We start from the raw sequence: 144179 nt of genomic DNA, 5'->3' as shown, positions 1-144179 counted from the left end.
AAGACAAGATGATGGGTAGAGGAGAGGAATAGAGCAATCAATGACCCCTGGGAGACAAAGAGGAGCCAGATTATAGATATCTGTGCTAAGGAATTTGATTTTTTTTTTTCATTGAAATATACTTGGCATACAATATTACATCAGTTTCAGGTATACAGCATGGTGTGTCAAAACTCTGTACATTCTGGGCACCTGGGTGGCTCAGTGGGTTAAGCCTCTGCCTTCGGCTCAGGTCATGATCTCAGAGTCCTGGGATCAAGGGCCGCATCGGGCTCTCTGCTCAGCAGGGAGCCTGCTTCCCTTCCTCTCTCTGTGCCTGCCTCTCTGCCTACTTGTGATCTCTCTCACTCTGTCAAATAAATGAATAAAATCTTAAAAAAAAAAAAACCCTCTATACATTCTGCTATGCTCCACAAGTATAGCTACCGTGTGTCACCATACAATCCTATTACAATGTCATTGACTATATTCCTTATGCTGTACTTTTATCCCAGGGACCTAGACAAAGCATTTGAAATTTATCTTCTAGGATTGTTTTCTCAAAGTGTGGACCTAGAGATTTCCACAATAGAATCACCCAACTGAATCAGCATTTTTAGAAGCATCCCACATGGCCAGTACATTAAGTTTGGAACCCACTGTTTGTGCAGAGGAGAGAAATGATTAGAAAGAGTATTCATCAGGATGGATGATGGATGAGTTGCACTGAGTTTAGAGGCAAAGAGAGTCCTGGAGGCTAGTTCACAGACCAAAGCAATTCTCCAGATGAGAGATGTTAAGGGATTCAGCTAATAAGGATGGGGTCTGGATTAGAAGGTATGCTAAGAAGGTAGGATTTATAGGGCATAGTCCAAATGGAAAAAGAGAAATTTCCAAGAAGATCTTGCAGCCAAGTACAAAGCTTAGTATTTGTTGAAAGTCTTAGCCACTTATCTGGGGTCATTTCTATCTTGTGTGACAAAGAAAGAAATGTTCTTTCATCAGAACTTTCTTTGTAAAAATCAACACCCTTATTCATTCTTGTGCATTCCCATGAGTGTGCATGAAAAGCCACAGTAGTTCCAGAGCAATTGTAGGTGATATTATGGATGGTGCTGAAAGCAACTGTTTCTTCTCAGAGACATAATTCTGCCTCACACTTCTAAGAACAATGAGGTTGAAAGGTTGCTTGGTCTGCCAAGGCTTGGCATCTTAAACAACAGAAATTTATTTTTTCATGGTTGTGAAGTTTAGAAGTTCATGATCAAGTTGCCAGAAGAATTTAGTTTCTGGTGAAAGCTCTCCCCTCAGATTGCAGATGGATGCCTTCTCACTGTGTGCTCTCACGGCCTTTTGTGTGTGTGTTCAGAATGAGAGGAAGAGAGGGAGGGAGGAAAAAGAGAGCACACGATTCCTCTTGGGTGTCCTCCTACAAGAACACTAATCATATATCGGGGCACCTGAAGATCTAGAACACTGATTACAACAGCCTGGCTCATAAAAGACACTCAATTTTTTGTTGACCATTGAATGAATGAATGAATTTGAAAATTCAGGAATTTCAGAGAGATGGGAGTAAAAAATTTGGCCTAGTTTTCTTTAAAACTCTCAAAAGTTATAAAAAATTAAAAACTATGCTCCTTGGGAAAGAATTTCAACACTGAAATTCTTCAAGATATAGCAAATATAAGATTAACAGTGGTCGATTAAAATATAAAATGTTTAGGGGCACTTGGGTGGCTCAGTGGGTTAAAACCCCTGCCCTCGGCTCAGGTCATGATCCCAGGGTCCTGGGATCAAGCCCTGCATCTGGCTCTCTGCTAAGCAGGGAGCCTGCTTCCTCTCTCTCTCTCTCTCTCTGCCTGCCTCTCTGCCTACTTGTGATCTCTGCCTGTCAAATAAATAAATAAAATCTTAAAAAAAACCCAAAACACTAATCCTATTGGATCAGGCCCCACCCTTATGACCTCATTTAACCTTCCTTAGAGGCCCCATCTCCAAACACAGCCACATCAGGGGTAAGGCTTCAACATATGAATTTTTAGGGGACACAAACATTCAGTACATAACATTCCACCCTGGTTCTTATCTTCAAAATGAATTCATTTCATTCTAATGAACCCAGACGTCTTAATTTAGTCCATTATCAACTCTAAAGTCCAAGGTCCAAAGTTTCCTCTAAATATCATCTAAGTCAGGTATTGGTGAAACTTCAGGTATGAGTCATCCTGAGGCAAAACTCCCGTCCAGTCCTGAAACCATACAAATTATGTGCTACTCCAGAATGCTGGGACAGACTAAGGATAGACACTCCCATTCCAAAAGCAAGACACATTCTAAGCAATTCCCAAACCAAGCAAGGCAAAAACTCCATTATACGTCAAACCTTGATAATAGGGGCACCTGGGTGGCTCAGTTGGTTAAGCATCTGCCTCAGGTCATGATCCTGGAGTCCTGGGATCAAGCCCCACATCAGGCTCCCTCCTCAGTGGGGAGTCGGCTTCTCCCTCTGCCCCTCATCCCGCTTGTGCTCTCTCCCTCTGTCTCTCTCTCAAACAAATAGGTAAAATCTTTAAGAAACAAAAAAACGAAACCTTTTGTAATGATCCTCTTTGGTTTAATGACCACCTTTTGGACCCACTGGGGTGATGATCCTGTCCCCAAGGCTCTCTAGGCCACTCCTGCCCCCCAAGTTTTCAGGTGTAAGCTGTTTGGCCTTTTAAAATCAAGGAGGTGGCCCCACCCTTTGAAACAGAGGGAACAACCCTGATGATCTCTGAATCACCTTTTAGGTGTTTCTTCCTTTTTCTTGAAAAATAGTATACATTCATAGCCAAAGAGTTTTATTGTTCCATTCTTTAGAATCCAAAAAATTCAACAGACTTCCTTAATTTTGTCCAGTCTCCATCTGGGTTTGGATCTCTTATGCACTAATTGCTGGCTGTATTGGGTTGGCAATCCAGACTGTTTCTCATTTGTAAGTTGTGTGTTTATACCTATTTCACAGGGCTATTCATTCGGCCATCATCTCATTCATTCAAAAAATATTTATTTATGTTCTGTTTCATAAATCACATGGTGGAGAAAAACAGAGTTCCTGCTCTCATGGGAATTCGTATGGAAGGATACAGACAATGAAAACAAATAAACATATGGTAACAATGCTAAGGAGCAAAATAAAAGAGACAAAGAGGTATGGGAGAGAGGAGTGGTACCTTTTAGAAGGTGTAGTCAGCAAAACCTCTCTCGGAATGTGACATTTGAACAGAGATATGAATGAACTAAGGCAGTGACACAGCTGAATGTTTGGGGGATGTGTATTCCAGGGAGAGTAAGCAGTGAAAGCAAGAAAGCCCAGAGATAGGTTAAGGCTCAACTCGTGGAAGGATCAGCAGGGAGGTTAGGGCTGTAGATGCTCCAGCAAGGAGGGCTGGAACAACAACAACAACAAAAAGTGAACAACAGAGAGAACTAATCCCTTTGCTTAGGTAGGTAGCTATCTGGGAAGCTTCTAGACAGAGGGAATAGTGGTTAAGAAGGTTCTAAGGTGAGAGGGTATTACCTGTGTTTGAGGAGGAGCGAGAGGACCAGAGTAGCTGGGGTAAATCTACCCAGGTATGAACTAGAAAGAAATGAGAGCAGAGGAAATGGAGCCAGCTCATATAGGACAGCTGATGCCATGACATGAACAGCACGTTTAATTCTAAAAAGGGAGGTGTCGGGGCGCCTGGGTGGCTCAGTGGGTTAAGCCGCTGCCTTCGGCTCGGGTCATGATCCCAGGGTCCTGGGATCGAGCCCCACATCGGGCTCTCTGCTCAGCAGGGAGCCTGCTTCCCTCTCTCTCTCTGCCTGCCTCTCCATCTACTTGTGATTTCTCTCTGTCAAATAAATAAATAAAATCTTTTAAAAAAAAATAAATAAATAAAAAATAAAAAAAATAAAAAGGGAGGTGTCATTGGAGCACTCTAGGCAGAGGAATGACACAATCAGACTTATAGTGTGATGGAGTCATTCTGGCTTTGAAATGGACGATATATTCTTGGGGTCAAGTGTGAAACTAAGAGATCAGTAAGGAGACTAAAGCAATAATTGAGTCAAGAAATGATGATGGCTCGATCAAGGTCCTAGCAGAGGAGGTGGTGAGGGTGAGAAGCGTTCAGATTCCAGACACATTTTACAGTTGGAACTGATAGACTTCACTGCTAGATTGGATGACAGGTGACCATTTCCAGTGTACACAGTCTCTAGTTGCAAAGGGAAATGTGTTTTTCCTAGTGGCCTGTGTCATAGACGCTTTTAAACATTTTCATTTGGCAAGGAAATGGTGAGGGGAGACCTGAGAAGAGGTTCGGAATTCTGCAACCAGGGGGTCCATCCCTAGGAATGTTTGCTGAGTCATCATGGATGTTCCTGTTGATCCAAAGAACAGGCAGCTCTCATCTTCAGAAGAAATACAATTGCCTTCTCCACGTGACTCTCTCATGCCTATCCTACTCTCAGCCTTAAAGCAGACCAAATCTTATCCAGAAACGTGACAAGACTTCCCACCTTCTTATACTGGAGGGGAAGACTATGAGGACATGAGAGGAGCATGGGTCTTTCCTGATTGTACAAAGTGTGGTCACATCGCGGCTTCTGTGGTAAAGGTTCTAGAGCAGGCATCCATAGAAGGGGATTTCTTGGGCATTTGCATCAGGGACCATAGCTTAAAGCTGTGCAGAATGGCGAGCTCTCTTTTCTGGAATGAAATTTTGTTCAATGTTCTTTTGCCCGTCTGGGCCTGCATGCTGGGCCCCAGGCTTCAGTCTTCTAACGTCAGGTCCCACAAAGCAGGGAGAAGCAAGGGCAGGTATTCAGAAACAGAACCATGTGTTCTAGGCTATATCTAGTCTCCTGCAAGGCTGAGCTCTGCTAATGGGTATACCATATCTCTGTTCCTTCTACATGCTTCTCTCCCCACATGACAGCTGCCGGCTCTCGGGCATAGAGGCACGACCGTCTCTTTTTTCTCAAAGCCAGCTTTCCTGTTTCCTCCCTGTTTAGGGCACGGCACCAGATTTTATTATTATTCCACGTGTTGACATTAACATTAATTTTTAAAAGATTGTTGTCACTTTATACACAATAAAATCACATGAACTCAGGGAATCGTTTTTTATAATTACTGATTCAGAACTTCCTTTTCTACTGAGCAGTAATAATTTGTGCTTCTGGAGGGTTTCTTTTTCTTGACAACAGAAGTGAGATGTAAAAGGGTAACCATGGAGTATGATGCCTCCATCAGAAAGGACGAACACCCAACTTTTGTAGCAACATGGACGGGACTAGAAGAGATTATGCTGAGTGAAATAAGTCAAGCAGAGAGAGTCAATTCTCATATGATTTCACTTATTTGTGGAGCATAACAAATAGCATGGAGGACATGGGAAGTTAGAGAGGAGAAGGGAGTTGGGGGAAATTGAGGGGGGAGGTGAGAGACTATGGACTCTGAAAAACAATCTGAGGGTTTTGAAGGGGCGGGGGGTGGGAGGTTGGGGTACCAGGTGGTGGGCATTAGAGAGGGCACGGATTGCATGGAGCACTGGGTGTGCAAAAATAATGTATGCTATTATGCTGATAATAAATAAAAAATAAATTTAAAAAAAAAGGGTCACCATTCTAACATGAATGCTTTCCAGACTAAAATGCCGTTTGTCGCTAAGCAAAACAAGCTATCCTTACAGAGCCACATTTTGTTAAGCAATGAGAGTGTTTGGACTTTTATCACCTTGTTAATTAGGAAGAGGAAATTCGGGGTAATTTAGTAAAATAGTGGCTTCTCTTTGAGACTAGGTATGAAATGATGAGGAAAATAAGATCATTTCCCGCTAGGGCTAGAGGGAGACCGTATGGAACGGCCCACGTGAAGACGAGAAGCATAAATGAGTGAAGAGCAAACAGGCTGTGACAAATGGTGGAGGCCACATTCCTGTCCTGGGACAGCTGAGGTTCACCTCTTGGTCAAACTAACTCTTATTTCTCAAGCTCCTAGCAGGGTGCCTGGTTCAGATTCAGCACTCAATGAATATTTGTAGGTTAAATGCATAAGGGTTAACTTGGCATCAAAGATTCTGGATGGAACAAAAGCTGGCTTGGGTCTAGGATGAAAACGTGTCTTCTGTGATTTTGACTTTGTGCTCTGGGACAGGAGTCGAGGTGGATGTTAGGAGTAGAAAATGAGGCTTGAGGGATCTCTCACAGATCTAGTCCAAGTCCCAAGAAAGCCATATCAAATCGTATATTTTTAGGGTAATGTCACAGCAGAGTAGTGATATGAGCTATTTATCGGCCATTCAGTTTTCTTAGACACAGATTAGCCCCTATTGGGTATACACAGACTGATATTTTCCTGTATTTTCCAGCTCATAGACATATACTTTTGGTCAAAAGGTGGCCCAGGAAAAGATCTTTGGGTGAGTCACTGGGAACTCATGCTTACTACTAAAGAAAATATCAAACCCATCATCCTGCATAATAAAATAAATGAAAAGTGACACCTTGTTGTTGAACTATGTGCAAAAAAGTTGTTGAACCACTCTTCCTAAGCTGAATATGCTTATCTCCTCCCATTTAGTTGTAGAGATGGACCATCCAGAGCCTTCCCTAGTTTGGTCTCATTACTTAGTCCCACCAGACTTGAACCTCTTTTCACCTCCTCTTAGGTAGCTCAATAATTCCCTAAACAAACACTGCTCTAGGATTGGGAAATATTTTGTTAAGGCAAAATACCTCTAATTTGCATTTTTCTCTTCTGTCCTTATAGTATTGGTTGAGGAAGAACAGTGAGGATCTCATAATCAGCCCTAAATCTCTATTTGATTTTAAATTTACTGCCAAGACTTGAATACTTTTTAAGAATTCCAAAACTGACAGAAAAAGATACAGGGCATATACCACTCCTATTCAACATTTTACTAAAGGTACAATAACAATAATAATATGAACTGTCTAAGAAAGGAAGGGATAAATACATACATATTTATACTAAAGAAATGGAGAGATAAACTAAAAGTTTGGGAAAATTTTTGACCAATAGTGAAAAGCAAGGGCCTGGATAGAAACTAGACTTCTTTGAAGTAGTTTATTTGTAGATTTTAGAGATGTTTTATTTAATTATAAAACAAAGTTTTATCTTTAAAAACGATTCCTAAAAAACAAAAGTAAAACCAACAACTAACATGATTGTTTTTAAAACTTTTGGAGGGGAGGGAGGATGGGGGGTAGAGTGAGCCTAGTGGTGGGTATTAAGGAGGGCACCTATAGCATGGAGCACTGGGTGTGGTGCATAAACAATGAATCTTGGAACACTGAAAAAAAAAAAGTAAAATTACAAAAAAAAAAAAAAAAAAAACCCTGGGGGCACCTGCGTGGCTCAGTGGGTTAAGCCGCTGCCCTCGGCTCAGGTCATGATCTCAGGGTCCTGGGATCGAGTCCTGCATCGGGCACTCTGCTCAGCAGGGAGCCTGCTTCCTCCTCTCTCTCTCTCTCTGCCTGCCTCTATGCCTACTTGTGATCTCTCTCTGTCAAATAAATAAATAAAATCTTTAAAAAAAAAAAAAACCTGGTAGAATAATCACCCAGAAAGTTCAAAGTCATTTGAAAACATGGTTAATTGACTGTATATCTCTGGTGAGGGATAGAGGAATGCTCCAACCCCCCCAAATCTTTACTCTCATATCAATATTGTTGATATTATTCCAAGGTTGGTTTCATGTGTGTTAAAGAATAAACCCAAAGAATGTTTATGTTGATGTGTTTGAGAATTGAGACTTTAGTGATTTTTATATTAAGTAAAAACATCAGGTTAAATACAGTCCTGTAGTTCTAAATTTAGATTGGAAGAATTAGTACAATCTCATTAAATGGCATAACTTAAAAATCATGCTTTTTTTTTTTTTTTTTTTTTTACTTCTGGCAAATAAAACTACTAGAAATCATGACCAGCTCAGTAGATTTAAGTACCACAAGTGCCCAGATTGCGATTTCTAAGTATCATTTCCATTAAAAGAACCAAGAATCCTTGGAAGAAGTGACCGTTTCTAGGTTCACAGAAGAAAGTGTTCAAGATGATCCTGGGATATTTTATCATATAGAAAGTGAGGGGAATATCAAAATCAATTAGAGTCATGGTAAAAGAACTTAGGATCCATTGTAATTAAGTTCCTATGACCAAAGGAACAATGTGTCCCTTGGTAAGAATAAGAACTGCAGTACACTAAAGGACATTAAATATGTTGGCATCCATGAGTTCCTACTGATAGTATTAATGAGGATGACAGTGATAAAAATCAATAAAATTGTTGTTGATCTTTTCAAAATGGTAAAGAACTCTCCATTATTTTGAAAGCTGGTAATTAAAGAAAGAATCAAGATTTATCTTGTCTTTATTCAAAATATATACCTCAGGATGACAAAGTAGTTAATGAGAAAATTTTTGTTTTTGACATTTTCAGCTAACCATGAAGAGGGAATAAGAGAATTATAAATCGCCAATTTGTTACATCTCTTGAATTAATGGTTCCAGACATGGATTATCAATGGCTGCGAACATCACAAGAAAAGGTAAGTATACATTTTTGTACTTCCTGGTGGAAGTTGACTTGTAAAACAGAACTGCAACCACAAAAATGACAAAATCAAACCTGAATCTGATTAATCCTCTAAGTGTAACTATCAGTTAACAGGAAGTTAGCACTGTAGCAGAGTGATTGTTTCACTAAGTTTAGTGATTAATTTAATTCAACTTCTAGTCTGAATGTGTCATTACCAGGTAATTGGAGGATAAATACAGAAACCATAGAACTTCTTGTCTTCAAGATCTCCAAAACATGGGCGTGTATGTGCATGTGTGTGTGCGTGTACATGTGTGTGTGTCAGAGAGAGAGAGAGACAGAGACATGGAGACAGAGGGAGAGAGAAAGACCATCATTGAATGAGTATTTGAAATTTCCCAGGAACCCTAATAAATACTTCATGTATGTTCTATCATTTAATCCTTACAACAACTCTGTGAATTACCTTACTTGACAGACAGGGCTCTGCAAAGTTAATTGACTTATTTGAGGTTATAGCTGCCTGATTCCCAAGCCTATGCTCACATCCAATACAATGTAATTACTTACTTCTCTAAATGGCTGCAGAAAGAGTTTGAAAACTGGTGGCCTGTGGACTCAATTTGGCACCCAGACATGTTTCATTCGACTTGAAGACTCACATAGGATTATCTATTTATTTATTTTAGATATTTAAGATTTTAGATATTTTTATATATTTAGATTTTTAATATAGATATTTTTATAATCCAGATCACTGGATTCTTCTGGAAAGTAAAGAGATTGGCAGAAGATGTCCCATATTCTTGCCTAATAATATACAACTCAAATGAGTAGAAGCTGCTCTTATTAGCTATTAGAAGTGCTCTGGAGTTGCCACACCCCCCACTAATCCCTATTGCTTGTTTCACAGACCAGTTTTAACTATCCTTCATTTCCTGCTGGATCCACTAGTCTCATGTGTTTGTAAATCCTGATCCATGTCATAACATTTAACTAACTAATCATTCATACAGCCTTATCATATTCTGGCTTATGTCATAGTTATTAGTCTATGCATCTCATCTCTATAATCAGACTGAAGCTACTAGAAATTTCATATTATTATTTTATATATTCATAGCATAATATGTCTAGATATCCAATGAATAAATAAATTTAATTAGTTGACTAATGAAAAGTAAAATGGGTGGTTGTTAAAAATGTAGCTGGTGGTTCTAGTCTTAGTTGATATCAGAAGACTTCTAAATGCTCATTCTAATGAACTATTATGTCTTCCAAAAGGAGAAGTAAGTCACTAAAAACAGGACTCAGATAGTGGGGTTCTTTGTTGCATAGTAGAAAAAGTTGGACTGAAAATATAGACTTAGATAATGGGGTTCTTTGTTGCATAGTAGAAAAAGTTGGACTGAAAATATAGACTTTTTATTTTTGAAAATCCCATCTTATTCTCAAAATCATCATTCTTCATGGAACTTTTATTTTACAGCTGAAATAATCAGTTTCTGTGGGGTGTTATTACTTACACTATCTTTTCTGTTGAGAGAAAACGTGTTTTCAAAGCACAAGTTCCCAATCTTTCAAAATAAGTCATCTCTAGAAAATGAAAATGTAACTTTAGTATGTCCAAATGTCAGCATATAAAAGGAATACTTTTCCAACTTTTGTAGCTACCTATTGGGAGCTATTGTGGGCATTTCCACAGACCAGCTGCCCACAGGGATGTGTAGAACAGACAAAAGCTTTGAATGGCCCAGACCTAAGGAATGATATAGCCAAAACACAAGATAAACACAAGGAATCTCCTCACTTGTCTGCATTTTTTTCTTTTCTCTTCCATATGACATACTAGAAACATTTTTTTTTTCTATTTAAAAAAATTTTAAACATTCACTTCTTACTGTGGCTAGAAAATGACTGGAATTAAAAGCCCAGTCTGTCTTTTGGGTGGTATAATTTAAGTCCTCTCCTCACAGAGAATTTTCCAGGTCCAGCTCTGCAGTTGAATTCTGAGATCTAGGTAGGGTAGAGAGCAAGGAATATCTCCTTAATCATCCTCAGTGTGCAGAGTCAGACCAGGATGGGAGTGAGGTCGTAATGAAACGCAGGACCAGGAGCAAAGATCTGGCTTAAAGTGGCTAAAGTTTTGGTATAAACAAGGAGGGTCTAATGATTACAGCCCTGGATATTGTAGCCACCTTTGGAACACAGGACCATGGTGATGGGTACCAGAATGAAAGAAAGCAAGGAGGCATTTCCTGGGACCCTTGGGATCGTCAGGACACTTTCATAACTTTCATATCAAAAGATGGTATAAGGACTTGGCCAATTTGAGCAGACCTCTTGACCTGGTCTTCTCTTCCAGATATTAGATCAAATTTTCCATGACATTTTGGCCCTTACTTATCTGATTCTAAGCTACTTTTACTGTCTTATTATTGATTTCTTCATGCTCACCATTTACGTACATGGCAGTCAAACCAAACACACAAGCCCCATACATTCCCCCATATTTTGTTTATGTTTTCTCTTTGGGATGGTTCTTTTCCCCATGGAGTATTCCTGAAATTCACCTTTTCCCTCTGGATTCTCATGCTCATCCCTCTTCTTCCACATTGCCTGGCTCCTAAAGGCCAAGCTGAATCTGCCTGATTTCTTGTGCCCTGCAAGGCCAGGCACATGTCTTGACTAGAACAGACACACCAGAAAAGAAAGAAGTTCAGTCAGAATGAAGCTAATCCATGGGGCACCTTGCTTAATCACAATAGCCTGAAATCAAGTGAATTTGGATAATTCTTCCCTTTCTTTTATTACAGTTCCTAGTTTTCTTATCTTTTTTTTAAGATTTAATTTATTTATTTTAGAGAGAGAGAGAGAGAGAGAGCACATGAGCAGGGGTAGGGGCAGAGAGAAAGAGAGAGAGAGAGAATCCTAAGCAGACTCCCTGCTGAATGTGGAGCCAGTAGTGGGGCTTGATCTCAAGACCCTGAGACCATGACCTGAGCTGAACTCATGAGCCAGACACCCAGCTGACCCAACACCCAACTGACTGAGCCACCCAGGCACCCCCCAGTTTTCTTATCTATTAAAGACATTCAGTCCTTCACCTTTTTTCAGGTCTCAGGTTTTCATGCTGTAGACACAGAGCTCTAAACAGTCCAAGGAGGTCTCTAGAAGCCAGCAAAGAAAATGAGTTTTTTTTTCCTAAGGTGCATTTCAAGGTTTTTTTATTTTTTTAATTTAAATTAAATTAGCCCATATATAGTACATCATTAGTTTCAGATGTAGTGTTCAGTGATTTTATCAGTTGCGTATTATACCCAGTGCTCATCACATTATGTGCCCTCCTTAACGCCCATCACCCTGTTACCCCATCCCTCACCCACCTCCCCTTCTTCAACACTCCGTTTATTTCCCAGACTCAAGAGTCTCTCCTGGTTCCTCTCCTTCTCTGATTTCTTCCCATTCAGTTTTCCCTCCCTTCCCCTGTGGTCTTCTGTGCTATTTCTTATATTCCCCATATGAATGAAACCATATGATAATTGTCTTTCTCTGATTGATTTTTTCACTTAGCATAATATCCTCCAGTTCCATCCCCATCGATGTAAATGGAAGCTATTCATCCTTTCTGAATGCTGAATAATATTCCATTTTATATATATGAGCCACATCTTTATCCATTCATCTGTTGAAGGACATCTCGGCTCCTTTCACAGTTACTGTTGTGGACGTTACTGCTATGAACATAGGGATGCAGGTGCCCCCTTCTTTTCACTACATCTGTATCTTTGGGGTAAATACCCAGTAGTGCAATTACTGGATTGTAGGACAGCTCTATTTTTTTTTTGTTATTATGTTATGTTAGTCACCATATAGTACATTATTAGTTTTTGATGTAGTGTTCCATGATTCACAGTTTGCATATAACATCCAGTGCTCCATGCAATCCTGCCCTCCTTAATACCCATCACTGGGCTCACCCATCCCCCCACCACTTCCCCTCTGAAGAGAGGGTGAGCTTCAGTAACACTTTCATCTTGCTATCTGGGTATTGACTGTACTTCTCCCACACCCAATCCCAAGAAATTAGGCAGATGCAAAAAGTACATAAATTCTCCATATGAATTCAGAAAATGGTTTGAAGCCTCTTTTTAAAAAATTATGGATTAATTGAAATAATCATCACCTTAATAATATCATATGTGAAATCTCACTGTAAGGAAAAGTCAAAGGTAAATTTTCATATAAGATTTGCTGATGTCGTTCTGCAGAGGGAGAAAGAGAGAGAGAGAACTCGGACCTCTATTACTAATGAATTGCAAGCTATTTGCCACTGGACATGACTTAGTAAGGGGATGGATCAAAGAAACTGCAGGAAGGGAGAATACTCTCTCTAACCTTCAGGGTCTTCCAGTTGCACTAGGAATTCAGTTTACATGAGACAGATTAACAGGAGGAAAAATTCCAAAGTCTTGTTATGTGTACACAGAGCCCAGTACTGAAATTGAGACCCAAGAAATGACTGGGGCAGGTAGTTTTTATATATTTTAGACAAAGAGACAATAACTGTGAAGAATTTAGACAATAAGGAAAATAGGTACTTGAGAGCTTTCAGAAGTAAGGAATTCTAAGTGGAATTTGGGCTGAAGCAGTATATTACTAAAAAAAGGAACAAGGTTCATTTCTGCAGTTCTCTCAACTTTAAAGTTCCTATCCCTGGCGATAAAAATGTCTTTTTACTTCTTTAGTACAGGGAGGGTGTTCGTCATATGGGAGATTTGGTTCCTGCTTTCAGGGGGACTGGAGAGGATTTCATGGTCCTCCCATCAGTTGTTTGCCAAGTAACTTCAATTCAAAAAAATCAATATGCTATTGAGGTACATTTGGGGGGCAGCCCGTCCTACAAAGCCAACCCGAGAAAAAAATCATCAAACAAGGAGTAGAAAACAAATATTTTTAAAAGTACACATCATTCAGTTGGACATTAGACTTCTAAAATCTCTTTTTGTTTGATATAAATACTCAATTTCAACCTGATAGATTGTCATTTTGCTTAACGGTGTCCTTGTTTTAAGATGTCTTGTGTTCTGGGATGCATCTTAAAGATAGTCAGCATAACCAAAAGCCTTGTCTGTGCAGGCAGTGTTGCTTTGCTCCATTTGGAAATAAGAAACAATATACAGGTTTGGGTAAAGGAGGAAGTAATGAAAAGAGCATAGACCTCAAAATTCTCAGGTCTGGGTATTGCCTACCCAGTTCTACCACTTGAGATGTGTGGCCTTAGGCAATTTTCTTAATTTTACTGAGCCTTGATTTCAATAAAATAGGTATGCTAGTAACTGCCTTGAAAGATTATTATTATACATGTACACTGTATGTGATGCTTTCTTTTAATTTAATTTTATTTTTTCAGTGTTCCAAGATTCATTGTTTATGCACCACATCCAGTGCTCCATGCAATACGTGCCCTCCACAATACCTACCACCTGGTTCCCCTAACCTCCCACCCCCCACCCCTTCAAAACCATCAGATTGTTTTTCAGAGTCCATAGTCACTCATGGTTCACCTCCCCTTCCAATTTCCCTCAACTCCCTTCTCCTCTCCATCTCCCCTTGTCCTCCATGCTATTTGTTATGCTCCACAAATAAGTGAAACCACATGATAATTGACTCTCTCTGCTTGACTTATTTCACTCAGCATAACTCTTCCAGTTCTGTCCATGTTGCTACAAAAGTTGGGTATTCATCCTTTCTGATGGAGGCATATACGCCATAGTGTATATGGACCACATCTTCCTTATCCATTTGACCATTGAAAATCATCTTGGTTCTTTCCACAGTTTGGTGACCATGGCCATTGCTGCTACAAACATTGGGGTACAGATGGCCCTTCTTTTCACTACATCTGTATCGTGGGGGTAAATACCCCGTAGTGCAATGGAAGGGTCATATGGAAGCTCTATTTTTAATTTCTTTTTTTTTTTAATTTTATTTATTTATTTGTCAGAGAGAGAGGGGGAGAGAGTGAGCACAGGCAGACAGAATGGCAGGCAGAGGCAGAGGGAGAAGCAGGCTCCCTGCCAAGCAAGGAGCCTGATGTGGGACTTGATCCCAGGATACCGGGATCATGACCTGAGCCGAAGGCAGCTGCTTAACCAACTGAGCGACCCAGGCATCCCTGTTTTTAATTTCTTGAGGAATCTCCACACTGTTCTCCAAAGAGGATGCACCAACTTGCATTCCCACCAACAGTGTAAGAGAATTCCCCTTTCTCCACATCCTCTCCAACACATGTTGTTTCCTGTCTTGGTAATTTTGGCCATTCTAACTGGTGTAAGGTGGTATCTCAACGTGGTTTTAATTTGAATCTCCCTGATGGCTAGTGATGATGAACATTTTTTCATTAGTCTGATAGCCATTTGTATGTCTTGATTGGAGAAGTGTCTGTTCATATCTTCTGCCCATTTTTTGATATGATTGTCTGTTTTATGTGTGTTGAGTTTCAGGAGTTCTTTATAGATCCTGGATATCAACCTTTTGTCTGTACTGTCATTTGCAAATATCTTCTCCCATTCCGTGGGTTGCCTCTTTGTTTTTTTGACTGTTTCCTTTGCTGTGTAGAAGCTTTTGATCTTGATGAAGTGCCAAAAGTTCATCTTCACTTTTGTTTCCTTTGCCTTTGGAGACATATCTTGAAAGAAGTTGCTGTGGCTGATGTCAAAGAGGTTACTGCCTATGTTCTCCTCTAGGATTCTGATGGATTCCTGTCTCACATTGAGATCTTTTATCCATTTTGAATTTATCTTTGTGTACGGTGTAAGAAAATATACAGTGGAAAAAAGACAGTCTCTTCAATAAATGGTTCTGGGAAAATTGGACAGCTATATGCAGAAGAATGAAACTCCATGTTATTCTTTATGCTCCACAAGTAAGTGATGCTTCTAAAGGAGCTGCTTTTCAGTGAATAATCTTCCTACCCCTCCTCCACACTTCCAAAGGGGAATATGAGATAACAAGAGTTACTAAATCAAAAACAACATCAAGTAAGAACTTCCCATTTTTGTCTATAGATTTTGATTAAAGAATATCAAGAAACCATCTTCATTTCATCTCATGCATTAATTCATTATTGTGGAAAGGGGGGAAAAAAGTGCATCTAACTTCTCCCCATTCTGATCTCTGATCTATGAGCTTCCCCGGATCCAGGCTGCTGTGAAGTTCTGGGCTCTGGGTTCTGGCCTTAGCAAGGTGAATTTAGGAGAGAGTCTACAGCAACTTCAGAGATCCCTAGAGAACTGGAATGTTGTGCATTCTGGGAAAACTTTGGCCCAAGAAAATATGAACCAGAGGTTAATACATAAGTATTTCTGGCATCCTTTTAGTCATCAAGAAGCTAAAAGCACATTGAGCAACTAGATAAGCCTTCTCTGTTTTTGAGGCTGTACTTGCTCAAAGACATGGAGAGCATGGCAGCCCACAGGGCATAAACTAGTTCACTGCCCATTCCTTTCAAGATTGATGTCACAATGTGAGACCTGGTAAGCTAACAAAACAACTCCTCTACAGGGACACAAGAGCCAGGGAGAGAAAGGTCAAATGGAATCAGTATATAGCAATATGGAGCTATGGGACAACAAGGTGAGCAAAACTGAAATTATTTAAGGAGCTTCAGATACAGCACAGAAAAACATGATGAATTCATAAGTTTTAAACTAAAAATTTCAAAATATGAGCTGAATTATCAACAATGACCAAATAACTCAAAAACTTGTATAGACCCATGGCCGCAGAGATTGGTGAAGCATGCCAAGATCTATTGTTGAAAAGGTACCCAGAACAGATGGGCTCAAGAGTGAGTGCTCTTCAACTTAAAAAAAGAAATAATTCTAAAGTTATTTAGGCTTTTCTTTTATAAAAATGGAAACGTTCCCACCTCATTTTATGAAACCAACATTATATCCAACATTCATACCCAGCCCCCAACATTCATACCCAGCCTGATAGATACAGAACAAAAGAGAACTCTGCAGGCTAATCTCAATCAAAATTTAAAATCTAGTAACTCTAAATAAGCTATTAGCAAAGAGAATCTGAGAGTGTAGCAAAAAAACACTACAATATGACTAAAAAGATTTATTTTGGGAAATGTGTGGAAAGTTCAAGCCAGAAAAGTCTCAATATGTTTACCATATCAACTAATAAAGGATAAGATACTTATAAAACTGCCAGTGTCAGATACAGGTATTTGGTAAAATATAAAGTCCTTTCTAAAACTTACTGAGTGTAATAGAAACTAGTTAATGAATCAACTTAAATAAAATACTTCCCCAAACCTAATAACATATAATAGTCTAAAGAGGAAAATAACAGACCATTTATAATAATAACAGGAGATAATACAGTGCCTATTCTCAAGATTATTGATCAACATTGTCTTGACAATTTAAAAAAATACCATAAGATAAGAAAATAAGATAATGGATATAAACATTGGAAGAGATACAGCTACCTATTTTTTGCTGGTAATGTGATTGTGATAATGTGACCCAGAAAATCCTAGAGACTGTAGGAAAAATTCTAAAAGTAATGTGAGCATTTGGTAGGCACCTAGATATAAGATAATTACATTCATATAACTAACGCATACACACACATACACACACAAACTGACACACCTACATAAACATATGTGTGTGTATCTCCCATAAGCTGAACTTAATGTCCCCTTCATGAATAGATAAGAGTGGAAGGAACATCATTCCAGAGAGTCATTCAAGGAACTCAGGCTGATAGAGTTCCTGCCAACTTTATTTCAAGGCTCTGAGGGTTGCTTGAGGTATTAAAATCTAAATGATGGCTAGAGAAAGAGAGAAAGCCTGCGATATTTTTGAGCCAGGCCTGAAGCTAGTGAACAACACTTCTAACATATTCTGTCTGCCTAAAATCAGTCATTTGGAACCATGCAGATAGCAAGGAATTATAGTCCTTGCCCAGCTGGACACCTGTTCCCCAGGGATAACTTTTCACTCTGGAGAGAGAACAGATATCTTCAGGGGATGACTTACCTCTATGTTTTAGGTAGGCACTATTATTTCCATTTTACAAGTGAGAAAACAGAGGCACAGGAAGTTCAAATAGCAAGTCCAAAGCCATCTAGTCAGTAGTAGTAGATACAGGACTTGAACCCCAGCAGTCTCGTTCCAGAATCCATGGTCTTAACTACTATGTTACTTTAGACTATATCATAGGGCTTTTGTCTATTTTAGAAAAAGGCACCAAGAAGTAGAGGTAGGAAAAAAATCATCTGCAGTAGTGGAAGAAACTACAAAGTTATGAGGCATGTGTTTAATAAAAAAGACAAAGGTCCTGTGTCAAGAAAACTATAAGATGTCACTGAAGGACATAAAAAAATGAACAAATAAAAAAGCACTGCATATTCTGGGATAAAACTTAATAGCATGAAAGTGTTGATTCTCCTAGAATTAATAACCCCAAAAATTGCATTTAAAAAATTAGATAGACATTTATATGAAATAACAAATTTCTCAATATTAGTCTGCAAAAACACAATACTGGGGTGAGGGGGGGAGATTGCCCTGCCATCAAATTAAAATGGAAATATCAGAGAAATGGGTAAAGTAAAATAGAGAATCCTGGGAAAAAAACTCACTATATATTAAAACTTGATAGATGTTAAAGATAATAGTTTGATTCAGTGGGAAAGGATGAATTATTAAACAATGGTGATAATATCACTGTTGTTCCATGATAAAGAAAATAACATTGGACCTTTATATTTCATCCTCCCTGAAAATAAATTCCAGATGAATGAAAGTCTTAAATGTAAGTAACAGAAAGGTTAAAAAAAAAAAAAAACCAAGTTAGTAAAAATCAAAGAGATTATATGTCCCATCTAAAACCAAGAGAAACTTTGTTAACCAAGGCAAGAGATCACAACTGTTAAAAACAAAACAAAACAAAACAAAAAAACACATACTTGCTTATATAAAAATAATGTGCAAAATGCTTCCTGCATAGCAAAATATAGATCAATAAACAAACTGTGTGGGAAGGAGCAGCAGGGCAGCCAACCAAAAATTGACAACCTTAAATATATGTAAATAGGTCTTACAAATTGACAAGAAAAACAATTTGCTTGAAAAATCAGGTAAAAAAAAATATGAATAAACAGTTCAAAGAAAGAGAAATCCAAATGGCTGGCACACACATTTCAGACTTTTCCCACTTGCTAGTGGTCATAGAAATACAAATTAAAGTAACATTGAAATGTCATATACCTATCAAACTGACAAAAGTTGTAAAAGCCTCTATTTCTTATTCCTGTTGGAGAATTTAAGTATACATTCATCCATTGCTGATAGAAATCTGAATTGCTCAGTCCTTTGGGGAAAGCAATCTGAAAATATTTATTTAAAAATACACCCTCTGACCAGGCAATCCCATAGAAATAAGCAAATCACGTCTCAAGATATAAGTGGTTCAATCCATCATAAAAATAAAGTGAACTTGTGAGCGATAATATTTTTGAAAAATGAAAATGATACATTTATTTAAGTGATTGCTCTCCTTTTATCAGTGAAGAAGATCTGACAGTCATCAGTGCCATCCTTGTTCTAAGTTTGAAGTGTCAAAACTAGTGTACCTCTGTGGTTCAGTGGTCAGTGCTCCGTTAAGGCAAATTTAGGATAGGTCTTCCATGTTTGGCTTAATCTCAAGGCATCTAGACCTCTAGGTCCAAGCTGAAATGATGAGAAAAATGTTTTCCCTGTTAGGTTTGGGACAGCGTGGAAGGATGTGTGCAAGGACTACTCTGAACTGTCTCCATGGAAAGTGCCGGAAAGAGGTACATCAGGAGGTGAGAACAATGTAGGAATATTACGATAATAATTTACCTTGCTGTTTGTGGTCCATTGTGGCAGTATTGGGCCCCACTTTGTTCAGACTGCCCTTAGGTAGTCTCCCCCCACACCGACTTTAAGCTTGGTCATGGGTCTTGCTTTGGTCAAGCAAGGAGAGACTTGAAAAATGCTTGCACATTTGGGCTTGCTTTCTCTTGTGTCCCTTGGGAGCCCTAAGACCAACACAGTGTGAATGTGATTGATCCAGTCCACTGAATGATGAGTGACATTTGGCCTTGTTACCCTAACAGCCAGCCAACCACCAACCAACTGCCAAACATATGAATGAGGCCATCAAACACTAGCTGATGAAAGATGCCTGAGTGAGCCCAGATGAGATCATCACAACTGCCCAGGGGGGCACAGCTCAAAATGTCAACCCACTAAATCTAGAGCTAATGAAATGGATATTATTTTAAGGCACTAACTTGGGGAATGGTTTGTTACACCACTAAAGCTGCCATACTACCAATGGGCCAGGAAACAAAAATGTCATACAACTTGAGAGTCTCTCAAACATCCATGTTTTCAAGTGAGAAGCTTATGTGAATATAAGCAAGTGTAAGTCTGTAGAGATGTATGTGAGTAGAGAGATGGTAAAACAGAAGGGAGTTAGGAAAGAAAGGCAAAGCTGACATGAAAAGAAGGATATCTAATGACATAACACAACAAAAAAAGAATATCTAATCAAGTTGATTCAACCTGTGAAAGAAAACAAACTGACATATAAAAGCATTGAAAAAGTGTGAATGCTTAGATTGTATGAATAATGGAGTTTGATTATAAGCATATCTAATTCTCTAATATTAAATTAAAGTAGTTCTAAAGACATATGGTACACTAGATGTAAAAACAGGAGAACTGAATTATTTTTTTTAATTGAATCGTTTTTGTAAAAATCCAAGCAATACCTAATTAGTCTGAATGAGTGCTTATGAAGTACAGCTCGGAAAGAATTGTTTCAAATATGAGGCATATAGCAAGGAGCTGGGGAATGCTGGTCAGTGGAGATCAACCCAAATGAAATCCACTGCCCGCTGAAACAGAATTATCATCATGAATTTCTCCTGAGCTTTGATTTTCGTTGCTGTCATCAACGAGAAATAATTTATTTCTCTACCCAACTCCTTGTCTTATTCTCCAAGGATCACTTTCAAAAGCCTTTAGTAAGTACTTCGGGTAGACTCAGAAAGATAAGACCTGTAGTTGAAGGAATGGTGTCCAACCTGTGGTGGATATGGAATCACACCCTGTCCACAAAAGATTTCTCAGGAAAAACACCACTCTCCAGGGACATGTAGGTCAGGCATTTGAAAGCACCGACAGTATGTTATCTGTGGAAACTTCCTTGACGTCCTGGGAAGGTAGGCATTCTGCCTTTGTGTGGATGAAAAACTTCCGACCCTGCAAACTGGCCAGCACCCTGACTCTTGCCCCCTAGGTGTTAGTGGTTCCAGATATCAGGGAGCTGCTCCAATTGCTAAGAGGCTGGAAAACTTGCTCTTAATTCTTGATTCTCCACTAAGACATTAGTTTGAAAAGCTTGGTGAGAAATTCTATTGCTAAGAGAGGTTCCTCATCCCAGATATCACCTTTAGAGCCTCCCAGCAGATCCTAGGCTTTCCCTGTGCCTTGAATGTCATTGCAGAGATGTCCCTGCCTGCCCTCACTACTAACTAACACTCTCTTCCATTTTTATCAGTCCACTTGCCCTTGCTGTCCTGGGCTCCCAATAGCTCTATGACAACAAAGTCAAACGTGCACTTTTATAAATCTGGGGACAGTTGTTTTGCTAAATTAATTTGTTCTGCAACTGCAGACCTAAAAGCTCCTTTGAAGGAACACAAAAGAGCACAGAGAGCTGGATTTTAATTTTCAGACACACAGACCATGTTCTCCAGAAATTTAATTTTCTAGATTAATGAATCATATCAGATATTGTAAATTAGAAATTTCTTTTACAGCATGGAAAACAATGCAAATAAATTGAATGTACTTACTGATGAAGACATTGCAGTAGCCACGTGTCACACACACTTAAACATGGCTTTGTATATTTTAGGCTGCGTTGAATTGGTTCTTTGCAATTAGAAATCCCCTTTTGAGCTTCTCATCAGATTAGTCTCTAAAATGACTAGGGTTTCCTCACTTCCGCCCCCCCCCCCCTTTTTTAGAACCTAGGAAGGATCTCAACTATCTGGAAATGCTGAAATATCCAAAAATCCAGTCCAACTTTACCCAGGCTCTTTACGCAATAACAATAATATTTTACATCTATTATCGTGTCATTTCCAAAGCATGACTACGCATGTGATTTTATTTGGTCTGCATAAATTCCTAAAGCGTGTTCAGAGAAGCAGTGATTAGGAAAACTAGCATTTTATCTCCATTTCAAGAACAGGAGCCTTTAGGAACAAAGTTTATGGGATTAGCTGGCCACCGGTGGAGAGATTGCAGAGGCAGCCTTGTTCCCTCCAAGCCAGTTTACTCTCTCCTACAGCCTGCAAATTAGGCTTATCAGAGTTAATAACTCATTGCAGGGAAAAGAGCTTCCTACCACCTTTCACAAGCACTTCTGCTCCCTATTGGAGAGATAGTGGGAAGTGCCAAGGGCAGGATCTCAGAAGACCTGGCCCCACCCTCAGCCTGTCCTGAACCACCTGTATTTATTTTTAGACCAAATGTCTTAATAAGGAATAAAGTTACCTCCTGTATTCATTAGCTTGTTTTGATGAAAAAAATAAATAATGGATAATAAAGCCATCTGTGAACCATAGATTACTACATATATGTCAAAGGCAGGACAGAAAATCTGGAAGGAGGGGAGGCTTCCTTCTCTGAGGTCCTGGTATAGGCACTGGAGCCAGACAGTACACGGATGTTTTAGATGTAGTATCTCATTTAACCCTTACATCAGCCCAGGGAGCTGAGTAGTATTAGTATTAAGGCCCCTAATTTCCTTCCTAATTATTTTAAATTATGAAATAATTTAAACATTTTATAATAAAAAATATACTAGTTCAAAGAATATCATACAAGCATCTTCCCCACCCAGATCTGCAGATGTTAACATTTCACAAATAGTCTTGAGGTGTCTCTTTTTCTCTCCAAGAAATAAAATGTCTCTTTTTCTCTCCAAGAAATAGACTGTCTCACTGAGAAGCTTGCTTCTCCTTCTCCCACTCCCCCTGCTTGTGTTCCCTCTCTTGCTGTGTCTCTCTCTGTCAAATAAATAAATAAAAATCTTTTAAAAATTAAATAATTTTTAAAAAAGAACTGGGACCACCAGTTTATAGAATGTGAACATCTCCACCTTTAAAAGGTGTTGCCAATTTCTGTCCCAAATGTAATAATCACTCAGTCACTTTTCTGTCACCAGGTTTGAGTTCCCACACACCACATCTGTGCCCACACTTGGGGTTATCAGAGTTTTAAATATACATCCGTCTGACAGACATGAAATGGCACTTCATTGCTATTTTAATTCCTCCTCTTTTTCTGTCCACAAAAATTCAAAATTAACTTCTCCAAAGTCTATCTATGGAGGTTCCAGACGATGAAGGCATTGAGAAGTTCAGTTCTGGTCTGATCTAAGTCTTCTGCAGATCCAGGAAAGTCTGGCAAAATGGAACCTGGGAAAGCCCTCACTTACATCTGTCTGAAGGTTCAGTGTTACTTTCTCTTCTCAAAGCCTTGAGCCTGATCACCTACTGCCTGAAGCACCATAGAAGCCTCTAGACTGGTCCCCTTGCTTCTAGTCTGTATCACTTGGTTTGGACACAGGACATTCAATGAGTGTTTAATGTAGGCTGAATTGTGTTTCCTCACAAGTTCATATGTGGAATCCTTGATGTGAGGATTATTTGGAGATGGGGCATCTGGGAAACAATTAGGTCTTAGATGAGGTCATGATGATGGGATCCCTACAACGGCATCAGTGCCCTTGTCAGAAGAGACACCAGAGAGCTTGATCTCTCTTTCTCTCTCTGTCTGAGGACACAGTGAAAGGACCCAGTTACAAGATAGGAAAAGAGTTCTCACTGATGGACAAATCAACCTCAATCTGGGTCTTGGACTTTCTAGCCTCCAGAAATGTGAGAAAATCAGTGTCTGCTGTAGTATTTTTGTAGTACTTTTTGTAGTATTTTGTTATGGCCCTCCAAGTGTGCTAAGATAGGGGTTAAGAACTCAGACCCTGGAGCCCGATTAGTTGACTTAAATTGCAGTTCCCCAATTTACCAAACCTGTGTCCATAGGCAAGTGTCTCAAGTCTCCTGGCCTCAGTTTCCTTATCCATAAAGTAGAGATCTTAATAGTTTTTATCTCACAGGATTGTCAAGGTGTTAAAATGAGTACCAAATGTGAAGTACTTAAACCAGTGCCTGGCAGTTTAAAGACTAAATAAATCATACCTAAGGTCATTATTTACATTTTTAGACAGGAGCTTTTGTTATGTGGTTCCCATGCTTAATTACTTCATGTTTCCCCATTAATACACTATCAACCATAAAATCAAGGCTTCCTAGCATCTGAACACACCTTCCTGTCTAGATTTATGTGTCATAATGACCTCCATGAGCCATGTGCCAATCACACCTGTTTGTACACTGTCCTCCATAGTCTGTGGGCTTCTCTGCATTTGTCTTTGAACTTGCCAACTCTGCTGCCTAGAATCCCTTGTTCTTCATGCTTTTCTCTACTCACCTAAGTCCTATGCAGCTTTTGAGGGTCTGGTCCAAATCTCCTGTGTCAGGTAGAATAAGGCCCCCTTTACTTGTCCACGTCTTCATTCCTGAAACCTATGACTAGGTGGCTTTATGCTGCAAAATGTGATTAAGATGAAGGATCTTACAATGGAAATATTTTCCTGGGTTATCTGGGCGGCCCCAATGTAATTAAGTCAGTTCTTATAGGGTGGGAGGGTCAGATCAGGAGATGTGATGACAGAAGCAGAGGTCAAAGTGTCACAAGACCACAAACCAGCAATGTCCGTAGCTTCTACAAGCTGGAAAAGACAAGGAAACAGATTCTCCCCTTAGAGTTTCTGGCAAAAAGGCAGCCATGCTGATCCATTTTAGGCTTCTGATCTCCAAAACTGTGAGTTAAGACTTCTGTGTTGTTTTAAGCCACTAAGTTTACAGCAATGACAGGAAACTAGTATTATCTCTCCTTGACCATGGAGCCTACCCTAATTGTTTCTCTTAGTTCCCTTGGCAAATGTTGTCTTTCTGGCTTGATTTGAACCCATGCCAGTCATTTATTTTCAGCCTTCCTTCCCACCCTCAATGCTGACTTCTATGACCAGTAAACAACGTACCTTCGACTCCCTTGGGACTGGGTTACATTCTGCCTATGGGGGTGCAAGGGGCAGGGCACAGGTGGGAAGATGGAAAGTGGCTCTTGGCCATGTCTTGCAGCAGCATCGGGAACCACACTGGTTGCTGGAGCTGTGTTGGCAGTGACAGTGGCAGCTGTAGCAGCTGCATTCCTGGGAGTTATGCTCAGGCAGCTGAGCTCTAGCAGCAAGAGCTTCTGCAGGACCGCACACTGGCCTCCAGGCTGAGTTTTTGCTCTGAAGATCTGGAAACATCCTTCTTTCCTCCAAATACTATGAGTAACTTAATGTTCTCCTCTTCTAATAACTCCAGCCCTTGAGATACCCGTGAAATCAAATCCATTCTTAAAGATCTTCTGTGCGTCGCCTGGGTGACTCAGTTGGTTAGGTGTCTGCCTTCAGCTCAGGTTGTGATCTCTGGGTCCTGGGATTGAGTCCCACATCAGGCTCCCCGCTCAGTGGGGAGTCTTCTTCTCCCACTCCCTCTGCCCCTGCCCAAGCTCATGCTCTGTCTCTCTCTCAAATAAATAAATAAATAAATAAATCTTTAAAAAACTATCTTCTCTTTAACCTACCCAGAGTTATTTCTGTTTTCCTGATTGGTTCATGATGTATAGTTCTTCACATATTCTTTGAGATTTAAGATGTATTTTTGTGTGTGCATGTTTTATATCCTAACACTAGTTGATAAATTCTTTAACAACAGGGACAGTATCTTTAACAACAGGGACATAACAATGAAATGGGAGAGGTAGGATATATGGTGTTAATGATTGTTAGAAGCCCCATCATACCCCAAAATCAGAGTGGCTTAATGCTGTAATAAAGGGTACTGTGCCACTTAACGACTAAGGGATTCAGTCTCCCTCAGTCTGTGACACACCATATCAGCATATGCTTTCCATGACAGTGCAGAGAGGCATGAAGAAGTCTCACCAAAGCATAAGCATTCTGGTTCAGAAATGACTCATCATTTCCTGTTCATTTGCCCCAATGCAATGGCAAAGGACTTTAGGAAATATAAGGAACACATTTTTTTTTTTTAAACTTAATGTCTCAGCCATTTTCAAGCCAGACATATTTGGGTTTAAATCTACATTTTGTCTCTTACAAGCTATGTGATCTGCTTCGGTTTACTTAAACCCTCTAAACATTGATTTTCCATCTATAATAATTCCCAGCCTACAGGGTGGTTTTAAGTTTTCATTGAGGGGATGGCCCGGGTGATAGAAATGATGATGATGAGGAGGAGGAGAAGAATTGAGAATGCTTACAATATGCAGGCACATGTGCCAATAACTTTATATATATAACCTCATGTCATTCAGTTCTCAAAATATTCCCACAAGATACTAAAATATCCCCATTTTACAGAAGAAACTGGAGTACAATTGTGAACTTGCTTAAGAGCGCACAGCTAGAAAATGACAGCTGCTATTTGAATCATTACTATCTGACTTGAAACTCCTTGTTCTTTCCATGATGCTTAAAATATGAGTCATAAACTCTTAAACTTTTAATCCATGTCAATCTGGATTCTGCAACAACACTCAAAACAACCACAATAATCAATAGTCAATAATCAATTATCACTTGCATAGTATTTACTATGGGCCAGGCATTATACTAAGTTTTATATATATACACACATTATATATGTATATACACATATATATACATATATACACATATATATACATATTTTATGTATATATACATAAAACTAAGAATAATGTATATAATATATATAACTAAGAATATAACAAAGTTATATATATATAGTTATATATATATACATTTAATCATCTTAATTTAATTATCTTAATTTCCCCATTTGAAAAATAAAAGACATAGTTGAGTAACTTGCCCAAGGTCACACAGCTCGTAAGTGACTCTTACAGAAGACTTAGCAAGACAATTCTACAGTTAATTATATTGGAGAACCACCATTTGCTGGATGCATAATTTTGGAGATTCAAAATTTACAGTAATGTATTTTCAGCTCTCAGAAACCCTGTGCTCATGAAACCCAATTATGTCCTAAACATATCTGTCATGGAATACTTTATCTTTTCTTCTAGCATGTAAGGGACTCATTCCTTGGACCTCTCCCTGGGAAAGTCTGGACTAAATTGTCCAAGTCAACCTGTCCTTCTAGTGCTTTGAGGAAAGAACCTGGTGTTTGCTCTTCCAAAAAGCCTCAACCAGAATGAGACCAGGGACGACAGCCTGGGTGACTAGTCACCGTCTCTCTGCCCTTTCTTCTGTACAAGCCCAAAACATTACCTTCTCTCTTTTTCCCAATGACCGTGTCCTACCATTTTGTGAAAACTCAATCCATCCTCCTGACAGGTCAATTCCATGAGACACAGGCCTGCTGTAACATGCTGTTAGCAGGAGTATTCTTGGGTAAGAGGTGATTTGGGGCAGCTCCCGACAGGGTACCCTCATGCTTCTGTGGGGCCTGTAGGGCACACATGACTCTCAGTTTGCTTCAGAAAAGCCTGGCCCTGAACTACTGATCATTTCTAACTGCATGTGCCCCTCAGCCAAGAATGAGCATGAGGAGGAGAAAGTTTGCTCAGGACCTTCATCAAGTGGAAGGGCGGGGACTGTGGACATAATAAATGCCCATGCATTATTTATCACTATTATTGCTTATTGCAAACAGCTTCATTCCATTGACTTCTCACTTTTAAATGAGCTGGGAAGAGGGCCAAGGTTGTTTTTCAGATTCCCCTGAGAGAATGTGAGTGAGTCCGTGGCGCTTGTATTTTATTAACTCAGAGTTTTTCTTTTGTTTCTTCCAAATAATACTGGGAGAAATTAGACTCTTATTTTAAGTTGAATTCAGGGAAGCCAGCAGACCCTTAATCATACACTAATTATTTCTTTCACTATAGAAGCAAAAGGAGCCTCTGAAACCAAAAAATCTCAGCAAGGAGAAAGCAGAAGATAAAATGTCATCCCCCAATGCCCCCTGGAAACCAGAATATATAAAAGCAGTGTCATTAAACATTATAAAGGGGGAATTTGTCTTCAAAGTGGGCATGATTCCTTTGTTTCTAGGTACATTTTGAGAAGAGGGATATCAAAAAGGCTCTTTATTGAGACAACTGCAAGATTGTTCTGTGACCATGTTCTGAACCTACAGAATGTAGATTTTGAATATACACTAGAAATTTTTAGGATATTCATAATGTATTCTGATAGCCAGGCAAAGATACAGAAAGTAGATCAGCCAAATGCTAATTCTCCACACATTCAAAGGGATTGGACTTAATCCTCTGAGAAATAAGATATGCATGGATTTTGCAAGTTTAACTATTTGCAAATCAGGGGAAGGAGAAGCCATGTGGCTTGTGGCATGCTGGTCTCTGGCTTTCTAATGACTCCATGTCATCCAAGAGAGCACCCTGGGTACAAAACCCTGATCTAATTAATGGGGGTGGGATTAATGGGGTGGGTGTGTCATAACATGCAGGGTAGGAGATCCCTAATAAATGCAAGAAAAAAGAAAAGAGAGTGAGAATTGGAGGGAAGGTGCCTGCAAAGAGAGTAATAATAGATAAAGGTGGCTGATTCTTTCTGCAAAAAATTTTATGGAGTTTTTGATTTCCCAGCAGTCTCAGGGTATTCCCTCATCTCAGCAGACTCAAAAGAGCTTCTGTGTTTCCCCTTTGGCTTTACACGCCCACAGTACCTGCTTTTGGCTACCAGAACTGAAAAGATGCTGGCGAGAATATACAAATTTTTCCAGCACCAGGTAAAGAACCATCTAGGGAATCTAAAGTGAAGACCAGGGGCCTCCCAGAGGCTCCTAGGCTGGCATCTCAGAGAGGGTATGCTCTGAGACTCTTCCTCTTGACTCAGTTCTGAGTGGCTGAGAGTGTTGGGGAGGCTGGAGAAGAGGCAAAGGATAGAAGAAGAGGGGTGTGATGGAAAGAGCAGAAGTCCTGTTGCCAGTCAGACTCTAGCCGAACCCCAGTTTCATCACTGACTAGCAGTGGACTGTTTTCTCCTCTGCGAAAATTAGGGCAACACCAGATACCTCATAGAGTCACTCTAAGTTTCTCATTGAAGTGTTTTGTCTCGTTTTAGTTCCAGTGGTTCATCAGTTGCATATAACACCCAGTGCTCATCACATCATGTGCCCTCCTTAATGCCCATCACCCAGTTACCCCTTCACTCTCTACCCACCTCCCCTCCAGAAACCCTCAGTTTATTCCCTAGAGTTGAATCTCTTATAGTTTTTCTTGTTCTCTGATTTCATCTTATTTTATTTTTCCTTCCCTTCCCCTATGATCTTGTTTTGTTTCTTAAATTCCACATATGAATGAGATCATATAATTGTCTGTCTCTGATTGACTTATTTTGCTTAGCATAATACCCTCTATTTCCAACCAAGTCATTGAAAATGGTAAGATTTTGATTTTTGATGGCTGAGTAATATTCCATTGTATGTATGTATGTATATATATATATATATACTTTAAATCACTATGTTTGTATCCTTTGGATAAATACCCAGTAGTGCAATTGCTGAGTCATAGAGCAGTTCTATTTTTAACTGTTTGAGGAACCTCCATACTGTTTTCCAGAGTGGCTGTACCAGCTTGCATTCCTACAAGGAATGTGAGAGGGCTCCCCTTTTTCTACATCCTCGCCAACATCTGTTATTTCCTGACTTCTTAATTTTAGCCATTCTGACTGGTTGAGGTGGTATTTAAGTTTTAAATGAGAACACGTGTAAGTGTCTAGCACAGTATTTCGCAGCGTTAGCCCTGAATTCCTCTCTACCAGCCCACAGCCTGAGTCAGGGCATAGGGGGGTCCTACACATTACAATTATGTTATGTAACAACATAGCACACAGCAACATAACAACTCCCTGCCCAACACTGAGCTTGTAGACTGAGCAAAACATGCAGTCTCCATTCTTACAAAGCATAGTCTGATAAGGAGATAACCAGGCACCACAATCATGGAAATACAAGAGCATAAATCAGGAGAAATGCAATAAGAAGGGTCAAGGTGCTGTCCTGGCCCAGGGCAGAGCACAAAAGGGCTTCTGCTGGCCAAGGGATAGGTTGGCAGGAGCAGGGAAGGGTCTCCTGTCCCCAACGATTTTGACCAACTCCTACTATCTAGATTCTCCTTCCCAGGGCTCAAAGACTCTTCTTCCTTAGTCAGCTTTGAAATGCAGCTTGTCCAGGGAGAGGTGAAGCACTGATTTATAATTCCAGTTGAAATAATTTCCTTCCTGGAATCAGTGATAAAGGGACCACATAGGTTTGGGGGTTAGAAGGAAAAAAAGGCAAAAACCAACCAACCAACAGCAACAACAAAACAATTCCAAAGAAACACTGTGACAGTTTCAAAGTGCTGAACCAGTCCTTAACTGTCCTCCATTTAAGGCATTTATAACATGTGTGGTTCAATCAATATGCCAAGCACTGGTCAACCTATACCAGCTCCAGAGGCCAGTCCTGACCTTACAAAGCATAGAGAAAGATGTACAAAGTGTAAACTGTTATTCAACACAGTAAGATTTAAAACAGAGGCATAGGGACTGTGTTATAGAAGATTGGAGAACTACTCTAAGAGGGATACCTGAGCAGAGAAAATTCTGGCCACATCTTCTTCTTTTAACCAAAAATAATAATTAAAAAAAATCAGTGAGATATAGGGATAAGGTTTGAGTACACTCAACCATGCAGCAGTTACAAATAAACCCAGGTCTCTGTGACTTAGCCACAGATGTTCAGAAAGTTAGGTTCCTTTAATTTTGTAGTGCCTTCATATTCAAAATGTGCCTTCCAAAGTCACCATGGAAGGAAATAGGAGCATTGAGCATGGGAGGTTTTTATGGGCCAAGAGTGGCTCCCACTGCTTCTGACCTCATTCTATTTTATCTAGACTCAGTCATATGGCCCCATCATATGTCAAGGAGTCTGGAAGTAAAGTTTAGCTGTGGAACTAGAAGGAAAATGAAATGAGTTTTGCAAACACATAGCAGTGTCTCTCACACAAGGGACAAAACCCACACTGGGGAGGCAATGAGGTGTTCTACATTTGATAATCTACTTGGGTGATTCAGATAAGGCTGATTTGAGTTTGAATCAAGAGTTCCACCCCTTCCTATCTTTATAAATCCAGGCAGTTTCCTTGCCCATAATGATGAGGTTAATAACAATGCCTAGTCCACAAGGTTGTCACAAAGATTTGACTGATATTGTTCCTGCCATGCTCAATCAATTATAGTCATCATTTCACAGTGCAAATTCCTTGCCATGACCTACCTGCATTTACATCAAATGGTTTCTCAGTGTAAATGTACTTGTGATTTTTACATAATATTCTGGCTTCAGGGTGAATGTCAATTGCTTTTCTCATAAGGTAAACCTCTACTCCTCCCAGCTACAGCTAAGACTGTTGAAGTGAGCTTTCTCCCTCCTTCCTGCAGAATCTCTGAAGTTTGTGAAATACTGAATAAAGAACTTCATACATGGGAAATGTAAGCATCTGAATCTCCATGAACCTTAAACTTTCATGTTTTCATTTAATAGTGTGGAGATATAGATGCTAGATTTTCCAATACAGTAGACTTATCGTGATGAGCACTGAGTAATGTATAGAATTATTGAATCACTATATTACGCACCTGAAATGAATATAACACTGTATGTTAATTATACTGGAATTAAAATAAAAATAATAAAATTTTAAAAACATTTTAAAGAAATAGAGCATCAAATTTTCTGCTAGCAAAAATCCTGTGGTTCTCAGGAGAACTTATCATCATAGAAGACAAGAAGTAGTTGTACCTGTCTCTTTCTTTCCCGGAGAAAAAAGAAGCATCAATGAGAACAATGTATAAGTACAATTTTGTTCCACGCCTAATTCTGTGTTCAAGCAGATGTGAACATGACCCAGTGGTATACTAGAGTATCATATAAATGCTCACAAAAGTCTATCGTGAGTATATTGTCCTAAAATCTTGTTCCATGACTTAATGTAGGGTCTTTTGCTGGAATTGCCTTTGCTGTTCTATGTATTAAATAACTGTATTTGTAAGGTTTCTTTATTTATTAACTTGGGGATTATGAATTTTGTATTTTTTAATATGTGATCTACTATGGTTAGTGGCATTTTGTTAGTAGCTTGAAATTGCCACAGAGGAAGTATTTATACCATGGAAACTGACAAACACTGAAAACTCAGGCTTTTTTTTTTTTTTTTTTCTTTTAGGACAGGAAAACAGATCTGCTTGTTAAATAATTTTTAAATACTTATTAGCCCATCACTGGTACAGCCCTCCCAAAACCACACACCCCCACTATACAAAGGGGATGTAGCCAGCTAGTCAAAGGGATTTCAAATATTTTGGTGACAAGGTTGATATATCTATGGGTAATTGCATTTATTCGTTATTATGCTCTTTCTAAAAAAAAAAAAAAAAGGATTTATTTATTTATTTGAGAAAGAGAGAGAGAATGAACAGGAGGGACAGAGGAAGAGGGAGAAGGAATCCCAAGCCCGGAACCCTGCTTGAAGCTCAATCTCAGGACCCTGAAATCATGACCTGCGCTGAAACCAAGAGTCAGACATTGAACAGACTATGCCACCCAGGCACCCCTTGTTATTATGCTTTAAATATAACTTCTGTTATTTATATCTTTTCACCAAAATGACATGATTATTGTATAAAAAGAAGAAAGTACAAATTGCCCACAAGTCTACCATCCCGAGATAAGCTGTGTTAATATTTTTGTTTCCTTTCATTTGTGAATAATAACATCAAAAATGGTGTTATATCATACATATGGCTTTCCCACTTTATAAAATATTTTGATCACCTTTCCAGGCAATCATGCATTCTTCTGCAATACTACTTCTTGTGGTTGTTTGGCATCAATGGGGTGTGTATTAATTACAAGCACTATACATAGTGTCAAACTTTTTATTGGAAAGAGAAGTGTCTCTGTTAACTACTGAGGGATGGAAAATTTCGCATGACCTTCTGCCACATTCCTATGGACAGGTCATAATAACAAGCCAAGTGGCACTCTTTTGGCCACCAGGCTGAGTTCCCTCACTTCTCCAGTCTACGTCTGATGATTTTTGAGATTTCTCACAGCTGCTTCCCACCCACTCGGCTCAGCCAGAGAGGATAAATGAGAGGATGTTTCTAGGTAAAGAGAACTGCTCATGATCACCCGGAAGGGTTACTTTGCATCCAGAAGAGAGACATGAAGGGAAAATCCACTTCAATAAATGAAGTCAAACATCCTTGAACACAAACACACTTTCTCATCCCACCAGTCAGTTCACCATCTCTCTGATTCTCAAACACCAATTAAAATAATTATTCTTAAATTATCATTTCAATCCACTTTTCACACAAAGCAGCATTAAACATCTGCAGATTCAGCCCAGAGCTATTATCTCTGAGGTGATATTAATTATGATGCTGGTTGGTGAGACTGTCTGAAAGCCAGTTTAAAAGTTGTCACACTCTAGGGGCACCTGGGTGGCTTAGTGGGTTAAGCCTCTGCCTTGGGCTCAGGTCATGATCTCAGGGTCCTGGGATTGAGACCTGCATCTGGCTCTCTGCTTAGCAGGGAGCCTGCTCCCCACCCCCGCCTGCCTCTCTGCCTGCTTGTGATCTTTCTCTCTCTGTCAAATGAATAAAATCTTTAAAAAAAATAAATAAATAAAAGCTGTCACACTCTACCCCTTCCCCCAGGCTCCCAATCCCTTACCCCGATCTCTTTTCATCTTTATTCCATTGCACTTTGATCATTTTCTCACATGCTATGTAATTTACTTATTTACCCTTTTTTTTTTTTTTTTTTTTATCTTTCCCTCTGCTGGATAGTAAGCACCACAAATGTAGGGAAGTTTGTCCTTCTTGTTTGCTGATGTGACCTCACGCTTAGAAGAGTGGCTGGCATATAGTTGGTGCTCCCTCAATATCCCTTTTAAGAATCTTATGGACCTGATAGAAATTTGGAGGTCTTGTATCATAGCATTTTTTTCCTCTATACCTGTGAGAAAACCTGTGAGTTGGATGTCAACATCAGTCATTAAACAGGAAGGCAGGAGAACTGGGTTCCAGGGTGTCTCTCCTTTTGTCAGGAACAAATATAGTATATTTGCTTTGAGAGAATTAAAAGAAGAGGAGCAAGAGATGATTTCAGAGCCTTCGAAAAAGTCTATCTAGGCCAATATTCTTTTCTCAAAACTGTCTAGATTCATTTAATTCCAATACACCCTTATCATTTGACCCTTCTTTTTTTTTTTTATCTTTTTTTAAATTAATTTATTTATTTTCAGAAAAACAGTATTCATTATTTTTTCACCACACCCAGTGGCTCCATGCAATCAGTGCCCTCTCTAATACCCACCACCTGGTACCCCAACCTCCCACCCACCCGCCAATTCAAAACCCTCAGGTTGTTTTTCAGAGTCCATAGTCTCTCATGATTCACCTCCCCTTCCAATTTACCCCAACTCCCTTCTCCTCTCTAACACCCCTTGTCCTCCATGATATTTGTTATGCTCCACAAATAAGTGAAACCATATGATAATTGACTCTCTCTGTTTGACTGATTTCACTCAGCATAATCTCTTCCAGTCCCGTCCATGTTGCTACAAAAGTTGAGTATTCATCCTTTCTGATGGAGGCATAATACTCCATAGTGTATATGGACCACATCTTCTTTATCTATTCGTACATTGAAGGACATCTTGGTTCTTTCCATAGTTTGGCGACTGTGGCCATTGCTGCTATAAACATTGGGGTATAGATGGCCCTTCTTTTCACTACATCTGTATCTTTGGGGTAAATACCGAGTAGTGCAATTGCAGGGTCATAGGGAAGTTCTATTTTTAATTTCTTGAGGAATCTCCACACTGTTCTCCAAAGAGGCTGCACCAACTTGCATTCTCACCAACAGTGTAAGAGGGTTCCCCTTTCTCCACATCTCTCCAACACATGTTGTTTCCTGTTTGACCCTTCTTGACATCAGATTATAGTCCATGTTCTTATAAGTACCTTTTAATGTACATCAACTAAAGGTCAGGAACTGACCTGGACACTAGACATACAGTAATTATTTTCTTTTAATACTGACAAGCCCAAAGGTATGAATTATTATCTCCATTTTACAGATGAATGCATTGAGACTGATAGGTGCTGAGTAGCCTGTTCAAGATGACACAAGGCAGGAGGACCATGTTTGAGCTGAGCTGATCTAAGTCCAAGACTGTGATCTTACTACTGAATGGCTCTGCTTTGCTACAAGACTCTGGGCACCAGGTTCTTTCCTCCTCAGCTTTCTAATCCATAAAATGAACATAAAACTGGGTTCTCTGAGGGTTTGGATTAAAGATTAAATGAGATATGCATAGAATTTGATTATTATAGTGCCCGATACTCAGTAAGTACAAGTTTCTTTCCATATTTCCCTTTTGATAAACAGAAAAACCAAGACAGAACTATAAAACAACTTAGTACTGCTTACAGTGGTCAGCTGTATGAGATATGAATCCAGGCTCCTACACAGGTCCATCTGTGCTGCTTCCTGACCCATCCAAATCCAAATCCTGACAAATCACAACTTTACAGATTCAACCAGGGTAGCAGGTACATCTTCACTGTGACCATCCTTTCAGATTCATGACAAAACAGGAAAAACACAAAAATAAATAAATAATGCACAGAAAATAATGCCCACAAAAATAAATTTGCACAATAGCAAAAATAAATTTTAAAACACTTGGCTCATTTTCCTAGTGCTGATTAAAGTCAGAAAAAGGAATAGCTATTATTTATTATGTCCCTAACTACTGGACCGCCTTGCTAAAGTATCACACACAGTATGTATTACTTACCCTGTTTTGCAGAATTAGAAACTGAAGCAAAGGAAGTTAAGCAAATTACTCAAGGCCACAAAGCCAGGGAGTGACGGAGGTGGAAAATGAACCTAGCTCTGTCTGGGCTGAACACCCCATGTATAATCTGTATTTTGAGTTGCTGATGGAATGATTTCTGGTTTCATGACATTGACTCCCCAGTGGTACGCTGCTTCCTTGGGAGTTTAGCCGTCTCAGCCATGAAGGTAATTGTGAGTATAAGCCTTTTAAAGATGAGAACTGAGCCGTATTATTACACATATCACGGGTTACACGTACAATGCTTTATTCCTTATGATATGAATAAATATTTTTGGTTAAATAATTCATCCATAAAAGACCTCAATTTGAATCCTTTGGGGGAAACATTGATCACTCAGGGCTAACTCTATAGTAAATAAGACCCTCTACTGTGAGAAGACTAGAAATCAAAAGTTTTGGGATCACATTTCACAAATGTTGCATTTTGTAGTTGATTCTTAATGACAACAGCTTCCTATTTTGCACAAGTTTATTCTAACACTTCCCCCACTTGCTTAATTCCTCCCAGGCTGCAATAGCTCTAGTGTCTACGTAAGGACCCACATGGTACTTCAAGCTCTTTGGCCACCCCAGGAATGTGCTGTGGTGTCATTTGTAGCCACAACCTGGGTGCATCTACTGAGGCGATGACTTTCAGTTTCTGCTGGAGATGCATTTGTCTTTGTTCTGCACCTTTATCTAATAACAGATCCCTCTTAATCATGTTACAAAGACAGACAAAGTTTAATCATGCCATTCATCATGATTGGGACGCAATGTGCTAAGAAGGGTACTTTATTGCATTGTCTAAACTGAGTTTTAATACAACCAATTTTGACAACTAGGAGATGCTATTATTTATCCAATCAGGACATTACTACAAGTACAAATCTGTTGTCAATTCTGAATTGAGAGTAACAAAATGAGTTCTATTTAGTCTCAATATGGCTTTCTTGAGCCTTTGAAAAGGTTCCTAGTTTTGACAGCCAGGACTGTAGATGAATTCCTCCCTTGGATCTTGAGCTCACCCGCAGATGGAGACGTGAGTCCACAGCTGTATCTTTACCGCTCACACAGGGTCTGCTGTTGGCAGGCAGCGCTTTTGTTATATCATGACTCATCTTTTTGTCACCTTTGTTATTGCAAAAGAGATAGAGAGATAGTAGGGAAATCCTTCTCCTACCCTCATTTCCAAAGCCAGGGGGCTGTGAACCCCAGTAATTCCATTTAGGAATACCAGCTACTTGCTCTGCTCTCTTCATTCTCTCCAAATCAGGAGGCATAAAGAAATAAAGAACCTTCCATGTGGGCCCCAGTAACTGACTGTGAGAGAGGTGTGAGGTCATATTGAACTCAGTAATCACTTCCTGATTATGCAGATTTCAAGGAAAGGGAGGATCATGAACAGAACAATTCTGGAATAACCAAACACAGTCCGGCAGGAAGCCTACCCATTTCTTGGTTTTTATGTGATTCTAATATATGCCCTTTGACCATGGTAGTGATGAAAATGATGATGAGGGTAATACCACCACATATGATGGTGATATGTACCAAAGAAGTGGAGTTGCAGAGACTGCGTATTACACGTAGGAGATTATACACATTAGGAGATTATACTTAATCCTTACTCTTCATGTTTCCTAGAGGGGAAAAATTTTTCTCCTTGATTCTTCTCAACCTCTATCTCACTCACTCTTTTCCAAAGTATTGGAAGGCATGTATCCAGCTAGCAAAATTGGGAAGCAGAGATTGAATAGACTGGCAGAAACTGTCCTCTTCTTTCAGAGCACTCCATTGGTGGACTTGTGTATCTGTCTTTGCTCCTAACTTCCTAGGCCAAATCAGGTCCAAGCCTGGCCTTTGAGAGAGAGAGAGAGAGAGAGAGAGAGCTTGTGGGTTTTTTCTGTCCTTCTCTCCTATGGCAAGAAATGAAGACCAGCCAAATGAGAATAAGCAAAGGCTATTTATTTTAGAACTTGCTACAGCAAGAAAGTCAGTCCCCTTTACATGGTATTTTGGCAGATATTTCAAGACAGGGGAGTGGGAAAGCTTTATACTGAAAAAAAGAGAGGCTCTAGGTGTATTCTGATTGGAGCCTGTTATTGTTGGGAGGCTGTAAGGGCACTAATGACCTAAAAGTAGAGCAGCCTGTGTGTTCAATTAGGGAGGCATATTTGGCTTTCTCTGGTCCTAAATTGGAAGTGGAGACAAAAATGGGGAAGCTGTCAATTATTAATCACGTTATGACCACTTTAGGCCAATTGCTACAATTGTTTGGTTTCCTGGTCTGGTTGCTAAAGATAGTGGACTGACTTCCTACAAGTCTTATAGATAGCAGTCTGGTTTCCTGGGCTAGTTACTGTGGATAATGGGTTGGTTTCTGTTCTTGTTGCTACACATTATAGATAAGAGTTCTATTATATATATTGTCTGGCCAGTATCCACTTTTATATTCAGTCTCATTCTCTACTACAGAAGTGAGGAGTAGCAATATGGAATGTGTCTTCTTCTATTTCACACTCTCGGGTAAGATCTTTCCGAGATAATTTCTTGGTTTGAGAGACAAATATTAGGACACCATATGGTGTTCATATATCCAAGCCACATCTTGTAATCAACTTTACTGCTAATATGGCTGATATATTGACTTCCATCTGTCTGACCTCTGGGTTTTTCAAATTAGTACTAAACTCAGGGGTGAAGACATGGATGAGGTCAACAAATAAGCCTCTAGCCCTATGGAGGACTAATATTCAAACAGAATTGAGGAAATATCTTAATGGGCAGAAAATTCTTAAATCCATTCCCTCTCCTTTTGTTAATACCTGAACTATGTATCTAACACACTTTATTTCAAACTTTAATCCCTTTACGTTTTATTTTCATTTTCTTTCCTTTGTGTTTACAAATTATTACTTTAGGGTGCCTTAGGTTACAATTTTTCCCTTTTTTATGACCCTATTGATGGGGATGTGGTTCTTTTTGTTCCTGTATATAAATTACATGTTACTTAGACTTGGGTTACAGGATGCAGACATTAAGAAGACACATAAGGCTATAAAATATTATGGGCATCAAGGTGCCTGGGCAGGGTGATGAGCCTGAGCTCTCTTTTCTTTCAGCTTTATTGAGATATAACTGATATTACATATGTCATAGGTAAATTTAAAGCATATAATACAGTGAATTGATTTGTTACATGTATATATTGGAAAATGATTATAATAAGATGAGGTAATACCTCTACCTCTTTATATAATGATCATTTTTTTGTGGCAGTAACAGGGCTTTTTTTTTTTTTTTTTTTTTTTCTTTTTAAGAGAGGGAGGAGGGGGAAGAACAGAAAGAGAGGGAGAGATGGAAACTTAGGTAGACTCCATGATGCAGGACTTGATCTCACAACCCTGAGATCATGACCTGAGCTAAAATCAAGTCAGATGCTTAAGTGACAGAACCACCTTGATGCCCCTGGAGTGGCATTAACATTAAAGATCTACTCTTCTGTTACCTTTCAAGTATACAGTACTATACCATTAATTATCATCACCATGCTCTGTATTAGATCCCCAGAACTTATTCCTCTTATAGTTAGACGTTTGTATACTTCAATCAACATCTCCTATTTCCCCCATCCCCAGTCTCTGGAAAGCCTCATTCTACTTTCTAGTTTTATGATTGTGTCTTTTTAAGATTACACATTTAAGTGAGAACATGTAGTATTTGTCTTCTTTTGACTTACTTCACTAGTACAATACCCTCAAGTTCTATCCATGTTGTCACAAAAGGCAGGATTTCCTTTTTTATGCCTAATATTTATTATATATATAATATAAAATATGTTATTATATGTGTATATTACATTTTATTTTATTATATATTATATTCTTTTTAATATATTACATTATATGTATATATAAATATTACATTTCTTTAATCCGTTTATCCATTGATGAACACCATTTGTTTCCATTCCTTGGTTATTATGAATAATATTGCAACAGACATGAAAAAATATAGATATCTCTTCAAGATAGTGATTTTATTTTTTTCTATGTACAACCAGAAGTAGAATTGCTAGATCTTATGGTAATTCTATGTTCAATTTTTTGAGGAACCTCAAAAATAGCCTTTACCATAGTGGCTGCATCAATTTACATTCCCACCATGCACGAGGTTTCTCTTTCTCCATAGCCCTGCCAAAACATTTAATGTCTTTTGTCTTTTTGGCAATAGCCATTGTAACAGGTGTAAGTGATATCTCATTGTAGATTTGATTGTATTTCCCTGATGATTAGTGATCTAGAACCTCTGTTTATTTACTAGGTATTTATATGTCTTCTTTGGAAAAATATCTATTCAGATCTTCCGCTCATTTTTTAACCGGGTTGTTTTATTTTTCTGTTTGTTTTTGCCATTGAGGTGTATGAGTACTCTATATCTTTTGGATATTAATATCTTATGATATTTTGGATACCTTATCAGATAGATGGTTTGAAAATAATTTCTCTAATTCAATACTTTGTCTTTCATTTTGCTGATTGCTTCTTTAACTCTACAGAAGCTTCTCAGTTTAATGTAATCCTATTTATTTATTTTAAAAATTATTATTGCCTTTGATTTTGTCATCATATCTGAGTCTAATCTCTTATATATTGTTTTGGGATGGGTGCATTGAAGAGATAAATCATTGAAGAGATAAATCTGAACAAGTAAAACACCAAAAACCTTAATTCCTTCCCTTTCCTGTCAGGCATATTGGTTATGGCTTATTATGCTGATGGAAGAAAGAGCAGGGCTAGATTGGAAGCCAACACAGAAAGATTCTGAAATGAATTGGGAATCCCATTGAACTTCTTTGTGATGTGAGGCAGACTATGGAGTCATCTACCCTGAGAATTTGTGATTCAAAATTTTCTCACTTACACTAACCTTGAACTCCAAAGATCTATGATAATGAAGGGGAGGGAGCCAGAGAGGACTGCATATTCCTTGATATAGTTACTGAAATAATGTCACATACTGATTAGCTGACTAGTAAATCCTTATCATAATAAGGATTATCATAATCCTTATCATAATCCTGTGAGGTAAAAATTATATCCATGTTTTCCAAACCAGGGAGCTGAGGAACAAATAGGAAAACTACCTTGCCCAAGTCCCCATGACTTTCACAAAGGAAAGAAAAAATGAGAGAAAAGACAGAAAATAGGTAGAATTACTGAGGTGTGGAAATAAAAAGAGTCTAGAAATCAAATTATTTCCACTGTATCCATGTGAAAGGGGGAAACTGTGAATGAGTTAAAGCGGATATGTGAGAGAATCCAAGCTCCGCCCCCCCCCCCTCGATTCAACACTTGACTCCTCTCCAACTCCTACTGCTTCCTCCCCAAATCTTGACCAACAGCAAAGCACTTCTGAAATGAATTCTCAAGCAAACTGTTCTGAGAGCTGCCAGGATGGAATTGTTCCAACAATCCAGACAAGATTTACAAAACCTAGCATGATCTCCGACCAGATCACAAATTTTGTAGGAGTTACAGATGAAGAAAACTGCCACCTAAGCTAGACTGTGAGGACACTATTCCTTTCTCCCCTCGCTCTATGAAACTCCAGTCTTGCTTTGATTCAAAGTTACCTGGTCTTAAGCTGCTCCCGGATTCACATCAGCTGAACAAAGCCTTGAATTTCTATCTGAGTCACTAAAACTGTTCGTATTCTTTGATGAATACATAAATTATTTTTGAATAGGTGACACCAGACTGAGAAGCTTATTTGATTGGGGGAGTTAAGGCTCAAAGGACATAAGGAGACAGCAAAACAGAGATACACAAAAATTGTTCTTTAAGAAACTAAGAGCGTTTTGGAAGACTGCAGATAAATCAACTCAAGCGCTCATGTATAACAATGTCAGAATTAACTTGTACCTCCCCTGAGTGGAAAAAAAATCACCAATTAGATTAAAGTGTTCATGTCTTTTTTTTTTTTTTTTGGCCCAGACTCTCTGCATTTCCAAAGTTACTTAAGTCAGTGTACCTTTTCCTCCCAAGATTGTTTCATTCATTTCATTCTGCATTCCATTCCATCCCAGGATCCACTGACTTCCTAAGTGATATTTAAATTTTGCCTGTAGTAAAGTCTGCTCTTTCTGCTGTCAGGTTCAATGGGTTTTGATGACCGTATTGTAATGCATATCTGCAAGAGTAGTCTCATCTCCCTAAATTATCTCTTGGATTTCACTGCCCCCTTCCCTCAAATCCGTTAACTACTGATCATTCTACCATTGCTGTAGTTTTTCTGTCTCTGGAATGTCCTATAATTGGAATCATATAATATGTCCTTCTAGTCTGTCTTCTTTCATGGTATTTATTTAAGGCTCATCCACGTCATTTCATTGTTTGATAGCTCATTTCTCTTTATCATTGAATGGATGTACCACAGTTGGTTTATCTAATCATTTTTAAATTTGTAGTTTCCTCTAGTTTGGGGTGATTATAAATACAGCTCCTATAAACATTTGAGTTCAGGCTCTTGTGTAGACACAGGTCTTCAAATGAATTAGGCAAATGGATAGGGACGTGATTGCCAAATCATATGGTAAGGTTGTGTTTAGCACTGTAAAAAAACTGCTAAACCATATCCCAGAGTGGTTTTTCGGTTTTGTGCTCCTAGTTTCAATGAATGAGAGTTCCTGTTGCTTCCTGTAGTGTCAGGTGTTTTTTACTTTGGCAATTCTAATCGCTGTGTCTCATTCTGGTTTTGATTTGAAGTTTTCTACTGACAAGTGATGCTGATCATCCTTTCATATGTTTACTTGCCAATTGGTACATCATCTTTGTTGAGCTGTCTCTTTAGGTCTTCTGCCCATTTTTTTTTTTTTTTTTACTGAGTTGTTTTCTTATTGTCGAGTTTTAAGGTATTCTTTGTATATTTTGAATACAAATCCTTTATCAGTTGTGTGTTTTGCAAGTATTTCTCCCAATCTGGGTCTTGTGTTTTCATTATTTTAACTGTGTCTTGCAGAGTAGACATTTTATATTTATTAAATAGTCTAATTTTTCTATCATGGATTATGCTTTTTGTATTATACCTAAAAATGTGTTGCTAGGCCAAAGATCAAGTATATGCTACCCTCTCTTCTAGAAATTTTGAGATTTTGCATTTTACAGCTAGATCTGTGGTCCATTTGAGTTAATTTTTATGAAAGTCATAAGGGCTATGTCTAGGTTCATTTTTTTTTGCATATGGACATCCAATATTCCAGCACGGGTTGTTGAAAAGAATATCTTGTTTATGTGGAATTGCTTTTGATTCTTTGTCAAAGATTAGTTGACTATATCTGAATGGGTCAATTTCCTGGACTCTCTGTTCCATTAATCTATGTGTTTATTTTTTTTCCAGTTACATGTTGTCTCAATTATTGTAGTTCTATAGTAAGTATTAAGTTGAGTGGGATTTATCCTACAACTTTGTTCTTCAGTATTGTTTTGGCTATTTAGGGTCTTTTGCCTTCTATATAAACTTACGAATCAGTTGGTATCTATGAAATAGTTTGCTGAGATTTTGATTGGGATTTGTTGAATCTATAAATCAAGTTGAGAATGATTAACATCTTAACAATATTGTCTTCTAATCCACAAACTTGGAATATGTCTCTATCTTTTTTTAAATTCTTCTTTGATTTCTTGCATCATAGTTTTATAGTTTTTTTTTTAAGATTTTACTTATTTGAGAGAAAGAAAGAAAAAATACATGCAGGAGGGAGAGGTTAAGGGAGAGGGAGAAGGAGGCTCCCTGCTGAGCAGGGATTTTTTTTTTAGCCCATGCAAGACTCGATCCCTGGACCCTAGAATCATGACCTAGCTGAAGGCAGATGCTTAACCAACTGAGCCACCCATGTGCCCTGTAATTTTATAGTTTTTCTATACAGATGAGCATATATATTTTTTATATTTATAATTAAGATTATTACCTTGGAGATTTTATTGTAATGATAACTTTTAAATTTTAAATTCAAATTGTTTATTACTGGTAGATATGAAACCAATTGACTTTTGTATATTAACCTTTATTCTGTTACCTTGCTATACTTGGCTGTTAGTTCCAGAATTTTTTTTTTTTAAATCAAATCTTCGGGTTTGTATACAGATAATCAAATTATCTGCACGGGCAATCTTATTACTTCCTTCTCGATCTGTATGCCTTTTATTTTTATTTATTTTTAAATAATTTAAATTATTTTTATTTCTTTTTATTTCACTAATTAGCACTTGCAGTATGATACTCAATAGGAGTGGTCAGATGATAAATTCTTACCTATTCCCAGTCTAAGGAGGAAAGCATCCATTTTCTCACCATCAGGTATGAAGTTATTTGTAGGGTTTTTGTACATATTTTTCCTCAAATAGAGGAATTTCCCTCTGTTCCTACTTGCTGAACAGTTTTATTATGAATTGGTTTTGGATTTTGTTAAATGTTTTTTTCTACATCAATTGACATGGTCATAGGATTTTTCTTCTTGAACCTATTAATGTGGTAGATTAATTTAGTTAATTTTTGAATATCAGGTCAGCATACCTGAAATAAATCTTGCTTTGTAATGGTGTATGCCATTTTATCCATTGTTGGGTTTGATTTGCTCATATTTTATTGAGGATTTTTGCATTCATGTTCATCAGAAGTACTGATCTACATTTTTCCTTTCCTGTAATGTCTTAATCTTGTTTTTATTTCCACTTGTATTTTCTGGAAGAGATTGTGGAGAACTGGTTTAATGTCTTCCTTAAATATTTGATTGAATACCCCAAGAAAACCATCTTGGCCTGGTGCCTTCTTTTAGGGAGGTTATTAGTTGCTCATTCAATTTCATGAATGGATATAGACCAATCTGGATTAGCTATATCTCCTTCTGTAATTTTGATAGTTTATGTCTTTCAAGGAATTGGTTCATTTCATCTAAGTTATAGAGTTTTGGGGCAGAGAGTTGTTCATACAACTGTTCTGTTTTTATCCCTTTAATATCTATGGGATGAGTGTGATGAAGCTTTTTCATTTCTGCTATTGGTAGTCTGTATTTTCTCTCTTATTTTCTTGTTTAACCTGGATAAAGGTTTATAATTTTCACTAATATTTTCACAAGGTAAGAATGTAGCCATAGCCCTAGACTATCTTCTCCTAGGCTTCTTATTAGATAAGAAAAATTCCAAAGCTTTACTTTGTTTGAGCCATAACTTTTTTTTTTTTAACAAGCAGATGAACTTAATCCTTAACACTACCCCCTGCACCTCACCTCTCATTCTTTGTCAATCTACTGTCTGTTCTAAAGTTTAAGAGTTGCACTCCCTCTTTTCTCTTTCTTCCCTCCTCCCTCTTGTATTTGTCCTATCCATTATTTCTATCAATTGGCACCTAACAGGGTAGATCCTAAATAAACACTGGTTGAATTAATGAATAAGTTACCTTGATTATAACAATTTCTAAGCATGTAAGAGGGGTAAGAGCCCACTCACAAGTCCATCTCCAGTATCTGTACCATGAAACAACTCCTAAGAGAAACAGACATGTATGTCTTTACCTTACCTCAAGATTAGAAAATTTCCAAAGCAAAACTAAGGCTTGAATGATTACCAGGATCATTTGTCAAAACAAGTACTTTAGCCAAATACTCAGTCCCCAGCAGGACATATTTCTGCCCAAATTATCTGGATAATTAGTTTAGTCTTCCAGTTGGCTTTTCCGTGGCCTCCTATGGTCCTTGTAAACTCCCAAAGCTACGGTTATGCCAGTGCTTGGCTCAGGGGTAGAATGCAGGTAAGTGAGGGTGGAAAGCACTAAAAATCCAACAGCAAGGTCCAAAGGCACTTTTTCTGGGTAGTCCTATGTTTTGTTTCTTGTGGGGTTTTTTTTTTTGTTGTTGTTTTGTTTTGTTTTTTGTTTTTCCCCTGGGAAGGCAGGGGGAAAATGTCAAATGAAAAGAGAACTAACCTATTTAATTGCATTTCTCTTCTTGGCACTTTTCAATATCTGAAGTTATATTTTGTTTTTCTTTAAGTTTGATTTCTTTCCCCTCCCTTTGGTTGTGAGCTCCACGAGGGCAAGGGCCATCTCTGTCTTGTTCTCTTAACATGAAAACTTGGCACATAAGGGATGACCAATAAATATGCCTCAAATGAATGGATGCATCAGTGAATGCTTCAAAAATAAACCAAAAGCCTCTGAGGCAAGCACAGCTCTCTTCTATGGAGGTTCCCCCCCACCACCCAAGAAATTGGTAACTTTCTTTTTTAGTTTAATTTATTTTATTTTCAGTGTTCCAAAATTCATTGTTTATGCACCACACCCAGTGCTCCATGTAATAAATGCCCTCCACAATACCCACCACCAGACTCATCCCACCTACTACCTCCTCCCCTCCAAAACCCTCAGATTGTTTCTCAGAGTCCATCGTCTCTCATGGTTTGTCTCCCCCTCCAATTTCCCCCAACTCCCTTCTCCTCTCCTTCACCCAATGTCCTTGTGTTATTCTTTATGCTCCACAAGTAAGCAAAAACCGTATGATAATTGACTCTCTCTGCTTGACTTACTTCACTCAGTATAATCTCCTCCAGTCCCGTCCATGTTGATACAAAAGTTGGGTATCATCCTTTCTGATGGAGGCATAATACTCCATAGTGTATATGGACCACATCTTTATCCATTCGTCTGTTGAAGGGCATCTTCTATGGGGTTTTGTGTTAAGATCTCTGTTTGGAATCAGACTGCCCAGGTTTGTATTCTTGTACTGTCTATTACCAGCTTGCAACTGGTCTTATTTTCTTCATCACACTAAACTTATATCCTCATCATAAAATGGAAGCAATAATTATGCTCTCCAATATGCTCAATATACTACCAATTACCAAGTCCAAATTTATTTTTGCTCCAAAAATTGTGTTGAAAAGATTCTGAAAAGGAAGTACCCAGGATCAATTTGCAGTGTATAAGACTAGAGATTCATACCTTTGTGCTAAGCATCATGACTTCTAATTAGTCTAATTTCCTAATCCATCATGTCTAAATTATCTCTTAGGTTTCCTCTTGCTTCAGCATCCCATAACTAGGTGACCAGGTATGCAGTTCTGAGGGCCTTCCCTATGCTACTCCCTTCTCCTCTCCCCAGTGAAGAGTTCCTTGACACGTCTTGCTTTCTGAGAACCCCATCATCTTTCCTCATAGTAATAGGCCCAAGTACAGAGCACATGGTTTCTCTTAACTTTGCAGCATCTTGCAGAGCGTAGAATGTGTTTGGCATACCCAAACACATTTTGTTGGGAAAGGCCAACAAAACAAAGTCTAATTTACCTCTTCCAAGTCAGTACCAATGGGGCTTGGAGGAGAGTGAGACATTATTGTTTTATGTTCATCAGAAAATACTGAGGCCTGGCAAGGATTATCTTAGTGGCTAATGTAACACAGAAAAACACTGTAACAGTCACTGAGTTATTCAGAACATATTCATGTTTCCCTCTGTCTGGGCATAGGACTCACAGGTTCCCCATAAATAAAAGGCAAACATAAGTTTCTCAGAACTTGCTCATTTTTATGCAGAGGTATTCCTAATAGCAGCCAATGTTCTGCTAAAACCAGAGGCTTTATAAATCCATTCTTCCCTACTTGCCTGTGCTCTGATAATCAGCAAAACAAGAGTTTTATTCCAAAGTGCCTAATAGTGTTCATTGAAATACCATCTGCACATAGTGAAGTAGTTAGTTGGTGGGTTTTATATTTTCATCCTTCTGGAAAGGACTCCAGGATTTTAGTTGTCTCTATCACTGTCTGTATGATTGCAGTATTTTGTTCAAGAATGACAACTCCACCCCCACTGACAATGAATCACAACTTTCTGTATCTATGTTCTTGTATATCTCTCCCTTCTGTGTTGGATTTTGCTTTGGCCAAGGGATCATCAGCAAATAGGACTCCAGCAGAGACTCAATAAGCACTCATACATCCTCATGTAATGGAGTCCAGAGCTGTGTCCTTCAGATTCAAAAGCCATAGGGACAGAGAAGGACAACTATCTGGTATATCCTAATTTAGCCCTGCAGCACTTCTCTAGCTGCATTCAATTATATGAACAAATTCAGGGAAACCAATGGAAAATCCAACCAGCTAACCCACAGAAATGTGAGAAATGGCAAATTATTTTAAGTCCTTGTTTTTTTTCCCCCAATGCCAGTACGATTAATGTAAAATGTTACATTAGTTTCAGGTGTACAACATAGTAATCCAGCAATTCTATGCATTACTCTGTGCTTATCACAGTAAGTGTACGCTTAATCCCTCCCCTTCACCTATTTTACCCAGCCCACCCACCACCTTCCCTGGGTTACTACCAGTTTGTTCTCTATATTGTGTTTTGTTTGTTTTCCTCTTTTCTTCTTTGTTTATCTTTTTGTTTCTTAAGTTCCACATATAAGTGGAATCGTATGGTATTTGTCTTTCTCTGGCTTATTTCACTTAACATTATATCTGTAGATTCATCAATGTTGTTACAAATGACAAGACTTTCTTTTTTTATGGCTGAATAGTATCCCATCATATGTGTGTGTACATATATATAATGTATATATTATACATATTTATTATATATATAAAAATACAATTTAAGTAGTTTCATTTTAATTTTTAAATATAATTAAAATTATATAAATATAATTTAAATGGTATAAAAATATAAATCTAATAAATATAATTTATATACCTATATACATATCTTCCTTATGTATTCTATATATGGATACTTAGATTTCTTCCATAATTTGACTATTGTAAATAATGCTGCAATAACTTTTTCAGTTACATATATATTTTTCAAATAAGTGTTTTTATATTCTTTGAGTAAATATTCAGTAGCAGAACTATTGGATCATATGGTAATTCTATTTTTAATTTTTTGAGGAAACTCCATACTGTTTTCCACAGTGGCTGTACCAGTTTGCATTCTGAACAATACACGAACTTCCCTTTTTCTCCACATCCTACACTTGTTTCTTATGTCTCTTATTTTATCCATTCTGACAGGTATAAGGTAATATCTCATTGTGATTTTGATTTGCATTTCCCTGAGGATGAGTGATGTTGAGCATCTTTTTACATATTTGTGGTTCATCTGTATGTCTTCTTTTTTTTCTTAAGATTTTATTTATTTATTTGACAGATCACAACCAGGCAGAGAGGCAGGCAGAGAGAGAGAGGAAGGGAAGCAGGCTCCCTGCTGAGCAGAGAACCTGATGTAGGGCTTGATCTCAGAACCCTGAGATCATGACTGGAGCCGAAGGCAGAGACTTTAACCCACTGAGCCACCCAGGCACCCCAGTATGTCTTCTTTGGGGAAATGTCTGCTCATGTCTTCTGCCCATTTTTTAAATTGGATTATTTGGGGTTTGGGGGAGTTTTTGTTTTGTTTATTTTTATGCTATTGTTGTTGTTGATGTTGAATAGTATAAGTTCTTTATATATTCTGGATACTAACCCCTTATCAGATATATTATTTGCAAATATCTCCTCCCATTCACTAAGGTTGTCTTTTGTTGATTGTTTCCTTTGCTATGCAGAAGCTTTTTATTTTGATGAAGCCACTGGGTTTTGAGAATTTTGGTTATGTATTGACAAGTAGCTGGTACTGTGACTTTGGGCTGGTTTCATAAGCCTTGGAAACCTGAGTTTCCTCTTCTATAAAATGGGAATAATGGCATTCACCCTACAAGGATATTGTGAAGATTAAATATAATGATAAATTTGATTGTCCCTAACACTGAGCCTGGCCCATAGTAGACCATAGGTTTTAATACATTACATATTTTTATTACTACTTTTGCTGCTTCTGTATGTGTAGCAGAAAAAATGAATTGCTTTTTATCATAAAAATTTAGTGTATTTTCCAGAAAAATTATTTTACAGGTACATCAGGGTGACTAATCAAGATGAGAAGTTTCCTTATAAATAAAGGAATTATTTTATTTGAACTTAAAAAAGGGGGGGGTACTTTTAGAAGTTGTTTCACTTAAGGAAAAATGACTTTTTGTCAGAGCAGCAACATTCATCTAGCTAATGTTGATTTTTTTTTTTTGCAAATATTTCAGTGGACTATAAACTTTGACTAGACAGTAACCACAAGGAGAGACTGTGTGGTGATACGAGTTTAAAAAGACATATAACAAACTCAGAACATAATTGGGGGAAAGAGTTTATTCATCTCTGAGACAAAAAACACCAACCATCACATACCTCGATGCTTACCGAAACCAAAATATGGCACAAATGATTTGTTATGAATATAAATTTGTAGAAAAATAAATCTAATGGTATAATTATAGATAAAATCACAGCCCTGTTTATCAGGCATTTTAAACAAAAATTTTCTAAAAAAGTGCAATGGTAGATCAGTATATTTGAAAAGATGATGTACTTTGAAATAGCTGAAGGATTCAGAGTGGTTCAGTCCATTGAAAATAGATTTACAGCCGTAGAAAACATCATTAGGCCCAATGGACATTCATGATGAGATAAACAAAACAGAAAGAATATATGATGATGAAATTACTTTGGACCTTTCAATATATTGTGTAATGGGATTCTCGGGCTATTATTGACTGGAGTTGGTGAAAGCTAGAAAATACATACAACATTACCAAAGAAATTATCAGTATAAAAACACAAAACAATCCAGAAGCTAATTTGGGTCAGACTTCCAGGGAGGTTAGAAATGACTTAAACTATTTTTTGATTTGATATTTTTTTTAGGGGGTGGAGCTTTATTTTGGAAAATTTTTGTAACTTTCCTGTGTTCCAATAATAAATATTTATGATAACTTGGATTATGGATTACACTTTAAAATGCAACAGAAACATGGCAGAGCAGCAAGGGTACATTTGTTGGACTCAGAGGCCTTATTTCAAGTTAATGATTATGTGATTTGAATAAGCCACCTTATTGGATCTAAGTCTCTACATCTTCAAAATGAGGGTACTGGAAGTTAGTTATTAGATATTTTTAAGATCTAAAAAATACCTGATTTTCCCTAATTTTGTGTTTTAAAGTTAGGCATTTGTGTTATGCTAATCAACTGTCCCCAAAGATATCCAGATCCTAATCCTTGGGACTTGTAAATATAACTTCTTATGACCAAGGGGACTTTCCAAATGTGACCAATTTAAGGGTCTTAAGAAGGAACAATTATCCTGGATTATTTGGTTGGGTTCTAAATATAATCACAATCATCCTTATAAGAAAGAATCAGGGAGATATTTGACTACAAATGAAGTAGGAATCATGACAAAAGATGCAAGGGGTTACAGGGGTCATAAGTCAAGGAATGCAAGCATCTTCCAGAAAGCAGAAAAAGCAAGGAAACAGATTCTCCCCTAGAGCCCCCAGAGGCTCAGTTTTGCTGACACCTTAACTTTAGCCTAGTGAAACTGATTTCAGACTTCTGGCTTCCAGAACTATGAGAAAATAAAAGTGTGTTGCTATAAGCCACTGTGTTATAATCTGTGATGGGGATATCAGGAAACTAATACAGTAGTTGAAAACCCTAACACCGCTTTAAGATATAAATGACTTAAATCATGAAATAGTAACTACAGATTTGGTCGTTTATTAAGGGACTTATTTGGTGCCAAGTATGGAACAGATATGAAACCTGATCCTGGGGTTGAGACATAAGTCAGAGTTGTATTAGTTAGGATGTTTTGGCCTTGAGTAACAGAAAACTCAACCCAGGCATGTTTAAACATTAAAACAGATTTATGAACATGAGTTCATGAACTGAAAAAATGCAGAGGCAGGACAGAGTTTGGGAATTGGTACTTTTCAAAAATGGGAAATGGATTCTAGGAAAACAGCTTCTGCAATAGTATTCACAAACATCATGAACATTTGAAGTGGCAGAGACAAAGTGTAATCAAAGAAGTGTAAGATACTGTGATAAACTCTATCCTAAGGATATCTTTTAAAATGCTGTGGATACAATAGCCAAACTGTAGAAAGAGCCCAGATGTCCATCAACAGTTGAATGGATAAAAAAGATATGGTGTGTGTGCGTGCGTGTGTGTGGGTGTGTGTGTGTGTATACACATATATACAATGGAATATTACTAAGCCATCAAAAATGAAATCTTGCCATTTGCAATGATGTGGATGGAAATAGAGGGTATTATGCTAAGTGAAATAAGTCAATCAGAGAAAGACAATTCTGTGATTTCACTCATATGTGGAATTTGAGAAAAAAAAAAACAGAGGATCATAGGAGAATGGAGGGAAAATAAAATAAGATGAAATCAGAGAAGGAGACAAACCATAACAGACTCTTAACTCTAGGAAACAAACTGTGGGTTGCTGGAGGGGAGGTGGGTAGAGGGAGGGGTACCTGGGTGATGGGCAGTAAGGAGGGCGCTTGATGTAATGAGCACTGGGTGCTACATGCAACTGACGGGTCACTGAACTCTACCTCTGACACTAATAATACAATATATGTTAATTAATTGTATTGAAATAAAGTTAAAAATTTTTTAAGTGTGGACAAATATAGAAACAATGTGGAAGAATGAAGAAATTTGACTGGGATGCTTTAGGGTCAGTTTCTTGGGGGAGTAACATATAAACTGAATCTTGAAAGATGAGTGAGTTAGTCAGATGGAGAAGGGGGGTGGTATTCCAAGAAAAGAATACAGATCGTTCAAGACTAAGGAAGGATGAAAACATGAGCTCAGTGAGAAGTGCAGTGTGGTTGAGGAGTCCATAGTGGGACTGAAGGGGTTGAAAGGTTAAGAGTGCCATGGGACGTGAAACAGGAAAACAGGACTGGGGCCAGAACTTACAAATTTTAGTTTCTGTAGATCTCACGGGTCATTGTGAGGAGTTTGGTCTTCATCCTGATAACAAGGGAATCAGGGGCCTTGTTACTGATCTACAGAATAAGGAACTATAGAATAGACAGAACTTTGCAATTCCCGGACTTAGAAGCTAAGGAAGAAAGAGCTGCGTGCGGGATTACTGTGAAGGATCTGGCATAAGTGAGAGATGTTTAGGTAGCCAGGAATGAGTCTGCAGTGCCCCAGACCCTGAGACAGGCATATGCAGTGCGCTGACAGAGCTGTGGGAAGTGTCTGTCTCTCCCTACATGCACGAGGATAGGGAAGTGTGGAGATATAAAAGAACTTGTCCAAAGTCACAGGACAGAAAGTTTCCGATTCTGCCAGATTCACTCAAAAAATATGCAAGATTCAAACCCAGGCCCCCAGACTCCAAAGCTCATGCTTTAAACACTTCTGCCACATGGCTTCCAGTGGCTCTTTCTATGGAGGTTAAATGAGTACTTGTTTTACAGATGGAAGCGGAAGCTCAGAGAAGTGATTTGTTCAAGGCTATATGGCCATTCAGTAGTAAATCTTGGCCATGCAGGATGGCTTTTTTTCATTGAAAATCCATTGCTATTTCCATTACAAGGCATTGTCTTTCTGTAAAATTTTGCTCTCCAGGGACCTTTTTAATTTTTTTCTCTAGAACATATACAGGCAATTCTTTGATGAGATTGGATCAAGTAAAAGTCTTCAGAGAGAAAAACAAAATCATACTAGAGTAATTCCCTTTGGCAGTAGAATTCAACATGGGTAGCTCTGATCCCCAGAGGACATTTGGCAATGCTAGGAATGGTCTTTAGTTGTCACAACTGGGTGTGAGTGATGCGAGCATCTAATGAGTAGAGACCAGATGTGGTGCCCAACATCCTATAGTGCATAAGCCAGCCTCCCACAGCAAAGACTTTCCCAACTTCAAATGTCAATGAGAAATTCTGGCCTATAGCAATAATGCTTTTGCTTGGTATATGGGGTCATTGTGGATCACCATCTGTCCGAACTTCCTAAGCACAGAAAACTCTGCTTTCCCTCTCCTGTTTGAGCTATTACCCTGATTTTGGCCTTTATGCTGTCCCTTGACCATCATTTTAAATAAAGCAGAATATTAAAACCCATGTCCCGAGAGGCTGGCTGGATATATTTTCAGAAGGAAACTTTCTAGGAAATCTTTAAAATAGTTTTAGTCTTGAAAGTTGAGTTAGGCACCTAATGACACCATACCTAAAGGAAAAGCCTAGATTTTAGTTGAAGACAAGTGGTTTAGACAGCAGTTGTAGAAGATGCATAAATAATTGGATAGGTACGCTACCCTAGGGCAGGTTCAGTGAAGGGTTTCACCCTTATTTCCATTTGTCCTTTCTTCTTGTCTGTCTCCCACAGGGTCATGCCTCCTCCTTCTGTTCCCTTAAAGAAACTTGGCAAACTCCTATGAGCTCTGAGGAGACACGATTTTGGTCTATGTTTTGGTTAAGTCCTTCCCTTATTATAGTGATTTTTTAAAATTTGAATTGGCAACATTATTCATACTCATTTTCAAAGTTATCAACAACACTGAAAAGGGTAAAAAAGCAGAGGAAAAAAAATCATCCAATATCTCATAGCCCAGTAGTAACTGTGGGTGAGTTCAACATTTTTAAATATTTTATTCTTTTTTTGATATAGATGATTTAATGTTTTAGCTTCAAAGTTTTGTGCCCTTTTGTTTTTCTTAGCATTATTTTATAAGCATTTCCCCATCCCATTAAAAATTCCTTGGCAATCTATGATTAATGGATAGAGTCTTCCATTTGTGGGACATATCTTTTTTTTTTAACTAATGTTCCATTGATGCCTATTTCCTCTTTTCTCCCACTATTATAAATAAGTCTGCTATGAATACCTTTGGAAATAAATCTTTCCCTGTATTTCTTTTTTTTTTTTTTAAGATTTTATTTATTTATTTGACAGAGAGAGACACAGCGGGAGAGGGAGCACAAGCAGGGGGAGTGGGAGAGGGAGAAGCAGGCTTCCTGCTGGGCAGGGAGCCCAATGCAGGGCTTGATCCCCAGACCCTGGGATCATGACCTGAGCCGAAGGCATTTGACACCTGAGCCACCCAGGTGCCCCTTTCCCTGTATTTCTGATTATTTTTTCAGGTTATATTCCTAGAAGTGCTCAAGCTTTGGGTCAAAGAGCATGAGAGCTTTTATGGTTGGCCAAATCACTTTCCCAAATTATATTAAATTGCTACCACCCCAGCATGCATAAGAATGCTTAGTTTTGTAAGCATCCCCAGATCAAAAGAAAAAGTTTCTTTAAAGAAATACCTAAGTAGAGTATAGTGGTATGTACCAGAGTTTTTAGATTGAAGAACAGAACCCTAAAAAAAAAAAAAATCTTAAGAAATAGATCAGTAGCAACTAGCTTGGGAAAGAAGTTAAATGCAGTTGCCCACCTTCCTTTTTTTATTACATAGCCAAAAGGGCAGTAACTGACTTCTCCTTTTCCCTCATCAGTCTGTCAGCTTTGTATCTGAAAATATTTGTTAACTTTAAACCAAAAGTTTATTTTAAACAGGTGGAATTTTCCAGGAGCTGTCTTCATATTTCTATCTAGCTCCTTATACTAGGTCAGGGGTCAGCTAGGTTCACAAGCAGAATTAGCTGAAACAAGCCAAAGGTATTAAATGACAGCACTCCTAATTTATAAAGTAGATATTATTCTGATTGGAAGTATCTATAAATGGTTCTTTCTTCAGTGTCTTTTAGTAATGGGCTTATTGTAGATAAAAAAGGAGCATTCCTTGAGGCCATAGATGTGCTTAACAAACCAGTGGAGAATGTAGAACTATTGCCAGATAGAAGATGAGGAAAATGAACTGGCCTCTGTGTGACATTAGATGGGGGCATGAAGACGACTGCTGGGGATAAGAGGAGGGAGCACCAACCCTGGGAGACTATGGTACCTGGGAAAGCTGAGGGTTACTGACATTTAAAAGGAAAATTAGGACACACTTAACATGTGCATATCAGGGCTGCTTAAGGGCGATCCCTAGACTGAAGAGTAGAAAGAGAATGGAATAAGGATATCAGGAAGTGGACCTCTGGGTGGCTCAGATGGTTAAGTGTCTGCCTTCCGCTCAGGTCATGATCCCAGGGTCCTGGGACTGAGCCCCTCCCCGGGCTCCCTGCTGAGTGGCGAGCCTGCTTTTCCCTCTCCCTTTACAGCTCCCCCTGCTTGTGCTCTGTCAAATAAATAAATAAAATCTTTAAATAATAATAATAAAAAGGAATATCAGGAAGCGAGGTGCCAAAAGAGGCAAATGTCCACTCTGTTGACTTTATTTGACTTGAAATTGTACCCAATCTCCTTCTGAAAAGACAACATAGCTACAGATTAAAAGCCTAATGGAGGTAAGACATATTAAGTCTTTGACCCAAAGTAGGAAATGTACATTTCTAGGCTACATGGCAGGAGATAATCCAGCCAGTGGAATCCAAATAGGACCTCTCTTCCTCTACCACCACTGCAACCACAGAGTTTAGCTGAACTCACCTTTCAACCTTTCTGTATTTGTAGCAATGTGTGCCGTACTCAAGCTTAAAACCAAATACTTAATAGATCTCATGAGTACACAGAGTTTTCACATACTGAAGGTTTATAATCAAGAAAAAAAAATGGAACTACTGTCCAATATGCTGCTTGTACAGTTCCCTCTGCTTGCAAGTTTTTGTGCTGTACATGGTCCATAAGAGAGCTTGACAGTTATTCCAAAAGCATGAAGTGAATGCTAATAAGAGGTAATAGATACTGTTGTTCCCCAGCCCCTGTGTGGAAGGTGTAGCTGAGGCTTTGCAGATGCCATATACGCATGCAGAGTGAACAATTAGGGCAATTATCCAAAAAAGCTTGACTACAGGCTCACATTCACTTGACAAATCCCAATTGTTAATGAGAAACAATGTGCGTATGGTTTTTCACCCCTTAGTTGGATTCACCTTGAGGGCGTTTACTTGAGTCACTCATCTAGATAACTGTTTCATTTTTCCACCTTTCCTGGTTCCTATAGTCACAACCCTCACATGTCAGAGTTCTGAGGGGTCTGAAAGAAGCCCCCGCCTCAGGCTAGGGTAGGAGCTTCTTTCCTGTGCCAGACCCATTGATTGGTCTGTTTCCCTGTTCAGATTCCATTCTCAGGAGAGGAACTTGAGGCCAGAGCTCTGTTGAGATTGAAACTCAGCTTTTCTCTCTTCTTCCAGCAACTTTGGAGATTTGGGAATTATTTCCTTTGGTAGACAGGAAGCAAAACCCAGCAGGAACCCACAGAATCAAGGCCCGGGACGTTGCCGCCATAGCTTGAATGCTGCTCTCTCAGAAGATGACACTCATTCTGTAGAGACCTGGAAATGTACATTTCAATGTCTCCAGGTTTGCTTTGAGGGGGAGAAGCAGAGGGAGAGGGGAGGATGTTGGTGACTTCTGCTTTCCACATGGGTTAGATGCCTCGTTGTGCCGTGGGTATGAATCCCCCACCACATTACGCTTAAATGTAAGAACCATCATATAACTTCATTTTTCTTAATAAAATAAAACCTAGTGTGAGTTTCCATCCACAAGAACATGCAAGAGTTTCTATCTTTTGCTATGTTTTGGGTCTCTGCTATGTATTGGGAAGTTTGCGGCCAATGTGGGGCCATGACAATTCTGAAGGGTTAATGTGGTACCCAGGAAAGGAATGAAGGGCCTTAGTGATGCCATTTTGCTCATACGCCTGTTGTGAGGTCCTCACCTTAGAGATTATGTTTCTTGCTATTACTTTCACGACTTGGCATTTAAGGTCTATCCCCTGAAGACATCCCACGTTGACGTGCCATTTGGGAAACTGCTGGGCCTGGTCTCTGCCATTCTAAGAAATACTGCAAACTGCTATACCTCTCCTAGTAGGTCTTCCCTATCTGACTCAGGGCACCTGAATCCCAGCTCTTCCTCTTCAGTGTCTTTGAAACAAACAAAAGTACCTGTTTACTTCTCCAGGTGTGTGTGTGTGTGTGTGTGTGTGTGTGTGTGTGTGAGAGAGAGAGAGAGAGAGAGAAAGAATAAAGAGACTTAGTTTCAGATTTGTGGGGGAAGGAGGACTGGCGAGGCCTTAAGAAATACAATTCGTACCTCTCATCCCCAGAGTGAATGTTGGGATGCAGATACAAAAAGGTTGTGTATTTTTTGTTTTGGTGAGATCATGGCGGCTTCCCCCAAAGCTCTGAAATGCTTCTGGTAGGTTTAATTGCAGGGGAGAGGTAGGTGGTGAGGAGGGTAGCAGGCATTTTAAGCGATTCTCCTTAATACTTTACCATATATTTTTGTTAAAAAACAACAATAAGAACCGGAGCAAAAGTGAGTGTAGGAGGAACTTAAGAAAAAAGCATTAGCATTGTGGTTCCAGGATGTCTACATGTGTCTTAGTCCCTTCTGGACCAGCAAGTGAGCCATTTCTAACTCTCTTTTCAGGAATAGAAATAGGGTAGTTCTTTATGACTCTGGCTAAGGCAGAAGATCATCACCAGCCTTCTGAGGCCCACTTCTCACACTCTCCTTATAAGTTCAGAACCGAATCCATGATGTGAAGACCTGCATCTGGCCCCCCCATCACCCATGGCTTCAACGCCTATTAATACTCTGAATTTCCTCTTCCTTTTTAGCACTGTAAGAATCTCTTCCTCTTGATTTTTAAGCTTGCTTATATACCCAGCCATTATTTTGTTCTGTTGTATCCAGGACTTAGAAGTGCCGGAAAGGTTCATTTGTTGCGCAAAGTTCTTTGATAATATATTCAGTTTCTTTAATAGGTAAGGCTAATCACTTTTTTAAATCAGATTTTTTCAATTGTTTTACAAGGATTTTTTTTCCTTTTCATTTAAGTTGTTGAATTTGCTGGTGTATAGTTGTTCATAATTTCCTCATTATACTCTTATAATATCTGTAGAGTTTACAGTGATACACCATTTTTGTTTCTGGTATTGGCATTTTGTGTTTTTCACTCTTTTTAAATTATTGTTCTTGCCAGAAGTTTCTCAATGTTTTAAGTATTTTCAAGAATGAAAATATCACTGTCATTTTTTTCTGCCTTTTTGTCTGGTTTATAGCCAATTGATTTGTTGTTACCTTTATTATTTCTTCCCCTCTACTTATTTTGGGCTTGCTCTACTTTTTTAGCTTCTTAGGATAGAAACTTAGATAACTAATTTTAAGTCTTTCTTCTCCTCTAGTATATACATTAGGAAGGGGAGGTGAATCATGAGAGACTATGGACTCTGAAAAACAATCTGAGGGGTTTGAAGTGGCGGGGAGGGGTGGGAGGTTGGGGCATCAGGTGGTGGGTATTATAGAGGGCACAGATTGCATGGAGCACTGGGTGTGGTGAAAAAAATAATGAATACTGTTGTGCTGAAAATAAATAAATTAATTTTTTTAAGAAAAGCCATAAATTTCCCTCTAGGCACTGTGCTATTGTATCTCATGTGCGTCCCAAAATGTTTCATTATTGTTCAGTTTCCCACATTTTCTTATTCCCCTTCTTTTTTTCTCTTTTTCTTTCTTTCTTTCTTTTTTTTTCTTTCTTTTCTTTTCTTTTTTTTTTTTAAGAGAAAGAGAGCCAGTGGCCGGGGAGGCAGAGGAGGGAAAGGGAGAGAGAGTATCCTAAGCAGGTTCCACCCCCTGGGCAGAGCCCTATGCGGCCCAATCTCATGACCCTGAGATCATAACCTGAGCCAAAATCAAGAGTCAGGTGCTTAACCACGGAGCCACTCAGGTGCCCCTAATTTCTCTGATGTTTCTCTTGGACCTATACGTTTCTTAGAAACCTATTATTTAATTTCTAAATATTTGAAGATTTTCATGATATCTCATTGCTACTCATTTCTAGTTTGATTCTGTCATGGTCAGGGAATATATATTCTCCAATATCTCAACCTTTTGGAATTATTGAGGTTCATTTTATGGCTCAGGACATGGTCTATCATGGTGAATATTCTATGTGTCTTTGGAAAGAATGGATATTCTGCAGTTGTTGGGATGTCTGTTTCTCCATGATGACTCCAAACAGCAGTGGGGAAGACCCTTTCTATCAGCTCAGAATGCTTGTCATGCATACTTGCTCATGTCAATAAATATTAATTAAAATATTCAGTGTAGTTTACCACAACTTCTGCAACCACTTCTTTTTTGCATTTACATTGCTTCTTCCTCTTCTTCTTTCTCTCCTCTTACCTTGTTTTATTTCTTCTACTTATCCTCTACAAGTTCAAAAAACAACATTTGGCGGGGCAGGGGGGGGGGCTGGGTGGCTCAGTAGGTTAAGCCTCTGCCCTTGGCCCAGGTCATGATAAGGCTCTTTTAGTTCCTACTTTCAATTCTATTCCTCTTCCCTTCACTCCAGAGGCACTGAATTTAATATATATTCACTTATTACATCTTAAAATAATTTGGCTTACATGTATATAAATCAAGAAACTATATATGGTGTATTTGTAAATAAAATAAACTTATAAAATAATAGGGTTAAAAATAATACGTTAAAAATTTATAAACTTTATAAAATAAACTATATATTTATTTTAGTACTTTAAAATATACATAAATGGTATCATACTGTACATCTCACCTTGATTCTGGGTTTATTCATTATGATTTTAACATCTGTCCATTGACATATACATACATCTAGATCATCTTGACAGCTGTATAGTTTTCTATTTTACAAATAATATATTATCTTATTCAATCTTTCCATTATTGTTAACTATTTAGGTTGTTTTCACTTTGTTTGTGATTACAAATAACATTGTAATGAAAACCCATTCATATTTGCCCTGCACTCAGATTCAAATTTTTTCTTGGACTATATTTCTGAAAATGAATGTTGAGCCATATAGGGTATTACATTTTCAATTTCATGGATATTGCCAAGTTGGTCTTCATGCAACTCTAACAGTTTGACCTTCAGTTAGAATATCAGAGGACTGTTACTTATGTCCACATCAACATTCACTATCGTTATAGTTAGATACTAACATTCTGATGAGTAAAATGGTACATCATTATTCTATCAATTTGTAATTTGCATTTCCTTGGTTATTGGTAAAGTTTAGCACCTTTTCATATGTTTATTGGACACTCATATTTCTTTTCCTGTGAATTGCTTGTTCATACTCCTTGCCCATGTTTATTTTGAGTTTGATTTTATTCTTATTAATTTCTAAGATTTCTTCAGCTATTCAGAGTATTTTCTATTCTTACATATTGCAAATTTCATAATGTTCCATTGCTTGCCACTGAGCCTGCTTAGAGATGTACTTTCCATATTGAGAATTTTAGTTTTGAGGTAGTCATTTTTACCTATGATTAGTTTTCTAGTAAAAGCTTAGTATGTTTCAAGAAATGTTTGATTACCAGAAATTATATAGTTTATACTGTCCTCTCTGAGAGTTTTGAAGAATTCTTTTTCATGTTATTTTTAAATTACATTTGTAAATTATTCTTTTGTGTTTGCTCTAATGTAGAACACTGTTTTTATTCTAGCAGAGAGTCGTTGAGAATTCTGTCTATTCCTCATTATCCTCATTGACTTGTGATAATCCCTCTACTCTATACTCTGTCATTTATGTGTAAGTTTATTTCTGAGTTTTCTGTTCTCTTCCAATTATGTACTGTCTATTTTTGCATCAGCTTCATGTACTTTTAATTATTATGGCATTACAATAAGAACTCTGGTAGGGCTAATCTTTCTCCTTGTCATCTTTGTGAAATTTATTCCTCTATTCATAGGAAGTTTAAGAAAATGCCTGTCATATTTTGTATCACAGTGACTTAATTGGGAATTAAAGGGCATGTTAAACAAATAGAGTCTTCATCTCAAGTAACAGAATATATCTCCCACTTTATTGAAGGTCTTTTCCTGTCTTTCAGAAAAGCTTAATACAGTTCCCCATAGGTTTCTAACTTCTTTTACTAGAGTTGTTCCTGATAATCTTATAGTTTTTGAATGATATGAGATCTTTTCTTCTCTTAACCTCTTATTGAATTTGGCTATTCCTAGTTTAATGGAACACAGATAGTTTCAGTTAATTCCCTTGTTTTGAATATTTAAATATAATGTTGAATTATAATAATAAATAACAACTCTACCTTCTTTATGATCTCAGATTTTCCATATTGGGCTCATATCTATTTTGAGGAGTATAGTTGGCATAAAAATTAGCTATGTTAGAAACTAGATGATCCCTAATATCATGTATATACCTTAGCCTATTTTGAACTTTGTTGAGGTCATGTGACCACCATGCTGTCAGATGTAATTAACGTAGGTTATTTCTAGCCCTGGCTATAAAACTACCTGAAAAATCCTCCTCAGTCTTTTTCTTGCTTGTTGGCTGAATGCAAGAAATCCAACCAAGGACTCTGAGAAGTCCTAAAGGAATAGAAGATTCACAAAAGGGCAAGAACTTCATTTCCTATTTATTTTTCAGAGGAGAGCCACCAAGGAGAATTGCTTGATCTTAGTAGGATATGACAATTTTCCTTTATTAAGCCACTGAGATTTAAGACTATTTCAGCAGCTGGTGATAGTCATACTAACTGATATACTAACCTTTGACAAATATCTTATCACCAACTTCTAGAAAGGATGCAGATTTAAACTCTGCCCATGATTAATGACCCAAGCCTGAAGAAGAGCCATAGGACTGACTATTTAGCTTGGGTGCAGACTCGTGGATAAAAATCAAACATGAGGACATGCTAAGAAACAAAAGGTCATTTTGAATTGTCTGGTCTGGTGGATCAGCGTAGCAGTGAGGGAAGGAGGATGACCTTTGTTGGAGTAGATCCTTCTCCCAAAAAACCTGGAATTTTGAGAGAAAACAGCACAGTCTCTGAACCATCAGACTCCTGTATGCCATGCAGAAAAAAGAACCCATTGTCTTTATGTTATTTTCATCCCATTCAGCAGACACTCACTGAGCACCTCTTCTGGATCATGCTCTTCCCTGCACACACACACATTTTTAACACAGGATACCCAAATACACACACACACACACACACACACACACACACACCAGAATCACTTCTTCCTTAGAGTTAATTTTTTCTAAGACCCCAGGGAAGATATTCTCAGAGTACAGTTATTCTAAAATTGATTCTCTAGACTTTAGTTGTATGAGAAAGAATTCATCAGGCCCTGGAGACATTCTTGTCTGTATAAGCTGATACCAAAGTTGATTAATACACAGGAGAGCCTTTCCTCTTTAGGAAGATACCAGTCCATTAGTGCAAACGAAAATAGTGATCTTGGTTTATTGTGTGTGTAAATTCTGGTCACAGAAGGTCAAGTTTCCCATGGAAGTATTTAACCTTTCATGGTCAAAATTATTATAAGGAGTATTAGGAAAATTGTGTTTTCCTCTATCTAAATTCTATAAGTGTATATTTAGGTAGAAGAAAAATCAAGAACAGGATATGACCTTAGGCAATGAAGTCATGTCTTATGAGGGGGAAATATGCTTTATTCATACTAATTAACCTGTTATTGATACTTTGGCATCACAAAGTAAAGGTCAAATTAATGTTTGTGTCCTGTAATATTCAGGATTGGCTGCAAAGCAAACTTTTTGGCCTCCAGAACATTGGGTTCAGTGCTTTAGCGGTCATTAAGGATCAAGGCTGAATGATAAAGTATAATGTGCCTCAGAGGTGAAAGGGAACAAATTATTAACCATTTGGTAAAAATTTATGGCACACCTCAAATCTGTACTAACTTATTAACTGTTCTGTATATTTTGCATCTTTTCTGGAAAGTAATATAGCAGCCCATACAATAGGAAGCATTAAATGGTCCAGATCTTGGACCGAGCAACCCAACTTTTTCTAAAATGATTCAGAAAAAAATACTTGGGGAGACAATATCATGCATTTTAATTAGTTAGTTTATTCTACAAATGTTTGTATCATATCTGATCCATGTCAAGCACTGTGCTAGGTGCTGAGATGCAGTAGTAAAGAAGAAAGCCAATAGTAATGGCTTCTATTCTGGAAACATGACTGTGACTGAGAGCTAGAATCTCTCTTCTTACAAAGAAACTAAAAATGCCACATAAAATGAAATTTTAAAGACTGTTTAAATAAATGAGTGAACTTGGCAGAAAAGTCCGGGCAAGAACAGGACCATCACTCAGCGGAGGTGAGAAAAGAGTGAAGCTTCACACAGCCCTGCGGTGTATGCTAACACATATGATTGGCTTATAATTTTAGTTTTAACAATCTCATTAGTAAGAGACAGGTGACAAAAACATTGGCCCAGCGAAGGGCATGCAGTCAGACTAGACACCCTCCTTCATGGATAAAGTATAAAACCACAAAGAATGTATGGAAAAAACCTAGTTTTAAAAACATGCTCCACAAAAGGAGAGAAAACATTTTCAATTTCAGCTTTGGCTCTGGTTGAAAGTGGAGAAAAAGTTGCCCTTGAGAATTTGTGGTTTAAGGTCACCCTTCATGAGAGACTAGGAATTGAATTCACACATTTGGAACCTGAAAAGCCACAACCTGAGACTTTTACTTTAAAATAAATGAAGATGGGGTGCCTGGATGGCTCAGCTGTTAAACGTCTGCCTCTCCCTCTCCCTCCACCCCTCTTCCCTGCTCATGCTCTCTCCTTCTCTCTCAGGTTCTCACTGTCTCTCAAACAAATAAATAAAATCTTTAAAAAAAATAAATGAAAAATAAAATAGATGAAGATACTACTGTCTCAAGGCATCTAGCAAGAACAAATGCAAATATTCTCTAGGGAAGCTTAGAATATATGAGATTCTTAAAGAATTCCTATAAGTAGAGATGTAAGAATATAAACTACTACTACTACTACTACTATTAATGATTTCTACACAAAGTTCCTACACATGAATGAAAGGCAATAGAAGAAAAAGGAAGGAAAGTAAATGGAGAGGAAGACATTCTCTCTCATAGAACCTATAGTCTAGCAGGATTTATAGGTGAGTCATTAAGGTATTTGGAATGTTGCATACCGAGTGCCATGGTTTGGTGGGCTGATAAGTGGGCAATGGCCAACAGTCCTGACACCTAACCTCCAGTATAAGCGTTCCAAAAAGTTTCCTGGAGGAAATGGTATCTAAGTTGAGACTTAGAAGATGATGAAGAGATGAACTGACAAAGACGATGGGGGGGACCAAGAAATCAGGAGCTAATGAGCAGAAGTAAGAACATGTACAAAAGGACAGAGAATGGACCACACATAGCAATTGGGTTTCTTCAAGTATTAGCGTGACCCAAGTACAGAGTTTGGGCTTGGGAGATGCAAGAGAATCTGAAGGTGTAAGCAGGGGCCAGGTTGCAAGGAGCCTCAATTATTTATTTTTTGGTATTATCTATATACCAAAAAAAGGAAAGAGGAAAACATTTTTGAAAAAGAATCTAAATAATCAGAAATTGGAGAAAGACAAATTAAGAATGGGATAGATGGTTAACTATAGGCAAGTATTAAAAAGAGATGATTATGAACTTTGTAGAAAACTGAAAAGATCTTTATCATTCTAGTGAAAAAAAATCAGAACACAAAAATTATACTTTACCATTTAAACTGCAATTATAAGTTTATAAAATATGTATGCGTGAAGACAAAGACAGGAGGGAAATATACCAGAAAGAACATTGTGTTAGGAGATGGTTGAATTTTATTTCCTCTTTTTCAAAAATGTCATTTAATATCTTCTCATTTAAAATTAAAATAAACAGAAAGACAAGAACTTCAGTGAGTACTGGGAATGAGGTTTTTGCTCATTATTGAATCTGTTACATAGTAAAGACTGAATAGAAATACTTATCAAATAAATGAAAGATGGGCATTGTTTCAGGCGTTCTAGAAGAATTGCTGATAGTAACCTAACGCAGTGTCAGGTCGGTCAGAATTAGGCTTCAGTGCCAAATCAGACACAAGCAGATTGAACTTGAGCATTTTGAAGATGGACAGCTACTTGACCTTGTATACCCAAGGAAGATATACCAGAAAGAGAAGACAACACTTTCTCAATATAAGGAGTAGAAATAAAGGAAGAGTTGAAAGTGAGATTGGTTTTTTCCCTTTTGGGAAGAGGATGTTTTAGTTACTCATTTTTTTTTTTTAATTTAGAATATACTCAAATAAATATAAAACATTTAAGAGAATATATTTAAATGAAGGGGAAAATCTACAAAAACACAATTTTTTTCTGTGAGTTCTTCTTGAACTTTTTTCACATGTAGGGTCATAATTACTGTATATCTATTATTTTCTGTTCTATTTTTTCCCATTTAATGTTATTAAACCCATGTAAAAGTTTAAAATTCATTTGTCTCTTAATAAATTGCGCAATATTTCAACATTTCAATCTGTAATTTACTTAACCTCAGCCCTTTGCTATACATGGAGGTTTTTGTTATTGTTTATTGGATTTTTTTCTTTAAAAAGAAAATCTTACTATCTATATTGTCAATTTTCTCCTTTGAGTGATTTTCTTGAAATAGATTTTTAAGAAGGAAGGAATTTTGAAGTAAATAATTTAATATAGTATTGTGATGGTTTTCTCCAAATTCTGCAAAAGAATAATAGGAAAAAAAAGTTTTCTTGTCTATTCTGCTAGAATGGAACAGGCTTACTCAGTCAGGATTCTAGGAGGTGGTTGTCTTTCTCAGCATGTTGAGCTCTACTGTCTTTTTGGGATGGATGAAGACAACCAAAATAAAAGCAGTAATAATTCTTCATATTGTTATCTCATTCATTTGCCATAAATTATGGTCTAGTAGTATACCCATCCTACTAGTGAGGAAACTGAGGCTCATTGAGATTAAATAAGTTTTTTGAAGATACTCAGAGAGCTAACGGTAGGTCTTAGCCAGACTTTAAGGCTCTGAATTTCTGAACAACGGTACCAGGGTAATCATATCCAGAAACTGCAATAACTATGGGTTTCTCTCAGTAGGGAGGTAGGGAGTAATGGAGGAAGTTTTTATTGCCTGGGATGATACACGGACTAATCTCCAACTGTGTGATCTTGATCAAGTTCCATAAACACTCTGTCCTTTGTTTCTTCAACTAGAACATGGCAGTGATAACAGGACCTGCTTCATCAGGTTGTTGTGAAAAGTAAATGAAGCAATTCATGGAGAATATTTATGTAGTGCCTGCACATACCAACATTTAGCAAATACCTATGAGATGGCCAAGGTCCAAATATTTTAAAGTTGGCAAGAAAGTCAACCTAACCATTATCCTCCATCCTTTCCTTCAGGACAACTGTAGGACTTAAGATATACCTTAGAGATTTTTTACAATTATAGTTTCTATAGCTAGAGCCCAGATCTATATCTAGGCTAGTTTCTATATCTAGACACTTGTCTTCCTTTGGCCCTGGTGATATTCTAATTTATTAGAGAGGAAAATATTTCCTCATGCTATTGGTGTGTGTTGCTGCGTTCCTGACCACGCTTTCTTTCAGCTCTTTATTTTAGATCACAACAAGATTTCATTGTTCTTGTACTCTACCTTCCCGCCTTGTCTATGCCTTCTGGATCCTTTGTCGTGTTACGGCATTCTGTGACTGTGAATTAGGCAGGACTCATGAAAGCAATATTGTATTGGTGTGTTCATAGCACTTCAGGCTTATTTTTCTGTTTTAGACAATGATATACTTTGTTTTACAAAGTTTCAATGAATGATTGTATAAATAGATAGTGTTAGTCATGAAGTGACCTTGTAATAACTATTAATTTTAGTTATATTGTGTGGTTGAGGAGAACAATGATTTTTAAATGAAAGAAAATAGTCTTTTTCTGTCTATGATCTATATTTATGTGACTCTGTACCTATGATTCAGAAAAATGTCTGGGACTTAAAAAGTTTATGAAGCTTTAGTTATTCAACTAATTGCAATTTTGTGAACCTTTAATATATTCAGGAACAGAGTAAACAGGGTACTTGAAGTATTTTGTCTTTGAGCTTAGAGGCTTAGTATTAAAACTGTCATTGTCATGCACATCTTCATTGGCAATTCAGTGGGCCACTTTAGAAAAACGCTGCATCAAAAACTAATGATGTATTTTATGGTGACTAACAAAATACAATAAAAAATTTTAAAATAAATAAACAAATAAATAAATAATAACTCATATTTTAAAAAGTTGGAATTCCAGAGAAAATGAGCAACCATTTATTCCTTCAATCAGTCATTCTTCTCTTCCCATTATCTTCATCCCCACTCCAAGGGCTTTTTCTTCCTATGACTGCACTAACAGGTCTCAAAATCAGCCATTATCTACATCTTGACAAAATCAATTGGCACATCTCTGATTTTATCGATCTTGACCTGTCAGCCATGTTACACAGGGTGGGCCCCCTCTCACTTTCCTGAAACATGTCCTTTCCTGGTTTCAGGACACCGCCTTTCCTGTGTTTTCTCTCATTTTCCACAGCCACCCCTCAGGCTAGTTTGCTGGCTACACAGAGTCTTTGCTGGCTACCAGACTTCTAACTGGGGGGTGTCCAAGGGCTTGCTAAGGTTATCTGCTCTATTTTTCACCCACTCCCTAAAAGATCTCATCTTGAACCTCATAGCTTTAAATACCATATGGGTAGTTGACACTCAAAATTCTGTCTCCAATCCAAGCATCTCCTTGTGAGCTCTAGCCTTGCACACATGAGCCTACTCATCTCTCCATTTAATATGCTGTGATAGAATTTTGTTGTCTCCCCATCAAATTTACTACCCTGCCTGCCCTATACACCTGACCACCTCACCACAGGACACCGGCATCATGAACTTGTTTATGCCCAAATCAGGAATTTTGCCTTCATTTATTTCCTTTATTCATTCCCTCTATGTAATGTGATTATTGACATGCTTAGTTTTAAATCTCACTTGTTCCCTTTCTATTGGTCCCATTCAGTGTCCCCCCCCCTTTTTTTCCCTATTTCCTATCTTATTTTGAATCAATTGAGTATTTTTTAATGATTCTATTTTACCTCGTCTATTAGGTTATTACTATAAAACTTATTTCTTATCTTAATGGTCACCTTTGCATTTACAGTAGTAGTAAATCTTTCCCCTTGGCATATTAATTCCACTGACTCTTTAAGGGCTCCATTCTGGAAAAGACATAGGGAATTTGGTTATAATAACTTCGTCAGCTGATGTTTACATCTGTGCCATTTCAGGGTTGTTTGTAGTTCATTGATTTTCCTTCCTTTGGCAGATTATATTTTCTTGCTTCCTTACATGTATAGTATGCTACATAGTGTGAGTTTTGTGTTATTGAATGCTGAATATTTGTGTATTCCTATCAATATTCTTGTACTTTGTTCTGGGATGTGTTTAATGTGCATGGAAAGTTTGATCCTTTTGAGGTTTCTTTTCAAGGTTTGTTAGTAGAAGCAGAAATAAAGATTGTTTCGTAGCTAATTTATCTTGAACATTGAGGCAAAATCCTTCTAAGTACCCCCCCCATGCCATTTGCATTACAAGTTTACCAGTTTGGCTGGTAAGAACAGGCACTATTCCCAGACCCATGCGAGCCTCAGTTATTTTTTCCTCTGACCTTTTCAGGTAGTCCTTTCCCTGGCCTTGGGTAGTTTTCTCGCCTGCTGTAATTAGTATTTAGCTAAAGACTCTAGGGGAATTCCACACATATCTCCAGCATTTTTTCTTCTGTGTGTAACTCTCTCATCTCTAGTAACACTGCGCTGTGATTTCTGGCTGGCTCGGCCTCTCTGGGCTCCCAGGTCTGTCCTCTCCACTCACAGAGTCTGTCCGACTTCACCTGGGCTCCTCTTCCCTGTGTGGCAACTTGGATATCCTCTCCTAAGGCAAGAAGCCAGGACACTTGTAAGTTTACTTGACTTGTTTCCCATGTTTCACGGAACAATACGTGTTGTCTGATGCTAGTTGCCTGATATCAAGTGTCTTTGAAGTATTTGTTTTATAAATTTTGTCCAGTTTTTTTTTGTCCAGTTTAAAAAAAAAATTAGTCAGAAATGTATATCTGGTCCTTCTTACTCTATCTTGGCCAGAAACGGAAGTCTCTTGATTCCTGCCCTTGTTTTTTAATGGGTGTGGGCATTGTATTTGCACATTTTTGTAGGAATAACTTGAGGCTTATGATGTTGTTACTGTCCTCCAGAAGGGATTTGTTTCTCTAGGTATCTGAGGGCACTGGCAATCTGAGATCACCTTAATCAAACCTCAGTTGTTGTGAGGATTTTTTGCTGGATGTCAGTTCCTATGATGGCTCATCTAATTCTAGTCCAGTTTTAATCCCACGGTGCTGCCTTTTAGAGTCACGACCCCATGGCAGGTTTGTTTACTAGCTTCCTGATCCTTTGAAAACATCTTTTGAAAGACCTATGGGCCTTTCATTTCAACTCTTGGTACCCAGTGTTATTGTATTTGAAGTAGGTTTCTAAATGGACGGTGCATGGAAGAATGGGGGTGGATTCTTAATCCATCCTGCTAACCTCTGTATTTTAACCAGTGTACTGAAATAATTTACATATAAGTTATGTATTAATATATGCTAGAGCTTAGATCTGCTATGTTACTTGTTTGCTTCATTTTTCTTTCTTATGTTTATCTTATCTTACCTTCCATTGGTTATTTAAACACCTTTTAGGATTCCATTTTGCTTTATTTATGGTGTTATAGAGTATATTGCTTTATGTAATTGTCCTAATTGCTGCTCTAGGTATTGCAATATGTGTATACACACACACACACACACACACACACACACCTTAACACTGTCTCCTGGTATCCATGATCTACCCCTTCAAATAATATGTAGAAATCTCATTTATATGTAAATTCCTTTACTCTCACCACTTTTTAGGAAATTTTTAGCCAGTAATTCTTCACATCTTTTTTAGCTTCAATCTGGTTCTACTGGGACTCCGATGATACAAATGTTAGATCTGTGTTATTGTCTCACAGATCTCTGAGGTAACGATGATATCTTTTGTAGTCTCTTCCCTTCACTGCATAAACTGGCTTCTTTCTATTGTCCCATTGCTTTACTTTGCTGAAGCTGCCATGTGATGAGTGACTTAAACAATACAAATTTGCTGCCTCACAGTTTGGGAGGCTAGAAGTCTGAAATCAAGATGCTGATAGAGGATTCTTTCTGAAGGCTATGAGAAAAGATCTGTTGATAAATCTCCTTGATTTATAGATGGCTATCTTCATGTTCACATGACATTGTCCCTATGTACATATCTCTGTGTCCAAATTTCCCCTTTTTTATGAGGACATTAGTCATGCTGGATTAGGATCTACTCTAACCCATTTTAACTTGATTATGTCTGTGAAGTCTATCCCCAAACAACATTACATTCTAAGGTCCTGGGGATTAGGATTTCAACATACAAATTTGGGAGGCACATAATTCAACCCATGACATCATTTTCAAGTTCACTGATTTCTTCCCTCTATCCTATTGTGCTATTGATCCTTCTGGAGAGATTTTTAAATTTCAGCCATTGCATTTTTTATACAATCTCCACTAAGTTCCTTTTTTTAAACCTTCTTTGATGAGGTTTTTCCATGGTTTTTTGTTTGCATCAAAGGAATTTACTTGTACTTGGTTTTTTAAAAGATTTTATTTATTTATTTGAGAGAGCATGGTGGGGGACACAAGTGGGCAGGGAGGGGCAGAAGGAGAGGGAAAAGCAGACTCCTTACTGAGCAGAGAGCCTGATGCAGGGCTCAATCCTGGGATCCTGGGTTCATGACCTGAGCCAAAGGCAGATGCTTAACTGAGCTACCCAGGCACCCTACTTTTACTTGTTTTTTTGTTTGTTTGTTTTGTTTTGTTTTCAGATTTTATTCACTTATTTGACAGACGGAGATCACAAGTAGGTAGAGAGGCAGGCAGAGAGAGAGGGGAAAGCAGGGTCCCTGCTGAGCAGAGAGCCTGATTCGGGGTTCAATCCCAGGACCCTGAGACCATGACCTGAGCCGAAGGCAGAGGCTTTAACCCACTGAGCCATCCAGGCACCCATACTTTTACTTGTTAAATCACATTTATGTGGCTGCTTTAAAATGGTTGTCAGTTAATTCCAACATCTGATTTATTATGATGGCATATGATAATTGTCTTTTCTTATTCATGTTGTGATTTTTCTGGTTGTTGATATGACGAGAGCTAGTCTATTATATCCTGGACATTATATTAAAAGATCCTGGCCCCTATTTAAATCTATTTTTGAAAGCTTGTTACCTTGTTTAGATTCAGCATACAAGTCATAGCCCACTTTTGTAAGCTACAGGTCCTGTGGTAATTTAGTTATGAAAGGTTTTTTAGTGCTATTTTGGTTTGGTTGGTTTGTCTAATGCCACTGGGACTTCTACTAATCCTTGCTGGTTCCCTTGCAGGAATGAAAGGCACTTCCTCTGACCAGGATTCTGATGACTTTAGGTGAGTGATGAGGGCATCTAGGATTGAAAGTACTTCCCCAGGGTGAGTTGTTTGTCAACAGCAGGTCCCTTCTTTGATCCAAGGGAGGAAGGTACCTGGGATGTCTTCTGCTGCTAGGCTGGAAGTTAGGAGATTCCAGATCTGGACCATCCGCTGCTATGGATATGTGTTTGTGATATCCTGCCACAATGCCTTGTTTCTCCAGCTCTGATGTACCTGAGCAGAAGGACTATCCCTTCTCACCTTTGAACTTTCCTATTATAGTCTGTTGCATTATTTCTAGAGTTTGCGGCTATATTTAATAGTGTGTAAGTCAGGATTCACCTCCAAAGTCACAGAATCAAGAGCAGAGGTATGTAGGTATAGATATAGATACAGAGAGAGATACAAGTGCAGATAGAGATATATAGATCTGGGAACCAGGGGAGTCAATGGTATAAATCTCAGTCCAAGAGCAGAAGACAATGAGATGCTCCGGTTCCAGCAGTCAAGTTTATGGGAGGAACATGGGGGAGGAACAAGGAGAGTCATTTATGCTATCTTATCCAGATCAGAAGTCATATATTTATTCTTTCAAAAAATATATTTTCTGTTATTTATATGGATTTGGGGTGGTGGGTAAAATACATACAAATGCTCTATATTCTGTCTTCCACACCACATTGGAGGCTGAGACTTGAGATCTTCTCTAGTGCATTTTTTCCACACTGGAGTTGCTTGGGAGTACCTATTTGTACATTTGTGTGATGTTTTAGTGGAAATTTGTTGTTGTTATGGGGAATAAGTGGGGGAACTTCTGTGAGCATCCAGTTGTGAACTATTGAGAATTTGGAGTGTGAAAAAACATAATTAATGAAGGAAGTTTGCAAAGTAAAGGGATTAAGGATTCCCTAGGAATGAATAAGATTATGTTATGTATTCTTCGGGGTGTTTTATTTTCTCTGTCTCTTAATAGTTCCGGTTAAATATATTCACTGCTTCACTAGTAGGAATGTAAACTCCTATGTCTTTCTCTTCCCTAAGTATAAAGTATATTATTCATTTTATTAAAATGTAGAATTTTTTCTTTATTAGCCAATATTGGTGACAAGGCTATTTCTTGTTTAGAGATGTTTAATTTTATTAAACCGAATGGAATTATCAGTAAATTCCTGTTCACAATAAGCAATGTAAAAAAAAATTTTTTTTGAATCATTCCTTGAGCTCTAGTTACATATAAAATATCTCACCTGACAGCAGCTACCACAAATGGCTCCTGTATTTAATTTTAACATCATGGGATTGCCTCATCTGTCAGTGTTTGGAATTTGATCAGGGAGAAAGGAATTTAACAAAGGTTGTTATTAAAGTCACTTATGAGTTTCTGAGATAAATAGTTACATGGATTTCATTTGGAAAAGCAGCATCCCACTTTTTAGTGGTAAGCTTTAATTAGCAGAAATACAATTTTATATAAATCAATTAACAAATGTGTGAATGCCTCTTGTGCCTTGCATTCTGACAGTCTGTGGGAAATGTTCATAAGGCAAAGAATGTTCCATTGCTCACAGCCTGAGTTTGGAGACCAAGAATGCACATATGAAATGGTTCACTGAGAATCCAGGACACTGACTATCATAAAGAATGAGTCTGGGACACCCGGATGGCTCAGTCAGTTAAGCCTCTGACTCTTGATTTCAGCTCAGGCCCTGATCTTGGAGTTAGTGAGATTGAGCTGCATGTCTTATTGGGGTCTGTACTCAGCAGGAAGTCTGCTAGAGATCCCTCTGCTCCTCTCCCTCCCCTCATCTTTAATAATAAATAAATACATCTTTAAAAAAAAAAGTAAAAAATAATAAGTCCAGGGAAGGATATACCAAGTAAATGCTGGCTGGAATAGTTAAGAAAGTCTTTTAAGCCTGAGACATGTGAGCTGGTATTTGAAAGAAGATGAGTTTTGTGTTGGTGTAAGGAAGGCAAGACACACCCCAAGGGAAGAGGGACAGGCTATATCTAGAGGTGAGATGGAATTTGATTGACATTTCCTAAATTTAAAAAACCCAGAGTACTCAGGGAATGGGTGAAGATTTGGGGAAGATAGATATGAATGATCATCCTTAGGATGAGTCGAGTGGGGAAACTCATGTCTGAAAAGAAAACAGCAATCACGGTTATCAATTGAGTATGTGTTCCTTGGGGATAAGAGTTGACTTTCTGGTTTTGTATTCTCAGAATCCGGCCCTCAAAACTTTTACTGAGAGAATTAATAAAGAATAATGGAGAATCTAAGCTTAGTCATTTCTTCGCCTCACGGAGAGAATGATCAGGTTCTTCTCCTCCCCCTCCTCGTCCTCCTTTTCTTCACCACATGTTCTATTTCCCGCTGCCTTGAGCCCAGTCTTTCCCAGTCTTTGTACTGAATGTGCAAAGCTACTTTTAAGTGAGACAAGCTCTTTCATGCCGGGATTTTGAGCCAAAAGTTCTCTTCTACAATTCTAATATGGGTTTTTACTTTTCTTCTTTATGACTCATTTCCATGACAATTTTCATTTTGTCTCATTGTTTTATGGAAAATCCTTGCTCGGAAACTCAGTTCTGAAATATTTATTTTTTTTTTAATTATAAGGTCTTCACAGGTTTAGGTTCATAGTAATGTAGAGTAGAAAATGCAGAGTTCCCAAATATCCCCTCCACACACACACTCAAAGCCTCCCCCACCATCAGCATCCCGCACATGGGTAGTACGTTTATTACAACTGATGAACAGATATTGACATATCATAATCACCCAAAATCTATAGTTTACATTAGATTTCACTCTTTGTGTTGTACCTTCTCTGTGTTTTGGCAAATAATGATCAGTATCCATAATTACGGGATGGTACAGAGTGGTTTTATTGCCCAATAAATCCATTGTGCTCCACCTGTTTATTCCTCTCTCTTCCCAAACCTCTGGCAATCACTGATATTTTTACTGTCTCTATAGATTTAAATTTTCCAGAATGCCATGTAATTGAATTGTACAGTACAGAGCCTTTTCAGATTGGCTTCCTTCACTTGGTAATATGCATTTAAGTTTCCTCTGTGTCCACTAAATAGTATCCCATTGTCTGGATGTATCACAGTTTGTTTATACATTCACTCACAAAAGACATCTTGATAACCTCCAAGTTTTGGCAATTAAGGATAAAGCTACTTAAACATCTGTGTGAAGATTTTTGTGTGGACAACTTTCAACTTCTTTAGGTAAATACCAAGGAGTGGGGTCACTGTATTGTATGATAGACTTGCTTAGTCTTGTACAAAACTGCCAAACTGTCTTCCAAAGTGGCTAACCCATTTTTGCATTCCCACCAGCAAAAAAAAAAAAAAAAAAAAAAAAAGACTTTTTCATCAAGTATTTTGGTATTTAAGAAATAGGAAGGAGGAAAGGAAAGCTCCTTTCTCATAAATAAATAAATAGATAGATAGATAGATAGATAGATAAATAACAACAGTTCCTTGACCTTGGAGATAAGGCATGTTTTAGCATTCTGATCCTGGCAGTCTGCCAGACATCTGGTGGTTGTTTGGTGAAGTTTGCTGGTTTGAATTCTTCCTTTCCCTTTGCAGAATTTTTTCTTTTTTTCTTCTTTAAACATTACCAACACAAGAGTTGATGGGCTCAACTTTCATTGAGTTCTGCTGGTGTGTCTTAGCATAGCATAGCTTTGTTTTGCTAGCTAAATTACCTCCTTGCTAATTCTATACATCTACAGTACTCAGTACCTTCAGTTCACTCATCTCCAAATTGCATCAATTGTTTGGAGCTTGTGTGGGCGATGCATTCATGAGAAGCAATGCCTAGATCCAGCTGTAGACAGGAACCTGAGTTCAAAGGTAAGGATGTCCCTCCTAGTTTTATGCAGAACTGTAAGAACATAATGCTGTGGAATATGTAAGCCATTATTATAGCATTATTTCTGTCTATCTTTTTTTGGAAGTAAACCTGATAATTTAGTTTTAATTTGAAATGATTGCTTCTAGCAAGTTTATTTTATACCTAACCACATAGGCTTAGCTTATTTCATCTTCTGTTGCCATAGGAGCAAATAGATTAATACAATTGTCTGGGCATGGTGCAAATAATTTCTTTGATGTATTGTTTTTCATTAGAAAATGGACAACTTGTCAATTTGAAGTACTAGAATTCTCTCACCAACTTAAATATCATAATTTTGACACCACATAATCCATCTATCATTATTTTTAGAGATATTTGGAAATTTTAACTTGATTCATTAGCATAGAGTTAGAGCTGTGCAGAGAACATTGGTGTTTTATTTTCTTCCTCATGAATCTTATTGTAATCAGATGACTGCTCTGTGTGATATTGATTTTTAAGTACTATATGTGCAAAAAAGAAACTGAGGACTTTTTTTCCAACAAAATCACAGGGAATCTTCAACACACTGGCAAAGCTTCTCAAATTAACTTAGTTGTCTAGATAAAATCCTTCTCCAAGTTTGAAGTAGAAACTCAAGTTAAAGGTTTTAAAGGGCTACCTCTACTGATGGCCATGTAGTGCTGAGACTCCAGAATCTGGTTCTTTCTTTGTGAATCTTGCAACCAAGTCCAATAGCCCATGCTTGGAAGCAAGACCAATTGCCCAAGAATGGGAAAACCCTCAGGAAATCTTGACCTATCTTCAAAGGCATCAAGTAGAGAGAGGAAGGAGAGAAATGTTAGGGCTATTTTTAATATTATTAAAAATTAAATGGACTTCCTTGTAACACATCTGCAAGACCAGAAACCAGATATGGATTAAAAGTGTGGAATCAGAGGTCACACTTCCTGAATTTGTATCTCAGGTTCACCTCCTTGTTAGCTGTGGAATTCAGACAAGTTACTTAGCCTCTCCAAATCTCAACTGCCTCTTTTAGAAAGTCGGCTATTTCCTAGAGTCATAGAAGGATTAAATGAAAATGAAAAACATAGAAAGTGTTTACCATAGTATCTGACCAAGAGCAAGTATTCAACCAATATTCATGAGTACTAGTATTACCTTAACAGGCTGTCACATCTATGTGTTGTTCCCTGAAATTCCATCAGCTTTGTGTGATAACACTGTTTATCTCATTCTGATCAGAAGCTGTGACTAGCAATTAAAGATGATTTTAATTAAAATGGGATAATTAATGCATGTCTTAAAAAGTGCTGTGTATTTGAAGAGATGTGTCAAAACAAAATTTGAAAAAACAAAAGTGACAGAAGCAGAATGAAAAGAAAGGGAGATTCTTGGTGGTGAGAAGTTTGAGGATTTCTAGATTGGAGACTGAGCACAGGAGAGGGTAGGAAAAAAGGGGGGGAGGGGGCAAAAGGAATGGAACAGTCCTTGCCCTCATGGCCCCATTTCCCACCATGCTGCCCATCAGGCTCTGTCCTTCGGACACAATGGCCTTCTTTCAGTTCTTCTAACACTTTATCTTCCTCCACTTTGGGCCTTTTCATTTGCACTTTCCTTTGCCTGGAACATTCTCCCCACTCCTGTTCATCGAACTAATCCTTCTGTCTTTTGGTATTAATTAAAGCATCACTGTCTTCCAGAAACCCTGCTGATACCCTAAACTAGGCCAGGTCCCACTGCTAAATTCTGCCATAGCACTGAGCTCTTGCTCTGCCTTCATATTGCTGTATCCACTTGTTAAACACTGAATGTTTACCTTCCTTGCCTACTTATAAGCTCCATGAGAACAGAGGTTGCTTCTGATGCATCAGGCAGAAGGCCTAGCACATGGTGGTGCTCAATAATTACAGATTGACTCATTGATAGGGAAAGATAAACTCCAGGCCCTTCCATATTTTTCTCCATCCACCTGTCTCCATTTCTCTTGATGGCAACGGTGTCCAGAACAATGCTCATATCTCATAGGCTGGAGAACAAAGCACAGTGCCTATTCAACAAGTCATGGGCAAAATTTTCCCTTTTAGTATTCTCCATGTTTTTCTCTTCTATTCGTAACACAAGCCTATCAATGGCCTCTAGATTTCCCATTTGTGGTGCTGAGGATCTCCCCCAATGGCTTCCAACAGCACTGGAAACTACCATGGAGAGCAGCTCCTGAGAACTCTGAGGTCAAAGCAGTAATCAGGGACTTGGCAAGTCTGTAAGGACATTCATTCATTTCATTCATTCAGCAAAAACTGAATAACAACAAAAACAACAACAACTGGCACCTATGGGGTGCTTATCTTGAGCCATGTCAGTGAATCACCACCACAACCATATGAAGGAGGTACTATTAATTCCCCTCCTACAAGTAAGAAAACTGAGGAAAAGGGCTGCAAAGCAACTTTGCCAATGTCCCATACATAACAAGTTGTGAGGCCAGGATTTGAAACTGAACTCTTAACCATGCTAAAATTTTGCCTCTCGTGGAGCTTATTACAGGCAATTATGTGCCAAATATGAGACCAGATGCTGGGGACCCCAAAACAACCAGGTCTCAGACCCTGGTGTTGGGGAGCTTGAAGTTGGCTGAGGAAATTCAGTAAAAATCTTGATGGCACTGTACTGAAGACTGGGCTAGTGGAATGTCTTACATGATGGGATATACAGCAAGCCACCAGGAGGGTGCCTGTCCTGTTGCTTGGGGAGACATCACTTGGTAGACATTTTGATCCAATTTGCACCTGCACAGCCACAGGCATTCAAATAAGGGCTTGTGGCAGTTCAGCAATTTCTGTTCTGGAGACATAGGAGGCAAGTTAATCCTCAGCACCCCTGGGGTTTTTCCCATTGGCCCATGGCCAACCCCTTCTTGGACATGGATATGTTTCTTGCACTTAAAAGGGAAGAAGATGGACTTCAGTTTTGGGAGCATATGGTGTAATTTTAAGTTATTAGACCGTTAGTAATGTTCAGGGCAACATTTCCAAAATGTTCCTCCAAGCCTTTGATTAAAAAACAACAGCTACAACAACAAACCACTATTCTATTAAACTGCTTAGTGTTTTCTACCTAAAAAGTGGCTAGTTTGTAAATTTTGAGTTTAACAATAACAAAGACTCTAGTAAGGGGGATATTTATTACCCATGTTTTGCTAAATGTATTTAGTGCTGTTTTTGTTCCTTGTTTTGGATTCCAGAAAGGATTTTCTTTATAAATCTGTAGTATATCTTGGTGATGCCTGCAGAAACACTGTAGCTCTTATGTCTCCTCTTTGAGCTCCATAAATGTGTATATATGGGTTAATGGATGTCCATGATAAATATAGATTTTGTAATTTAGAAATTAAAAACAAATAAATTGGCAATTGGTTGACCAAGCAATACAGAATAATGAGTACAGTGAGACCAGATATGGATTTTGAGCTCTTGATTATCTCTTAGTAGTTATTAAAAATCTACTTATTGAGTTTCTACTATATACTGAGCATTGGGCTAAGCTCTGGAAATGCAAAAGTGCCCAAGACAATACGTTTTTTTGCCGTTTGTGGAGCTTACATTTCATGGTATGAGAAAGAGGACTAAAGAAGAGCAAACTGGCTGAGTGTAATGTAAAGTTTGGGGAGAGCCAAAGATGAAGTTACAGTGGAAGTCTGGGGTGAGGGATGCTTTTTGACTATGATAAAGATTTTGGCTTCCATTCTGTGTGCAGTTAGGAAGAAGCTGTCAGTAAAATGGATTGTTCCAATTCAGGCTGCTGGCCGTGAGTAACAGTAATCCACATGAAGTAGCTCAAGTAAAGAGGGTTTATTATCGGGCAAAAGATGTATCTTACAGAAATTCAAAGCTGAAACAAAGAGCAGCCAGCCCTACAGGAACTGAAAATGGGAACCAGAAATGCCTTACTACTGAGGCTCTTCTTTCTCATGCTTTCTCTATTTTCTTTTCTTTCTTTTTTTTTTTTTTTTTTACAAACAACCTTCCTCTATCTATCCCTATTATCTATCTATAGGGATATCTATCTATCCCTATTACACCTGTCCCCTGTGGGTGCCACAAGTCCCAAGTCCAGTTGACCTTTCAGCTCAGCTACTCAGAACTTAGTGCCTTGGTTTCCCAATTTTAACTTCCCTAGGGTGAAATCTAATAGGCATCAGCTGATTTCCATTTGGGGTGAAGTTCTTCATACAAGGCTTTATCACGGGCATTGTGATAAGCTACCTAAGGCCACTCTCCATCCTTGACCTAGACAGCTAGGGCTAGCAGGATGATGTTTGTCAATCCCACATGGTTTAATGAGAGTAAAATGAGATAAGATTTTTTAAAAGTTTTCTGTAAACTGTGAAGGTCTGGTAGAGGTTAGTAATTGTTTTTGCTCACTGCCAGACAGTGAGTAATAATAAGTATATATACAAGAAAATATATTAAGGTACACAAAGAGTCTAGTAAGTAATTTAGAGAGAAAATTATCACAATTATTTACCAGCCATATCTCCTAAGACCAGCTTCTTGATGATCCTGAATACAGGTGGTTGAATCGATAATTAACTCTACAAGTTCTAGTTGGAACTAATTTTCAACTGTGCATGATGATCCTTTCAAAGCCCTGTAACATCATTTGGGGCAATAGAGAAGAAGCATCCAAATGTGATTTGGTGACAAGAATATGCCCTTACAAAAGGGAGGACAAGAAGTTGATGCTGTTAAAAGGATAAAGGCACTTCTTCCTTTGCTAATGAAAGAGATCTCTCCCAACAAGTAGATGGTAGTAGCTGTTATTCTGAAAGGCAAGCTGTTCTAGGAATTGAACTACCTGTTCAGCTTGAGACATAACCAGAGCATATCCTTTATAAAAACATTTCAAAGATTTGTTTTTTAATTACCCCATCAAAGCAGAGAAATTGAGAGCAGAGTTGGTGTAACAACTTGCTGCCTGAATGTTAAGGGTTGGTCTTAGGAAGCTGAGGTGGGCAGAAGCCACAGTTTGATAGGTATTCTTACTTTGTTGGGTTTGTTTTGTTTACTTGTTTGTTTGACTTATACCTTCTGAAGTTTCTACCATGATGTAATAGAAGAAACCATGTACAGGAAAACTAGGTCCAAATCCCTGTGGTCTCTTATCTATGGGACTTTGATCAAATGACTGACCCTCAATCTGGTCAATGTATCTTGTAGGAAGTTCAGCAAGACTTTTCCTATTGTGATGGAATTTGGCTTGGGTACCAGAAGGTGGTAAACAAAAGAAATGAAATATTCATGCATAGTTAAAAAATGAAGTTTAGGCCATGTATATAGTATTTCCCAAAGGATGATATTTTTGAATCATTGTTCATCAACTACTTTAAGTATATATAAGAGGCTATGTAAAGGAAACAGAATTTCTTTGAAAAAAAAATAGAGAGAGAGAGAGAGAGAGAAACATGGAAGAGTGTGCTTCCCTGGCTTCAAGCCCACCACTTGTGGAAGGGAATATACAGCCAAGAGGGGGTCGAACTGCTCACCCCACCTGGAAGTTGTGCAACTAGGGCCCCAGCACTGCTAGGAGACTGGTGTCAAATCTGGGGAAAGTCTTTATCAGACAAGCATGCCCCCTGCAATTCTTCTTGGTGACATCTTCCCTGATCATTCAAAATTGTAATCAGTGATCCCCATCTTCTCCCCTTGCTTCATTTTCCTCCCTAACATCAATAATAGTCTAATTCATCAATAATGTATTAGTTCTTTAGTGAATTGTCTACCTCACTACTCTACAATGCAAATTCCATGGGGATGGGGTCCTTGTTTTGTTCATTGCTATAATGAGTACCTAGACTAGTGCTGGGCAAGTTGTAGGAGCTCAATAAATTCTTGAAATGAATTAAATTGTGAAGATCCACAAGGGTCCTTTGGAGTTTGGGGGCGACAGGGTACCTAGCTCTCTTAAGGGGACAAGCTGACTTGAGAGGCGATTGGTATTGGGGGGGTAGATCCAGCCCCAGGGGACACTAGGATAAGCATGTGGGTCCAGAGTGTGAAGAAGGTGGTAACTGGCTCAGGTCATCACAAAAAGGGGCCCACCAAAAGGATAGCTTGGAACGCAAGCCTGTGGTCAGAGCAGGGCCCAGGAAGGAGTGGTCAGTGACCGAGAGAAAGGGTTAGTGACCAACATTGGGAAACAGAACACAATGTGGTATCAGCAAGGAGAACTCTCTGAGCTAACATTGGGCATCAGCCACAATCAGTGGGTCCCAAAGCCGGATTAAAACTGTACCAATCTGACGAAATATTCCCTGCCCCTCCCTGTCCTCCTCCCTGCTCTGATGCTGGGGAAAAGGGAGCCAGTTAATGACCAGGAAGGAAGGGTGGAAGAGAAGGCAAGGGCACAGTGAGAACACTGAGCTCACCACAACTTCCCCCTGCAGGTTTCCAAGCTCGGGTCCAATGGAAGCTCAGGGCAAAGAGTTTAAACTATTGAGAGAATAAAATCTTGATATTAGAAAACAGTATTAGAAAACACTGGGCTTGTAAAAAGTCTCCCCAAATGAGACTTATTATAAGTGAAAGTGACAAGAGAAGTGGGGAATCCACTTGAGATTTCATGTGAGGTTTAATTCTAAGTGGCAGGTTTAAGGGCCATGACAAGGGAAAAAAAATTCCTCCCTATTTGCACCCTACTGAGTCAATACTTCTAATACACCTAGGGTGTATGTCAAATAAGTGGGGTAAGTCCACATCCATAGTAGACCCTCAATATATATCTGTAGTTGGCAGTGATGCCATTCCAAGAAACCTGCAGAAAACATCCCCAGCTGGGCTTCCAATCTCTGCCACATTTTCTTATCAGTTTGTCTATTTCTATATCAATTTGTCTTCTCCATGGAAATTTCTCTGACATCTCCATTGATTCCAAATCTTCCAAAGTAGAGACTATAATTCTCCCAGGTAAAGACTATACTTTTATCTTCTTTCACAGTCTCACAATTCCTAGTGATAATGATGATTTTTCAAGATAACCAAAATTGTTGAGAATTTATTAAAATACTAGACACCTTTCTAAGCACTTTGCACATAATATTTCATTTAATCTTCATCATGACCTCGAGAGGTAATTATGGATATGAAAACAAAGCTTTTCAGAGTTTATAGAACTTGCCTGAAATCATCCAGCTGGCATCAGACGTGACATTGAACTCAGGGCTAAAAGCAAGTAAGGGGAACTAGTTGGGGCTGGTCTACATCCTGATAGGAGAGTCACGCACACGGTGGGAACATGCATTCATCCTCTACTCCAGGGCTCATCCCAATATTCTTTTTTGTTGTGAAATCAGGAGGGTTAATGCAGCTCCTTTCACTGTGTTCCTTTCATGGAAAGTATATTTTGTAATCTCATCACATGCCTATAAGATGAAAACCAGCTTTCTTGGTTCAGCAGGTAAAATCAATGTATCAAATAAAAAGCTTTGAGCCTCAATTACTGAATGCAATGGTCCAAACAGAAACCCTGGTTGTCCAGGCAAAAATATTAACAAGAATCCCTTTGTCTGTTTCTAATTAAGCATATCTCCAGATTCTCTGCCTTATTCATCCCATTTGGATGAGTACATGATGAATCAGCAGGCAGGATCCAGTTGCTTTTGTTTTGTCTTTAAACCCTCTGTGGTCTTATGTTTCCAAAGGCAGACCATGACCCTGGAACTGATGGCCACCAGCTTGCTAACTCATAAAGGTGAACAGATTGCGTGGCTTACCTATGGGTGAACACAGGGCTTGATAGAGGTCTGCACACCTTGATACTATGCTGTACGTATCCCTCTTCTAGAATTCTCACCACCGCATCCTCCCAATTAGTGCTGTGTGAATTAATAAGGTGCTACTCAAGTTTGTGAACGTTCCCAGAGAGTGAGAAAGTACTGCTGGCAAAATATTTCCATGGCCCTACCAGGGTAGTAGAATTTTCTTGCTTAGAATGCCGCATTTTACCTAGTGGATAAAACCAAGTTGTTATGGTTTGGCCAGCTGTGGGAATGTAGAATTTTTGTTAGCTGTGCCTGTGTAAGTGATTTCCTAGAACACTGGTGCACTGATACATATAAAAGGCACATATCTGGGAAGAATATAAATAACAATTCAGATTTTTGTTTGCTTATTATTTATGGATCTGCTCACACGGTTGGGGAGATGCTGGACCACAGTCTGATTTGAAAATGCCAGTGTGGGGACTCTTTCTTTCCAAATCCTTCCTTTAGGCCAGGGCCTGGAGATTAGATTTGGTTTCATGAACTACTGCTTCTCATCCCTTCCTGCCTAAAATCAGAGTACTCATAAGGTGGCAGAAGAGGCCTGGCAATATAGACCCATATTTTGGCTGCAAAATGGGGATGGGACGGTGCAGCTTTCATTTCATCTTGGCTTTTGCACAGACTGCCATGGTGATTAAGAAGAGAAAACTGCTAATCCTCCGGAAATAACCTCTGCTATGTTTCCTATCCCCCAGGCAATTGTGTTCAGAACACAAGTACATTTCAGGGAAAGCACATGAGAAGTTATTCTCTAGATTTCGGGAAGCATCATGTCCTAACCACTCTGAAAATTCCTTTTAGGTCTAGCTGTTCTGAATATTTCACGGTTGTATATATTTCATTAATTTACACTGCTTTTCTGGCATCGTTCTTAATGCATTCATGATATTTGTTCTGTTAGGTAACTCTTGGTTAATGATGTCAGTGGCAGACTCAAGGCAAGCTGGAGGGCCATGTTGGATTTGGCTCATAATGAGAGCTCCTGTTTGCTGAGCCCCGTGCTCCGTGAGACCCAGAGCTAGGCCCTTAAGTATGTTACATCTGTTCCCTGTTCCCAGGCCAAGTGTATGATTACCCACAATTTACTGAGCAAGAACAGTCATTCAAATTGTGCACGTTGCTTTAGCAAACAACCACAAGTAAACAGGCAGAGGCATGGTTTCATTTGAGTCTCATCAGAGAGTTATCACCTGTTAAACCCCAGAAAGTTTTCTGAATATTTGAGCCTCACTTTTTTCACATGGACAGATTAGAAAATAATACCTGTGCTATTTATTTTCCTGGGATGACATGGAAAGCCACTGAAGTAATATACGAGAAAATGCTTGGTAAAGTAATGGCGCCATAGATAGGCAAGCTACAATTGTAATGGAAGCATGAGAGGCACACGTATAGTCCTCCAGGAGCTCAGATTCCAGAAGCTTTATGACTGACCAGAACAAGGAGATCAGCAGGGTAGCTAAACATCATGTTGCCTTCCACATTTGGGCTTGAAACAAATGTTTTTCCTTGCTTCTCTGTCATGCCTACCATAGGGATTAAAACTTTTAGAGTTAATGTTGCCAGTTGTGTTGGTGACCTTCTAGCTGATTTTCTCCACAGTTCGCTCCTTCCACATTTATAGAGGTCTTTTAATATTCCACTTGAACAAAAGATAAAAATAACTGAAAGTATTATCCATATCCCCACTGTAGGTGAGGGACACCTGGCCACCCCCTAGGTCCCCTCCCTCTCGGAATGTTATAAGCTGCTGGTGACTTCTGGAATATTATCATTCAGAAGAGCACTGTTACTGCCCATCCCCCACTCCCCCAGAATCCATAAAACATGAATCGGCTGCATAATCTCCTGCTTAAATCTATCACTTCTCTAATCACATTTCTCTTTAACACATTCATCAGGACACTGAGCAGAGAGCCGGATATTTCTTTGGTCTTTGATTTGCACATTAAACTTTCCAGCCTTTGAATTTTTGAAATAAATGATAATGAATGGTGATGCTTGGGGAAGGATTGAGGAGGAGGAACTGGCATGGCTTCACACAGACGCCTCTTATTGGACCTCCGTGTCTGTTTGCGGCTGTCTGTAGTCCCTTCAAACTTGTAGCCAGTGGCCACAAGCACCATTGAAGAGAACCTAGCATAGGCATGAGATGTGGTGTATTTGAGAACAACTATTGTCACCTGGGAGAAAGTGGGATTCATCAGTCAACCACTTCTTCCCCCTACCAGTCCTGCTACCCCTAATCTATGCTGACCTTCAGGTGTGGTCATGATATGGCTTCTAAAAATATATATATTTTTTAAAATATATATAATATATTATATATTTGAACAAAAACGCTGGACACATATGTGGCTCAATCAGTTAAGTGTCTGACTCTTGATTTCAGCTCAGGTCATGATCTCAGGGTCATGAAATCAAGCTAGCCCCCACTACACTGGGCTTGGGGTGTGCTTAAGATTCTCTCTCTCCCTCTCCCTCTGCCCACAAACCCCTCCCCCAACGCACACTTGTGCTCACTCTCTGTCTTAAGGAATAAAAGCAACCAAGAAATTAAATGCACAATACAAAAGAAGATGTAATTCTAATGTAGGAAAAATTTTAGAATTACAATGTTAGAAAAAATTATGCCAGTAAATTTTGAAAATTAAGATAAGTGGACAATTTCTTAAAAGAAATTAATTACCAACTAAGTAAAAAAAAAATTGGGAAAACCAAGTAGACCTATAAATATTCATAAAATCTATATGGAGGGTGACTCCAAAGCTCATGTCCAATATTTGTATGCAGTACCTTATTCAAAGAGAATAAGGAACAAAAAATCAACAGCGTTGTCCCTATTCCCAAAGGAACTAACATTCAAAGAGACAGAGTAGATGATATACACATCCCAGCATGAAAGGTTCAGCATTACCTGGAAGAGCCTCCATGTCAATCTGGTAGTAAGTCTCAGCATCAACAGTAACTATAGCAGTAATGAGCATTCCCGTCATAGTAGGTATCAATTCTTGGGCATTTTACCATGATTTGGGCACTTCATACACATTATCTTATTTCCTTTCACATCAAGCCCATGAAAAAAGTAATATTATTCCTATTTTGTAGCTGAAGAACTGATGCTAAAGGAGATTAAGGCATTTGCCCAAAGTCATCTTGCTAATAATTGAAGGGTCTGGATCTGGACCCAGACTTCACCCCAACTTAGAATTTCAGGCTGGGTGATCTGATTTAGAGGCAATGTTCTCTTCAAGACATGAGAAGGCAGAGCAGGCCACACCATACAAAAGTTTTGATTTGGGGCAGCTGAAAGGAAATGCATCTAATCGGGTTTTGTGACTGAGAAATTTTTCAATATATTACTTTCACTGAGGATTGTTATATATCATATTCCTGTTACAACTGGGATGTAATTTCATTTAAATGTGATTCAATGACCTTTTGCACAGAACACTGAGTAAATATGCTTTCTCCCCTACCTCCAGTGTCAATTAATATAGACTTTATTGCTTTCCTCTATGTTTTTGTCACCAGGCCCTTACAATACCTCATCACCTGGATTACACAATCCTAAAAGCTTGCAGTAGCACCTATCTGTTTTGACTGAATAATATTTATTTCATTATTGCTGTGTGTCCCAGAAATGCAGGGGCTGGAAACAATCCCATCCCTGTTTCCCTAGTGCCTACGACCAAGCCCAGCACATGATAGATGCATAGTAAATGTGGGAGGAATGCATGCATTGCCTGGTATGACGCTGAGTTTGACAGTCACATGTCTTATCATACCTGAAAGAGACAGAAGTCCCAAACACAAGGAAGGACAAAATTTTTCCCCAAGAGGGCTGTTCTTCTGTTCTGTATCCATCACCTACTTTGACTTCTCCAAAGATAGAGCCATCTAAGAGAGTACAGAAGCCCCAGCATTTTGATTGAGGTGTGGAGAAATTGGTTAGTGGAGAGGGAGGATTTCTGGGGAATTAGGGTCAGTGTTGCCTGTGTCATGAAGACAAAAGAGAGTATAGAGAACATGTTGGCTGTTTTCAACATTTTGTAATATTTCTTATAGTTTTGTATCCTACTAGATTATGGACTTCTTAATGATAGGATCATACAGTTAGTACAAAACCTTGCCTTAAGGATGCACTAATTAAATGTTTGTTCAAGTAGCATGAGACATCCACGCAACATTTCCTTAACCACCCATTCTGCACTGGTCTCTCTGCCATGGTCACTGACATTGGGGAGGTCATTGTTCAGTAAGGAGCTAATTGGTTACTGCATATGAGAATCAATTACAAGTATTGGAAGAAATTTTGGATAGAAGAAAGATTTAAACCAAATGTTTTTAAGTCAAAAATGGTAAAGAAGTTTTGGCAGATAGGCCGAATAAGGACTTCAAAATTACATACTTTCTGCTTTCTGGAATGAAAATCTACCATGTCATTGAATCTTCTACCCTCCTCCCATCCTCTTGTATGATTGTCTTCTTCCTTTGTCCCTCCAGGACACTATGGATCCTAATGGGTTCTTTTTTTTTTTTTTTTCTTTTAAAGATTTTATTTATTTATTTTGACAGAGAGAAATCACAAGTAGATGGAGAGGCAGGCAGAGAGAGAGAGAGGGAGGGAAGCAGGCTCCCTGCCGAGCAGAGAGCCCGATGCGGGACTCGATCCCAGGACCCTGAGGTCATGACCTGAGCCGAAGGCAGCGACTTAACACACTGAGCCACCCAGGCACCCCCCTAATGGGTTCTTAAACACTTTGTGAGAGTCTTAGAAAAAGAATCCCAGAATTTTTAATTGCCTTTTTTCACTCAAAGAGCATGAAAAAATTGTAAATGAGCCTGTGCAAACATCAAAATGAGATACAAAAACGAAATAGGAGAAAAGGATGGAAGGGAGAGTAAACAAAGACTTAGAAACCATGTCTCTGGGACGCCTGAGTGGCTCAGTGGGTTAAAGCCTCTGCTTTCGGCTCAGGTCATGATCCCAGGGTCCTGGGATCGGGTCCCGCATTGGGCTCTCTGCTTCGGCGGGAAGCCTGCTTCCTCCTCTCTCTCTCTCTGCCTGCATCTCTCCTACTTGTGATCTCTGTCTGTCAAATACATAAATTAAAAAAAAAAAAGAAAAAGAAACCATGTCTCCATTAGAAGGGCCACTTCTTTTAAAACAAAACTAGATAGAAGTGGTAAGCATGGAAGACCACTGTTTGATAGTCCTGAGTTATCTACTAGATAAAGTTGTTAACTTTTTTTTTTATTCTGTAATCTTTCTCCCCAAACTTTTCTCCCTTTCCAACACACACAAGCCCATGACCCTAACTCTGTCCGGATGAAGACCCTACGTAGTACAAGAATGGTGTACATGGCCATGAAGTATAGAAATTAAAAACAACACTCAGCAATAAAAAATAAAATGTAATTTTTCAGAATTTCACTAAATGTATATGTAAACCAATATTAAAATATATCTTTTCCTAGTCTTCCTTGACTTTTTCTATTTTTGGTACTCCTTCCCTAGTTCCCTAAACATGTGGTCCATTTGACTGTCAGGTATCCTTCCACTGTTTTCTGTGTTGTTCACCATGCTTCCCTACTTTACATGTAAGGCCATCCATGTACATTACCTCCTTTCCTTTATTTACTGATGTCATCTTCTCTATCCCACATTTAATTTCCCTCTCTTTCAAAAAGACAGATGAACTTGGTGGGTTCTGAGTTAGGTTACTGCCATATTTGAAAGATTTGCTTTGTGCCCTCAACCTATTACATCTTCTAGAATACAAAGATAAATCCCCCTCCTTCAGTCGGGTTTTTAATCCTTGGTGAATCCTTGGAGCACACGTAGAATCAGTTTCCATTGAGTTCAGGTACATATATGACTGAAATAGATATGGCTATACATACACACCATGTAATGAAGTTCTTTGCTGTTAGGGATAAACTGTGGGCCAAGACTGGTTTTATACTACCAGATCTAATTTTTTTTTTAAGATTTATTTATTTGACAGACAGAGTTCACAAGTAGGCAGAGAGGGAGGCAGAGAGAGAGAGGGAGAAAGCAGGCTCCCTAATGAGCAGAAAGACCAATGCGGGCCTCGATCCCAGGACCCTGAGATCATGACCTGAGCCGAAGGCAGAGGCTTTAACCCACTGAACCACCCAGGCGCCCCTATACTACCAGATCTAAAATGTCAAAAAATCCCAGTCCTGTCAGTTTCAGCTGGATGGGGGTTGATAGAAAAGTCTAATGCAACCTGAGGAAGGTTCTGGCCAGTTGGAGAAATGGTACTTCTACTCGATCCCCACTGCCTACAAGAACATTACCTTCTCTGGCTTAGGAGGCAGCTCTTCAGAAATGAAATGAACTCTTTTTCCACTGTTTCCAACCAGTTTTGTTTTCAAGGAAATGGCCCTTCCACAGAAGCCATGGTTTCTAACTCTGTTTATTCTGCCTTTCATCCTGGCCCTTTGCAAAAATCTCTGCCTCTTCTTGCTTTAGAGCAGGATTTAAAAGAAGTCTAAAACTATCTAGTGATTCTATCCTGCTTTCCTGTTTATTAAGTGTGTTTTTTTTAAAAGATTTTATTTATTTATTTGACAGAGAGAGATCACAAGTAGGCAGAGAGGCAGGCAGAGAGAGAGAGAGGAGGAAACAGGCTCCCTGCTGAGCAGAGAGCCCGATGCGGGACTCGATCCCAGGACCCTGAGATCATGACCTGAGCCGAAGGCAGCGGCTTAACCCACTGAGCCACCCAGGCGCCCTTAAGTGTGTTTATATATATTATTTGATTCTTGTGATGACTATGAGTCACTTTGATACAACCTGATACCTTGGTACTTTCTCATAAATCTTCAGTGTTTTGTCAGCTCCCACGTATTTCCTCCAGTTCATCAGGAACTCTTAAGTTTCAAAGAGACCTTGGGAAATAAGTGTAGCACTAATGCTTTGGGGAGACTTACCATAGAAAGCCCTTGCTGGCAGGTTCTGGGTAGTATCTATTGTTCAGTTTTTTCACTATACTTGTTATCTTGACTTTAGTTCCCTCCAAAACATTTCCTGAGACAAGGTTTCTAGTGTAAGCAGTGTATTTGAGAGGTGAGCAGGCAACATTGGAAGTGTGAGGGAAGTGAGTCAGGGAAGATAATGAAGCCAAGAGAAGCCATGATAATGAGCAGCTACCATTGCTGGTAACAGGACTTGGAAGACTGTAGAAGATACTCAGGACTGACCCACTCGGGGATAAAGAGCCTGAGATATCTCTCCTTTTTGCATTTTGTCCCTTGTCAGTTATGAATGGCTCCTGGGAACTCTAACTGCCTTTCTGGCTTTCTATGGGGGGTGGGGAGTAATTAAACAAAGTGAACTAGTGCTTCAGAAGGGAAGCCTTCACACTGGGAATTGTCCATCAACACTGCAGTTGACATCTGGAGGTGGACCAGGGGCATTGACTTTTAGCACTGCCACTTAGTTTCTTGAGAACCTCTGCTAACTTCTAAGCATCTCCCTGTAAAAAAGAAAAAAAATATGATATAGCTTTATATTGCTTGCCTTTTAAAAATATATTTTATTTTTCCAGTTGACATTCTCCCTGTAGTGAGCTTCCAACTCATTCCAAACTTCTCTCTCTCTCTCTTTCTCTCTTTCTCTCTCTCTCATCAGAGTTCTAGGGTTGTAGCACCATAGAACTTCAAAGCTAAAAAGGACTTTTCGGTTTTGGTTTTTGTTTTCTCCATTAACAAATGCAGCTCACCTAAAGTTTTACAACTTGTCCTTTGTCACAGAAATCCCCCTTACAAAGGGAAATTAACTTAAAATTCAAAACACAGTATGAGTAGAATAGTCCATTTTTGAAACAGAACTATAAGGTGACTGTATTGTATGGGTTACAGATACTATTGTCTGCCTTGCTCTGGGCGTTGACATGTATCTTTTAGGGTATTTCTCTGTCTAATTAGAAGTAAAGGGAAGGGGGAAAAGTGGGTAGGAAAATACATTCCCAGTGCCTTTAACATCAGGATATGGATATTTCTTGACCAATACACCTAGAGATTCCTGGGGATTTCCTTGCAGTGAGACAAGGAATGAGAGGTCCAGCATTACTTGGTGATATATTGGGCAGGATCGTCGAGCTTATGATTTAGAAGAAAGGAGATGTACAATCTGTTCTTCAAGGCTACCCAATTGATTTTTTTGCCTAGCCTGCAACTGAGCTGAGTCAGTAGGTTGAGGAAAGCACACATCCTTGCAAAGTCAGATGCCCCTATTGGCTTGATTTATCTCCCAAAGAAGAAAGGGGGTAATTTAAATGGTGGATTTTCTTGTCTTATGCATGTTCCTCTATCTGCAGTGGTTTTAGATCTTGAGAAGATTGCTATAGAATGCAGACTTTTTAGATCTCAAGTTCATCTTTGTCTTATTTAAGATGTTGAAATAGTAAAAAAGGATAGGTGAAATCAGTAAAAAAGGAGGTTCTTGCAGCTCTCAGGTTTAAAGGAACTGGGGGACAATACACCCGGCACATTTTCAATGGGGAGGGGGGAGTTCATTCTGTGTCCATCAAAAAACAGGAATATGTTTGTTTCCTTGCTATAGAAATTGGGCCCAGGATCCTTTAGAGAAATGACAAATTATTTTTCAAAATTTCCTTCTTGAATTACCAAGTGTAGCTACGTGAGCACAGCCACTGAATCACTGGGTGACTAGGAGTTCCCATTAGAATGAGAAGTAAAATTATTAAATTCTCACCTCTTTTTCTGTTTTAAACTAATTTGCTATTTCTTTTTGTAAACTATGTGTAGTATATTGATAGTAATAACAGATTACACTTGTATTACCAAGTGATGATAGATAGATGAGAGAAGATAGATAGATAGATAGATAGATAGGCAGACACTTAATTCCCATGAAAACCAATGGGATACTATTTTGTTCCAAGGTATTGATTAAAAAAAAAAAAAACTGAGACCTGGAGGAATTAAGTATTCCAGTGAGTGGCTGGGAGGGAAAGCAAGGAGCCTCCCATTAGAGTCTGTACTCTTCCCCATCCCACCAAACTTCCCTTTGTCTGTTAGAAAACTGTAAAGGCAGCACACAAGGCTCTATTACATGTCATCAAAGTTTATAATCTGCCTATTATCTAGTTAGAGCAGAAAATCTTCACATTTATAAATTAGTAAAGCAAGAATCAAAATGGCCAAGGCTTGAGAATGCTTACCAATCCCAGTTGAGCAGTGGTGGCTGCCTGGAGGTCTGGTGGAGAACCATCTTGGAAAGGACACCTCAGCCAACCCTGTCAGGACCCCTCCATGTGTTCCCCTAGCCCTGAGAGGCTCAGTGCTCCTAGACAGCCAGCTGCAACCTTCTTGCTTATGGACTTTCTGTGGCCTCTAAACTTGGCAGGTAGTGTGGGCCAGCCAGGCAGGTGGGCAGAAAATGTCTGGTCCCTAATACTCCTAGAAACTGGGGTGCTTGGGTGGCTCAGTCAGCTCAGGGTCTGACTTCGGTTCAGGTCATGATCTCAGGGTCCAGGATGGGCTCCCTGCTCAGCAGAAACCCTGCTTGTCCTTCTTCCTCTGCCTCTCCCCCTGCTTGTGCTTGCTCTTTCTCTCTGTCTCTCTCAAACAAATAAAATTTTTTTTTCAAAAAATATCCTGGAAATAGTCGAGGACTGGCTAGAATGGATGGAAAATATCCTTGTAGAGTTTCAACACCAAGGGCATGCTCTACATACTCTCCTAGGGGTCCTGAGTGGGCCTGAGCCCCACCTGCCCACAGAGCTAACCTGCTTATTAACGTTCCAGGCACTGGCTTACCTTAGTTCCTTATCTTGACTCCCCATTCCCTTGTTATGCAATCAACTCCCAAATACATTTCTTGTATTCAAATCTTTATCTCAGGGTCTGCTTCCGGGGGGAAGCAAACCTAAGACAATTGCCATGAGTGATGTTTGACAGGAGCACAAGACAAGGGGGTGACTGCTGGCTTACCAGGCGTTTGGCAGCCGCTCCGTAAGTGTTGAGAATGGAAGACTCAGGGGCATGAAAATACTACATTCTGTTGTTCTCTGTAAGAGCGGCTAATCAGAGCTGCCTCACATGTTTGGGGGGAAGATATATATGGTTCTCTTACGTGTGCTTATCTTTCAGTCACATCAGGTTGTGTTAATAAGTGAAATTGATGAGAGGTGAGATAGGCACATCTGTCTAAGCATTGGGTGGCAGAAAATCACTCTTCCTCAAAAAATAATAGAAGAAGAGCCTCGCCAGTACCAGCAGCTCTCACTCCCCAGGCCTCCAGGGACAATGATGAGATCGAAAAAATAAGGGTGGATTAAGTCATAACATACATTCTAGGTCATTCTCAATGTAAGAGTATTTTTCAAAACCTGAAGGGTGTAGATAGCCTATTATTGTCCAAGTACTAAGGTTTTCTGAGTCAGTCCAGTGACAGAGGAGAAACAACATACAAAATGTGTTGGGATGCAGACGTTTAATCTTAATGACGTCCCAATGGTTCCTTTTGCCTTTGTTTCCTTTGCCTTTGAAGACGTGTCCAGCAAGAAGTTGCTGTGGCTGAGGTCAAAGAGGTTGCTGCTATGTTCTCTTCTAGGATTTTGGTGGATTCCTATCTCCCATTTAGGTCTTTCTTATATTTTGAGTTTATTCCTGTGTCTGGTGTAAAAAAGTGGTACAGTTTTGTTCTTCTGAATGTGTCTTGGGTGTTATATGCCATGGATGAATCATTAAACTCTACCTCGGAAACTAATAATACACTACATGTTAATGAACTGATTTTAAATAAAAATTTTTAAAAAGGTGTTGGGAGCTGGTGAGGGTAGGGAGAGAGCTCTAGAAACAAGCAAACAACAACAAAATGAGAAAGAGAGCAAGATCTAGTTATTTAGCTTCGTGAAGCCTTAGTTTGTCCATCTCTACAACAGAGATAACAGGACTTCCAAGGCTGTAGCAAAGAATAAATGTTAACATAGAAACGGATACGTCATGTCCACTTCAATGCATGCAGGCTCTATTGCTAATATTGCTATTATTTGCCTGAAATTCTGTAAACTGGCCTCATATCATCCACCAGATTATAATGTAGTTTACATAATTTTATCCATTTATTGGCATGGACCACTGTAGTCTTTTTTTTTTTTAAGGATTTTATTTATTTATTTAACAGAGAAAGATCACAAGTAGGCAAAGGGCGGGGGGAGCAGGCTCCCTGCTGAGCAGAGAGCCTGATGCGGGGCTCAATCCCAGCACCCTGGGACCATGACCTGAGCTGAAGGCAGAAGCTTTAACCCACTGAGCCACCCACTGAGCTGTAGTCTTTTAATTATGCTCAAGAGTGCCAGAGCTCAACAGTTGGGTCTCATTGCTCTGGAGTTCCATGAGCTGTGGCTGCAGGATTTACTATGGAGGAATCCAGTGTGTTTTCTCCCATTGAGGACTGTCATGAAAAGTCTATTCATTTTGCACTACTGATGCAAGACAACATCTTTGGGAGGAAGATACGGAGTTCTGCTTTAAAGGAAGTTGGCTTTGCAAAGTCACCCTTAAGAGCTACTGGAAATCAATTAAATTGGGTCCTCCCTGTGGAATCTGAAGATGCCTGTGGTTGAAGTGGCGGCTTGGGGCAGAGTAGAGAGGTTAATGTTTGTTCCACTGCTTCCTGGAACTCACTGGCTTCAGACAGTTTTCATGAAGCAAAGAAGAAGAAAGAACCTGAGGAGGAGGTTGGGATTTTTGACAGTCTACCAATATGGCCCTCTGATTTTCAGGATGAGGACAGCACAACTCAGGACATCACCAAGGGAAAAAGCTTTGCTGTGAAACCAGCTGTCGTTGTGAGGACCCACTGCCTCATGGGAGCTCAGCTTGTGTACCACAGAGCTGAGCTATCTCTCAGTACTATGGTTCATGGGAGTTTCTTGCAGCAAATATTTTAGGACCATTCTCAGGGATTTCATTTTCTAAATAACATTTCTGTAAATAAATTCATTTTTGTTACGTTTTCAAAATTAAAGTATAAATTATTTTTGCTATTTCTTTCTCCCTATCTCTCTACACAATCTCACACACACACATCTTTTTATAAAATATAAACATTTGGAAAAGATGAAGAAAAAATGCCCATAATCCCATGACTCTATAAGAGTACCTTTCAGTGTTCACTAGATCTTCTTTATGTGAATTTTTGCAGTTATAGTTGTAATATACACATGATCTTTTGTACCTTGATTCTAGGACATTACATCATAGAAATTTGTCATGTTCCCAGACAGATTGCCTAGTTCTCAATCTTTTTAGCAGCATAATATTCCACAAAGTGAATGTCACCACCAATTTCTGCACCATTCCACCAGTGTTAGATATTTAAGTTCCTTCCAAATTGCTTGTTAGTGTAACTGAGGCAATGGGCGTGTTTCCCAGTGTGATTCTTTCCCTACTCTTTGGGCTCTCCTCCTTAGGTGAAATCCTATCAGTTGGATGATAAGGCAGAATGTATCACTGTCTAGAAAATGGGAATGAAGACGGATCTAGTGAAGGAGACTGAGAAGGAGCAGCCATGGGGGCAGGGGGCGCTGCTGAGCTGTGGCATGTCCCGCAGATGGAGGGGTGGTGTCAAACACTGCTGAGAGGAGAACAAAACAAAGCCAGAAAGTTGGCGGTTGGCCATTTCAGGCCCTGCATCAGCATAAGCAACCATGAGCTTGATGGCCACAGTTCCTACTACCCTGGAACAGCCTGTCTGCTAGGAGAGACATGGTCCATAACCATGAAGTGGGTGTTTAATTGCCATTTGAGACAATGGTGCTGATGGAAAGGAATATTTAAAAAAAAGGAATCTGGCTTTCAGTTGTAGGTTTAGGAGTACAGTAGACAAAGGGGACAGTATATACGAAGGCCTTGCAGAAGCAGACAGGGTGACACAGTGGAGAATTGAAGATCGAGGAGCCTGGAGCCAGAAAAAGGGCAGAGTCATGCTAGGTGAGAATTGAGCTGTAGGTGGGGTCCAGATTGCATACAGCTGCACATACCATATTGAGAAATTTGACCTTTACCATAGGGAAGGACATGGTCAGGCACGTATTTTGAAAGCTGACCTGGTAGCTCAGGAGGCTAAGGTATTTTACTGTCATGGAAGACCCTGCATCACATCCGTGAGCACAGAGATTGCCATGTGTATCTCTCAGAATAGCTTCTATGAGCACCATATCTGAGGCTACCAGTCACTTAACAATAGTGTAATGGTCATGCAATTGGTATTACTGGAAAGCATGTAAGGACTGTGCTTAGAGGGATTTCTTTGTGGAAACCATGCCGCATATACTCAAAAGATTCTTCCTTTCATCTCAAACTCCGTAGCAACCATCCTAGCTTTTTGCTAGCTCTTTGCAGCATGTTGATTTGGAGACCGTAATTTTTCTGTCTTTAAGTTTCCATTTAAGTGCCCGAATTTGAAAACACAAATCTTAGGTAAACTTTTTCAATTATGGTCTGTTAACTGCAAGAAAATGGTCAGGCTGAAACAATGATGGGGAATATTGAGGGTGTTCTGAAGGAGATTGCTAGGGACTCTGAACAATTTGACTGCTCAGATTTCCTTTAACTTAATATTTCACTTTATACTCAGCAAGAGAAAAATCAACAGAAATATTAGTACTTGAGGTGGGATGAAAGTCAAAACTCTTTATCTGTTGCAAAGAACTCAAATTGACTTAACTGAAAAGGAGGATTCGTTCCTAGACAACAGTAAAGTCCCAAAGCAGGCCGGCTCTCCTTTCAGGATTCAGGAGCATAAACACTGTCATACAAGCTCAGGTGTTCTCACTCCTCTCAACTTTGTTCTCAGGTTCTCTTGCCACGTGGTTTTCCCTAGACATGCCAAACCTGCGTCATACTAGTTTAACAACCTAGCAGAAAAAGCACCTCTCCCCAGTAATCACACCCAAGTCCCAGCTGAAGTTACAAACCCATGCATGAACGCATCACTGAGGCCAGAAATAGAGAAAGGGCTCTAAGCTGGCTCAGATGTCCAGGAGCCAGGAGTGGTGTCTTTTCCACCAAAACCTCAAGGCCTGTGTTTGGAAAAGGGATGTTTCCCAAATGAAAACAGATGAATGGGAGGCGGAGTCAAGATGGCGGCGGAGAAGTAGCAGGCTGAGACTACTTCAGCTGGCCGGAGATCAGCTAGATAGCTTATCTAAAGATTGCAAACAGAAAAACAACCACTTTCTGAAAGGTAGGACTGGCGGAGAAGTGAATCCAAAGCTACGGGAAGATAGACCCCGGGGGGAGGGGCCGGCTCCCGGCAAGCGGCGGAGCAACCGCGCACAAAATCAGGACTTTTAAAAGTCTGTTCCAGGGGCGCCTGGGTGGCTCAGTGGGTTAAGCCGCTGCCTTCGGCTCAGGTCATGATCTCAGGGTCCTAGGATCGAGTCCCGCATGGAGCTCTCTGCTTGGCAGGGAGCCTGCTTCCTCCTCTCTCTCTCTGCCTGCCTCTCCAACTACTTGTGATTTCTCTCTGTCAAATAAATAAATAAAATCTTTAAAAAAAAAAAAAAAAAAGTCTGTTCCACTGAGGGACATCGCTCCAGAGGCTAAACTGGAGCGAAGCCCACGCGGGGTCAGCGTGGCCTCAGGTCCCGCAGGGTCACAGAAGGATCGGGGGTGTCTGAGTGTCACAGAGCTTGCGGGTATTGGAACGGGAAAGCCGGCTACAGAGACAGAGCCGACAGTAAGCTCACAGCTCGGTGTTACCTTGAACCGGTCGCAGGCTTGGTGAGCTCGGAGCGCAGAGGGAGGTCAGGCAGACGGGAGTAACTGGGCGCTGTTCTCTGAGGGCGCACTGAGGAGTGGGGCCCCGGACTGTCGGCTCCTCCAGGCCGGAGACCAGGAGGCCGCCATTTGTATTCCCGTCCTCCGGAACTCTACGGAAAGCGCTCAGGGAACAAAAGCTCCTGAAAGCAAACCCGAGCTGATTTCTCACCCGGCCCCTGATAAGGGCGGTGCAATTCCGCCTGGGGCAAAGACACTTGAGAATCACTATAACAGACCCCTCCCCCAGAAGATCAACAAGAAATCCAGCCGAGACCAAGTTCACCTCCCAAGGAGTGCAGTTTCAATACCAAGGAGAGCAGCAGAATTCCAGAGGAGGAGAAAGCAAAGCACAGAACTCATGGCTTTTTCTCTGTGATTTTTTTTAATCTTGCAGTTAATTTGATTTTTTTCTTTTTCATTTTCTGTTTTTTTTTCCTCACCTTCTGGTAAATTTTTTTTAACTTTTACCTTTTTCTTTTTTAACATTTTTTAACTAGTTTATCCAATATATATATTTTTTCTTTTTTATAATTTTCTTATTTATTTTCATTTTTTAAATTTTTTCTTTTCTTTTTTTTTCTTTCTTCCTTTTTGAACCTCTTTTTTTTTTTTTTTAAGATTTTATTTATTTATTTGACAGAGATCACAAGTAGGCAGAGAGGCAGGCAGATAGGGAGGAGGAAACAGGCTCCCCGATGAGCAGAGAGCACGATGCCAGACTCGATCCCAGGACCCTGAGATCATGGCCTGAGCCGAAGGCAGCGGCTTAACCCACTGAGCCACCCAGGCGCCCTTGAACCTCTTTTTATCCCCTTTCTAACCCCTCACAATTTGGGATCTCTTCCAATTTGGTTAAAGCATATTTTCCTGGGGTTGTTGCCACCCTTTTAGTATTTTCCTTGCTCCTTCATATACTCTTATCTGGACAAAATGACAAGACGGAAAAATTCAACACAAAAAAAAGAACAAGAGGCAGTACCGAAGGCTAGGGACCTAATCAATACAGACATTGGTAATATGTCAGATCTAGAGTTCAGAATGACAATTCTCAAGGTTCTAGCCGGGCTCAAAAAAGGCATGGAAGATATTAGAGAAACCCTCTCGAGAGATATAAAAGCCCTTTCTGGAGAAATAAAAGAACTAAAATCTAACCAAGTTGAAATCAAAAAAGCTATTAATGAGGTGCAATCAAAAATGGAGGCTCTCACTGCTAGGATAAATGAGGCAGAAGAAAGAATTAGTGATATAGAAGACCAAATGACAGAGAATAAAGAAGCTGAGCAAAAGAGGGACAAACAGCTACTGGACCACGAGGGGAGAATTCGAGAGATAAGTGACACCATAAGACGAAACAACATTAGAATAATTGGGATTCCAGAAGAAGAAGAAAGAGAGAGGGGAGCAGAAGGTATACTGGAGAGAATTATTGGGGAGAATTTCCCCAATATGGCAAAGGGAACGAGCATCAAAATTCAGGAGGTTCAGAGAACGCCCCTCAACATCAATAAGAATAGTCCCACACCCTGTCACCTAATAGTAAAATTTACAAGTCTCAGTGACAAAGAGAAAATCCTGAAAGCAGCCCGGGAAAAGAAATCTGTAACATACAATGGTAAAAATATTAGATTGGCAGCTGACTTATCCACAGAGACCTGGCAGGCCAGAAAGAGCTGGCATGATATTTTCAGAGCACTAAACGAGAAAAACATGCAGCCAAGAATACTATATCCAGCTAGGCTATCATTGAAAATAGAAGGAGAGATTAAAAGCTTCCAGGACAAACAAAAACTGAAAGAATTTGCAAACACCAAACCAGCTCTACAGGAAATCTTGAAAGGGGTCCTCTAAGCAAAGAGAGAGCCTACAAGTGGTAGATCAGAAAGGAACAGAGACCATATAGAGTAATAGTCACCTTACAGGCAATACAATGGCACTAAATTCATTTCTCTCAATAGTTACCCTGAATGTTAATGGACTAAATGCCCCTGTCAAAAGACACAGGCTATCAGAATGGATAAAAAAACAAAACCCATCTATATGTTGCCTCCAAGAAACTCATTTTAAGCCCGAAGACACCTCCAGATTTAAAGTGAGGGGGTGGAAAAGAATTTACCATGCTAATGGACATCAGAAGAAAGCAGGAGTGGCAATCCTTATATCAGATCAATTAGATTTTAAGCCAAAGACTATAATAAGAGATGAGGAAGGACACTATATCATACTCAAAGGGTCTGTCCAACAAGAAGATTTAACAATTTTAAATATCTATGCCCCCAATGTGGGAGCAGCCAACTATATAAACCAATTAATAACAAAATCAAAGAAACACATCAACAATAATACAATGATAGTAGGGGACTTTAACACTCCCCTCACTGAAATGGACAGGTCATCCAAGCAAAAGATCAGCAAGGATATAAAGGCCTTAAATGACACACTGGACCAGATGGACATCACAGATATATTCAGAATATTTCATCCCAAAGCAACAGAATACACATTCTTCTCTAGTGCACATGGAACATTCTCCAGAATAGATCACATCCTCGGTCCTAAATCAGGACTCAACCGGTATCAAAAGATTGGGATCATTCCCTGCATATTTTCAGACCACAATGCTCTAAAGCTAGAACTCAACCACAAAAGGAAGTTTGGAAAGAACCCAAATACATGGAGACTAAACAGCATCCTTCTAAAGAATGAATGGGTCAACCGGGAAATTAAAGAAGAATTGAAAAAAATCATGGAAACAAATGATAATGAAAATACAACAGTTCAAAATCTGTGGGACACAACAAAGGCAGTCCTGAGAGGAAAATATATAGCGGTACAAGCCTTTCTCAAGAAACAAGAAAGGTCTCAGGTACACAACCTAACCCTACACCTAAAGGAGCTGGAGAAAGAACAAGAAACAAACCCTAAGCCCAGCAGGAGAAGAGAAATCATAAAGATCAGAGCAGAAATCAATGAAATAGAAACCAAAAAAAACAATAGAGCAAATCAACGAAACTAGGAGATGGTTCTTTGAAAGAATTAATAAAATTGATAAACCCCTGGCCCGACTTATCAAAAAGAAAAGAGAAAGGACCCAAATAAATAAAATCATGAATGAAAGAGGAGAGATCACAACTAACACCAAAGAAATACAAACTATTATAAGAACATACTATGAGCAACTCTATGCCAATAAATTTGACAAAATGGAAGAAATGGATGCATTCCTAGAAACATATAAACTACCACAACTGAACCAGGAAGAAATAGAAAGCCTGAACAGACCCATAACCAGTAAGGAGATTGAAACAGTCATTAAAAATCTCCAAACAAACAAAAGCCCAGGGCCAGACGGCTTCCCGGGGGAATTCTACCAAACATTTAAAGAAGAACTAATTCCTATTCTCCTGAAACTGTTCCAAAAAATCGAAATGGAAGGAAAACTTCCAAACTCATTTTATGAGGCCAGCATCACCTTGATCCCAAAACCAGACAAGGATCCCATCAAAAAAGAGAGCTATAGACCAATATCCTTGATGAACACAGATGCAAAAATACTCAACAAAATACTAGCCAATAGGATTCAACAGTACTTTAAAAGGATTATTCACCACGACGACGTGGGATTTATTCCAGGGCTGCAAGGTTGGTTCAACATTGGCAAATCAGTCAATGTGATACAACACATCAATAAAAGAAAGAACAAGAACCATATGATACTCTCAATAGATGCTGAAAAAGCATTTGACAAAGTACAGCATCCCTTCCTGATCAAAACTCTTCAAAGTGTAGGGATAGAGGGCACATACCTCAATATCATCAAAGCCATCTATGAAAAACCCACCGCAAATATCCTTCTCAATGGAGAAAAACTGAAAGCTTTTCCACTAAGGTCAGGAACACGGCAGGGATGTCCATTATCACCACTGCTATTCAACATAGTAATAGAGGTCCTAGCCTCAGCAATCAGACAATAAAAGGAAATTAAAGGCATCCAAATCGGCAAAGAAGAAGTCAAATTATCACTCTTCGCAGATGATATGATACTATATGTGGAAAACCCAAAAGACTCCACTCCAAAATTGCTAGAACTTATACAGGAATTCAGTAAAGTGTCAGGATATAAAATCAATGCACAGAAATCAGTTGCATTTCTCTACACCAACAGCAAGACAGAAGAAAGAGAAATTAAGGAGTCAATCCCATTTACAATTGCACCCCAAACCATAAGATACCTAGGAATAAACCTAACCAAAGAGACACAGAATCTATACTCAGAAAACTATAAAGTACTCATGAAAGAAATTGAGGAAGACACAAAGAAATGGGAAAATGTTCTATGCTCCTGGATTCTAAGAATAAATATTGTGAAAATGTCTATGCTACCTAAAGCAATCTACACATTTAATGCAATTCCTATCAAAGTACCATCCATCTTTTTCAAAGATATGGAACAAATAATTCTAAAATTTATATGGAACCAGAAAAGACCTCGAATAGCCAAAGGGATATTGAAAAAGAAGGCCAACGTTGGTGGCATCACAATTCCGGACTTCAAGCTCTATTACAAAGCTGTCATCATCAAGACAGCATGGTACTGGCACAAAAACGGACACATAGATCAATGGAACAGAATAGAGAGCCCAGAAATAGACCCTCAACTCTACAGTCAACTAATCTTCGACAAAGCAGGAAAGAATGTCCAATGGAAAAAAGACAGCCTCTTCAATAAATGGTGCTGGGAAAATTGGACAGCCACATGCAGAAAAATGAAATTGGACCATTTCCTTACACCACACACAAAAATAGACTCAAAATGGATGAAGGACCTCAATGTGAGAAAGGAATCCATCAAAATCCTTGAGGAGAACACAGGCAGCAACCTCTTCGACCTCTGCCGCAGCAACATCTTCCTAGGAACAACGCAAAAGGCAAGGGAAGCAAGGGCAAAAATGAAATATTGGGATTTCATCAAGATCAAAAGCTTTTGCACAGCAAAGGAAACAGTTAACAAAACCAAAAGACAACTGACAGAATGGGAGAAGATATTTGCAAACGACATATCAGATAAAGGACTAGTGTCCAGAATCTATAAAGAACTTAGCAAACTCAACACCCAAAGAACAAATAATCCAATCAAGAAATGGGCCGAGGACATGAACAGACATTTCTGCAAAGAAGACATCCAGATGGCCAACAGACACATGAAAAAGTGCTCCATATCACTCGGCATCAGGGAAATACAAATCAAAACCACAATGAGATATCACCTCACACCAGTCAGAATGGCTAAAATTAACAAGTCAGGAAATGACAGATGCTGGCGAGGATGTGGAGAAAGGGGAACCCTCCTACACTGTTGGTGAGAATGCAAGCTGGTGCAGCCACTCTGGAAAACAGCATGGAGGTTCCTCAAAATGTTGAAAATAGAACTGCCCTATGACCCAGCAATTGCACTATTGGGTATTTACCCTAAAGATACAAACGTAGTGATCCAAAGGGGCACATGCACCCGAATGTTTATAGCGGCAATGTCCACAATAGCCAAACTATGGAAAGAACCTAGATGTCCATCAACAGATGAATGGATCAAGAAGATGTGGTATATATACACAATGGAATACTATGCAGCCATCAAAAGAAATGAAATCTTGCCATTTGCGACAACATGGATGGAACTAGAGTGTATCATGCTTAGTGAAATAAGTCAAGCAGAGAAAGACAACTATCATATGATCTCCCTGATATGAGGAAGTGGTGATGCAACATGGGGGCTTAAGTGGGTAGGAGAAGAATCAATGAAACAAGATTGGATTGGGAGGGAGACAAACCATAAGTGACTCTTAATCTCACAAAACAAACTGAAGGTTGCTGGGGGGAGGGGTTTTGGGAGAAGGGGGTGGGATTATGGACATTGAGGAGGGTATGTGCTTTGGTGAGTGCTGTGAAGTGTGTAAAGCTGGTGATTCACAGACCTGTACCCCTGTGGATAAAAATATATGTTTATAAAAAATAAAAAATTATAAAAAAAAAAAGAAAAGAAAACAGATGAATGGAGCCTGCGTGGAAAGATAGACATTCATTGCAGGAGATGGTAAGACTCGACTTAATAATTTCTACAAAGTCTTAGATGAAGATTTATCATCAGCAAGCATGTGTTTGGAAGCTGTTCTATGTGCCCCTCCTCTACTTTTAAAGTAATTCATTCATTCATTCATTCATTCATTCATTCACATTCTATTTTTTCTCCAGAAAAGACTGTGAAGAGCTTGCAAGGGTACAGTCCACATACAAGGTGCTATGAATTAAAGATTGGACAAAGAAGAAAGACAAAGAGAGAAAAGTGGCCTGATGATACGTAAATGTCCCAGGCAAGCTACAGATCTAGCTGGGGCTCTTCGGAAGTCTAAGAGGGATGATTTGTCAGTTACCCTGTTCACACAGATCGTGATTTTAAAGCGATCCCCATACTCTTCACCATTCCTGGACGCCAGATCAGCCAGGAATTTTTCTCACAAGATGGAATGACCAGCCTCACAAGCAAACAGCACTGAGAACAGTGGCACATTTCTCAGCGCTCCTTTGCATAATAACCCCTCCTGCAATGATGCTCCTTCTCTAGCATAATTCGCTCAAAGCAATTCTGAAGGGACCTTTTAAAAAAATAATAATAATAATGAGATTTTTTTAAAAAATAGCATTGCACTGAAGAGAAATTTGACAATTGTCCTTGAGATGATAAATACTAGTAATAATAATGGAAGTAGCTGGAGTAGTAGTGTTAATAACAATGTAATTATTAAACATTGGGCCCAGCGTGAAATTTTTTTTTACATATACATGGATTATCTTCCTCAGGAGAATACCATAAATTCAGAGTATTATTATCATTACTATGAGGCTCTACTTTATGCAAATTGGAAATAGAAAGGTATAAAAACTATATGCACAAAATTTGAAATAATGTAAATCCTGCTTTACATGCATCCCTGTGGGATGTGAATGAAATGCGGGAAAATGAGTTTTGAATTATGCAAATTTTGAAATGTGAGAAATCTTCAGGAATTCATCACTTGTATAAGATATTATAGGCTTATATTATCATATCACCACGACAGACACTTAGGTGTAGTGAAGTCAGAAAGCTGTCCAGTTAATGAAGGTCTGAGCTGAGCCTTGAAGCTGTGGTTCTAGAATTGCCTCCCTCAAGGACGGTGTGTTTGGAGAGACTATTGGCCAAAATCCCTTTTATAAGCCTGGAGCATCCTAACATTCATTGCATAACAAATGGTTTTTTTCAAACTGGACTATTGGGCCGGTTGCACTGAGATATATGTGTCATTTTCTCAGAAATACACATTTCGCACACGGTGACAACTGGAACATGCAGTGACTATAAAAAGCTCTGTGCACAATTGTGCATGCTTGCTTTTCAGAATCATTTGCAAAGAGCAGAGAAGGCAAACCCACAGCACTCTCCTCAGATGAGGAAAAGGAGAAGGCTAGGATTGGCACTGCCCAACACTTCCGCCCAATGGACAATGATGAAAAAGAGAGGGACACTCCCCCACCTCTGGAGTTTCATGTTTACTCCAGAACAGGTGGAAAGTCTGCATGTGTTGAGGCTTGAGTAAAAGAAAATAAAATTTGTAATAAAATAAAAATTTTGTATTAAAATAAAAATAAATTAATAAAATAAATAAAATAAATTTAATAGTAATAAAATAAAATACAAATTTAAAAATTTGTAATAAAATAAAAATTGTAAGAGCTAGAATCAGGAAGTGCTGACAAAGACCTCAGAGCAGAGGTGATGCTTAGCTTCTCAGGTTAACGTTTTCCTTCATTGCTCATCTTAAAAATCAAAATTAGGCCCAACCCAGAGAAGGGAGTGACCTCTGGTTTAGGTCAGGGCCTGAAGCTGTATTGTTTTTACTCTGCTGATCAGTGAGTGGAGAATTTGTTTGGAGTCTCTAGCTCTGGGTGGTGTTTTTGTTTGTTCATTTTTGTTTTGTTTTGCTTTTAGCAATCTCTCCAGAAAAAAAAAAAAACAAAAAACACACCTAAATCTCAAAAAAGAAATGCCTTCTTCCACTGGCCACCCCACAAGCTGAAACATCATTTCTCTGCTCACCGCTCACAGAGAACCTAAAAGATAGGAGATGTCAGTTAAGCGAGAGGACCATTTCACTGTGGCTCAATGTTGGGATTTCGTTCTTTTTTGCATGCCTGTGGGACCAGCTCAGTCATTTTAACCCAATATATTTCTGCCATATTCTTGTTCTGGCAAGTTTCCTGCTACCCAGCAAGAGAACAAATTGAAGGTAATGGAAGAGATGAGAAATAATCATACCCTTGACATTCTAGCTTTTGTCTGACTTTTCTTGGTAATTTATTTGGCTGAGCATTTTGTAGCTGGTCAAAAGTAAAATTATGTCCCAGGTCCTTTTCATCCATCTTCAGAAACATCGGAAGGAAAGCCTTGGTTTTTACTTTGTTCAAGAAGTGATTCTGCTACCCTGATGTATCTTGGCCTTGCAAGGCAATTACTTTAGATAAAGTAAGGTCTACTCAAAGTTTGAAAAGAAAAGGATAAGGGAATTGATTAATTGTTCTAGGAGTACCTCTGCAGCAAAATAAATGTTATGGTCATTTAAAAGCAACAGGCTTGCACCCAGTTTCTCACTCCTTTTGGATCTTTGCCCAGTACACTGCTTTAATTAATGACGGATCTTCACTTTCCAAATGGTTTCATGTCTTTGAAATAGCCTAAGTCCAACTGCTGAATTTTATGGCTCAAGAAAGAGAAAGGAAACAACCCCACCCTTTAAAACCAATCTTTTCCTAGAGTCACAGGGAAACATGTATAAAGCATCACAATTTTTAATGTAAACACATATCAGAGAAGAATGATGGAGACTACATTTTGCTGGAGGTCGCATAAGTTCAAGGGAGTTTTTGGCCAGACTGACCTGGATCCAAGTTCCTGCTCCAAACTTAATGTCTGACATTGAACAAGCTTCTTTCACAGTTATCTACTGGATGTTTGTGACTACTGCCACTATTTTTATTCTAACATCTGGCAGTTAATAACTGCTCAGTAAACAATAGCCGTTGTTATCATATCTACTATCTTTTTATTATAAAGTGTGACTGACTGAAGACAGAGTGAAAAATTTCCTATGGCCTTAGGAAACATTCGTTCTTTTAATGAGAATGCATTTTTCTGATTATCCCTTACCCTTCCCACATCTGGAATAGAGGATCATTACAATGAACTACTTGTATCCCAACACCTCCAAAAAGCAGGCATGGAAATGGAAACCTGCTCTTCTGGTTTACCTGGTACTGGACTCTGTTCCTGCTCTCTAGAAAATTCTTGACCAATATAAGAACTTGCCATGCAATCATACATATGAGAAAACTGTAAGTAGTCACTAGATTACTCTGGAAGTCCCTGATTATTAAACTCAGCCCCTCTTAGGGCTACAACATTCTTCTTTCCTCCGTGGTGACTCTCCCCTTGGAATTGTGGTTGAGATGCTGTCATCTGTTCATTTTGTTTAAACTGGGAGACAATGGGTTGGATCCTTAGCCCCATAACCCTCAGAAGCATCCATGTTACTGAAACATAATGATGAATATTGGCTTACACAATAAATAATCTATTATCTGATTATGTCTGTATTTGTGTCATTTGTGTAATCCAACTAAGCTTTGGCATGGGAGGGAAGAGATGAATAGGTAGCCCTATTTTCTGATGAATCACATGACCTTAGGTTGACCTTTTCTCTGGCAGAGACATTTTATATTGCAAAAGTGGAGTTGATGATGGTAACTTCTGGCTCTGACCTGTCACAATGACCCTGAAATAATTGCAGATGTTTTAATCTCCTCAAAAATCATTTGTTATGATTCTAGTCATTAGTGTCTTTCTTGGAAGTTTTCAGATTCAAATGGACAGTCCATGACATTTTTTGGAATGGTTTTTCAAATGTTTCCATGGTTGCCAAAAAATGCATGTTCAGCTGAGTTGAAATGATATGATATGACTCATCAGGGCTCAGCTTTGTCTGACACCATTGTCTTTGATCTACTTCATTTCTTGAAAGTCATTTTTAATCCATAAGCATTTCTTCTCCTTCTGGTACACTTGCTCCATTAAGTACTGAAACGATGACTTTGTAAATAAAAGATAGTACTGATCACCATAGCAACTTCTGTTCATTTACTTATCTTTGCTAATTAATTGTTAGTTCCCAGAGAATATTTTATAGATAACATTAGGTGGTCCTGGAAGATATACTGAAGGATAAAAGCTTTCATAACCTAAAAATGTCTTTGAAGACTTATTTAATGATGCTTTATTTCTTTTTTATCCTTCCTCTTTTCTTAAAGATTTATTTATTTATTTTAGAGAAAGAGAGCAAGAGTGGGAGAGAGCATGGAGGAGAGGGGAAGGAGAGAGAGAGAGAATCTTAGGCAGAGTACATGTTCAGCATGGAGCCCAAGCTGGGGCTTGATCTCATAACCACAAGATCATATCCCAAGCGGAAACCAAGAGTCAGATACTCAGCTGAGATGTCCCTTTTTTCGTCTTCCTTGTCTTCTTCTCAGCCAAAGATAAAGTAATGAAGGTTTATATTTTCATGCTATTTATTTTGTATCCCTTACTCTAAGTAAGATAGCTCAAAGACACTCAATGATCTTTTTTTTTTCATTTTCAACACAATTTTTTATTATCGTATTATGTCAGTCACCATACACTCAATGATAATTCTTTTGAAAGCTCACAGTCTTTAGAATCAAGCAGACTTGATGTGAAATATCACCTTTGCCATTTTCTACCTTTGATTGACCAAGTGACTCAAACTCTCAGGCACTAATAATTCCTTCATCTAAGAGCTGTACTCAAAAATAAAGCACCAGACATAAGACTCACAACACCTTATAGATGGTCAACTGACATGAGTTTTTTGGAGAAACTTTTCCTGGGAAAGTTGAAGGTATTTGGCTGAATTGACATCTACAGCTTTTGAAAGGTTGCTTGGGACATGCAAATTAAATTATTCCATTTTTTAGGATCAGAATTTCTTCACTCTTGAATTTTATTTTAGGAAGGATTTGTTTTACTTTTTAGGGAAAAGGCTAATTAGAAAGCTTTCATATCTTTAGCAGTCATTCTGAAAACTTTGTATTGAATTTCCCTTAGAATATACATGTGTTTAAAATTTTGAAAAGAAGGGGAGAATATTTGGCAATAGTATGTTTAGAGATTTGATCAAAACCCCAAATATTTTGAAATCTAATGCAACCCATACCTAGATTATTTTTAGTCCTCCCAAGTCCAGTAATTTAATCTCTTAATCAAACCTCTTGAAGTTTCCATTTCTAAGTAAATGAAATGATAATAAATAATGAGCCAAAAAATAAAGTGTACCCATTTAAGGAAACAATGGAGGAAATTTGATGGGAAATGAATGTGAGTTTGAAAAAAAATGAAAATGTTATTTGTCTCTTTTGACTTTCAGCTCTGAGTAAATGAAGGGCTGAAGTGGGCATCAGCCTAAGTGCTTGGGTTGAGCTCTTCAGTTAGATTTCCTTGTCCACAGCATTCATTCAGGGATGAAGGGAGACTTGGGGAATTTAAGGTCTATTACCCTGACCATGACTACTTATACTGGGATAAACTCCCCCCCAAGGACTGTTCTATTTTATTTCATGCTGCCATTATTTCTGCCTTACATGGTCTGAAAAAATGTAATCTGGAGAATGTGTGGAGTAATTGATTTGGCTGATTGAGTCAGCTAGCAGTGACACTGGAAAAGCATAGAGTGCGTCAGGCCTTGGTCAGGTGAGACAATCTCTATTCCAAAAAAAATCACAGTGCTACAGGGTGACAAGTAACATTTAAATAGTGAGTGAACAACAAAGCACAGCAATTAAAGAATGGCTGTTACAAGATCGTGGAACAGCTCAGTGCAGGAGGGAGAGCACAGACTGGCAATCACAAAATTGGATTGTAATCTGAGTTCTATCACTAATTATCTCAATAGATTTGGATACCTTATCTTCCGTTTTGCTTCTCTGTCACTCCACCTTGAAAAATGAGTAAAAAGAGGAAAGAAAGACCAGGCAACCTCGAAGATTTTTCCAAGTATTTTCCATCTGTCTTTCTATCTATTATCAATATGTATTTTTTCTTGATAAAAATAATTCTGTAGTAGCCCAGGAGATCATGAAAGTGGGATTGAAACTCCTCAAAAGATGGGCTGATAAGAAGGGAAAGTTGTGCAGATGTATCTTGCCAAGATAAAGAACCAGTCTTCTCAAGTTGTCAGTTTTGATCCTATCCATGACAAGCCATCGCTGCCCTCCTAGACATGGCACAAATGAATTGGAACTAATGAAGTCATGCTACACTAAGAGGAAAGAGAACCCTACCTTCCATATCATCCCAAGTAACGGTTTTCACTGAACTCACTCCCTACTCTATGTACTTAGCAAGAAACAAGGCCCTAGATGAAGATACAATGTTGTGTACAGTATCTGCTCTTGAGTCAAACAGAAATTTATCCATAGGGCCATATATCAGTTTTTTAAATTACTTTTTTATTGGAGCATAACAAGCATAATGAAAAGAGCACAAATCATAAATGTATACTTCAATGAATTTTCACAACGTGCACGCATCAATGCAATCAGCACCAAGATAAAACATAGACTACTACCAACACTCCACATTTCCCCTTAGGTCTCTCCTGGTCACTGACCTCTACCCACTACCCAGACTTCTAACATCCGAGATTTGTTTTATTGATTTGGGAAGTTTATATAAACAGAATCAGACAGTGTGCACTCTTCTGTGTCTGTAATCTCTTTCTTGTTATCATCTTTGTGAATTTCATCCATGCTATCCCATAGAGAAGTAGTTTGCTGTGGGCATAGGTACCAGTTTCAGGTAGCTGTATATCTTGAAATGGAACTAATTGGTTCTAGGGTTCAGCTTCAGGGACTGCTAGTGACTTCTGACCACCAAAGAGTCTTCCAAAGACAAATGTTAGCATTTGTCATGTCAAAGACATCCAACATGTCTCTGGAGCATATGGAACAACTACACATTTCATATGCTGCTGATGAGAGATAAACTAGTTACTCCATGGATGCATTATTCAACTGGACATGCAGTGGTTTTGCATTGTGATGTTAATTTTCTTTTCTCTGATGGCGAAAAGTGGAACACCTTTTCATTTGTGTATTGGTCCTTTCTGAAATGTCTTTGACCTATTACCCCCACCACTACTGGGTTAGCTATATTTTCCCAACTGGCTTGTGGGAGTTCTTGATATAGTCTCCTTTGTCAAAAAGATGCGTTGTAAATATATTCTTTCACTCTCTCATTTACCTTTTTATATTTTCATTGGTGTCTTCTGATCAACATAAGTTCTTAATTTTAATTAATTAAAAATAAATTTAAAATAAATTTAAAATTAATTAATTTTAATTAATCTGATTAATATTTTTCCTTGATGGTTAGTGCTCTCATGTCCAAACTAAAAATTCTTTAACTAGCACAAAATTGCATTATTATATTCTCTCATGTTTAGATTTTCAGTCTATCTGGGATTGATTTTGTGTATTGTGTGAGATGAAGGTCAGATTTATTTTTTCCACGTATATGTCCAATGGACCTATTAATTAAAAAGACCATTCTTTCCCCATTACACTGTTTCACCTTTGTTACAAATCGGTCTGTACCTAGATTCTTAATCCTGTCCATTGGTCTATTTGTCTATGTCTATGCCGGTGGCACTTTATATTAATTACTGTAGCTTTATAATAAATAAAGATTTCTGATAACAGAAGTCTTACAGCTTTGTTGTTGTTATGAAGAACAAAATATTTTTTAACCCTGTCATTCCTCATAAATTCTAGAATCAGCTTGTCAATCTCCATTAAAAAAAAATCTGGGGTTTGATTAGGATTGTATTGAATATGTTGATAAGTTTGAGGGACCAATATTTAAATAACAAATCTTCTTATTTATGATCCATAAATCTCTTCATTTGGTCTGATTTTCTTTCATTCCCTCAATATTAAAAATATTAATATAAGAATCTTTCATATCTTCCATTAAATTTATTCCTATTTATTTCTCATGATGTAAATATTTAATTTTATATTTTGTTTGTTGTTAGTACATAGATTGTAAGTTTCATTGTATCTAGGATCTTGCTTAATTTATTTATTAATTCCAACATTTAATATAGATTTAATTGACAGTTTAACTGAAGTGATTCACATTATTCAAGGATTTTAAAGAAACAACATAAATTCGTCATCTTTTAAGACAATGCAATTTGGGACACCTGGGTGAATCAGTTCGTTAAGCGTCTGCCTTCATCTCAGGTCATGATCCCAGGGTCCTGGAATCAATTCTTCCATAGGGCTCTCCCGGTGAGCCTGCTTCTCCCTCTGCCTACCACTCCCCCTACTTGTGCTCTCTCCTCTCTCTCTCACTTTGACAAATAAAATCTACCAAAATTTTTTTTTTAAAAAAGACAATGCAATTTAAAAGCAGATCTGGTTTTTAGCTCCGGCTTCTACCGTTTACAAGCTTGGGAAAGTCATTTAATTTTCTCATCTGAAAAGAAGAGGTAACAATGGTGCCTACCATATAGTTTTATATTGGAATATAATTAAATAATTTGTATTAAGTGTTTAGCACAAGACCTGGCAGGTTGGGCTTTTGACTCAAGTAACGTGAGCTCTTAGAAATAAGTATTAAAGATCATTTGACATTCAGTGGTTGTAGGCTCCTTTGTCCCCCTGTTGCCTGCATTGCTTTCTCTAAAGCATTTTTTATATTATAGGGTCAGTCAAAAAATATAATGTTCTTAGGCCATGATAATTTTGTAAGCACACACCCATTCTAAAACTATACCAGTTGTGTCAAAAGAAAAAGAAAGAGCTACCTTTGGAACATTACTACCTCCCTCTCTTCGCTTCTTGCCCTTCAAGTCTGTGAAGGAGAGTGCAGTGTATTTTTTCATTTAACTTCTCCTAGCTCCTTAGGTATCAGTACATTCTTGTCTTAATCTGGTCCTATTTCCTTCAGCACAGGGCTCAAAATTCTTGGCTTTAAATTTCCTCCCTATTTAAATGGCATATCAGAGAATTCCAATCAAGAGAAGAGCCTGAAGTTTCCCGGATTCACTTTTCTAGTTACCTAACTATTCTTAGCATCAAATGACTATTCTTCAATCTTTACTTAACTGGACAGATAAATGCATAAGATTAGTAAGTAAAGCCGGTCTAGAGTTTAGCACATCAAAGTTAAAGTGTTTCTTAACTGTTACCAATTCCAAGTTTATTATAAATTTTCAACCTGTAATGGGTGTACGTTGGGGGGGCACAATATATATAGCCTGTATATATGTACATACACGGAATATACATATTATATATGTATGTGTGTATATAAAGCCATCTCTGCTGATAGATGGAATTTGAAAATCACCTGTGATGATATTTTGTCACCATTCTCTTTTTCAACTCCATTCAGAAGATGCAGTCCACCATATTTCCTGAGCATTTAGGATATCAGTGGAGATATAGCAAAGACAAGACCCAAATCACTACCACCCTCACCCCCTGCCAATTTTTTTTAAAAAGCAAAAAACAAAAACAAAACCCATATTGATTTCTCCCAACCTTTACACACACACACACACACACACACATACACACACACACACACACACACATACACACAAATTATACAGACTATGTAGATAATGTCATTAGTAAAAAGAAAAATTATAACCCAAGTTGAATTTCCTTTAGGAGATCACTACATTTATACAGCAAACACAGGGCCTATGAATTTGACCAATGGCTTGAGATACACTACAACATTAATGCAGAATAACTAAGATTTTTGTCTTACAAATCTAGGTAAGATAAGATGATGCAAACAGACCCTGCTAATGACCAGTCTGTGCTGAGTTAGAAGAGTAAGCAGATGAAACCTAGTAAAAACAAAACAAAACAAAAGAGCTTTATTGCGCTATAACTCGCATACTATACAATTCATCTATTTAAAATGGACAATATGATGGTCTTTAGGATATTCACAGATAGGTCCAACTGGCACCACAGTCGATTTTAGAACATTTTCATTACCTCAATTGGACACCATGTACTTTTTTATTATTATGTCCAGTTAGCCAACATATAATACATCATTAGTTTTTGATATAGTGATCAACAGTTCATTAGCTGCGAGTAACACCCAGCGCCCATCACAACATGTCCATATATTCTTTAGAGATTTCCCCCAGGCCCCAAGCCCTACCCCAACTCCAAGCAACAACTAATCCCCTAACTCTATAGACTTCTCAGTTCTAGACTTCCACACAATCGGAATCCTCTAACATATGGATTTTTGTGACAGGCTTCTTTCACTCAGTATAATGTTTTGAATGTCGGAGCATGTGTGAGCACATCATTCCTCTTCAGTGCCGACTAACATCTCAGTGTCCTGATGTTACACATTCTGCTGACCCGTTCATTCTTTGATAGATATTTGGATTGTTTCCACCTTGGGCTATTGTGAATAATTCTTCCATAAACATGTGTGTGCAAGTATTTGTGTGGACATAGGCTTTTATTTCTCCTGGGTGTAAATCTAAGAGTAAAATTGGTAGGTCATAGGGTCACTCTTTCTGTTTAATCATTTGAAGGAATGCCAGACTCTTCTCCAAAGCAGCTGCACTATTTTGCATTCCTGGCAGGTTTACTCTTATAAAGATCTCAGAAAGAATTTTTCTTTCAAAACCTACAAAAAAAAAAAAAAAAAAAAAACCTGTAATGTAGCCAGAAGACACTCTGAACTGTAAAGTCTACCCATCACTGTTTAAATCATGTGCCAGTGAGGTTAGATGAACTGAGAGCCAAAGTCTTGACACATGGACTTCTGGAATACATCCTTTTTAAATGGGGACTCCCTGTATATGGGTGATGTATTCATTAAAAAACACCACCTGAGAAAAGCCCTATAGCTGCAGTTAGGTTAAATATTCCAGACTTGTGAATTTTAGGGTAAGAACTTCCCCATTTCATATGGGCTTTGGGTGGTGGAGGGTAAGCTAACATCTTTTTCAGAGAAATAAACTTTCAAGATGAATGGAGAAACTTGTGAGCAAAATGTGAGCCCATGCTAAGATTCCACATAAGCTCAACATGTCTGGAACTGTGCTCTGGAACCATTACTTCTTTTGTGTGTAAAGGAAGTAATCAAATTTTAAAAGTATGTGGTGGAAAGAGGGTGTGATATAGAAAATTTGCAGTAGGAGGGAACATTACAAGTCAAATTGAAGCTACAACACTTTCAAGAATCTTTGCTCATTATGTTTGACTGGGATGATGGTTGTGTCTTCCTTTTTTATGACATACAAAAAGGAAGGTTTTGAGATCAAATGTATTTGAGGTGCACTTGTTCCTCTTTCTGTACTTTTTTTTTAATTTGCAATAATTTGTTCTTGGATATTTTCATATCTTACAAGAAGATAAATTAATTATCCTCTTTTTCCCATAAATCACCATCTCCTATGATAAGAAAATTGGTTTCCCTCCCGTTTCATGTTTGGATTAGAGATGTAAATGTAGTCAATTATTCTAGTCTTTTTTTTTTTCTTTTGTGTGAAGAGTGAATTATGCTCCCAATAAATGTCTCTTCACTATTACTTAAGACTGATTAGAACTGAAACACTACAGAAAAGGGATTTACTTTCATTGCTATATTAAATAGAATTTCAGTGTTCTCCAAAGCAACTGTTTCTGTCATATTTCTTCAAGAAACAAGTTGAGAAATGATGCTATAAAAAAGATGGAAACCTTTTCAGATGTCAAAATTTGGATTTCTTCTACCCATCTTTAAGAAAAAAAAAAAAAAAGTTTTCGAGGATATATTTTACCATTGTCTAACACCTTGAAGTCATCCAGTGCAAAAATCTGCAGTTTTAGACAACATCGTGCTAAAACTAATCTTTCTTTTTTTTTTTTTTAATTAAGATGTTCGGCTCCTGTGGTATTATAAGCAGGGTTCTGAGGAGGGAAAGGAATTTAAACTCAGTTGTCCTCACACTGCCCAGAGTCAGCAGGGAGAGTTTACTGCCTGGGATATGAAAACAGGCTAGACTTCCTGCAGACTGCCCAGGCAGTGACAAAGCATCCTTGCCAGGACAAGCTCAAGGACCAGAGGGCAGATTCTGAATGGTATGGAGAAAACCTTTTTTTCCTACTAAGACATACCTTGTGAAAGGGATTCTAATCAGGAAAGAACTCTCTCATTCTTGTGCAATATTTATTTTTAAATTATTAAAAAATATATTTATGTACTCAATATATTCACTTATTTAAGCAGAAGAGAGGAAGGAAGGAGGGAAGGAAGGAAGGAAGGAAGGAATGGATTTAAAGATGACTATCCCTTCCCCACCTCCTGTGTTCACTTATCCTAGTTTCTGTATGTTTAAATAAGGCCTAAAGCATATAAAACAACAAGGCTCCTGGCTTGAAAAAACCCGGTCTTTCATTGTGTCTTTGGGGACCTTTATAAAATTATGTTGGTGATAATAATTGCTACAGTTTGATGAACTTATGATGTGAATTAAACTGCATGTGTATAATCTTATTGAGTCCTTACAAGAGCCCTGAAATATAAGTACCTTGATTTCCCCCCATTTCTAGATTATAAAACAGATGATCATGGAGGTTAGAGTATATGTAAAGAAATACAGCAGTGAGTTGGCGTGAGGATCCTGGATCCTCTGTCCCTGAAATGCATCATCTCAATGATTCCAATATGCTTGTATTAGATAAGTAGTTTCAAAAGAAACAAATAATTCAACGTCTTTATTCTTTTTTTTAAAGACTTTATTTATTTATTTGACAGACAGAGATCACAAGTAGGCAGAGAGGCAGGCAGAAGGAGAGGAGGAAGCAGACTCCCTGCTGAGCAGAGAGCCTGATGTGAGGCTTAATTCCAGGACATCAAGATCATGACCCGAGCCGAAGGCAGAGGCTTTAACCCCTTGAGCCACCTACGTGCCCCACAACTTCTTTACTCTATCAATAAATCTGGAAATACCTATATTCAGAGATACAGTCCAGAATACAGTCCAGAAATGAGGACTCTGCCAATGAGGGGCAGAGTTCAGGCCTTAATCAGGTTTTCTGACCCCAAGACCCCACCCCTCTTCACCCCCCAAATCACTTCCTCATCTCCATCCTCCATGGAGATACTTAATGTTGATTTCCTCGGTTTGAATCTATAATTAATATGAAGAAAACACTGCCAAACTTTCCTTGTTGAAGCAATCAACTCTTATTTTTAAGAACTCTCTTTGGGCTTAATCAGCAGGGAGATAGGAAGTTGCTTTCAAGGGCTCCTTGGTACAGTTGGGGAAAGTTTAGCCAGCTCATTCCCAGCATGGGCACCAAGGTGTCTGATGATTACTTTCTTTAAGAATCAGAACAGCGGTCTCTTCACCTTGATTTTGTAATAAAACAAAAGGAGAGGCAGAGCTGAGTGAGTATGGTTGTTCTCAGGAAGTGGTGTAAGCATAGGAAATTTGATTTGAAATGGAAGATTGTGATTCTCTACAGCCTTGACTTCTTAGAACCAGTGCATTTTACCTCCATTAGCGTCATCCCAGTTTTCATAGCTCAGCAGCAGTCGAAGAGGCAATACTGTAATAATCAGGACCGTTTGACTTGCAAGTGACAGAAAACACAATGTAAACTGGTTTATGCAAAAAGAGAAATTCGGAGAGCCCATTTAGGTGTCACCTCCAAGGATGGGGTCCTTTATAAGGTACAACTTGACACATGGCTCATCTTGTGAACTAAAGAGTTAACTTCTGTCTGCCTTTTGCCTTTGTTTTCTACTGTGTTAGCACCATTCTCAGATGAATTCTTCCTTTTTAAGAGTATGATGATCATAGCAGCTCAAACTCAAATACAGTGCATACAGGGATTATGCTTCGCCAATACCTCAAACAAAGTCCTGGAATTCAGTCTCATTGTTTTTTGTATGCATAATTCAAACCAATCACTATGGCCAAGTTTCACTGGCTGGAAGACCAGCGATGAAATGTAGTGAGGAAATAGAACATTAAATGAGAGGCTCATAGAGTTCTAGACTGGCATTTCCTGATTTGCTTGTACTGTTGTGTGATCTTGGATGGTTAATTGATCTTCTTAGGACTAAATTTTGCTCCCTGTGAAATGGGGGATGAAATCACATCTAAAGGATGTTCTAGTTTTCATATGTGGTAGTTTTTGATTTGTGGAACATTCTGTCATTTGAGAGCTAAAGAGACTCCATTGTATCATCCACAAAGTAATCTAAGAAGGGTTTGAGGTACAAATTCCATGTTTCACCTAGCAGAAGGAAGGCAGAGGGGGCAGCATGACCATCCCAAAAGGGATTTTAACTTAGGGAGAACTGTCTGGTTGAGGGAAATCGGAGACTGTTAACAGAAGTTTGATGAATGAATGCTGAACAGCTTAAAATAATAAATTTCACTTAAAAAAATCAGAATCCAATTGATATTAATGACCATGCCTAAAATTGATATCACACTATTATACATTTTCATAAAGGGATTGGGTCTCTAAAACACTGGAATATTTATTCAACATAGCATTTCCTTCAGTTATCTGGACAACCATTATTCATCAAGAATTAACTCATACCCTACCTCTTCTGGGAGAAAAAAAAAAGAAACAACAAAAACTTCTTTATGACTTTTAATTGGATTATGTTCTGCATTTTGTCACTCTTAATATTGCCTCTCCTTTGTAATTTAGTTCTTTGCAACATGAAGTCTTTCTCTCCTTCTTTGCATGGGTATGTTTTATATACCTGTAGGTATACTCATATATCACGAAATCTCATAACATCATTATCACTGTAGATGATTCCTTCCATCTAAAGTATTCTCTTCATTACCTAGTTCTTATAGTTTACCTCTGGGTGTTTCCTTCATTCTGTTTTATATACTCCTCTTCATCTGCTTATCCTTTCATTGCTGCTAATTTTCAGGTTGCGGTCCTAGACCCATTTCTTCTTTCAGTTTCCACACTGTCTCTATATAACTACACCCACCCCTGTGGTTTTACTCATTCATTTTCTATGGCCTCTTGAAGCTATGTTTCTGATCCTGGTCCAATCACTTCCCCAAATTCTACGTGTATTTACATATCAGATTTCTCTACTTGGATCTTTTATGGACACTTCAAGCTTCCAAAATGAAATTAATGGGTTCTTTTCATCTCTTCTTCTTCTTTTTGTTAAGGTTTTATTCATTTATTTTAGAGAGAGAGAGAGAGAGAAAATGAGAGGGAGGGTGAGAGCATGCAGAGTAGAAGGGCAGAGGGAAAGGGAGAAAGGGAATCTCAAGCAGACTTTGCACTGACTGGGGAGCCCAACGTGGGGCTCAAACCCATGCCCCTGAGATCATGACCTGAGCCACAATTGAGAGTCAGATGCTTAACTGAGTCACTCAGCCTCCTCTCTCCCCATCGCTTTTTAACCACCCCAACCTGGTTATAGTCACCCAGAATTTCCAATGTATGTAAATACCATTTCCATTGAATTGCCCAAGTCAAAAACCTAGAAGTCAATCTTACTGCTTCTCCCTATAGTATATATCCAATCAATCACCCAATTTCGTGAATTCTGCTCCACACATCTCTCTTAAAATTCTGTGTGTGTACATTCCTACTACCAATACACTAATCCAAAGCCACTGTCTTCTGTAGCCCCAAAGGAGCCTACCAACTGTTAACTATTCCTCCGTGTCATCATTCCTCCCCATCCGCAGGTCCCTCAACTACTCTCCTTCCTCCTCCCAGAAAGTGCTTCCACGAATGCTGGCAGGAAAGAGAACTCTTTCTTGAGAATGATCAGCCACTGCCTATTGTTGTTAGTACAAAAAAATATATTTTTACAGTAATCTTGCATGGTTTATTCCCCAGTTGTCTCTCTTGTACCCCTCATACCTCCCTTCTTTCACTCCCAACGTGGGTCAACTCAGACGTGGGAACCGTATTATAAAAAGTGGAAATGCCAAGACAAATGGGCCCCTAATTTAAACACACCAAAGGGCTTGAGGAAATATTTTTCATTTTTTATTGAAGTTAATAGCACATTTTAAGATCATATTTTAATCAATTTTTATTAAAACAACATTTTAAGGGCTATTTTCCTCCTGTCATGATTTTATGACAAAATGACCTTTCTCTTGACTTGACAAAGATCCTCAAAATTTAAGGTGTGAAAGAATCAACCAGGAAATTCATATATATATATAAAACCTCTAGTGTCCAACCCTATATAGAGATTTGTATTCAATGAACTCCTAGGTACAGCCTAGGATTCTGCATTTTAGTAAGCTCCCAAAAGAGTCTGACATCAGAGGTGTGAAAATTACAGTCTGAAATCGTTTCAAGGGTCCAGTATTGTCCTGCTACATGCAGGTGGGTTCCCACTTCCTGATAGCTCAGTGGGGTCACTAAATAAAACATGTTTTTTAAAGGAAAAAGGCAGCACTCCCTCAGAGGAAAAAAAAAGTCTTTTAAGCTTTTTATCCAACTTTTTTGTGTATGTTTAACCAATTTTTTTGGATAAGGAGTAAATTCCTTACAAGCCTACCTCTATTCTTGTCTCTTGTCCCAGTGTGGTGGTCAGACAGTATTTCCTGCTCCTGTAACTATGTTCTTTTCTGCATGGGCTCATACCCTTTATTTGTTCTCTTACCCTCAGGATAAGGGTGGTTTTATAAAATATCCATGATATATATATAATATTTATGTGTAATATATGTACAAGTTATATATAGAGGGAGAGCTATATATATATATATCTTGTATTATTATACAAAAATATTACACACACATCATAGACATTTTATATATGTATACATACGTATAGACTATATATGTATATTATATATAGCCTATATATATTATACATATATTTGGTATATATATTATACCAGTATAGTACATAAATATTATATATAATGTATATATATAATTTATAATATATTTAATTTTCTAATTCTGAACATTTTTAGAAATGTGCTTCCTTCTGTTCTATCTCTTCCTGTCATTCATTCAGCAACTATTTAACAAGTGCCTTCTATGCTCCCAGTTCTGTGAGGGCCACAGGTGAATCTAATAATGAGTAAGTCAAACTTTGTCCCAGATACCACGGGGCTTCTAGTCCACTGACAGAAGAAGCCAGGAAATACGAACATTGCACAACGCCTTCTTTAATTATAGTCGTGGAAGTCCTGTGAAGAAGAAACAGAGTGCACAATACTAGCAAACACCATGGGGGGTCATGCACATGCAAACCCACCCACATACTATTAGGTTTGTCTTCTTCTTTAGTTTCCACAGACTTTACAGGGAAAAAAAAGAACCTCTTTGACCCAAACACTGGATGTTGTTAGATCTGGAAGTTGATCAAGAATATTATTAGTTGCATGGGGTTGTCCTACAATAATATTTAATATTTAAGGAGAAGTTTAAGATGGTGATAGTTTTATCAAATTTGATTTAAAAGAAATAATATACAGTAAAACCACTTTTTTCTCTTATAAGATTCTGTAAAATGAAGAAAACATCTTGAAACTGTGCTAGGTGTGCGTTCTGTCACCTGAGTCAAGAAAGAAACATGTGTTATCTGCTATAGAGTCTAACTGTCCACATTTAACTGTCTACACATTTAACTGTCCAGTTAAAATGATGGCTCAGAAGGGTACATGGAGCATATGTATTGCATTTGGGGGGCACTGTGGATGGGTATGGTGCTTTTATTCCTTTTGGGTATACCCATTTCCAGATTGCAAGGTTCATGATGAGCTCTCCTGGAGTTGACCTGCCTCCCCCAAACCCCTGAAGAAAAAGGGCTATTTTGGGGGTGGGTGACTTAGTCATCTTTGAACCTTTGCAATAATGCAATAAGAATTATGGTGATAGTGATAGGGAAAGTGCAATCCATCTTGCCCGAATACATTTTTCATGACCATTTTGACTGTGCTGAAATCTACGCATCCCATGCTGATCTGTTCCCTGCTGAACAGTGTGGTTCCAGCTGAGGCTGTGGAGAGAGGGCACGCCAGCCACTGTGCTTGTCCAGAGCGATGACTCTTTCTTTTCAGCTGGCTGGCTGCCAGGCTCAGCAAGAAGGCATGCTGATTTCCCAAATATAATGCTTTGCTGGGGCTAGAATCAAAGCCATCAGGAGTAAAGAGTTTTTTCATCTTTCTTTTCTCCCTGCTTGTATATTCAGTGGGGATTCAGCAGTGAAAACGTGATCAGCAAAAGGCAGATGCCCTGTTATGATCTTTAAAACTCATAAAGATAATTTTCAGGTCTTGATTGTCTAAAGATGACGTGCATATTGATGTAAATATTGGAGTAGGCCTGCAAATCACTTACAATAACTTTCTCACCTGTCTGTTAAGTTTCTTATTTTCTGCCTCTGCAGGATTATGGTTTCTATCTGAAAGACTTGTTGGAGCACTAGAGGCATCCCTGATTTTTCTAGGAAATGTGTTATCACTTTCTAGAAGTTATAATTCAACTGTAACAGTGATGTAGTCCTGTGAGTTATAAAATACAAAAGCCTTTTAAAAATGAGCCAGCACTATTGTGTTGGTCAGAGATCTGTTGATTGAAAGTGACAGTAAGCCAACTAATGTGGCCTAAACCAGAAGATTCATTTATTAGAGAGTTTAAGTGTTGAAAATTCCATCAGGTATGGCTGGATCCAGGAGTCTAAATGACATAATCAGTGCTTTGCACTTCTCTTTTCACAGCTTCACTTTTCTTTACTCTCCATTGCCTTCACTGCTGGACATGTGATGACTCCTGGAGGCTCAGGCTTGCACATCCTTACACCTACCAGATGGCAGGTATAGTCTTTCTGGGTCCCAGGATTCACTCTGATTGGACTAAAATAGGTAACGTCACCAATCTCTGAGCCAATCACTGTGGTCAAACAGATGGAATGTGCTCCTTCTCCAGGCCTCAATCCTATGACCACCCTGGAAAATTAATGTAGGGATGAGTTTAGCTGATTGATGCCACCCAAATCACATTAGCATGAAGTTCAGGAAGGATTCTTCCCCAAAGGAAAACCAGGTTGTCATTTTCAAAAGATTAAAAAAAAAAAAAAATGGACACTGGAATGACAAAAAAGAATCAATGTGCATTACTTGTATCATCCATAGAACATCCAAAGACCCTTCCTTCCTGAGCATCCATCTCTCCTCTTGACTTCATCAACTAAGTCGAGCCACTCTGCCTTCTTTTAGGGTCTTGAATGCAGTGAGCTTCGTCCCACCTAAAGTTCTCCTCACTTGGCCTGCATCAGAAAACCCTACGTTTTCTGAATAAGCCCTTCATGTGTATGCCTCCAGTTCAGCTCTTCCCTTGTCTCTCATCCATGCTGCTTGTAGTTCTTGTCATCCTCCAAGTCCCAGCCTCATTATCAGCCTCACTTCTTCCTTCCCCAACTGCTCCTCATAATTCCTTTCTCTCTTTTCTCATGGGTCCATTAGAATTGTGGTCAAGTTGTAGTTTAATTAGGGCACTTACGCATTGGTTTCCTCAGCTAGTCTGCAAGCTCTTCGAGAGTCTGAGCTATGTCTTTTACATCTTTATATAACTTGGGTATAGTCATATCAAAATAGCCCATTAAGAGGTTTTCTTAAAAAGGTAACTGTTTTTAATAGTACCTTAATAAGCCCACTGTACTGCATAATTTATCTAAATACTTTACAGTTGTTGTTTCACTTATGCCTCACAAAATCCTGTAAGATAGGGATTATTCATTATTAAGCCACTCTACAAATGAATAAACTAAGGCTCACAGAAGTAAAGAAACTTGCTCTTGGATCCCCTCCTTATAAGTAGTAAGGCTAGAATTTGAATCCATATCTCACTGACTCCAAACTCTGACATGTTATCCACTGTGCAAACTGTCCCTTAGCCTGACACTGTGTTTGCTAGTGAAGAACTTCTCAGATACGAATGGGCGTACTAAGGAGATGCCACTTGTCCACTCCGCAATAAACTCTGATTTCCACATATGGAATTCTCTACAACATCAGATAAAGTGTTGAGATACTCGTGCCAGTTTTTAAAGCATCTTTATTCCCTGCTTCACATCTGATCCACCATGAGTACCTGACCTACTGGAATGGGATGGTTTTTTTCTGTAAGAAAAGTTCACACCAAAGTTGGCATTTTTTTTTTTTTTTTTCCAAAATGTGTGCGGTTCATGGAGATCACAGTTGTTCCTTCTTATGTAGACAGGGCAGTCTGAGTTGCATCCAGTAGGTGTCACTAGGCTTTCCTTTCCTGACCACAGCCAGAACTCACTTAAGCAGCTGCTGAAAGGGACACGTAGAATGTTGCATTGCTTCCTAAAAGTTAAATCATCCTAGTTGGAGCAGGGTTCCTCCCCAGCTTGCACTCACCTTTCTCTCTGCCCTAGAGCATGGCTACATAGATCAAATACCAGTACTAAATACGCAGGAGGGATGGGTACCCAGCCCCAAGTGTGGCAGATTCCATAGACCGCCCTTGCAGGAGTTGGCTCCTTGGCACAGCTTAGAGCTGATGATGGGAAGGAAAAGATACAGATGCATTTCAAGCCCTTAAGAGGAAAAATGCCTCTGGCAAAGGACGTCTAGATTGGATTGATAGGTTGCGCCAGGAAATGTTTTTCTCTGCATTGGTAGGGCTGCTGGATGCTTTGATCTAGTCACTTGATCTAGGTAGTATCTAGCCACTCAACCAACATTACCCAAAACTCTTCTAAGAATCCAAATGACTGTAGAAGCTAAAAAGGATACATAGAATACAAAGGATACATAGCATGGTTCCTATATTCCTAGGAATTTACTGGCTACTAATACCCATTGATTCAGCCAGTACTAATTGGGCACTTACTGAAGAACTGGGAATAGAGTGTTAGACTACACAAGAAATGATTCCTGCCCCAGTGGAGCTTCCAGCTTAGGAGAGAATACAAACATTAAATAAGTAATGACACAGTTCTAGTGTATACTAGTATGATTAGCAAGTTAACAAATAATGTAGGAATATATAGCAAGGAAGTCATGTGAGAGTGAGGCAAAGGCCTTCCAGAAGAGATTGTTTTTAAGAGGAGATCCAAAGGTGAGTTGGAATTAAATGGGAGATAGGAGAGGGGGAGGAAAAAGAAGAGAATGGTGTCAGATGGAGGAAAGAGTCTATATGAAGGTCCAAAGACAGGATGGAATGAGGTACATTGAAAGCACTAAAAGAAAGTCTAGGGGACTAGTGAGCAAGTGGCAGAAGGCGGCACCGAAAAGACTGATGGAGGCATCTGGGTGGCTCAGTGGGTTAAGGCCTCTGCCTTCGGCTCAGGTCATGATCCCAGGGTCCTGGGATCGAGCCCCACATCAGGCTCTCTGCTTCGCAAGAAGCCTGCTTCCCCCTCTCTCTCTGCCTGCCTCTCTGCCTACTTGTGATCTCTGTCTGTCAAATAAATAAATAAAATCTTTAAAGAAAAAAAAAAAAAAAGACTGATGGATAGGGCTAGAGGACCCACGACCTTCTACACCTCTTCAAGGAATCCAGAATGTATTCAACAGCAATGAGAGCTGCTGATGGGTTTTTAAGAGCGTCCTAATACGAGGCGTTCATTTGTTTAGTTATTCAACAGTATTTACTGCATAGCTATATGTGCCAGTGTGCCTAGTGCTGCAGACAAATAGAGATATAAACTGCAATGAAAAATTTAAGAAGTAATTCTGATTCAAGGAGGAGGAAGATAGACAAGTCATCTCAGAATGAAAAAAACCTCCCATAAAAAAGCCATTGGGCATCCTGGCATGTTTCAGGATCTGTTCCAAGCCCTGGAGGTTCAATAGTGAATTAGACTCAGTCATCATCATGAAGAATATTTATAGTATACATTTAAGATCAGGAAGAAAGCTACAGTAAGTCAGAGATTAGAACAAAAACTTAAAGTCAATAGAGAGACTTCATCTCATAGATGGACACTGAGAGTATGGCATAGTTAAAGCAAATATAAAGGAGACAGGCATTTTTTTTAAAGGTTTATTTATTAATTTGAGAGAGATAGAGAGGGGAAAGGAAGAGAAGCCCAAGAGGAACCTCTCACTGAGGATGGAGCCCATCACAGGGCTCGATCCCACAATCCTGATATTATGATCTGAACCTAAAGCCAGAAGTCAGACACTCAACAAACTGAGCCACCCGTGTGCCCCACAGATCCAAATGTTTTAGTGTTTACATTTTTATAGTAATGATCCCACTGACTGTGTCACACTAAGAAAAACCAGGACCTGTGGAGAGATGGCTGGTTTCAGGTCCGAGGCAGGACATGTACAAGATCAGCCTGGGCCAGCTCTTCATACCAGATAGGAAAGAAACAACCAAAGATGAATGGAGGCCTATCCAAAGGACACAGGAACAAGCTTGAGAGGTATCTCACTGACCACATATGGGACAATTTGAACATCAAGTAAACCTCAATTGATAATGACCTGTACAATTATAAAAATCTATAGACTTGTAATCATGGTTAAAATATATAGACCGCTCCCCAAAAATAATCCAAGAATTCTCGTTGGTCAACATTCAAAGTAACTCCTCACTCTGAAAATTGGCAAGTAATGGGAGTTAATTAGATATTTATTCTGCCTTTCCTGGGTAAGCAGTATTTCAACCTAACCCCAGCCCTAGGTGGAGAAAGTACTTCTTTATAGAATTCCAGTAATACATTTGAAAGGATGGAAGAAATGACAGAATTAAGAAATCGACGTTTTACAATTTGTAATGAAATGATTAATTTAGGTACAGGTTATCAATCAATACAAAAACATTTTTTAATACATGGAGGACTTTGTGAAGGAGATATCAGTTTCTTACATCTGAACTTATGGATCCCTCTAAGCATTAAACTGATCCTAGTAGCAAAACTAGAAATTTTTGCCACTTGAGACAAGATGAAAACCATAGCACCACCTGAGAAGTATTGGTGGCAATAAAAGGTCAGATCTGAATAGAACTTAGAGCTTGTTGTGTTTGTTTACAAGACATATGGAGTATGGGGAAGTAAATGAAATGCCACCATGAAGAAACAAGCAGAAAAATTGAGAAGGTGAAATATTTCTAAACCGTTTTCTTCAGTAAGACAATAGACTAAGGTAAAATAAAATAAGATAAAGTAAAATAAAATAAAATCGGCCCTGCTCTACATTAAAAGATTCTAAGAGACATAACCAAATATAATATGTGGGTCTCATCTGAACGCTATTTCAAACAAGTCAACTGTGAAAAGACATTTTTGATATAATCAGGAAATATGAATCTAATGGATCATAAAAAAATTCAAAGAATTATTGTTGCTTTTGTTAGGGCTGATAATAGCATTGCAGTTACATAATAAAATGTCTGTATGATTTAGAAATGCATACTGAAGCATAAAGGGGTGAAATGGCAGGAGTCCTAAAATTTGCTTTAAAATCCTTGGCCAAAAAAAAAAAAAAAAGAGAGCATGGCCTATGAAGCTAATGTGACAAAATCTAGGAAACTATTTAATTTGGGTGTCATTTATGCATATCCACTATACTGTTCCTTCTTCTTTTGTGTATGTTTGAAATTACTCATGAAAAATAAAGAGGTCGCATGAATCAGGGAGGCAAAGATCCTCAACACGCAGGTGAAGCACTGGAAACCCCACTGATGGCTGGTTGGTAACCCACTTTGGCTGAGGAAGTAATTCTAATGCTGGGAGTAAATAGCCAGCACTGTGCTCAGAAATCTTGCCCATTTGCCTAGAACTGGAGATGAAAGCTGTGGTTTAACAATTGGTTCCTGGAGGGAAATGGTTTCCAACTGCTGAGGAGATGAATCATCGAGTATCAATAAGGGGGTTGTTCACTAGCTAGGAGTATCCAAGGCCCTGGTTTCTGGCCTTTCTCAAGCCACAGGCAAATCTCAGGCTTGTTAATCAGATGAAAGCATCTTTCCACCTGCTCTTGGTTAGGCTCTAAACAGCAGCTACCCTGCCTTAATGATGAGAGTATGAAACCCTTATATTCTCTTATATATGAGGATATAAAATGTTCCTTTTAATGTGGGTTAAAAGAAACTTACCTTGCCAAATAGAAGCAAATCTGTGGGCAAAAGTTCACACTTAGATGGTGTCTATGATTTTCTTTTCCTATATAATTCGGAGAGGTTTTCTCTGGATCAGCAAAGAGGTGGGGGTGCTAACACAGCTGAGACATAACTAGCTCTATTTTCAGGAAAATGACACTAACTGGCATAACTGCCTACTGCATGGCCGTCACCCTGCTGGTGGCTTTCTAAAAGTTAACTCATTCCGTGCAAGGTAAATGTTCATTAAAAGCAGAACAGTCTGGAGAAATAAGTCTAGAAAACTCAAGGACTAAGACAGCATTGAGTATCTACTGTTTACCTTTCCTTCTCCAGGGATCCAGGGAGAATGGCTACAGAAACACCAGGTACTGGTGATTCGGTAATCATAGATGAAACTCCTAGCCAGGCAGTCCTAGAGTTTTCACTTTATGGAGGAGATGTAAGTAAGAAATTACTATTTGCTTCGGTTAATCAATTATAAAAGTGTCTATGCAGAGCTTGTGAGGAAATTCGTTAGGAGGTGGTTTTGTAGGCAGTGGATATTGCCAAGAACAAAATATGTTCACAGAATGAGTTATTTGAAGAAGTTAAAATGTGATCACTATACTGTAATTTCCATGAGAAGCCATGTCTATCTTGATTATCATCATATCACCAGTACCTAACACAGTTCCTGGCCCAGGCTCTTCTGGGCCTCAACAAGCATTAGATGGATGATGGATGGGTGGTTGGATGGATGGATGAATGGATGGAAATGAATTTTCTCTCCTTAAAATGTGGTTCAAACACCTGTTTATTCCTTGCCAAGTAGACTAGAGTCAAGCAAACGCTGAGGTGGAATTTTGTTGTTTGAAAATTATAAATCACAGAAAGACATAGATTCTTACATGTGTTATAAATTCACTGGTCTTTCATAAATACACTTGGAAAGTGTAGCTAAAACCTCTGCATTGTTCTTTTGATTCATCTTCTGAATCCAATTTGTGCTACAGGTTTCCTCTTCTCCCCAAATCATCCCATTTCCAATCCACACGTTCACCTGCTAAGTTTGGGATTTTGAAATCTTCTCTAAACTTGACCTGTTCTAGACTTCTGTGTTTCTAGAATGTCCCACACACTAATCTGCATTTATCTAATTATTTTCTACCTAACTCTAAATTTCCTCAGATTCCCCATTATCCACAGATTACTCAGAACTGTCTAGTCTTGCAGACTCTGTCATTGGAATCCTCTCTCCTAATGAAATTGGTCTTCCCAGTCTGCCCCAGTAAAAGTCTCTGCTCAAGCTAAAGTAGTACTTAGTTCTGATTTTGGCACGCCATGAAAGACTGAAGCAGCTGTACTCAGTTCTTTTGGTTTCCCAAATGTTTAGGTGTTCTGTTGAGCCAGAAATGCCACTTGTGATGAATCACACATACATACACAGTATGTATACAGTCTTGACAACACAAGCTCTTTGCTAACCTCTCTATCCTAACTCCAATGATCTGAAAGGATCTGTGCATATAAGGAGAATAAGACTGCCTTAACCTCCTCATTTTCCACACTTCCCTCCATGTTAGTGAACGAGGCTGCCAACACAAAATACCATAGACTGGTGGCTTACACAACAGAATTTTATTTTCTTACAATTCTGGAGCCAAGAACTTTGAGATCAGGTGCCAGCATGGTCAAGTTCTATTGAGAGTTTCCCACCTTGTAGATGGCTGCCTTGTTACTGTGTCCTCATGTTGCAGACAGAGTTCTAGTGTCTCTCCTACTTATAAAGTCACTAACCCTATTAGATTAAGGTGCGACCTTTATGACTTCATTTAGCCTTAATTATCTCCTAAGGGCCCTATCTCCAAATAGAGTTGTACTCAATGTTAGAGAATTAACATATGAACTTGAGGGGGACATAATTCAGTCTAGAGCACTTCCCTACCACTGTGCCACCCATTATGCTAGTTGTGTGTATGTCATTTTTGAGCCAAAGCTTAAGTTACAAAATGCCTCATGCATTATGGTAATTAATTTAGAACCAGAAAGCTCAATATCAAAAATTTCTGATGAGTTTAATTTTTTGGATAATCTTTTATTTTGTTTCCCAAGGACTCAGAGATACCTGACACTTCCATAACACTGAATAACAGTCGAGTCCAATGATTTGGGGAGCCTACAGTAGCATCAAGCTTGGGTTCAAGTCATGACACTTATGAAAGACCTTGAGTAAATTACTTAATGCTTTGAAATTTTATTTTCTTATCTGACAATGGAAATAATACCTAACTACTATTAAAGGAATGAAAAATGTACATGCTATGAAGAGCTCAGCATACATGCCCAGCATATAGCATATAGTATAAATTAATGGATGTAAAAAAAAGTCAAATTTATTGAGAATTGACCATGAGGCAGATACTATACTAAGCCATTACTTACATTACGTCATTTATTCTTTACAGTATATGCCTACAAGGTAAGGGCAGTTATTAATTCCATTCCATTTATTGACATTTAAACCCTAGCACCCAGTTTTGTTTTGTTGTTGTTGTTGTTTTTTAACCACTCTATCATGTCGCCTCTTAATTAAAAGGTTGAACTAGATGAGCTTTTGGAGCCCCCACCCCAACCTGGACTACTCTAGAATTCAAAGATTATTTCTTCCTTGATATATCTCCCATGGAATTGAGTGGTGGATGGAGCCCATCCTCTCATATGGCCCCAGAGAGTTGTCCACACCCCAACTCTCTTCCCCAGAGAGTTGTCCACACCCACCGAAGTGAACAACCTTCCAGAGCCCTCTACCCTCACTTGATTCCCTTTCCAAAGTTCTGACACACTGGGTTGACTGAACAGGCTATCACAACTGAGTCCTTCCCTAGGATTAGATGTCCTTGTGGAAAGCATCCAGGTACCTTTGTTCTCTTAGCCTGTGAGCTCCTCTTTCTTTTTATCAGGAGAGGTTCAATATAAAGTATAATGTGTGTTGTTTGTATTTTCATTGATGCATGCAATTATTCCAAGATTATGTTCCCTTTGGTTAATTGTATAAACTATAATTATTGCAGGAGGTTATTTTTGACTGTAACTGCTTAAAGGTACAGAAAAGCAACTCTCTTTATCTTCAAATTCAGAAGAAAATTCTACCTCTACCTTTAAGAGAAGCTGAAAGAAATGAGTACCTTTATTTATCTCTACCTGGCTTTGAATGCGCTTTTTAAAAATTGTATTGGTTTGTGCTCAGAACCAGTAAAGCAATAGGGAAAAAATGGAACAAAATGGTTCTTTATGGGTTTCCTATTTTCTCTCTCCACTGTAATTTTTTTTTTTTTTAAAGAACATGCAATGCAGTTCTGCCTCTAGATATTCTCCCTTTGTTCAACATTATTGCCTTTGCCACCTGCCTTGAAATGGTCCTTCAAGGTTTTGATAAATCAGTTGCAAAGGTGTCTGGTTTCATTGTAACATCTCTAAGTGCTTTTTCTGAAAGGCTCCTTTTATGCTACCTAGAGAAATTCACCTCAGTGAGTCTTTGGAGAACCCTAAAATCAGCTCTAATATATCAGAAAGGGAAAGGGTATTATTTTTCTCTCCTATCTTTGCTTTGGAAAGGCACTGAGGGCATTTCAGAGGAAGGAAAGCAAGTAATGAAAGGAAAATGATCATTTTGAGAGACTCCTCTGCAACTGCCTTTTTTTTTTTTTTTTGTACTATGATGCTAAGAAGTTTAAATATGACCTACTGAGGTGTTTCCTTTTTTTCACCCCAGCCAGATGAATGAGGAGATGTTACAGGGACTTACAGACACTGACATCTCCCCCAACCCACCAAGTGAAATTGGCATTTGTCCTTTGCAAGCTCATCTCTAGGATCACAGGACAAAGATTCAGAATAGATGGCCACTGGTTAGGTTGGAAGGAATGAGAGGCATTATCTTATTCTCCAGGGTTCTCAGGAATAAAACTATATATATGCCCACCAGATTGTCCCAAACAACCTACAGATCACTGGTGTATAATGGAGATCCACAGAACTTTAACCAAGAAACTAATTTTACCAAATTATCCAAATGTTCATAAATCAACCAATCCTAGGCTGGTCTGTGATTTTTCTGATTGATGAGTCCATGAGCATAAAGACTATCCAAATTCCATCCTGGGGAATTTTATATGGAATTTTCCCCTGAAGGGGACAGAGATCAGTTGTATGAAGATAGTAATTTGGGGTGTGGAATTAGGCAGTCCATGGAACTGGATGTAGAAGAGACTTGCTTCTTTCTCATTTCTGGATTCTGAGCTAAGAGAAAACTTGGCCACACGGACACAGACTGAGAACAAGAAGCACCATCCAACCTGCACTCTAAGGGAGCAAGAGCAGCACGAGAAGAACGAGAAGCCTCGTCTTCAGGTTCACTCTTGCATCTGAGCTCCAGCCCCAAGAAACAAGTTCTGAGCCTCTGGATAGAGTAGAGAAGCGTTTCTTGCTGGGAACTTCTGGCAAGAGCCAGATCTAAAACCTTTTCTGACTCACCCACCAAGGCACATGAGTGGGTTTAAGGTCCAAATGCCAATTCCATCCTAATTCCATCCTGCAGGAATTGCAATAATTGATTGCTGAGAGCTACAAACTCAGATGCCTAGTAGTTCTGCCATGTCATACACTTAATGTGTACACTGGGAGAAGCAGTGATTGGAATTTGAGTAATCTGGAACTCAGCTATCTTGGGTATTGTCCTTGAGGGGACAACTGAGTCCCATTTTTTCTAACTGGTGACTAAGACATTCTTCTCCTCCCCTCTTCTTCCTCCATCTCATCCCTTTCCTACTCCTGAAAATTGTTATTGATCATACCAATACTGTTTATTGGCTATGGCCTATTCATTGATATACCAACAAGTCTTCAAATTCTATACATCTAGAACTAAACCCATCAACTTCCACCCTTGGCCAAATTCTTGCCTGATCTGTCTTTACGTGCCACTACTCATTCTCCTATTTATCAAAACTCAAAATTTCAGCATCCTTTTGGATTTCTTCCCTGGTCACAAACTTCCTATATCTCCCACCTTTACAACCTCTCATCTCTATGCCTTCTTTATTTACCAGAGCCATTAAGGAACTTCTTACCTTCCTTGCAGACAGAAGGTCCTAGAGCACCATTATTGGTTTCCCTGCCATCTGTCTATTCCAGCTAAAATAAACCCTGCACACTTGCCACACAAGTAATCACCTCATATTACTGTTTTGAATATATCAGTTATTGTTCAAAATCCTCAGTAATTCACTACTGCTTATAATGCTGAATCTAAACATAGTTGATTCTCATTAGGCACTGTAATTATACTCTATAAGATCACTCTGAATGCTGAATTAGTAAATACTGAGCCATTGCTCCTAGGTTCCTGAGAGCTTTTAGCCATTCACTTTTATCAACCCATCTATACATAATCTTCTTTAAGTGTTAAAATGCCCCTTTTTTAATACATGCTGTTGGTTCATGAACATTGAACTCATAACCAACAGCACTATAAGTCATGTATTTTTTCTGTAAGACACATAACAGCCTTCTTCCTCTTAAGGAAACTAGACAACATTTCAACACTATGCTTGGGGGACATTCAACACCAATGCAAAATATCTGGCATTAAATATATTGTAAAAAATGATACCTGATTACTGTGTGAAAGCTATGGGTGTCAAGTGGCTCAGGTTTTTTGCTACTCCGCACATGTCAATGAATGACCATGAAAGGGCCATGAGTATTGACTTTTGGGTTAAAAATAAATTTTAGTAAGTAGGAAAAACTTCAAATATGGAATCATGAATAACGAGGATTAACTATGCCCCATTTTGGATTGCAAAGCCTCCAATAACAAGGTCATTGCCTCTCTCTCTAGTATTACATCCCATTATATCCCTATACCCCACTCCTGCTCAGATGCTCAATCTTTCTGAATTTGCTTCCTATTTTTCTGCCTTTTCTTTCTTCATGCCACTCCCTATTTGTGGCATCAATTAATAATTTTTCAGTTGCAAGCAACAGATATTAGTGAGTACCATCTAAAGAAGCACAACAGAGTATTAATGAGAAGAGTGGCTCACAGACTAAAACTGAGAAATCAAAAACCAGGAAGGCTATGTGCCAGGGAAGCTGAGAGATCCAAGCAAAGGGAGCCCATGGACTTTCTAAGATGCTATCTTCTGCATGACTCCACCCCAGCTAATTCCCTATTACTCCCCCTATCTTATGCCTCCAGTTTTCTAATTCTTAGGAGAGACAACCTGATTGGCCTATTTGAATAAATTGTCTCTTACCCTCAAGGTGTCTCAATCCCAGTAGATAAAATAAGGTGGAATGATAATGGAGCTAATCTGGCTCATTTGCTCACCACTTTGGACAGTGTGACAGAGTCCTTCACCAGTGTAAGACTGGAATCAGGTCTGCTCAGATAGACACAATAATCATTGAACTTTTTTTTCTTCATATCCATAGTCTAGAATTCTACTTATCCTTCAATTTCCATCTGAATATATTACATCATACTCATATTCATATTCAGTCCTATTGTATAGCTATATGAAAAACTTTCTTATCATTCATTCACTTACATATTTAGCAAATATACATTAAGTACCTACCGCATACAGAGATTGTTCTAAGCCTCCCTTGCTCTGGCCTTCTAGAGGGCAGGGACTATGGCCTGTTCATCTTGAAACACCGGCAGAAACTAATAATGGGCCAAATAAATTCCACATGGAATGGCCCATATCCGAGCAGCTTGATTTTATTCAAGAATGAGTTATTTTTTAAAAGTCATGGAGCTTGGTGTAGTTGACTTCCTAGTCAACATTATAACCAATTTTTTCTGTAATTCACTGATGTTATATAATTTACCTCAGAGTGACTCAGGTAGAAGAATTAGATACAACACATTACATAGCAGAACAAAAATGTACACACACAACACACCAGATTCCAGAGGAAAAATTCCAGAGGAAAAATTTCCAGAGGAAAAATTCTCAAAGGCTTCATAAAACATAGTACCAAAAGAGATTATAGAATTCTTTTCTCCAGTTCTGTTAAGATCCATTCACTACTTCAAGTAGCTTATCTATTTGTCAAGAATTAGCACAGTAGGGGCACCTGGGTGGCCCAGTGGGTTAAGCCTCTGCCTTCAGTTCAGGTCATGATCTCAGGGTCCTGGGATTGAGCCCCGCATCAGGCTCTCTGCTCAGCAGGGATCCTGCTTCCTCCCTCTCTCTCTGCCTCCCTCTCTGCCTACTTGTGATCTCTGTCTGTCAAATAAATAAATAAAATCTTAAAATAAGTAACCATGATAGGAGTTGTAAAGTTCAGCCGACATCCCCAAGAAATGATATCCCCCAATACAATGGCGGGGAGGATATACAATGCATAGTATACTGCCTATACTCTGAATTTCTTTATGGGCCAGAGGATCAAAATCTGGACTCAAAACAAAGAATTTATATCATTCTTGAGACTATTCAAAGCTCTTTTCTAAGATAAGATACAGTCTTTGTCCAGCAAGCCTGTGATGAAGTGGGATGTGTTCTGGATGAGACAGGAAGTCCACATCTTAACCTCTCAGTTCAGCAGGCCAGCTCAGCCTCTTGCATGACTAGCCATTCAGCGTACATTTTGGCTGATAGTCTTAACTGTCTGCATTCCTGAAATTTGTACTTTCCCAAATTGACTGCAACTCAGTACCTACCAAAGGCTCTCTTAAAGCCTTTAATTTGCAAGAAAGGGTCTAAAAGAAATGTTAAGAAATATCTTCCTTCTTCCAGGTTCTCCAAGTGAAGTCCCTGTCATAAAGCAAAGTACCTGGACCACAATACCTAGGCTTCTTATAAATGTCTTTGTGGATTTTTACCACTCTCAACTTTTACAGACAACTGACCCTCAAAAAAAAAATTATTTTAATCATGTTTTAAATTTATTTTTATAAGACATTTTTACTTTAAATAAAATAAAACATTTTATTTTTATAAGACATTTTATTTTTATAAAAACATTTTTTTAATTTATATTTTATTTATTTTCGGCATAACAGTATTCATTATTTTTTCACCACACCCAGTGGCTCCATGCAATTCATGCCCTCTATAATACCCACCACCTGGTACCCCAACTTCCCACCCACCCACCAATTCAAACCCCTCAGATTTTTTTTTATAGTCCATAGTCTCTCATGGTTCACCTCCCCTTCCAATTTACCCCAACTCCCTTCTCCTCTCTAACTCCCCATGTCCTCCATGCTATTTGTTATGCTCCACAAATAAGTGAAACCATATGATAATTGACTCTCTCTGCTTGACTGATTTCACTCAGCATAATCTCTTCCAGTTCCGTCCATGTTGCTACAAAAGTTGGGTATTCATTCTTTCTGATGGAGGCATAATACTCCATAGTGTATATGGACCACATCTTCCTTATCCATTCGTCCATTGAAGGGCATCTTGGTTCTTTCCATAGTTTGGCTACCGTGGCCATTGCTGCTATAAACATTGGGATACAGATGGCCCTTCTTTTCACTACATCTGTATCTTTGGGGTAAATACCGAGTAGTGCAATTGCAGGGTCATAGGGAAGTTCTATTTTTAATTTCTTGAGGAACCTCCACACTGTTCTCCAAAGAGGCTGCACCAACTTGCATTCCCACCAACAGTGTAAGAGGGTTCCCCTTTCTCCACATCCCCTCCAACACATGTTGTTTCCCGTCTTGCTAATTTTGTCCATTCTAACTGGTGTAAGGTGATATCTCAATGTGGTTTTAATTTGAATCTCCCTGATGGCTAGTGATGATGAACATTTTTCATGTGTCTGATAGCCATTTGTATGTCTTGATTGGAGAAGTGTCTGTTCATATCTTCTGCCCATTTTTTGATATGTTTGTCTGTTTCGTGTGTGTTGAGTTTGAGGAGTTCATTATAGATCCTGGATATCAACCTTTTGTCTGTACTGTCATTTGCAAATATCTTCTCCCATTCCGTGGGTTGCGTCTTTGTTTTTTTGACTGTTTCCTTTGCTGTGCAGAAGCTTTTGATTTTGATGAAGTTCCAAAAGTTTATTTTCGCTTTTGTTTCTTTTGCCTTTAGAGACATATCTTGAAAGAAGTTACTGTGGCTGATACCGAAGAGATGACTGCCTATGTTCTCCTCTAGGATTCTGATGGATTCCTGTCTCACATTGAGGTCTTTTATCCATTTTGAGTTTATCTTTGTATACGGTGTAAGAGAATGGTCGAGTTTCATTCTTCTACATATAGCTGCCCAGTTTTCCCAGCACCATTTATTGAAGAGACTGTCTTTTTTCCACTGTATATTTTTTCCTGCTTTGTCGAAGATTATTTGCCCATAGAGTTGAGGGTCCATATCTGGGCTCTCTACTCTGTTCCATTGGTCTATGTGTCTGTTTTTATGCCAGTACCATGCTGTCTTGGTGATCACAGCTTTGTAGTAAAGCTTGAAATCACGTAGTGTGATGCCTCTAGTTTTATTTTTGTTTTTCAACATTTCCTTAGCGATTCGGGGTCTCTTCTGGTTCCATACAAATTTTTGGATTATTTGCTCCATCTCTTTGAAGAATACTGGTCGAATTTTTAATCACATGACTGCCTTCTTTCTTTCCATTTTTTTCTTGAATGTATTGTATACTAGATACTCAGTGTCCTTTATACAAACACCTACAGGATAAATTCTTCCGTCAGTGGAATTCAAAGACAAAGTTTGCCCCTGTAGAATGAATTTGAAGTTTTCTTGTCATCAAATAATAAAACATTATGCAACTCATTTCCCTTTTTGTCTCTTTTTTGTTCTAGAAAATTCAAGGTCTGAATTCTGACATTGAGTTTGTCTATTGTAAAGTCATTCCTTTCTGAGGGGTGAAGAGATTTGTATCCCCTTTTCCCCTCCCTTTATTGCTCTATAGTATGCAGTGTTTAATTTTTTGAAGCTGTTTCAGACCTTCAGACACTTTAGAAATAGGTGGGAGATAATCTTAAACCAACGCAGATCTAATTTGTGATCCTTCCCCCATTAATTCAGTCTCCTGTAAAGATCCAAAATCAGGAGTAATATCTCCTTGAGTGCTTGTTCAAATGCTATTCAGCACTGGGAAAAGGGGGGAAAGTAATCTGTGTTTTACTTTCTCAAAGATGCAGCCAGTATGAACATTTGTCTGAACATCAATAACAATTAGATCTTAATTGTAAGGATATGTTCCAAGTAACATTCCATTCCCGAAGGAGCAGGTTTGGGTAATTTGAGCCTCAGATTAATTTTGTCCTTTGCCGTGAAAGTCATGCTAATATTGGATACTAATCAAGTTCAATGTGATGAGGTAGAGGTATAGAGGTATAGATCCTGGACTTGCATCAAACCTTTGCAGTCCTCTTGGCTGATTAAAACCAGACCTATGGAAGAGGAACATTATGTGCTTACTGTTATATTATATTATTATTGCATGTAATTATTTGTGTAGCCCATATTTATACAATAATAATTTAATGAATAAGGTTAGTCAGTTCTTGTAACTCTGATATGATTTCAAACCCTTTGGTTGTCTCTCTCTGCACTGAGAATAAAACCAGAACTCCCTGTATAGCCTATAAGCTATAGGAATGACTTAGCCCCTGCCTAGTCCCCAGGCTCATTTATTTCCAGTACCTTCTGACTCACTCTGTTCCATTTATACTCCAGTCCTTTCTGTTCCTTTAACTTCATATCTATGTCCTTCAACTTCATATCTGTCATCACAGCATCTTATGTGCTTACTGTTCTCTATAGCTTCCTGTCCTCCCATGTCTGGTTCTTCCAATCTCAGCTAAAACAATTATTACATCTCCTGGGAAGATGCCCAATCATTGTCTATCATAACACTTTCCTATTTCCTTCCCAGAACTTGTCATATCTGTCTTGTTCACTGTCCATTATATATATATATATATATATATATATATATATATATATATATTAGTAGTAGTAGTAGTATGTCTACTACTACTATAATAAGCTTCATGAAAGCAGTACCTTACACATATTGAGATCTTTGCATGTAGCTAAGAGCTTTGTTCCTTTTCTTAGATTATTTTGTGGATTGATACAATTGGACCTCCCCAACTCTCAAATGACAGAACAATCCAAAATCAAAAAAGATAGCACATTAGAACCAGAACATCCCTTAGAAGTGATCTAGTCCTTCATTTCATTGAGAACAGAATTTACACATAGAGAAGTGATGTAACTAACCCAAGGTTCATGATGCTAAGACTAGACTGGGACTCTAGTCCAGGCCTCTTATTACCCTTCAGTAAATGCTCTATTTCTTTGGCACCTGTCACCACTGATCTTCCAATGGGTAAAACTTGGCCCAGTTAGGATAATTGAACTGTCCAGGTCTAACCAGACTTTTCTGGTTTTATCACTGAAAGTATCATGTCCCATGAACCCACTCAGTCCTAGACAAATTAAATGGCTGGTCACCCTAAATGGGCCAGTGTCTTATGTTGTGATGTCATCCCGAGTGTTCATGTTGATACATCTTCTCTCCTCCCAGGGTGTGTATTACTACAGGTAATAAAATATGAGCAGTACATGCTCAGATCAACTAAGATGATATTTCCTCAGAAGCTATCACTAGCTACTGATCATCAACTGAAAATCAACAAGCCCAATGTTAGTAGACAGGCCTTGAATTTAGAAACCTTCCTCTTTTTATCAAGAATCTAGGACCCAACAGAATATTCTCTTGGAACAAATGTGTCTTAGTCTGCTCAGGCTGCAGTAACAAAATACTATAGGCTCTGTAGTTTAAGCAACAGAAATTTATTTTCTGACAGTTTTTATAGTATTTTGTTATAGTATTTTGTTATAGTATTTTGTGTTCATAGTGGGTAACCTGCTGGGAGTATCTTTGAGAACAGCAATGAGTATTGACTCTTATTGAAAATATTATACTTGTGCCTTGTATAGGGCTTCCAGGGCCACTATAACAAGATACCACAAACCAGATTGCTTAAATAACACAAACTTATTTCCTCACATTTCTGGAAGCTGAAAGTCTGACACTAAAGTGTCAGCAGGTTTGCTTCTCCTTGGCTTGTAAATGTCTGTCTTTGTGCTGTATTTTCACATGCTTTTTTCCCCTAGTATATGGGAATCATTGGTGTCTCTTACTCTTCTTAAAGGAACACCAGTTACATTGGATTAGGGCCCCACCTTTATGACCTCTTTTAACTTTAATTACCTACTTAAAGGCCCTACCTCTAAATACTATTATATTGCAGATTAGGGCTTTAATATATGAATTACTGGGGATTCACAAAAGGTAAAAAGGAAAAAAAAAATCACAGAAGATAAAGATTCATGGGGTTCCTGGGTGGCTCAGTCAGTTGAGCATCTGACTCTTGATTTCAGCTCAGATCATGATCTCAGGGTTGTGTGATGGACCCCTACATCCATAGAACTCCATTTTCAATGCAGAGTTGGCTTCTGTCCCTCTTCCCTTGCTTGTTCTCTCTCTCAAATAAATAAATAAATCTAAAAAAGATAAAGATTCACAAAATATAAAGAAAAGAGAATCAAAGCACACAACTATGGAAAGTCATCAGTTCACAGAGGAAAATAGCAAGAAAGAATGTAAAGGATAGGGAACTACAAAACTAGAAAACAGTTTCTAAGATGAAATGAGTAAGTTCTTATCCAAAAATAATTACTTTAAATGGAAGTGGTTTCAATTTTTCAGTCAAAAGGCAGAAAAAGCATGGCTCAATATATAACACCTCTAAGAGACTCACTTTAGCTTTACTAACACACAAGGCTCTAAAAGAATTGAAAAAAAAAAGGTATTCTATGCAAGTGGAAGCCAGAAGAGCTGTGGTAACTATACCTATATCTAAGAGAACAGACTTTAAGCCAAATATGATAACAAGATATGATAATAATGACATTCTTTTTAGAGTCAACTCATCAAGAAGATATAATAACCCTAAGTATATATGCACCCATTATTGGAGTATCTAAATGTATTAAATACTAACAGATCTGATGGGAGATATATACAAAAGTAAAAAAAAAAAATAGTAGGAGACTTTAATACCCCACTTTCAACAATGCGTAGATCATCCACGCAGAAAATTAACAAGGAAATTGTGATGCTTGAACCATACTTTAGACTAAAAGAACCTAAGGCATATACAGAATATTCCATCCAACAGTGGCAGAATACACCTTCTTCTAAGTACACAGGCAATATTCTCCAGGATAAATCACAAAACAAGTCTTAGCAAATTTAAGTTTGAAATCATACCAAATATCTTTTTAAACCACAATAATATGGAACTAGAAATCAACAATAGGAGGAAAGCTAGAAAATTCACAAATATGTGGAAATTAAACAACACACTCCCGAGCAACCAATAAGTCAAAGAAGAAATAAAAAAAATATCCTGAAACAAATGAAAATGAAAACACAACATACTGAATCCTATGAGATGCTCCAAAAACAGTTCTAACAATAAATGCTTGCATTGAGAAAAAAAGATCTCAAAAGAACAATCTAACTCAAGGACCTATAAAAAGAACAAACTAACCACAACTAACAAAAGGAAGGAAATAACGAAGATCAGAGCAGAGCAGAAATAAATGAAACACAGACCAGAAATAAAATAGAAAATTTCAACTAAACCAAGAGCTGATTTTTTAAAGATAAACAAAATTGAGAAATATTGAGAAATATTAGCTAGATTAAGAAAAAAAAAAGGAAAGACTACAATAAATAAAGCCAAGAACGAAGGAAGAGACATCACAACTGATACCACAGAAATGTAAAGAATCATAAGAGACTACTATGAATAATTACACACACACAACTGGATCAACTGGAAGAAATGGATAAATTCCTAAAAACTGCAACCTACCAACAATGAATCATGAAGAAATAGAAAGTCTAAACAGACCAATAATGAACAAAGAGATTGAATTGGAAATCAGAAACCTCCCAACAAAGAAGAGTTCAGGACCAGACAGTTTCACTAGTGAATTTTACCAAAAGGTTTTTTTTTTTTTTTTTTAATTAATCCCAATCCTTCTTAAACGCTCAGAAAACTGAAGAGGAGAGAATACTCCCAAACCCATTTTATAAAAGCAGTGTCATCCTGCTATTTAAACCAGACAAGGACATCACAAGAAAAGAATATTATCAGCCAATATTCCTGATGAACATATATTTGTATTTCCTATGGAACTGAAAAACTGTTCTCCAAAGCTAAGTGGAAAAGGTACAGTTATTCCTCATCTTCTCCAATACTTAGTATTGTCAATCCTTCTAAACTTAACCATTCTTAAGTGTATATACAATGTCTCTGTGTTAGGAGGACAAAACCCTTTTCCAGAAGCCTTCCAGCAGACTTAATATATTGGTTGTGGCTTGGTCTCATGCCTATTGCTTAGCTACAAGGGCTGTGTCTTATGTCCATGCCTTAGAAGGTGTGGTGCTTTCAGCCTCTAGAGTAGGCGATGATTATTCAGTAAAAATGAAGAGAAATGAAATGAGTGTTATGGACAACTCTCAATGCTTCCCCAGCATCCCATGGCTCACTGGTTTAGATCTACCACAAGCTGCTGAATGTAGTGATATGGACTTGATAACTGAGTTCTTTTAAAAAGAGGATAAAAAGGCAAAGCAGACTCAAGTTCTGCATTTGGGTTCTTAGAGACAGTTGGCATTGTTGGGAAAGGTGTAGAGCCAGATTTGGTTCACACACACTGTATTTGCAGAATCAGACTCCTTTGACCCACAGCCCTTTCAGTGGTCCCTGAGATTTTGAAGTACAGTTCAGTTTTCCTGATTCTTTCAAGAACTTTACTAGTTATCTGGAGGGAACAAAATCACCCCTACCCTGAGGAAATCAAGAGTGAGTGGATCAGAATTGGTTGTCATCACATCATTAGTTCAAGTAAGAGATAAAGCAAGAATCCTTGTACCTCCCCACTCCTTTGGGTCTTGATGAACACTCTAGTTTCTTTCCTATCAAGAGTGCCTTCTGAAAGCACTGGTGTTTGAATGAAAACCTTAGGAATCGTCAGGGAGATACTCTTCCAACAGTCTCCAGTGTGTTCCCAAGTCTTAGGCATGTATTTGCAGAGAAAGACTATCTACCTTGCTAGTCAAATTCAAGTCAATCATCTCTCTTCTTGGGTGTTTCAAGACAGTGACAATATAATGGTAAAAAGCCTTTGTTACAGTCCATGTCACAC

At 38.5% G+C, this 144179-nt stretch overlaps 1 long non-coding RNA gene across 1 annotated transcript; it reads left to right on the top strand.

Moving 5' to 3' along the window:
- The first annotated feature begins 69442 nt into the window (after window positions 1-69442).
- LOC132015394 (uncharacterized) lies at window positions 69443-138220 on the top strand. Its single transcript, XR_009403656.1, has 3 exons — window positions 69443-69567; window positions 72109-72151; window positions 138021-138220. It is a non-coding gene; the product is annotated as an uncharacterized LOC132015394 (long non-coding RNA).
- Window positions 138221-144179: the final 5959 nt, after the last annotated feature.

This window comes from Mustela nigripes, chromosome 4, assembly GCF_022355385.1.
Source record: "Mustela nigripes isolate SB6536 chromosome 4, MUSNIG.SB6536, whole genome shotgun sequence".
Lineage (NCBI taxonomy): Eukaryota > Metazoa > Chordata > Mammalia > Carnivora > Mustelidae > Mustela > Mustela nigripes.
This window is presented reverse-complemented; position numbering and strand designations above follow the sequence as displayed.